Source organism: Mesocricetus auratus, unplaced genomic scaffold (assembly GCF_017639785.1).
Source record: "Mesocricetus auratus isolate SY011 unplaced genomic scaffold, BCM_Maur_2.0 Super-Scaffold_100011, whole genome shotgun sequence".
Lineage (NCBI taxonomy): Eukaryota > Metazoa > Chordata > Mammalia > Rodentia > Cricetidae > Mesocricetus > Mesocricetus auratus.
The window spans coordinates 79,237,966-79,353,919 of record NW_024429195.1 but is presented as its reverse complement, the minus strand read 5'-3'; the positions used below and the strand labels follow the sequence as shown (position 1 = coordinate 79,353,919).

At 43.8% G+C, this 115,954-nt stretch overlaps 1 protein-coding gene across 3 annotated transcripts; it reads right to left on the bottom strand.

Annotated features, from left to right (window-relative positions):
* Positions 1 to 40,076: 40,076 nt before the first annotated feature.
* On the bottom strand, positions 40,077 to 103,763 carry Dram1 (DNA damage regulated autophagy modulator 1). Of its 3 annotated transcripts, none has more exons than XR_005880542.1 (8): positions 103,453 to 103,763; positions 92,218 to 92,285; positions 89,194 to 89,336; positions 84,068 to 84,245; positions 71,046 to 71,104; positions 66,772 to 66,864; positions 66,011 to 66,217; positions 40,077 to 40,540 (listed from the first exon to the last, which is right to left on the bottom strand). XR_005880542.1 is itself a non-coding variant. In XM_005067975.4 (7 exons), the coding sequence occupies exons 1-7, from the start codon at positions 103,581 to 103,583 to the stop codon at positions 66,173 to 66,175; spliced, it is 717 nt and encodes a 238-aa protein (XP_005068032.1). In that variant the 5' UTR covers positions 103,584 to 103,763; the 3' UTR covers positions 64,322 to 66,172. The 3 variants fall into 3 exon arrangements, 1 of the variants encoding a protein (XP_005068032.1); XR_005880543.1 differs by lacking the exon at positions 40,077 to 40,540 and adding an exon at positions 50,384 to 51,122; XM_005067975.4 differs by lacking the exon at positions 40,077 to 40,540 and having other exon boundaries at positions 64,322 to 66,217.
* Between the last annotated feature and the right edge of the window lie 12,191 nt (positions 103,764 to 115,954).

Genomic DNA, 115,954 nt, shown 5'->3' with positions numbered 1-115,954 from the left:
TCTCTGTCAGAGGGCTTTCCTAGCATCCTAGTACTATGCATAAAAGAGCCAAACAATAAAATGCAAGTCTCAGTAGGCCCAGCAATATTTTCATTCGGCTTTGTGTTGAAGATTCTGGCTGCCACAGTCTGGCTAAAAAAGAAATGAAAGATGTGTAGACTGAAGAGGTAAGATTGCCTTTCCTTATAGATGACATTACTATTCATTTGGGAAGTCCATTGAAACAAACAAACAAAAAACCCTACCGAAACCCACAGACAAGTGTAGCAGGATTGTAGAACACAAACATCAATACAGTGAAGTGAAGTCAACTGGGAGCACCTCTCCTGAACCTTGGGAAAGCATGGATAATTTAAGTGCTGTGTGTGTGTGTGTGTGTGTGTGTGTGTGTGTGTGTGTGTGTGTGTGTGTGTGTGTGTGGAGACAGAGAACATAATATTTGAGAAATTTGAGAAGCTATTAATATTAGACACAGCCAGGTGGGGGTCCAAAAGGCAACCAACTTGAATAGGCTTCCAAGGAAAATTGGAAGATCAATAAAAATAAATTGAAATGATATAAATACATGTCCTTGATTATCTCATCCAGGTCCATGGTTTAACCTGCTCTGAGCTGATTCTTCCAAATCTCTGTCTCAAGTCTAGACCTCTCCCCCAAGCTGCATCTCAAGGTCAGACCCCTCTCCCAAGTTCATCTTTGATCCTAAGTAACTTCACCTAGGTGTCCAAAGTACTCCAAAGTAAAGTTCTCAGTTGCAATTATTATTTCTCCTAAACCTGCTCTCCTTTGCTTTATTGAATTCAGTAATTTGTGCCTAATTAGCATAGTCTTAAATTCTTTTTCCTTCCATATCACAGCCCATCAAACACACACACACACACACACACACACACACACACACGAGAAACCCTGTTAGCAAGTATATCAGTTAATTTTTCTGTTGTTGTGGTAAAATACCATAACCAAAGTAACTTATAAGTGAAAGCATTTATTTCGGTTTAGAGTTCCTCACAAGAGGCAGGCACAGAAGCAGGAGCAGGAAACAGATCTCAACTGCAAACAAGTACAGACAGAGGAAACAAACTAGAAGTGGCGCAAAACTAAAACATGAGCTACCTACCAATGATGCGCTTCCTCCAGCATAACCTCCCCAAGCAGTGCTGCCAACCAGGGATCAAGTGTTCAAACACAGGAGCCGCTAGAGGACAGCTTTTACTGAACCACACAGTAAAGACATGGCAGAGGATGAATCCAACTCTGTGATAGGGGTAAAACTGCTGTAGCCACTATGGAAATTATTATGGAGGTTCCACAAAAAAGCTAACAACAGAAGACTAATACGATTCATCGGTACCGCTCATGAGTGTATGCCTGGACTCCTTAGTTCACATCTCTGTTGCTGTGATAAAACACTGACCAAACCAATTTGAGGAGGAAGAGGTTTAATTTAGCTTACACTTTGAAGTACCAGTCCATCGATGAGGGAAGTCAGGACAAGAACTGAAGCAAACCACAGAAGTCAGCTTTCTGGCTTCCTTTTCCTTGCTTGCTCAGCTACCTTTCTCACAGCCCAGACCAGCGTCCCCCACAGGAGACTGGGACCTCTCACATCAATTAGAAAATTCCCCACAGACATAGCATCAGTTTTGGGGATTTTTCATATGTTCGTATGATTTTAATTTGCTTAGTCTTTGTACTTGAATGATTGTTGAGTTTCTTGGACCTAATTATTTGGTTTGTGAAACTTCCTCACCAGTTTTGTGGTTGAAACCATCTTTTAGGTTAACGATTATTTGACATGACTGGTTCCTTCTCTTGAGGGCTCTGCTCATGTGTGAGGAAGGCTTTCTTCTCTGGACCACGGGAACATGCAGTTCCTGTATACCTGGGAGGCTCCAATGGCTCCTTTCATGGTTTCATTTCTAGCCTTAATATTCTGCGCACAACCACATGCTAACTACAATTTAGCTAAAGACCCAAAGACACTCTTGACTGGTCTCTTGTTCCAGTTTGTCTCTCTGGTATTCTGTGCCCTGACTTCTACCACTTTGTTATCTTTATACTCTGAACTCTGCTCAATTCAGGGAGGTTGCCAAGCTTTCCTGACTTCCTCTTTCCTGTGCTGTGTGGTGGAAACCTCACCATTCCTCTGTGTTTTTGTGGGGGAATCTGTCTTGTGCTTCCTGCTTTGCAATGTCCAAAACCCACTGTGAGATATTTTTTAGCTTTTAAAGAAAAGATGAACTTTTGTTCCGGTTGTTCCATTGCGGTGGTAAGCATTGATCCCGTGGAACTGGAGTTGCAGACGGTTAAGAGTTGCCACTTTGTTGCTAGGGATGGAAACCCTGTCCTTTGGAAGAGTAGCAAGTACACTTGACCACTGAGCAACCCTCCAACTCTCAATGCTTCAACATGAATTCAACTTTCAATTCAATTGCAACCTTGCCCTTTTCAATGAAGCCAACACTTAGCATAGAGCTTTGTACGTTGTAGATATTCAACAGTGAATTGATGAAGCTCCAGCTTGTATCTGAGGCTCTTAACTGAAATGGCAAGGGAGGTTTGAGAGAAAAGTTTCCTGATGAGACTTTGTCTTCTTAACTGGAAATAATTTCAGCTGTGCAGGAGAGATGTAGAAATAATTCAGTACACTAAAATACCTTTCATCTAGAGTCACCAGTTGTAGTTATTTTACTGTATTTGGTGCCCTCTCTGGAAAAAAAAAAGATTTTTTTCCTCATATAATATATCCTGATTATGGTTTTGCTTCCCACTGCCCTCCCAGACCCTCCCTACTTCCCCTCTTATTCAGACAGACCGCCTTTCTGTCACTTATTAGAAAACAAGCAGGCTTCTAAGGGATAATAAAACTAGATAATGTAAAAGAAAAACTAACAACTTATCAGAAGGAAAAGAGCCCCCCCCCCGAAAAAAGATACAGAAAACAGATATACATGCAGAGAACCACTTGTTCACAAACTCAGAAAATTTATAGAAACACAAAACTGGAAGACATACACAAAGAGTAAAAAAATATATATTCTCTTTTTATATTTGTATTTTATTTACATTGATGTTTGGCCTTCATGTATATTTGTGTGAGGGTGTCAAATCCCCAGGAAGAGGAGTTACAGACAGCTGTGAGCTGCCATGTGGATGCTGGGAATTTAACCTGGGTCCTCTGGAAGAACAGCCAATGATCTTAACCACTGAGCCATTTCATCAGCCCCTATTCTCTCATTATAATATACATATATGTTATACATATTATATATTTTATAATATATAAATACATATTAAAATTAAAAATGAAAAAGACTTGTCACAATGTTATGACAAAAGAAACCCCAAAGATGCCATCGAGTTAGTTTCTGGTTGCTGGGCATGCAGCTAACCCTTAAGAGTAGAGTAGTTTTTTTTTTTCCCCAATGAGACTCGTTTGGAGAAAACTAATCTTTCATTTGCAAGTGGTTATTGATTGGAGATTGTTCCTGGGTTGGGGGTGGGGACATGTCTCCTTTCAGCTCTGGGACCCCATCTGGCACATGCTGCCTAAGCCCCTGTGAGTTCCTATGAGAATCATTTCTGTTTCTGTGGATTTCAAGGGCCTTGTTTCCCTTGGTTCCTCCACCCCACCCCACCCCACCCCACCCCCACTCTCACACTCCTCCTCCTCCTCCTCCTCCTCTTCCATGGGTTCTGTCCCATTTAGGACTGTGTGTGCTCCAAGGTCTCTGACTGCATAATGTCTGGCTGGGGGTCTCTGTATTGTTTCCACCTGCAGCAGGAGGAAGCGTCTCTGATGATGGCTGAACTAAACACTGATCTATAAGTATAGACAGCAGAATGTCGTTAGGAGTCCTTTTATTGCTAGGTTCCTTTAGTAGAGTAGTAGTAGTTGGTTTCCTCCCTAGGTCCCTGGCCTCCCTAATCTCAGGTTCCTGGTCACCAAGTGGTATTGGGTATGAGTTCCACCTCACGGAGTGGCCTTAAGTCACATCAGAAATAGGCTGCTTTCTCCCACAAGTTTTGTGCCTCTGCAGTACCAGCTTATCATCCAGCCAGGACGACATTGTAGATAACCCTTAATAGCTTTGTTGGTGTTCATGTTTCTTGTCTGGTAGCATACAGAGTACCTTCCTGTACTAGATGCTAGGATGTAGGGACCGAGGCCATTTGTGGGGACCAGCTTCATTTCACCATGTTCGATGTGGTGTGTACTTCAGCAATAGGGCCTTCCCATCAGGCCTTGAAATTGTGATGAGCAAGATAGTCTTGGCAACACCCTGGGTTGTTTAGGGGCTCCCATAGGACCCCTCTGGCCAACAACTTAATTAGATATAAACCATTCCTAATTCTGGAAACTCATTTGGTGACAAGAGATGTCCAGTTTGGATTCTGTCTCCCCCATTATTTGGTGATTTTATTTAGATCACATTCATATAAATGTATGCATGTATGTGTGTATGTATGTATGTATATATGTATGTATGTGTGTATATATGGACACTTCTGCATTAGGTTTCAATACTGTCCCTCAAACGGCCCCTTATTTTAGCTGTCTCTCCCTGTATTTCATGTCATCCCCCTCTTCCTTCAGCTTAATCCTCACTTCCAGTTCCTCCACATATTCATCCATCCATACTATGGATTCTATTTCCCTTTCCTAGAGAAATCTGTCTCCCCTAGTCTCTTAATCTATTCCTAACCTCTGTAGTTCTATAAATTGTAGCTTGGTTCTCACTGACTTCACATCAAATATCCTCACATAAGCAAATACATACCATATTTGTTATCTGGGCCTGGGGTACCTCACTCAGGGTAATTTCTTTCTAGTTCTGGCCATTTACCTATGAATTTCATGATTTCATTTTTAAATGGTGGATAATATTCCGTTGTATAAAGGTGCCACATTTTGTTTATCCATTCTACTGTTGAGGGACATCTAGGTTGTTTCCATTTCCTGGCTATTATTAGTAGAGCAGAATAAACAATTCAGCAGGCGTCCTTATGATAGGATGAAGCACCCTGTGGGTACGTGCCCAAGAGTGGTATAACTAGGTCTTGATTCATTCCCATCTTCCTGAGGAACAGCCACACTGATGTCCATAGAAACTATACAAGTTTGCACTCCTACAAGCAGTGGAGGAGGATTCCCCATGTTCCACATCTTCACCAGCACGAGCTGTCACTGGTTTTATTGATTTAGCTATTCTGACAGGTGAAAGATGAAATCTCAAAGTAGTTTTGACTTGCATTTCCCTGATGGCTAAGGATGAACATTTAAGTATTTCTCAGAATTTTGAGATTACTCTTTTGAGAATTCTGTTTAGATCTCTATCCCATTTTTAATTGGATTATTTGTTCTCTCAATATCTAGTTTTTTGAGTTCTTTACATATTTTGGATATTAACCCTCTATCAGATGTGTAGTTGGTAAAAATCCTTTCCAATTATGTAGGCTGCCACTTTGTCCAAATAATGGTGCCTTTTACATTGAGTATAGCAGTATAGTTTTTCAGTTTCCTGTGGTTACATTCATTAATTGTTGATCTTAATGCCTGTATTAACAGTGTTCTCTTCAGAAAGTTGTCTCCTGGGTCATTGCATTCAGAGATACTCTACATTTTCTCTTCTATCAGGTTCAATGTATCTGGTTTTATGTTGAGGTCCTTGATCCACTTGGACTTGAGTTTTGTGCAGGGCGATAGATATGGATTTATTTGCATTCTTCTACATGCCAACATTCAGTTAGACCAGTACCATTTGTTGAAGATGCTGTCTTTTTTTCCAAGGTGTATTGTGGGTTCTTTCTCAAAAATCATGTGTCCATAAGTGGTGGATTTACATCTAGGTCATTATTTAGATTCCATAGATCAACATGTCTGCTGTTATGCCATGCTGTTTTTAGTACTATAACTTTGAAGTACAATTTGAGATAAGGTATGATGATACCTCCAGCAGTTCTTTTATTGTTCAGGATTATTTTAGATATTCTGGTGTGTGTGTGTGTGTGTGCGTGTGTATGTTTCCATATGAAGCTGAAAATTGACCTTGCAAGATATGTAAAGAATTGTGTTGGAATTTTCATGGGGATTGAATTGAATCTGGAGATTGCTTTTGGTAGGAAAGCCATTTTACTATATCCATTTTATCAATCCATAAGCATGGGAGGTCTTTCCATCTTCTGATATCTTTTATCTTAAAGTTTTTTCATGCCAGTTTTTCATTTGCTTGGTTAGAGTTATTCCAAGATATTTAATATTATTTAAGGCTATTGTGAAAAGTGTTATTTCCCAGTCCACTTGTCATTTGTATATTGGAAGGCTATTGTTTTTTTGTGTGTTAATTTTGTACCCAGATACTTTGCTGAAGGTGTATATCAGCTGTATGAGTTTCCCAGTGGAAATTTTGGGTCACTTATATATCATATCATCTGCAAATAAAAATACTTCAATATCTTCACTTCCAGTTTCCATCCCCTTAATGTCCTTCAGTTGTGTGATTAGCACTAGTCAATAATTCCAATACTGTATTTAACTTGGTATGGAGAAAGTGGACAGCCTTGTCTTGTTTCTGATCTTAGGGAAATTACTTTGAGTTTCTCTTCATTTAAGCAGATGTTGGTTATGAGCTTACTGTAAACTGCATTAATTATGTCAGCTCCATCCTTAATCTCTCCAGAAAATTTTAAATAATTATTTATGTATTTTATGAATATGAATGTTTTATCTTCATGAATATCTGCACACCAGAAGTGGGCTTCAGATTCTATAGTACTACAGTTATAGATGGTTGTGAACAGTCATGTGGGTGCTGAGAATTAAACTCAAGACCTCTGGAAGAACAGCCAGGGCTCTTAACTGCTAAGTCACCACTCCAGCCCCTGCTCCAGAACTTTTATCATTAAGGGGTGTTGGATTTTGTCTCAAGGCTTTTTCTTCATATAATGAGGTAATCATGATGCTTTTATCTTTCTGTTTATGTGGTGGATTACATTTTTTGATTAACATATGTTTAACCATCCTTGCATCTTTGGATTGAAGCCTACTTGATCATGGTGGATAATCTTTTTGATGTGTTCTTGGAATCACTTTGCAAGTATTTTATTAACAATTTTTTGGCTCTTATGTTTATAAGGGAAACTGGTCTGTAATTCTCTTTCTTTGTTGAGTCTTTATGTGGCTTGGGTATCAGAGTAACTGTGGCCTCATAAAACAAATTGGGTAATGTTTCTTCTGTTTCTATTTTGTGGAATAATTTGAGGAGAATTGGCATTAACTACTCTTTGAAGGTCTGGTAGAACTCTGTGTTAAAACCATTTGGCCCTGGGCTTTTTTCAGTTAGAAGACTTATAATGGCTGCTTCTATTTCACTAGGGGTTACAGGTCTGTTTATATTATTTATCTGATCTTGATTTAACTTGGTAAGTGGTATTTCTAAAAAAAAATTAAATATGTTCTGTAAATCTCTGGATTTTCTTGTTTTCTATTGTTATATCCCCCTTTCATCTCTAATTTTATATTCTTTCTCTTCCTTTTAGTTAATTTGGATGTTTTTCAATCTTTCTGATTTTTCCCAAGAACCAGCTCTTTTTTTCATTGATTCTTCGTATTGTTTTTGTGTCTGCTTGTTTCTATTTTATTGACTTCACCCTGACTTTGATTATTTCTTGCTGTCTACTCCTTTGGGGTGTAATTTATCCTTTTTGTTCTAGAGTTTTCCACTGTGCTGTTAAGTTACTAGTATGAGATCGCTCCAGATAGATAGATAGATAGATAGATAGATAGATAGATAGATAGATAGATAGATAGATAGATAGGCATGTAGAGCTATGAACTTGCCTCTTGGAACTGCCTTCATTGTGTCACATAAGTTTGGGTTTGTTGTGTATTCATTTTCATTGAATTCTAGAAAGTCTTTTCTTTCTTTCTTGGTCCATTTTTCATTCAGTAGAGTTGTTCAGTTTCCATGAGTTTGTAGGCTTTCTGTTGTTGATGATATCCAGCTTTAATTTGTGGTGCTCATATAGTATGCAAGATGCTATTTCAATTTTCTTGTATCTATTGACACTTGCTTTGTGTCCAAGTATGTGGCCAGTTTTGGAGAAAGTTTCATAAGGTTCTGAGAAGGCATATTCTATTGTGTTTGGGTGAAATGCTATGTAAACATGTTAGATTCATTTAGTTTATGATATTAGTTAACTCCAGCATTTCTCTGTTTAGTTTTTGTTTGGATGACCTGTTGATTGGCAAGAGTTGGGTATTAAGTCTCCCATTATCAGTGTGTAGGGGTCGATATAAGATTTTAGTCATAGTAGTGTTTCTTTTATGAACTTGAATGTCCTTGTGTTTGATACATAGATGTTAAGAATTGCAATATCCTTTTGATCTATTATTTTCTTTTAGTGAGTATATAGTGTTCTTTCCTATCTCTTCTGATTAGTTTTGGTTTGAAGTCTTTTTGTCAGATATTAAAATGGCTATACCAACTTGTTTCTTAGCTACATTTACTTGAAATATTGTTTTCCATCCTTTTGCCTAGCGAAGATGTCTATACTTGATGTTAAAGTGTGTTTCCTGAATGTAGTAGAAGGATGGATCCTATTTCTACACCCATTCGGTTTGTTTGCATCTTTTTATTGGAGAATTGAGACCACTGGTGTTGAAAGTTATCAGTGATCAGTGTTTGCTGATTCCTGTTATTTGGGGGGTGGTGGTGGTGGTGGTGGTGGTGTGTGTGTGAGTGTGTGTGTGTGTGTGTGTTTCTTCACTTGATTTTCTTGTCTTGAATTCTTTGTGTTTCTTGGGTGTGATTAACCTCTTTAGGTTAAGGTTTTCCTTCTAGTGACTTCTGTAGGCTAGATTTGTAGATATTGCTTAAAATTGGTTTTATTATGGGCTATCTTATTTTCTCCATCTATTATGATTGAAAGTTTTTGTGGGTACAGTAATCTGGGCTGGCATCTGTATTATCTTAGAGTGTGTAAAACATCTGTCCAGGACCTTCTGGCTTTTAGAGTCTCCAATGAGAAGTCGGGTATTATTCAAATAAGTCTGATTTCATGTATTATTTATCTTTTCCCTTATGCCTTTTAATATTATTTCTCTGTTCTGTACATTTAGTGTTTTGATTATTATGTGACAGGGGACTTTCTCATCTGGTCTAGTCTATTTGGAGTTCTATATGTTTCTTGTACCTTTATAGGCATCCTTCTTTAAGTTAGAGATATTTTCTTTATGATTTTGTTGAAACATTTTCTGTGGCTTTGACCTGGCATTCTTCTCCTTCTTTGATTCCTAGTTTCTTGCATGGTTTGTGTGAAGAGTTTGTTTTTGATTGTTTGTTTTTGTTTTGTTTTGTTTTGTTTTGGTAGATTTAGCATTTTCTTTGGCCGAGGTTTCCATTTCTTCTATTGGGTCTTCAATGCCTGAGATTCTCTCTTTAGGTCTTGTAGTCATGTAGGTAGGGCTTGCCTCTGTTCAAATTCCTAAATTTTTTCATTTCCAGATTTTCCTCGGTTTGGGTTTTCTTTATTGGCTATTCTCCCACTTTCAGGTCTTGAACACTTTATTCATCTCCTTCCACTGTTTGTATTTTCATAGGTTCCTTTAAGGAGTTTATTCATTTCCTCTATAAGGACTCCTATTACATTCCTAAAGGCTGTTTTAAGGTCCTTGCCTTGCGCTTCATCTATGTTCCAGCCCTTGGCGTGTACTGGGCTAGGATGCTGTGCTCTAGCGGAGGCATGTTGCCCTGACTGTTAGTGTGTTTTCACTCTGGTGTCTAAGCATCTGGGTTTGGAGTGGTTATAGGTCTAAGTGCCGATTTGTGGATTTGTCTTTGTCGAGTGGTGATTTGTTCCTTGGTTTCAGTTGCCCCTCTGGTTCATAGGAGGGTGGGGTGACTGTAGTACCTGGGAGGGAATGCTTCTGGGACCCTGTCAAAGGATTTCTGGGCAAAACATGTTTCTGTGTACTGGGAGCTGACACAGAAATGGTCATGGTATGGGGGTGGTGGTGACAGAGAAAACAGGGTGTCCCCCAGGTTCTGCTTAGTTCCCTGAGAATGGGGACAGAGAGAGGGAAGGCCACATAGGTCATCTGCTGCAGATCTGGGGATGAGACTGGGGGTTAGAGTTAAGAGGACAGGAGGGAGCATGAAGATCTAATGTCCTCCTACTTGCTTATCTGGCAGACTCCGTTAATGGGTTCCCAAAGAATGCCTGGTGGGTTGGGGGCTGGGATAAAGGGATGAGTGTGGGAAGGAAGGATAGAGGGCAAGATCTGTGTGATCTACTGGAGATGGGGGCAGAAAGGAAGGGGAGGCCACAGCAGGTGTTCTTCTGCAGAGCTGAGGGTGAGACTGGGGGATTGAATTTAGAGGCGAGAAAGGAGGGGAGGTGAAGATCTACATTTATTCTATCTGCTTCCCTGGCCAGAGTGTTATTTGTCTTCATACACGGTCTCACTATGTACCTCTGACTGGCTTGGTACTACACAGCCAAGTTGGCCATGAACTCATAGCAGACCTCTTATCTCAGCTTTCTAAGTGCTGGGATTACAAGTATATAGCAGCAGATGAGGGTTTGCTTGGACATTTAAAATGGGGCAGTCCCTAAAGTACTTCCTCTGCTCTACACTGACTTTTAATCTTTGGAGTAGTGGCTCTTGATCCTTTAGACCTACAGCATGTTGGCATCATTTAAGCAGCTTCGTTGTTCATCCCTAGACTCCTGGAGTTTATCATTAGCAAGATGGAGTAAGCCTGAAAACTTGGGGATACTTCTTTTTGGTTTTGGTTCCCCATCAATGCAAAGTTAAAATGCATGGTCTGTTTTCTCCTTCTTCTGAGACATTTGTTAATATGTAAACATATTCTTCTAGAAAGCTATTCAAGTTCTATATAGAAGTCATATATTTCTATAAGTGCTTGCCTCCCTTCGGTTTTTCCTTAGATGGTTGAAACTTAAAAGAAAGTAAATAGATTCCATAAGATTTCTTTTCTTTATATAAAAGAATAATTATTCTTAATATTCATAACTATATTTCAACTTGTTGGAATACACAGCCCAGTTGAATCGGTAAAACAACAAGACCAATGCAATACCAAATTCTGTAGAATTAATTTAGTAAAGGGAAATTCAGTTTGAGGGCTGGAAAATGATTCAGTTAGAGAATGGTTTTCTGTGTAAGTAGAAGGCTCTACATTTAATCTCTAGAACTCATCAGAGCCCAGCATGGTAATGCAGGCTTGCAGTCCCAGTACTGAGAAGGTAATACAGGGGCTCCTGAGGCTCCATGACCGGCTAGCCTAGGCTCCTTAACCATTCCCAGGCCAGTAAAAGACTGAGAAAGCTTATCACAAAAAAGTAAAAAACAAACTACAACAAATAATGTAGACAGCACTGAAGGTTACCTCTGGCCTCTGCACAGTCACACACATACACTTATATCCACACAAGCATGCACATACATGCATACACATATACACAGACACATATACATACACACACACACACACACACACACACAAAAAACCAGAAATGTTCAGAAGAAAACGTACAGAAGCATCTTAAGCAGGGAACTTCCAGAGCACATGTGGATGTCATCTGTAACATTGGCCTGGGAAGTATTTCTCTTTCCCTTTATTTGTACTAATAATTATAATTGGAGAGCAGAGCTTTTCACTGTTGACTAATTATCAGGCCAAAGACAGTGCAGTTGACAGGGTTACAAAATTCAGTGTGGAAGAAGAGAGAGGAGAGAAGGAGACAGAGAGAGACAGAGAGAGAGAGAGAGAGAGAGAGACAGAGACAGAGACAGAGACAGAGACAGAGACAGAGAGAGACAGAGAGAGACAGAGAGAGAGACAGAGAGAGAGACAGAGAGAGACAGAGAGAGAGATTCTCCTGAAGGGCCAGCATGAGATAGAACAGCTTGTTAGCTAATTGCACAATGATGTCATCGCTGCTGTACCAAGTATGAAATGCTTACCATGAGAATCCATGGTTTCATCTTGCTCTGCAATACAACGCTGGTGACAGGTATTTAAGAACTGTGTGTTCTTCCAGAAGGTTCACTGTCTGCTAGTACTCTCAGATCATCCACATGCATAAACTGCTCACAACTGTTTGAAGCACAGCAGACCCTCTGTGTGGCAGGTCCACCTCAGGCTGGAACTCTCCCTTTTGGATTTCGTAGTCATAATTTAACTTCTGGATCTTTTTTTTTCTAGCTTACTAACCCTTCAAAGACAGTGAATCAGGTTTTGCTTCTTTAAACAAAACCCATTTGTACTTAAAAAACGAACTCACTTCCTAAATGCAAGGAGTCTTGTAGAACATAGTAAAATATTTAACATGGTATCTCAGAGTCTCACTAAGTTTGTTTTCAATTGTAATGAGTTCCATTTGGTGGCAAATCATTGAGGCAGTTTCACATTCCGTTAAATGCTGGCATACACCAGATTCATGGAATCATGGGAGTTGGTTGGTGGGAAGCAGCGAAGCTCATAAAATTAGGACAAATTGGGCTAAAAGTCAATGTGATGATCAAACAGGGCATTTCCTTTAGTCCATAAGCTAAAATCTTGGGTGCCCTGCAGTTGAATTCAGGAATCCCTTTCTGACTATTCCTTGCTCTTCACCAACATAAAGCCAAAATGATCCTTCAAGTGCTGACTCTTGGGAATTTGTCATTGTTCTTGCTGTTCTAACAGATGCAGGCTCCAAGCTCTTTGCAGGAGAGCAGTATTTAGCAATAACTTCCTTAGAAAGGGCGAGTCCTTCTGAGTATGTCAGACAGCAACTTGCCTGATGTGAAAGTTATTAATTTGAGAACTCCCCCTCTTTGTCTTTCTGCTTTTTAATGACCAAAAGTAATGAGCCCTTTCAAGGGTTTTGTTTCACTAATTTTTATAATATGCAAACCGTACAGAACATTGTGACCATTAAAGCAAGCTTGTGATTGCACTAGTCTCTATGGAAACATTGAAATGCTGATAAACAATCCTTGATAATAGATAAGAATGCATTAACCTGTTTTTTAGGCTTTGAATGTCTTCCTAGTATTCGTGTTAGCAAGTTCTCTACAAGGGAAAACAAAGTGAGAAGAATCAGGGAGGTGGTACTGTCTTATTATTGCAACAGAAAATAACATGGCCTTTCTGCAGTTCTGCCCAATAAAATGGAATATAAGCCACATATTATATTTGAAATTTAGTAGCATCCAAATACCAAAATAAAAAGAAATATTTAAAATTTATTTAACATTTTATTTAACCCAATATGGCTAACCTAGAATTTCAGCTTACAACCGATAACAATGTATTAATGAGTATCTGACATTATTTTTCTCATACTGTCTTTGAAATTGACTGTTCTCCTGTATCCCAGGCTGATCTGCAACTTCTTGTACAGCTGGGGATGCCCTTGGACTTTCTCCAGCCTCCACTTCCCCAGTCCTGGAATTCTATGTGTCTGCCATTATTTCTAATTTCATAAGGTAGTAGGGTGACAACCTAGGGCTCCATGAATGTTAAGCAAGCATTCTACCAACAGAGCCACACTGGAGTCCCTAGAGCACCACATTCCAAATGTACAATGACCACAGGCAACCATTGTGTTGATAGAGAAATACTGTATTTTTAAAAATAGTAGAGTCTCTTCCACGGAGAACCCTTGCAATTTGTCTTTGGTCTAGTTAAGAAGTTATATACTTATACACACCGTGCCCTGGCCCCTGAGGTCTGATGTTCCTGCCCTGAGTGATCGTGCCTTAGGTACTTTTCATGTTGCCAGGAGCAGGCTACCAGAACATGCTGGTATTTTACCCCCAAAGCCAAAGGTGCATCTTGGTTGCAGACTACAATATTAGTCTTCTAGAGTCTTTCTCAGTTGAATGCCAGTGCTCTCGGCAACCTACCACTGAAGCTGATTTGAATCCAAAAAGAAACCCTTGAGATTCTGATGGACTCAAAGATACTGTAATCCATACAATTTATCAGCCACACAGGACTAAGTACCAATTATAGGTTGAGCACTGGCTTTAGTTCATAAGTTTATTGCCCCAACACCATTGACTTCCAACAGCATTCATTATTGCCCCACCACCATTGGCTTCCAACGGCATTCATTATTGCCCCCATCACCATTGACTTCCAACAGCATTCATTGTTGCCTCACCACCATCGACTTCAAACAGCATTCAATATTGCCCCCACCACCATTGGCTTCCAACAGCATTCATTGTTGCCCCACCACCATTGGCTTCCAACAGCATTCACTATTGCCCCCACCACCATTGGCTTCCAACAGCATTCATTATTGCCCCCACCACCATTGGCTTCCAACAGCATTCATTGTTGCCCCACCACCATTGGCTTCCAACAGCATTCATTATTGCCCCACCACCATTGGCTTCCAACAGCATTCATTATTGCCCCACCATTATTGGCTTCCAACAGCATTCATTGTTGCCCCACCACCATTGGCTTCCAACAGCATTCACTATTGCCCCCACCACCATTGGCTTCCAACAGCATTCATTATTGCCCCCACCACCATTGGCTTCCAACAGCATTCATTGTTGCCCCACCACCATTGGCTTCCAACAGCATTCATTATTGCCCCACCACCATTGGCTTCCAACAGCATTCATTATTGCCCCCACCATTATTGGCTTCCAACAGCATTCATTATTGCCCCCACCACCATTGGCTTCCAACAGCATTCATTATTGCCCCCACCACCATTGACTTCCAACAGCATTCATTATTGCCCCACCACCATTGACTTCCAACAGCATTCATTATTGCCCAACCATTATTGGTTTCCAACAGCATTCATTGTTGCCGCACCACCATTGGCTTCCAACAGCATTCATTATTGCCCCACCATTATTGGCTTCCAACAGCATTCATTATTGCCCCCACCACCATTGGCTTCCAACAGCATTCATTATTGCCCCACTACCATTGACTTCCAACAGCATTCATTATTGCCCAACCATTATTGGCTTCCAACAGCATTCATTGTTGCCTCACCACCATTGGCTTCCAACAGCATTCATTGTTGCCGCACCACCATTGGCTTCCAACAGCATTCATTATTGCCCCACCATTATTGGCTTCCAACAGCATTCATTATTGCCCCACCACCATTGACTTCCAACAGCATCATTATTGCCCAACCATTATTGGCTTCCAACAGCATTCATTGTTGCCTCACCACCATTGACTTCCAACAGCATTCATTATTGCCCAACCATTATTGGCTTCCAACAGCATTCATTGTTGCCTCACCACCATTGACTTCCAACAGCATTCATTATTGCCCAACCATTATTGGCTTCCAACAGCATTCATTGTTGCCTCACCACCATTGGCTTCCAACAGCATTCATTATTGCCCCACCACCATTGGCTTCCAACAGCATTCATTGTTGCCGCACCACCATTGGCTTCCAACAGCATTCACTACTAGCTATCCAGTTGTCTAATCACATGACATCTCTCCAGCACTCTTTCTATATGCTCTTGTCATGTGGGGGTTACTTCTTGTGACCATGTATATAACTGTTTATCATGCCAGGTTTATATACATTTTCTTTTGCACATGACTTTTACACTGCCAGGCATACTTTCTTCCTGTTTCATCTTGGATCGTGTCAAAATCCTACTCATCCATTCTGTGGAATCAGGTATATATCCCAGCCCCAATCCTTATTCTACAGGGAGTTTCCTGGTAATCTGAAAACAACTTTGTTTCTAATCAAGGAATAAATGCTCAGACTTCAGGAATAATATTGTGGTCATACAAAGGTCAACCTCACAGGAAAAGCCAAGTATGATCTTTCCTTTAAAGATTCACTTAAAAGCTATTTGAAAAATTAGATTTAATAATTTTTAAATATTGCTGTGTCAAAAAGGGGCCAAAACTAAGATACGAACCTTTGAGCCTCTTTTTGAGAGTCACGTCAAGGACACTCATCTTGTGAGGACCAGTACCCTCTTACTTCAGTGCACTCTCCCGATGATGTTTTTAACCATCAGTGCATTCTCACCCATCAGGGTGCCCTACCTCAAACCACCTTCATCGCCCTAAAGCTTGTTCTTTCAAACTCTGTAAGCTCTGGAGTGGACAAAACTTCAACTCATAGCGTGTTCTTCTACACAGTTCTAGTATCAACCAAGTAATCCTATGCTCAGCTCTCAGCATGTCATCTCCAACTAACACAGCTGCTCAGCTTTTCCCCATCACCTAATAATAGAGCCTAATAACAAATTCTTCTACCTGATGTCCAAGGCCCACCCAGCTGTGACCCTAATGACATCATAACGTGGCCTCCCACTACTCCCTACATGAACTCCAGCCAAAAAGAACTAGTCAACTCCCAATTACATCCCATCCATTCCAGCTTCTGGGCCTTGTATCTGTAGCATTTGAATTTTTCTTAGTTCCATAAATTCTTGCTGATTGAAAAGTGACTCCAATCCATCAAGTCCCAATTACCTCTTTTGTGAAGTCTTCCTGGATTTCCCAGCAGGAAATAATCTTTTGGTCCTTGAATCTACTTTATTAGTATGGTCGATGTGGACCCTTTTTGCCAGTTACATTGTAAGCTTATTTGTGTGTCTTGTGTATAATCTTTTAAATGATGAGAATATAAAGTTACCCATTCAGTAAATATTTACCTATGGTGAACAATACAGGAAGACCAATAGAATATTTATGTTATGTGTCCCTTCTGCTGTATGTAGCATGTGTGTCTTGCTCTGCAAGTACTCGGTGAATATCTGTGGAATACATGACTAAGTTCCTTGTTTGTTGAAAACTGTACATCTAGCTGGCTTTATTTTCAGAGCAGAATAGCAGGAAAACTCTGAGAGCAGTCTAAGCAGGAGCTCAAACATAGATGCACTTGACTCTGACCCTACATACCACAGAGACCTTGGCAAGCTGTCACATACACAGAGCCCTTTGCTCTCAGTTTATATGCATTTCTAACAATAATAATTATGACAATAACCGCAGTGGACTTGGGCATCTAATGCCAAACTTATTTCAGCTGAGAAACAGCCAATTTGGAGCAAGGAATAGAAGTGGCTGATCATTTACATAGGCATCAGTAAGACCAACAGCAGCGGCAAGGAAAGGTCTAGTGTGCATGCACACGCGCACACACACACACACACACACACACACACACAGAGAGAGTAAATAACAACAAAAACAGCAACCTGTGGCCATTTAGAATAGGGACAAGCAGCTCAATATCTCAGAAGGGTCAAGGACCTTCTCGGGATTATAGCCCACTACTACTTCTAATGACTACAAGTGTTGTAGCTGGATTGTGTTTACAATGCATTATTTCAGAAGAACATCTTGGAAATGTTTCCCTCCAGGACAATTAAAAATAAAACTTTTGGTGTTTAAAAGGATAAACCCTCAGCCATCTATTAAACTATTTATGCAGAACATGTCTCCTCCCACCCCACCCACAGCCTCCAAAGCCAGAATTTTATTGTACGTCCTTGTACTGCTGGATTCATTTGCCTCAGAAAATTTGTTGGCCTCAAGCATTTAGTTCAATTTTCATTCAGTGAATTTTATTCCAATGTTATTTGCAAAACACTCCAAGTGGGCCAATAGAGGACACAGAAGATGTAGACCTTAGGCTTGTCCTAGAGGTGCTCAAGGAAAGTCCACTCTATCCCTGAGTGATGCTAATGGGTGAGAAGCAAGTGAGTAGGTGGCCAGATACTTAGTAACACACCATGTGGGGAAAGGACCATGGGTAATTAAAAAGGGTTCTTAGAGCTCTGCCTCCCAACTAGAAGTGGGAGATTTGAGGAGGTCATCTGGGGTAAAGAGAACAGCACAGGGGGAGGAAGCTGGAGGCAAGAAAGAACAAATGCTGTTCAAAAGATGGTAGCGAGCCAGGCTGGCAGAGCCGCGGGCCTTGCTTGGAAATAATAAGAGATAACTTTGGAGCACTCTCATAGTTTTGTACAGACCTCTGTGACTATCTAAGGTCACGTCTCAGTCTACTTAGACTGCCATTAAAAAATGCCATACACTGAGGGGCTTGAACACCAGATGTTTATTCTCTCCATTTTGGGGTTGACAAGTTCAAAGTCAAAGTACCAACTTACTTGCTTCTAGTAAGTTCTGTCTTCTTGGTTTTCAGATAACAGACTTCTCTCTGTGTCTCCAATTGCTAGGGGGACAGTAAGGTATCTGGTGGCTAACCTATCATGATGGCATCACTCTGATGCCCTCATCTAAATCTTACTCCCCAAAAGCCCCATCTTCAAATATCACTAGACTAGGGTAAAGCTACAACCCATAGATTTGGAGGGAGCCAATATTTTCTCTATAACATAATATGAATATAAATTATACTTTAAAAACAAATCCCAAAGCCAACTTTCAGATGGTTTCTGTCTTCAGGCAGTTATTTTGCTGGAAGGTTAACAAGACAGCCAGTTGCAAGCTGTAAGTCTGAAAGTTCTGGAAAATCCTACTTCCAGGAGTCACCAGCTAGTGTTGTGAATACACATTGGACAATGATTAACATATTCACTGATAATTGAGCATGAATGAAAATTCATCCTAAACTACAAGGATTGGGGACTTACTGTCTGTTACGAGAAGCCTTTTCTTTGCTAGCCGCTTTGGTTTATCCCCTGCCAGCCGCCTGGGCTCTGCTGTGATGTAGTCCCCAAATAACACACAAGACGCTGTATTAATTATGAAGCTGTTGGCCTTGCTTGTCTCTTACTAGCTAGCTCTGCTTTAGTAATTACCCCATAATTATTAATCTAAGTATGTCTCTTACCGGAGAGGTTTCCGGGCTTCCTACCCCAATGGCGTTACATCTCGAAGTCTCTTGTGTTTCTCCTACCCAGAGTCCTCCTGGACTCCTAGTCCCTCCTATCTAGATTCCCTATTGGCCAGACAGTACTTTATTGACAAATGCACAGGCAAATAATAGGACTTCCCCAACATCTCCTCTTTTCTGTTTAAACAAAAAGAAAGGTCTTAACTTTAACACAGTCAAATTGTATATAACAGAACAGTTATCAAATAAGAACATAGTTACAATATTTTAGCAAGATTTAAAGAAAATATCATCCATCCCATCCTTGTGAGTCCCAAGTTCTATGTAGCTTATCTTTTATCATAACTAAGGAAAACTGTAATTATAACTATCTGTCTTCAACTCCATCAAAGACCACAGAAGGATAATGTATAAACACTAGGATTGACAGAGGTATCTTACTGCCTGGACAGTCACCCAAAGTTCCTCTGTAACGTTGGGGCATCCATCTTCAGCCCATAGGCCACAATGTGTCTGGAACACTTCTCAGCAAAGCAGGAAATTTCAAACTGTCCATCTGCATTGGCAGTCTATCATTCATTTTTCTTTGTCCTGCAGAAAGTCTCGAGGACTCTTCCATGAAGCAGGAACCCTGTAAGACTGAGTTCAGCATTCACTTTCCTGTGGGTCCTGCATGCCCAGTTTATACAGCAACAGTCAGTCTAGGCAAGAGCAGTTTCTTGCCCAAATGGCTAATCTTGTCATGTTGAAAGCAAACTCCATAATGAGTTTCTTCGATGCCCATTTTCCTCTCATAATTGGTGCTGTGGTGAGTATCCCAGCCTGTCACGCGGGAGACCGGGGTTCGATTCCCCGACGGGGAGCCAAGCAGTTTTCAGCTGCCGGACTGGAAGCCGAGCTCCAGGAAAAGAGACTGAGACTTCCTGTGTGCTGTCTTTTATGCCTTCCCCCGTAACGCCCCCTAGCCAAGTGGGCATGGCTAGTGACGTAGTTCCGCCTACGTACGTATACGTCTTTACGTCCAGCCGTATATGTCTTTAGTCCTGCCTAAAGTGGATGTGGTTAGCGGTGTGGTAAACCGCCCTTTTATTACCTCATCTGTATGCGCCTCTAATAAGTCACATGTTTAATGGCGGCATCAGACTTCCTCCTACAACTGTCTTGTTAAAAAGAGTTTCTAATAGCTGTTCTGTTACCTTGCTCACTAGACTATAAGAATGGAGAAGTGTTGTCCCTAGTAGGTAGCCCTACCAGCAAGATGGAATTTAGTGAACAACTTAATAAATGTTTGACTACAAAATGGATTCATATTTTAGTAGTAGACTAAAGGAAAATTATATGTTTCTCAAAGTAAGCTTGTTCTGAATTGGCAAGGATCTTTGTAACTGTTAGATCATGCTTGTTTAACAAATTAAAAGCAAATCATGAAATAGGGGATTTTAAAGTCATTAGTTCATGGACACGTTCATTGTAAACCTAATACGCATATCCTGTTGAATTGGCTGCTTTGTGTAATTGGGAGCCAATTTGAATGTTCACATGACAAGGAAAATTGCAAGCTTAAATTTATTAATATGTTACCTTGGCAGAACACCAGACCTCTTAGTAGCAAAATATGGAGAGAAAAGATATTAGTCTCCAAAGACTTGAGTTTGATTTTGAAAATAAAATGTTCTTTTAAAACATCATTCATAAGAAGCCATAGATGTGGGGCTATAAAGCCATCTAAGTGAAAAATTTTTAAGGGACATAATCAAACAAAATCTTAATGTGCTGTTTATTTGGAATTCCTGTCGAATATTCAAGTATGTTAGTGTGTTAGTGTTTACCTAAACAATTTGAATTCTGAACTCACTCACTGCCCCAAAACTCTTAGGCTAACCTCATAAGTAACAGATATAGTTGTCAGCTATACGGTGATGTGGGGCACAGCTGGGTCATAACTGTCCTGCCAGCTGTTTGTCCAAGACTGTCCTTACAAAACCCATTTAAGCAGATTAAGTGAAGCTTGGACGTGGTTAAGGAAGACTACCCCACATCAACAGTCCTGTGATTGACAAGGCAAGATTTTGAGCCCAAGACAGTTACTCCCAAGCCTTTTCATTTGGCTGCTTTCTTTCCCACTGGCATTCAAAGGGTGGCTCTAAAACAGGCAATATCAGCATCATCTGGGAACTTGTTGGAATTCAGTCTCAAATCCTACCCAGACCTGCTTGCTTATGAATCTCTGGGTGTAGCTGTGGTGGCACACGCCTTTAATGACAGAGGGATCTCTGTGAGTTCAGGGCCAGTCTGGTCTACATACTGAGTTCCAGAACAGTCAGAGCTACATACTGAGACCTTGTCTCAAGAGACAGACAGACAGACAGACAGATAGACAGACAGACAGAGAGAGACAGAGAAGAATATCTGGTTTGTGGGGGTTCAGCAATTTGTGGGGTGCCTCACAACTGCCTGCCCATGGCCAGAAGACCTGATAACTTCTGACCAGGCAGGCGACTGCACTAGCTTGTATGTACCCCACCCCAACGTACACGTATACACTTCACTGAAAATAAAATGAGTCTTTGAAAAGGATCTCTGGTTGTGGACCTAGGACTCAACTTTCAAGTAGATTCTAATATGCACAAAAGTTGGGAAAGGACCATCTGTTTCTATATAATTTAGAAAATGTGTATGTTTCTTACAGGTTATTCCATGGTCCAGAATATTAATATATTATCTCCATTTCTTTATCTGGACCATGTGCATAAGTAATAGTCTTTACACAAGTGGCAACGATTCTTTAGAATTTAGAATATGTAAAATAAGTGCCAATAAAAATGAACGAGTGTTCTTTTCTATCAAGTATATGAATAAAGGCTAGAGAGAGATGGAGTCCTGCCAAGACCTGACTGCACATATTGATTTGGGATTAAAATGGTAATCACTTCGTTCATTCTAAACCTTAATAGATAATACAGTTTTTTAATATAAGCTTAGAAATAAGTACCCTAACAAGAGGGCAAGAAAAGGCAAGGGCAAGCATCCAGGATGCGGTGACAAATGTGTAATATAATACACAAAGATGGCAATCAGACTATATTGCTATCAAGGGTTGCTTTGCCAAATAATGAAAAGCATTGACATTAATCCTGAGCTGTCATTGGAATGTCACAGAGACACTGAATTTTTTTAAGCAAAGTTCCTGGAAGTCATTCAAGACATTTATTCATGCTGTTATAACAGATCAACTAGAGATAGTTTTATTCCAAACTCCTTGATGAGAAAATATTTGGGATGAAGGTCAGTGCACTTATATTCAGTCTTATTATATGGATGAAAATTGATTTTTATTTCCCTGGGAATTTAGCAGTCAGTTTTAATAGTTGAAAGCTGGTGTACAGGGCGAGAGGTTGACTTGCTGTGAAGCCAATACTTTTGCTTTCTTGACAGAATAGAGAATTCTTCCTCTTTCTGTCTTACACTGAGAGCCTGACAACCCTGGGGCATGGTGTTCTCCTCTTCAAAATGTTTCCTAATTGTTGCTCAGTGTTTCTTATTTAATCTCAAAGCTGCATTCTTTATAATTAGACCTCAGAGAGGCTCATATGGAAGAAGATAATGGAGACATTTGACCGTTTCATTCTTTTCTTAATAGAGAATTCACTTGAAAATGGCAATCATCATAGTCTGTTTTTTACTCTCAAAGTGTATGCCGCTGTTTTGCAATAGGCTGGTTGAAACAGATGGGTAGATTCAATCTTACAACTACAGAAAGTGTCCTCTTCTGAATAAGTACGTAAAAGTTTGTGTAGATTCTTACTAGTTATGTATTTAAATAAATAAAAGTCATCCTTTCTTTTTATCTAAACAAAATTTTGGCACTATCATTTTATTTTGTTTTGGTTTTTAGAGATAAGGTTTCTCTGTGGCTTTGGAGGCTGTCCTGGAGACCAGGCTGGTTTGGAACTCATAGAGATTTGCCTGCCTCTGCCTCCCAAGTGCTGGGACTAAAGACGTGCTCCACCACCACCTGGCTTGACACTATCATTTCGAGTTCAGTCTCAACTCCTTAATGCTCTGGGTCCTCTCTAGTCAGGTTTTATTATTTCTCTATGCTCTAGGTCCTATCCAGCCATACGTATTTATCGCTCTGTGTTCTAGGTCTTCTCTAGCCATATTTATTTATTCCTCTCTGCTCTAGGTCCTCTCTAGCCATATTTATTTATTCCTCTATGCTCTAGGTCTTCTCTAGCCATACATATTTATCCCTCTGTGCTCTAGGTCTTCTCTAGCCATACATATTTATCCCTCTGTGCTCTAGGTCTTCTCTAGCCATACATATTTATCCCTCTTGCTCACTGTTTTCCTATTGTATTGGGATCTACTAAGGGTGAGCATGTGTTACCTAGAGGAAAACTTAATAAGTTCTCACTATAAGAATCTACATGGTAATCATCTTTTAGTGAAAAGAATAAGACTAGGACTCTGCTGCTCTGCCATGTAGTGTTGCAAGTCATGGAGAGCCTTAGTTCCCATCCCTGTTCTCCTGATTACCTCTGTGATCTGGAACTTAAGTAATACTGAAAAGTATTTAATAACATATGGCCAGGTATGATGGCGCACACCTTTAATCCCAGTACTGGGAGGCAGAGGCAGGCAGATCTCTGTGAGTTCAAGGCCATCCTGATCTACAGAGAAAGTTCCAGGACAGCAGGACTGTTACACAGAGAGACCGTGTCTTAGAAGAAAATGGCTTCATGTTAATACTGGGTAAATCTAGTTGATGGATATGAAGAGTATAAGTGCTTCTTTACATCTGAAATTTCTGCCTCTTCACCTACTAAATGCTTTTTAGTTCCTTGGCTCCTAGGTCACTTGCTCTTCTTTTGTGGTCATCATGTTTTTTATTCTCTATCCTTGCTTGACTGGCTTTGCTTTTGATCTTTGTCTATAGAGTCTAGCCTTGGGCTTCAACCACTCCATTAGGAGAGGGGACTTTTCTGTCCCTGCCATCCATGTATACAACTGGACAGGACATTTGTTGTAGAAATAATTGATGACTTCCTGAAACACAAAGCAGTTATCAATCTAAGTTTAAAAACAAGAGTGCATATATATTTTCTTAAAACAAATAATTTCAGATTTTCATAAACTCATCCATACAGAATTATGGACCAGATGCCATTCCAATCAAGCCCCAAGTTTCTGTTGGAATAGTTCCATGATCTAAGTATCAGACCATGAGAGCCTAAAAAGACATTCTCACCAACTCAAAGCAGATAACTAATTAAGGGATTGGTGTAAGTGTTTTATTTTCCCTTCCTCTTTCTTTTACTGGAATTACATGACAACTTTTTTGTTAAATGGGTTTTTTTTTCTTGTGTAAAAAGTGCTGAAACGTTGATGTGGCTTTATGTAGGTAAAAGTTCATGTTGCCTTGTCCAATAAAATTCTGCAACTGTCAAGCAAAACAAAACAACTTTAAGCTTCCCATGCCTTCTTTTCCAGGAATGTAGGACTGTTGTGAGTGCTTACAACACTATTGGCATGTGCAGATGGGTAACAACGTGAGGTCGGCATCATTTTCACTCTCTGGACCTTGTTTTCATCATCTGTGAAATTAATGCAATAAACAGTTTGGCTGCAAGCTCCATAAAGTGAAGAAGCTGATGTCTTTTCACTAACTGATTGCTAGTCCATAGGTGTCTGGCAGATAGTAGATACCAATAAGATTTAAATGAATGGACAGATGAATTCTATGTGTAAAGCCTTTAGCGTGGGTCCCAGAACATAGCAAATGTTTTTAAAAAATGAATTCTAATGTATTTTTTAACTTTTTGTGGAATTTCTTAACATAGCATTTGTTCAAACCTGATCCATGTCCATAGCATTGTTTGGTTGGGAAGTCTTCACATTCCAAAACTAAACCTCAAAGAGGCCCCTTCCAGTGGCATCCTGAAATAGCAACAAGAGTTAGTGGGGAAATCATTGCACCAGAAACCCAGGAGATCAAGATTAAGTCTGAGTTCAACCATTCCCTTAAGAAGGGTGATTCTCAACCATAAAACAAGTTGTTTCACAGTTTTGGGTTTGGTGCCTTCATTGTAACAAAAATAATTTGGATTGCAAGATACCCTCTGGATCCTCTGCCATTTAGAAAGTATAACAAGTCTGTCCCTGAGCATTTAACAGCTTTTAGGATTTATCCTCCATGTATGTTAGCATGCTTGTTTTATACACATACACCCTCCAATGTGTGTGTGAGTCAATGCCTGCTCCAGTTTTTACCAAATATAGCAGTATTTCTTCTGGAATGATGAAGTCCCCTCTCCTTTTACCCTTTTTTGGTGAAGATTACATGTTTGTTGAACATCTGGATCTGTAAACCTTTTTAGGTTGAAAATGAGAAATGTTTTTAAAAGTAAGGCATGCTTAAGAAAAATTAACGACCTATCTTTTCCATTCCAGCCCACTGTGACTTCTCACTTTCTTATTTACCAATTTTTCTTTTTATACTAATTATTTGCCATTTTTAATGTAGCCAACTGGTCGGATATGTATACATGTGTGTACCCTGCCTCTTTATATTAGAGGAGTGATCACTAACTGCATGCCATTTTTGGACACCATGCTAGAGAATCTCTTCTGTACAATTTTGAAAACGTAGAGGATTTAAGGCACCAGGATGCCAAGGCTTACTGCTCTTCTGCCTTTCCCAACACTCAACCGACCTAAACAGTAGCCTCTATAGACAGTGCCCTCTATAGACAGGAGCCACTGACAGACCTCCAAGTCTCTATTATACACTAAAGGAAAGTATTTTCTCTAGGTTTATTAAAGTATATTTTAGGAGAAATTGATCTTTTTGGTATTACTAACTTTAATGCTAATAGTTTCTTGAAAACTGCAATATTAAGAGAGACCAAATAAGACTTTTCTTCTTCCATTCTTTCTTACTGTGTGTGTATGTTATGTGCATATGTGTATGTGTGTATATGCGGTGTGTATTGTGTGTATTCACACGTGAGAGAGAGAGAGAGAGGGGGGAGAGAGGGAGAGAGAGAGAGAGAGAGGGGAGAGAGGGAGGGAGAGAGAGAGAGGGGGGAGAGAGGGAGAGAGAGAGAGAGAGAGGAGAGAGGGAGAGAGAGAGGAGAGAGGGAGAGAGAGAGAGAGGGGAGAGAGGGAGGGAGAGAGAGAGGGGGAGAGAGGGAGGGAGGGAGAGAGAGAGAGAGAGAGAGAGAGAGGGGAGAGAGGGAGGGAGGGAGAGAGAGAGAGAGTGCATGTTTTAATGGAGACTGAAACTAGTGCCTGAGCATGTTAGACAAGTGCTCTGCTACTGAACTGCAACCCCAGACGAGTCTGACATTCCTAATCATAAGAATGAAAGAACAAATGCTCAAAAAAGCAACCAACAGTTTTGAAATGGTTTCTTACTGGGAAGTCTTTGAACAAGTAGAATATTAACATGATTGTACAGAGGTACTGTTCAGCATTTGGATTCAAGCTAAGCTAACAGCCATTAATAAGCAGTTGCAAGCTTTCAGAGTTTTTATACAACTGAAGTTTATTTCTGATTCATAGTGTTGTGCAATGCAGGCATTCTTGGTCAGCCATTGATTCCCTTGTTTGCAGCTCAGGCATATAGGTTATCTCCATCTTGTTCCACTCCTTTGACCTCCAGGGTCCTCTTTATTAAGCCTGACAAATGACAACCGAGATTGTGGACTGTTAAATAGTAGGTTCTTGTTGACCAGGGTTAGCCAGCTGTCACGTTCTGCCAACTTGCTATTGACAAGAACTTAGATGCATGGCCATAATGTAACTGCAGTGTAGTCCAGCTAGCCGCCAAGTAAAAAGAAAACGTAGTGTCAGGTGTGCTGGTATGCATCTGTAATGCCAGCACTGGGGAAACTGAGGCTGAAGCATCATGAGTTTGAGGCAAATCTGGGCTATCCAGAAATACCCTGACTCACAAAACAAAACACAAATAAACATGAAGAAATGGAGTGGGTGAATACATAAAAGCCACTGTCATGGCCGAAATGTAAATTTCAATTCAACATTATGTGTTCTCGAGATCCAGGCAAATAGTCCAGAGATGACTCAGCAGGGATGGCTCTGCTCTTCTGGGAGACCAGAGCTTGGTTCCCAAGCACTCAGGTTGGGGATGTAAGGATCAGGCATTATGCTGGTCTGCCCCTATCACCTGGCAGGATGCACTCAGGAAGTACCCTGGTCAGCCCCGTGTTCCATGACTACATAGTCAGCTCATAGGTGCAAAGGACCCCTTTAAGAGACAGACCCTCCGGCCACATACACTCTTTCCCTCTCTCTTTCCTGCTGTTCCCCTGGGGCAGACAGAGCTTTTCCTGTCTCCCTCTTCTTTTCTGTCCTCTATCTCTGTCTCTTTTCTCTTTCCTCCCCCTCCCCCTTTTCTAGTAAAACTTCTCACTTAAGCTATGTCTGCCTGGTGTGTTTGTCCCAGGCTTGGGTCACCCACACACTTTATCACAACAGGGAAGCTCACAACCATTTGTAACTACAGCTGTGTACTATCTGATGCCCTCTTCTGACTTCCTCAGGTACCAGCACACACATGACACCACACATACAGACACACGAAAAAAGGGCAAACCTTAAAAAGTAATAAGTGGTTACCCTTGTTACCTAGCTACATCATCAGAGCCTATCTAACAACCACTAAGACCATAGCTGGTACAAGGCCTAGTGTTAATTGTGGTCCATGATGAGTAAGACTTGACCTCCATCGTTAAGAATATGAGCTAGGGCTGGGCACGGTGGCTCGAGCCCTTTATCCTAGCACTTGGGAGGCAGAAGCAAAAGGATCTTTGTGAGTTTGAGGCCAGCTTGGTCTACATGGTGAGCTCCAGGATAGCCAAAACTACATAGAAAGACCCTGCCTCAGAATGTACTAAAATAAAGTGCTAAACCAACTCTAACACAAAGAGTAATATGGACAAAATAGAGAATTTTCCATGTTATGTTTGATTATATGTCTATGTGCTCCAACTTTGCGCTTTTCAAGGTCAGAACCTGATACAACTCTCATCTTCGAATCTATGGTCATTAGTCAGGGCCTGGCGTGTAGTGGGAGTTAGAGAAGCATTCACTTTAGGGGACAAAATAAACAATTGCATTGGAGTTATGTGTGACTGTGATTTAGGTTGTGTTCTGTACAAGCCTGGAAGGAGCAGCTGTGTTCTGGTTAGCACAGCTCATATTGGAGGTAGGCATTTGCTCAAATTATGACTGTTTTGATTCTGACTTGTGAATAAGTTTGGTGGGCAACTTACAATCTACTTCACTAAGACTTCACTGCTGTAGAGCATGACGATAACGGGACCAGGACCGAATGAAATATGTCACAAAAGAGCAGCTCTGTATGGGGAGCTTCTGCTGTTGATGCAGATGAAAGAATGGACTAGAAGCAATAGCAGAGTGGAAGAAGGTGTGGTCCTGAAACAGTGAGAATGAGAAGTCAGCACAGGCTGCTGAACTTGGCTTTAAAACCTCCAAGAATCCCCGAAATACCTCTCAGTGGGGTAGAAACCTGAATTCAGAACTTTGTGAATGAAATCCACACCTACAATAAGTTTCATACTTCTTCCCCTACTCCTTTGGCTATTGTCCCACTCTTCTACTTGAAAGGATTGAAACAGTGTGGTGCTGTAGCAAGATAACCCAACAGTAAATATGTAACACCAGCGTTCCTGGTCTGTGACAGCAAGAGTAAATATGTAACATCAGAGTCCCTGAAGTATAACAGCAACAGTAAATATGTAACACCAGCGTTCCTGACCCGTGACAGCAAGAGTAAATGCTGAGACACACTTGGAACAGGGAATAGTCAAGCCTTAGCATTTTGTATTTTCTGTGACATTTTATTTGGGATGTTGATTCAGCATCATATTATCACCTAGCTCTTTTTTAATAACCATGTGTTAACTGGACAAAGTATTGGATTTCACTGTGACCTTTCCATCCTTGCACATCAGTTAGTTCTTCTGTAAGAAATCTTCCCAAACTCAATGGCTTTAAAATCATGAATCAAAAGGCTGGTGGGCCAGGTGCCTATTTGATAGATATAAATTTATTTGGACACACTTCTGTCTGTCCCTTACATGTTATCTATGACTATTTTGGGAACCATGGAGCAGAGAAGAATCACAATGGTTTCATGAGCTGTCTATAATATTTACTCTCGAGCCCTTTAGAAAGAAAAGGGGCCGGGCATTGGTGGTACACACCTTTAATCCCAGCAATCAGGAGGCAGAGGCAGGTGGATCTCTGTGAGTTTGAGGCCAGCCTGGTCTACAGAGTGAGTGTCAGGACAGGCTCCAAAGCTACACAGGGAAACTATGTCTCGATAAACAAAAAGGAAAAAAAAGAAGAGAAAAGGGAATCATGGGGCTGGAGAGATGACTCGGGGTAAATTATTTATGATTGGAGCACCTACATAAAGGCTGGGCGTTGTAAGCATGAGTTTTCTGGCCCATCAGGTCTCACCACCCTTGAGCCCCAAATAAACACACAGATGCTATATTAATTATGAAACTTTGGGACAATGACTAGGGCTTATTATTGACTAGCTCTGTCTTAATTATTCACCCATTTCTATAAATCTAAGTATTTCCATGTGATCTTATCTTACTGGAGAAGGGTCCGGCGTGACGTACCTTCCAGGTCTCACATGACGTCTGCTGTCTGCCTATATTTCCCAGAATTCTCCTCATCTCCCAGTCCCACCTACCTCCCTGCCTCTATTGGCCACAATGTTTTCTTCATCAACCAATAAGAGAAACGTATACACAGAAGAACACCCCCCCTGTTAAGAGAAGCTTTTTCTTTGCTAGCCGCTTTGGTTTATCCCCCGCCAGTAGCCTGGGCTCTGCCGCTTTGTAGTCCCCAAATAAACACACAGGAGGCTATATTAATTATGAAGCTGTTGGCCTTGCTTGTTTCTTACTGGCTACCTCTGACTTAAGTAATTACCCCATAATTGTTAATCTAAGTATGTTTCTTACCGGAGAATGGTTCCCGGCGTCCTACCCCCATGGCGTCACATGTTGACTCTCTTGTATTTCCCCTTCCCAGAATCCTCCTCGACTCCTAGTCCCTCCTATCTAGGTTTTCTATTGGCCAGACAGTACTTTATTGACAAATGCACAGGCAAATAACAGGACTTCCCCAACACCCCCCCAATCAGGGCATGAGTGTGTGCAGCACAATCCCAGAGCAGGGCAGGGGAGCAGAGAAGGTGGACAGGCAGATTCTGGCAGCTCACTGACTAGTCAGTCTAGCTGAACCAGTGAATTCCAGTTCAGTCAGTGAAAGATTCTGTCTCAAAACTAAAGTGGAGAACAGTACAGAATGATTTCTTTTCATGAGCTTTATTTATGTTTATTTTATTTTTTAAGACAAATTCTCACTGTGTAGCCTTTGCTGGCCTGGAACTCACTACGTAGAACATGCTGGCTACAGATTCTCAAATCTGCCTGCCTCTACCTCCTGAGTGCTGGGATTAATGGAGGAGTCCTACTTAAAACCACATTGTGTGTTATTACCCATGAGCCAGCTGGGCAGCCTTTATGTTCTCACCCTTGCTTCATGACCAGCTGACCATCAGTGTGATAGTGTTAAGAGGTGTCACATTTAAGACATGATGAAGTCATAAGTGATGCTTCATGAGACGTTTGCCCTTCAGAGACTACTCTGACCCTTCTACCACGAGAGGACACACCATCCATTTCTTGTAGAGGAAGTAGCTAATTCAAAGTATCACATCAGAAAGAAAGAGATGAGTCTCAGAATGTCTCAGCATCTAGAACTTTGAGATGTAACTTTCTAATATTTAAAAATTACTCAGTCACAGTAGGAGTAGACTCAGATGCCCAGTCTACATGTAGTCCTAGCAGAAACAGTGTCCCTAGGATTCCACCATTATGATGGTGATGGAGTGTGTGTGAGAGAGAGAAAGAGAGAGAGAGAGAGAGAAAGAGAGAGAGAGAGAAAGAGAGAGTGAGAGAAAGAGAGAGAGTGAGAGAAAGAGAAAGAGAGAGAGAGAAAGAAAGAGAGAGAAAGAGAAAGAAAGAGAGAGAGAGGAAGAGAGAGAGAAAGAGAGAGAGAGAAAGAGAGAGTGAGAGAAAGAGAGAGAGTGAGAGAGAGAAAGAGAAAGAGAGAGAAAGAAAGAGAGAGAAAGAGAAAGAGAGAGAGAAAGAGTGAGAGAGAGAGAAAGAGAGAGAGAGTGAGAGAGAGAGAGAGTGAGAGAGAGTGAGAGAAAGAAAGAGAGAGAGAGAGAGTAAGCAAGCACATAAGGAAGTTAGAAGACAATGTGCAAGAGTTGGTTCTCTCCCTTTGGGTTCCAGGGATTAAAGTCATGTCTTCAGACTTGCACACCAAGTACTTCCACACAGTGAACCATCTCACTGACTCCATATCCATCACTAAAGGCCAAGTAGATCATAAGACTCATAAGATTTAAGAGGTAGACAACAGGTTAGCCTGGGATGAGAATTCATACAAAGCCAATTTGCAAAGGAGGTGGATATAGAGAGGCAAGAAAGTATGTCTGTCATCCCAGTTAATCAGAATAGAGAGAATATGGCAGCTGGGACTTGAGAGGACCAAGGATAGATTTTAATTTTGGTTTTGGTTTTGTTGTTTTTCAAGAAAGGGTTTCTCTGTGTAGCTTTAGAGCCTGTCCTGAAACTCACTCTGTAGATCAGGCTGGCCTTGAACTCCCAGAAATCTGACTACCTCTGCCTCCCAAGTGCTAGGATTAAAGATGTGTGGCACCACCACCAGCCAAGGACAGATTTTATTTGGCTTTAAACTCACTGTGTGACCTTTGACTTCTGGGCCAATCTCCTTAGCACTAAATCCTGAGTTTTTTTAATTAAAAAAAAAAGCCACCCTTTATTTTTGTTTGCATTCCACAAATGTTAATTTTCTTGAAATGCTTTTAGTGAGACTTGAAAATATTCTGTTTTCTAACGTGAATTGCTGGGGGCCAGCCTAACAGGAACCATCTGCTTTTGTTTCATCCCTTGACAGGGACTCTAAATATTTGTAAGTTACATGAAAAAATTACAATAGTCACACATTTTTTTACTGCGAAGAGAAAAGATTTTCAAATTAGAACAATAGAAGCCTCCTTTGTAAGAAAAGAGGCTGGTGTTTTCTTACTGACTTAAAAAACAAAAATGTCCCTGAGTCGTTCACCAGAAGCACAGGTGAAGAGTGACAAGAAGAAACTTGGGTTAACAACCCCTAGAGGGCACTATGAAGGGGGTTATGGGGAGCGGACTCCCTGTGTTCTGCCAGCCTCTCCAGGTGAAACTAGGAAGATGTGCCCGGCAGAGAGCCTCAGCAAGCATCCTCCCTGCCCAGCATCTAAGCGGGCTCTCTCGGCAACTACTGTCAGCAAGGCTGGTATTGGATCAGAGTCTGCAAGGCTGGGGCTAGGTTTTGTGAACACTTTCATTCTTTATTACTATAGTTCTCAGCGGTACTTCAGAGCACACATCAGGACCCAGTGTTGCCCCAGTCATTAAATAAATTATTGGTTAGCTCTCTCATTACCAAACACCGAGGCATGGCCAGTCCCTTCCTCCTTCCCCAGCTATAGTCTATTGCTTGTATTTTTGCTTCCTCTTCTTTTTCCTTCCTGTTCTCTTACTAAAATTCTTACCAAACCAGAGCAGGATAAATTCTATGCACCGCCAATACCATGTCTCTCTGACCTCTTTAGTACAGACATAATTCACTTACTTGGCAGATAGCATATGTGATTACTGTAGTCCTGGCTAACCTGGAACTCTGTAGACCAGGCTGGCCTCAAACTCTCAGAGATCCACCTGTCTCTGCCTCCTGAGTGCTGAGACTAAAGGTGAATGCCACTACGCCCGCCCAAATGAACTTTAAAACTGCTATATGGTTAGTGCTTAGGTCTGACCTGTCATTTATTTACACCACACTATGCAAATTATCATTATCATTACTATTAATCATGTAAAGAAGTACTCTTCCACTGACTTCAGGTTTTTGTCAGGTAATGTATATGAGTACAGGTGTGGATCACTAACAGTTACTGGACATTTACCACACGCCTGCCTCCTTTTCATGTGTATTCTCTCATTTGTCTCTCCCAGAAACCTTGTACACATTTTTTAAACTGAGTTAAGATTCAGAAGGACTACTTGGTTTACCAAAGTCTTCCAGCCGGAGGCACTGCAAAGAGGCTTTGAACCCTGACTATCTAAATGCAAACCCTTCCCCTTCCCTTTATTTCTTTCTCCTTGTTCCTCCCAACGCCTTGTGGACAGACAGCCTCCTAAACGTTTGCAGTATATAACCATTATTTTCCATAGTCAATCAGAGTCAGCTCCATTCAACCAAGATTCTGCCTTTGACAGAAGCACAAAGGAAACGCAAAGGACATTACCCACAGTGCTTCACTTCCACCGAGAACATCTTTGCAAGAGCAGCACGAAATATTTGAGATAAATCTTTCATAGAACTAGTTATTTTTACCCTGCGTCAAACAATTTCCAGGCATGTGAAGTTGTATTTATTTCCTTGAACTTCCTCTAAAATCGCATTTTTAACTCTCTGGGATAGACTGCCCCTCATGTCCCAAATACATACATAAATGCAGAGTTAACTCAGCTTTTCTCAAAGAGCCAGCATGCTGGGGAAGGTCAGTACAACTCTGATAAGAAAAACCTAAATGGGGCCCCTCAAACTTGGCCTCTGAGAGCCGGGCTGAAAACGCACCACAGATCTGTGTCCAATAATAAAATCCTCCTCAAATCTGGGAGCACTCAGCCCGTTCCTGCCATCTCAATCTTTTAAGTGCCTCCTCCCCATGCTCTTTATTCCTTTCCCTAGTCTCTTGCAAAATCTTGTTCCAAAATGTCAGTCAACCATCAGCTAATGGGATGAGAAGTTGCCTCACAATCACAAAAACCTCCTGGTCCTGGCCCAGGGCCCCCCATTATTCTCGTGTCCCAAGATGACCTCCCAGCCTCCATGACATAAGAAGACATCTCAGAGCAGCTTTGTAAATGGAGACATTCATTCGTTATTCATGCAAAAGACTCAGAAAAAGAAAATGAACCAGAAAATTTTTGGTTGGTCGCCGACCAGGGCACTGAAATTTGCAAACTGAACAATTGATTTGAGGCTAATATAAACAGGTTTCATTATATAAATTTTAGGAATGTGATATGAAGAGTCTTGTTTTAAATTTGAGAGTGTTCTTCCCCAAAACACGTTCTGTAGCCTTCCGCCGGCCCCTCTTACCGTGCCTGAGCTGGCATCCCTGCTCCTAGCCTGTCTTTCTGCTCTTGTCTTACGTCTACCTGTGCTGGCTAATGAACTCCCTCTCTGATTGGCTTCTTGTGGCTGCCTAGGCTATGTTCATTTTAGTTTCCTGTTGTACTGCTGACTTCCGTTATGTCAGTGTTCCGTTCCCTCTTATAAAGTTTGACTTTTCAAAGTAGAGTCTTTTAAAATTCATTTTGTTTATATAAGTAAAATTCTTTCGTGTTCTTTGTCTTACTTTACAGCTGCAAACATGTAATCCATAAGGAATTCATTAATGTGTAAGACTTTGAAGCTGCTAGGTGAGTGGGGGAGGGACATGTATACACACACACACACACATACACACACACACACACATACACACACACTTATTTTCTCTTTCTCTCAGAATCTTGTCACTTCCAACCACTGACTTAGGAATGTTTAAGGGTATATGCCAACTCAATAATCAAAATCATTTTGGTACTGGAAACCCAACTTCAGTCTCTGTAGACCCATGGAATTTATTGCTTTCTCCACTCTATTCAGTAATATCACCACGGCATTTCAAATAAAGGCGATTTTGATAAGATGTGGTACATGCCGTCATAACTAATTTTGATCCTAAAACAAGGCTTGCTTTGAATGTGGACTACTAAAAGCACAGCTACCCCAATGGTCACGGTCTCCTTGCCTTGACCTGGTAAGGAGATTATGATTCATGCTCCCTTCAGAAAAGAGACTTGGTTTTCTGCTATGTACACATTCCTGTTTCCATTCCACAAAAATGTAACTAAGACCCGCTGTGGAGCCAAGTGCAATGCTAGGCTTTAGGACCACAGCGGTGAAGAAGATAAACACAGTTCCTGCCACATGGCACACACTGAAGGAAGATAAGTTGGCTGCATAAATGTCTTGTTGAGACATTGGAGGCACACGCAAACATAGTGACGGTGAAGTTTTGGGACTCTGCAATCTGACTTAACCCTGCTCTGTTCCAGGCTTAGCCGCTCCAACTTATTTTGCCTTGTAAAATTTACACAGCCTTGCTCAGCTGCAGATCCCTAGATGACAGCAGTACTCACGTCACAGGTTATGCGGAAGGCTAATGAAAAATAAAAACCCTTGTACAGTTCTTAGCCAAGTGCTTGATTGATGCCCATTAGTAGTAACACTAGGAAATGGGCCACCCTGACCTTCACCAGGAAAGACTGTCTGTGGCCTCGTCCTTTGTTTGGTAAACTCCTGGGTCCAGATGTCGCTCGGAGACTCCAAATTCTCCATGCCCTAACAACCTCTTCAGCCCAAAGTGCAGGTTGTCCACTGCTCAGAAACAAGTGCTGTCTCCAGAACCATGTCTGCCAAGCCCTAGCAGCCCACCACCACTCACGCTAAATCCTGACCCTGTAACCCAAGAGGTGGAGTTGCCCCCTCCCCCCTGAGCCTTGGCACCAGCCACCATGTGTGCAGACACTTGCCATCCCACCCCTTCTGCATAGGACCAGAAGGTGCTTCATTCTGCTCCACGTGGGTGTCAGGAGCAGGAGTCTTCATAGTTCACAAGGAACCTACCTGTTTCCATTAACCCTGGATCATTTCTCCCTTGATACAGTCCTGCCTTCAAAACTTGTCTCCCAAAAAAGCACTCCACAGTTGCCATATACCTATCATAACTCTGATGATGGATGTGAGACAGCATGCCATAACTAGCTGGACCTTCCCATAGATGGTTCTTGGGTTCTTCTTGGCACACGGAGTAACTGTTCAAACCCTGAGGAGGAGGAGGAGAAAGCAATGCCAAGGAAGTTGTTGTAGATCTCTCCAGAACTACCTGCTCTACCCCACAGGAGAAATATGTGACTCCATTCAAACTTTTTAAATTATGGTTTTAACAGGTTTATAAAATAATAGGTATCCATATGCCTTGTTCATGCGCCCTTAGTTTTGCTGTAATGACATCTGGCTATTACACATGAGTAAAGGGGAATGCAAGAAAGTACAGGCTCCTGAAACTCTTGCCCACAAGCACCCACACTTACCGTCTAAAGCAATCCATGTGTGCTGTGTGACACTTGGGGTGCAGAGCTTGGTCACACAGGTTACAGACATTATACAAGAGGCTGGATCTATTTCTCCATCCCTCGACTCCACGCTTGGCCAGGTGTCTTACTTTGGCTGATGGAAACCGGGAATTTAATGTAAGCAGAGACCTGACATACGCTGTGCATGGACACTTTTCTCTCTTCATCCTTTGTGAAAGGTCCTTAGTAGTAGCTTTTGCTAAAAAGCATCAAGTCCCCTCTTGGATCCACACAGTAATTGCATCACGGTGAAAGGCTAGCATCTCTGCCTTCATTTTGCATCTGTCTCCTTTGCTTTGCCTCTGTACAGCCACAGTCATCGCAATGGAGTGTCTGTCCTCACAGCCTGACTTAATCCCTCTAAAAAGACTGAAGGCACAGAGAAAGTCCATGCCTTAAGCCCGCAGCCAACTTGGATTTCAGAAACGACAAGGCCTCTTAGGGACCCAGCCTAGTTCCTTGGTGATGACTGGCTAATAGGTTAATAAGCTGAGACAGTGGTGGGAAGGACCACATCTTGGTCAGGACTGCCTAATTATTCAAACTTCTTGCCCCCTGCCTTTGTTTTTCCCCTCTACCTAAACCCAAATAAAGGAGCAACTGGACCCCTCTGTTTGTTCTTTTACCCGGTCATGGATGGAACCTCTTCTGCCTTTCACCATCGCTCATCTCTTTAGTCAACCCTATCAGAAGTGGGGCTGAGCAGGGCTTGTTGGTGCTTCAGAACTGAATCTTCTACCCTAAAATTCCAGGTGTACTTTTAGAACAACCTAAGATTGACGTAGCAGTCAGAAGATGCCATGGACTGAGAGTAAGCAAGGCCATTCTCACTACTACTTCAGCCCAGACACGTGTGTATGTGTGTGTGTGTGTGTACATATATATACATGTATGTATTTATTTATGTCGGTAGGTATGTCTGTGCCTTATGTCAAAAGTCAGAAGAGGGCATCAGATTACCTGTAACTAGAGTTACAGATGGCTGGAAACCACCATGTGCAAGCTGGGAGTTGAACCTGGATCCTCTGGAAGAGCAGCCAGTGCTCTTAAGTGCTGAGCCATCTCTCCAGCCCTTGAAAGTGTCTTAAGTCACTAAATTTGGGGGTTTTCATGCAGTAAGAGCTGGCTTGCAAACACTTTATTCTCTAATAGAAGAAGGAGCCCTGACATTTTTGCAGAGCTTCAGTTTTAAATGTCATAAGTGCCCTGTAATTTGCTAAACTATTTTCTTATTGCTAGAATCACATTTGCTACCAAATGTGTGTGACATCACATGTATTACAATTATAAATAACACTCTCATAAATATCTGTGTGTATATATTGCTAGCCAGGTTTCTAGTGTTTCATAATAGACACTTCCCCTGTGATAGGAGACTTACGAAATAAGAATTGGCTAGATCAAAATGTAAGCCTGTTTATATGTACTAAATTATGGGCGAAAAGGTTGTGTCAATTCAAAAATGTGTATGCATTTGACCATGCTTCCATGCATTCATTAGATACATTTAGTGAAAAATAGATATGCAATAAAACCTATAAGCATGATCATGACACTGTAACCAACCCTTATTTCTACTTATTAGTCACTATCAAGTACAACCCTTTAATAGTGTCTTTGTTAATCCACTGGGATTGTTTTTCATCAAATTTTAATTTCTTTACAAATCCATGTTGAATTTCTCATACATTATTAATAATTTTTATACAATAGAGCATACATGATGATTTTTTCCCTTGGCATTAAGTTAAACCCAACTTGAGTGCCGCATGGGACATAATTGACAGGAAGTTCAATACTCCTTTCTGTTCCCTGCTTTACATGGTGGGAAAGTATCTGGGGGACATTGGGAAGTGGGAGTTCGGTACTGGTATTTCCCTCCATGCTGAGTCAGGAAAAACGGGACCTGTTTCCCATGGCCTTGAAATCCTGCTGGGTTTCCACAATTCCACACATCTTATTGCAGATGCTATGCCTTGGAGACCTTGGGGTTCCCGTGTAAATCTTTAACTACCTGTTCTTTAACCAATACCTCCTTCTGTTACCACTATGGAAACATGAGACATACCTCTCTGGTTCTTTGCGTTTGGCAAAGACATAATTTGGGAAACTTCAAGTGTGTCACCTGTGGTGTGAGGTGATTTGGAGAATGAGGAGGAGAGATTGTGTGTGTCCCGCAAGTTTTTCTCAGATGAATGAACAGCTATTTCAAAAGATGTTTCAAAAGATACATTTTTAACTACTAGGCATGAAACATAAGCCAGATATGGAGGTGTGTACCTATCATCCTAGGAATCAGGGAACTGAGGCAGGAGAATTGTCATAAATCCAAGGCTAGCCTGGGTTACATGCTGTGACTTTATTTCAGAAAGCAAAAGGAAAAACAAAGGTTGTCTGAGAGCCAAAGGTCCAAGAAATCTGGTCCACATGTGTTTAACTGTGACTCTGCATGTTACTTTTATAATCAAGAAAAAAGGAAGTCAGAGATCTATCTCCATAGTGTACCACTTGCCTTGGCAGGTACACAATTACATACTCAACACTGGGGGAGGGGGGTCACAATTCTGATTAAGATAAAATATGACATAAAGTCAAACTCGGAAGACATTTCATGGCACATTTCAGTACACTACCTGGGTCCTCTGTTTTCATTCCCACACTCAATACTCTCTCAGACACCCATCTTTGAGAAAATTCTACTTCCATCAACTTTCAGAGGGTCCAGTTTCATCAGTCTTCAAGACAGTAGGCAGATGTTAAAAACCCAGTCACAGTTACTTGTTCCCAAAGAGAAGAGTCCTGTCCTCAACTTGGGTCAGGGAGCAGAGTAAAATAACAAAGTCATTATGAAACCCACTGACTGGCCATCTGTTGTCCCACCTGTCCAGAGTCGCATTGGTCAGATGAGGCGGGGGCTGTGCCGCCTGCATCAAAATCAAATGAAGAGTTGGTGGGACGAGGAATGAAGATTGCTGACATCAATTTCCCGAAGAGCCCCGAGCATCCTTGCTCAAAGAGTGAGATGTCTTCTCTAAGAATCCCCAACAGAGAAGAAAATGGAAACTATTCCAAATCCAGCATGCCCCACCAGTGCTGACGCTAAGTTATAGATATGAAAGTGGGCAGAGGTGAGAGGGCGGGGCCACTCACAGGATAAAGGCACTTCCTGGCGAGTCTGATGACCTGTTTGGTCCCTGCAACCTACTTGCTGGATGAAGAGAATTGGCTTCTCAAAGTTGTCCTCTCTCTCTCTCTCTCTCTCTCTCTCTCTCTCTCTCTCTCTCTCTCTCTCTCTCTCTCTCACTCACACACACACACACACACACACACACACACACCAATAAAGTAACAGCAGGAAGGGGTCCTCAGGGGAAGCAGACTTGGGTTGTCTCAGAATCAGACAAGCATGCCTAGAGGTCTTTTACTTTTCCAGGCCTTCTCATCCCTCTTTATGATTTATTAAAGCTTGCCTGAGGATTCAAAAAGCGAAGCCAGCCACAAGCCAAAGAAGCCAGGAACACACCTTTAACCCCAGCAGCCAGAAGCTGGGAGATGGTGATACACACCTTTAATAATAGGACTCGGGATTAAGAGGTAGATGGATCTCTCTGAGTTCAAGGCCATCCAGGGATACACAGATCAAATCGGTCTAAAAGAATAACAGAGCTGATGTTTTTAATCCTAGCAGCCAGAAGCTAGGAGGTGGTGGTGCACACCTTTAATAATAGGACTTGGGATTAAGAGGTAGACAGATCTCTGTGAGTCCAAGGCCACCCAGATTGACACAAGATTGATCCAATCCTAAAGAGAAACAGCTCATACAAAGATGATCTCAGCACCTGGGATTACACGTCTTTATTCCCAGCACTAGGGAGGTATATAAGACAGGAGCAAGGTCTCAGTATCAGCATTCATTCTCCAGTCACGTTGAGAATAGGAACGCCCCAGCCCCGATAGATGAGACTAGGAACGCCCCAGCCCCGATAGAGGTGAGAGCTCTCTGGTAGCTTGGCTGCTTTGCTTCACTAATCTTCATTCAGGTTGAACCTCAATATCTGTCTCTGGGTCTTTTATTTTTTGTGCAACATGCCTCCACTTCAGCCATGAAAAACCAGGCCCCTCTTCAGAAGGAACAGAAGAGCTCAGAAGCCTCTGAACTCCAAGAGGGAGGCTGTCAACAACGGGCTCGGCAGCCTGCAGGGTGATGAAACCTCCCAGACTGAGGGAGAAGTCCACGGCCAGGAATGCCTGCTCCGAGAGCTCGCTAATTGCCATCCTTGCTGTTAGCAAAACCAGATGTGTGCCTGCAAAGAAAGTAAACATCTGAGGTCAGCATATGTCCCTCTCTGCAGATCTAGTTTGGCGCTTCAATGGGAGCAGATCATCTCTGAGGCAGAGTGGAACTTTTCTATGTTGGTGTCAAATGACAGACTCACGTCTGTAGATTAGGTTGACTGCTTTATCAGACATCTACATGATAGATCCTTTTCTGACATGGGATAAGCACGAGAGTGTAAGATCGAAGACCCCGTGTGTGGACCGTAGCTTTAACATGCTCTTCTCTATGGCCCGGGGCACGCCACTTAAGTTCAGTGCCTACATCTGTAAAACGGAGTTTTGGTTTTAAAAAGAGTTTCAAATGGAAACATACATGGGCTTAAATTTACACGCTGGTGAAACAGGACCTCGGGAGAGAACGGAGCCTGGGATGGACTCTCTGGTGAGCCGCTGTTACTGTGTACTCATGCCAATGACTTTAACGTGATGCTGCGCCCCTGTGTGCCACCCTTCCCCCTCCCCCCCCCCCGTGCTTCTTCACCCACTCATCTGTCACAGAACTCACAAAGGGATCCAGACCCGTCATGTCAGCCTCCATCCAGTGGAGAGCCTATCGTATTTACCTCCACCATGGGCTTGTTTAGATTGTTCCATGGTGCCTGAGGGAGTAGTCTCCAAAGAATTTAGCTACCTAAGTTGGCTTCTATTCTTCCTTAATAGTCATTGAATACCTACAGTGTGCCATGTATGGAGCTACAGAAGTGACAAGGACATGATAATGATAGCCATAATTCAGTCATTATTTAGTATATAGTCTCATGATTCATCTGCTCTCACACACCTCTCATCACCCTAATCACCCTAATCTTGTGTTTTTAAGGTTTACTTATTGAGTGTGTGTGTGTGTGTGTGTACCCAAGTGCACATATGTGTATCATGTGCAGAGAGGAGTGTGTGGGTGCTGGAAACCAAACCCAAGTCTCCTGCAAGAGCAGTAAGTGCTCTTAACCTAGAAGCCAGATCCCAGCTCCAGGTTAGTCTTTAAACCTAAGAACTACTAGTACCCTTAGAAAAGGCAGCCCCTAACCCATCATCTCACCTTACTCAGTGACTTCCTGTTTCCTCTTTGGCAAAATCATGGCAGAGCAACCGGTACCAGAATCATATGTGTTTTCATGGAAGTTGCCTTGGAAACCATGATGCTAACCTGTAGTGATTGATAGCCAAACCACCTCTGGAGGTTCTGAGAATCCAGTCAAAAGTCACTCAGGGCCTATGATCTGTCATGGGACGCTGGCATCACCTCCTCTGTCTGGGGTTTCTGAAGACATGAATCAAAGTCTACCTGTTGGCACCTGAGTGAAGTCTTGTCACCAAGCTGGACATGTAAATTGCACTGCAGATTTCCTCTGACCAGGGTGCAAAGGGCTTGCCAAGGTTACAACAGATGTATTTCAAGGCATGCCCCCACCTTCCTTGGCTGGCAGATGAGCTACAAGTTCGATGCAATGTATGAGCTTGGTAAATTGTCATGCAGGGGAGGTTTCGTTACTCTCCACATGCCCACCTGTCCTCTTGTTACCCTCCCCTTTCTTTCAGCAATAAAAATCCTCCAACTTCTAGCTGGTCACAAAACCATGCAGAATAATTTTGCACTGACCTTTGCTACTGTGATCAATGGATAGGATCAATGGGTGTCATAGGGCTTATCTAGGAGTAGTCCAAAGTAACTAACTAGCATGTATCTGCCCCTGTCTCTCCTGTCCCTTTTGCCTCCCTATAGCTTGGAGCATAAGGGTGGTGACTGAAGCTCTTTCATGTGCTTTTAATGTTGGAGTGACCATGTATTACAGGTGCCTAAAGTGGAACAGAGCTCCTAGTCTGGAGCTGTCTAGCTCTGAACTTTGTGCAAAGAAGAAATGATCTTACAGAGTTTAAGCCTTGCTACTTTGGGCCCTGTCACAGAGGAATAAGTCCTCACTGGGTGTGTGCATTCTAGAGTTGTCTAGACTCAGCCACCTAGAAGCCCATCTGTCCCTTCTTTAAAGTGGGGACGCAAAAGCCAGCAGGACTACCTTCCATGATTGTATAAATGAACTGAAAACAAACAGTGCTTAACCTGTGTAAAGCCCAAAATGGACTGGGCCTATAAGGACTATCTTAACAACAGCTATTTAATATATAAATGAAGAGATTCCCCAAAGGCACAAGATTGGACTTTATTCTCCAAAGCTCCATATAGTTCTTTTTAACTGCTCCAGTAACAGCAACGGTTATAATAGTAATGTCCTTTTAAAACTGGGGTGGAGATCTGTCTTAGTGGCAGGGTGCATGCTTAGCATGCACACGGTCTGTACTACCCCATTTTATTGTCCGTTTGACACAGGCTAGAATCATCTGGGAAGGAGGGATCTCAGTTGGGAAGATGCCTCCATCAGACTGGCCTGCAGGCAAGCCTTTTGGGGCATTTTCTTGGTTGATGACTGATGTGGGAAGGCGCAGGCCACTGTGGAAGGTGCCACTTCTGGGCAGATGAGTCTTGGGTTGTGTAAGAATTCAGGCTAAACAAGCCATGAGGAGTAAGGCATGGCCTCTGCTTCAGTTCCAGCTGCCAGGCTCCTCCCTTGAGTTTCTGCACTTACTTCCCTTAGGTCAGGACATGCCAGCGGAAACCCAGCGTCTCCTACCCAAGTTGGTTTGGGTCAGGGCTTTGTCACAGCCACAGAAAGCAAACCAAAACATGGGCATATGTTTGCTCCCTTGCACCTGCAAATAAATAGGATTTTTATGTAGCACTTGGTAACTTAACCTGGTGGGCTAGGTGTTATTATCATTGTTGTTTTGAGGCAGAGTTCTACTATAGTGCCCAGGCTGGCCTGGAACTTGCTATGTAGCCCAGAACGTGGACTCATAATCGTCCTGCCTCCCACCTCTCAAGGGTTAGATTTAAAGGTTCATACCACTGTGCCCAGAGAGTTAGGTATTATTACTTTTATTCAAGGAGAAGAAAATTGACACTCAGAAGAGTCAAGCCAAGGATTACACAGTTGCTAAGAGACAGTGGTGATATTTAAACACAGATCTTTCCCTTCCAAATCCCCTCCATTTTCCACACACTTTCGTTTGCTCTTCAATGCAAACGGAGGCACCATTGTGCACTATACTTCCTTACATGCCATCCAGGTACTTTTTTTCTCAAGGGCTAGATTTTTCTGTTAGTAAAGAGACAAAAAATGTGCACATCTCTACATAAGAGATGCTGTTTTCTTGTTCCTGGCAGAGCCCCAATTCGACTAGGCCCCTCATGTGTTTATACGAAATGTTAGTCCTAGAACTTGCTTTAGAGAAACTGATGCAATTGAGCCTTGGCCAGGGTCAAAGAGGAAGGCGAGCCTCCAGCCATGTTGATTGCAGAGCCCAGTCATAATTCTGATATTCAGGCTCACACTGAAAGGGGCTCTTGTTGGACGGGGCCAGGCTGGAAGACAGCGCATGTGTTTTGAATTGGCAATTCTTTTAACAGAAGCAATTTGGAACCCAGACAGGGAAGCAGCCACTGCTGGGACCGTTACAGCCATTTTCCATGTCCCTTGAGGGCAGGGCCCGAAGTGCCTTTCTGAAGGGATAGATGCAAAGAAGAACTTTTCACTCTGGTAGCTGTGAAAGACATACACAAGTAGTTTGCAGAACTTTGTTATTAGTGGGGCTTTCTGTCAGGCACAGGTGGAAAGTGTGCTGTGTTCCCACCAGTAGGAAATAGGAAGTGAAAACAGGAAGTCTTGATATAGTGGCTTCCAGCAACAACTTCATGTGACAACCCTGAGTTCAAATCCTAGCTTACTGGTTCAGTAACTCAGGCCAAGTTTCTTCACCATTCTGAGTCTTAGTTTGCTCACCCAGAACAGAGTAACTGAGGTTGAAGTAAAATATATCCAATTTTATGGAAGGTGTTCAACAGATATTCATTTCGTCTTTTGCGTATAAAGCTTTCCCTAGTCTGTGACTCTATGATTCATCACTTCCTGGAATTCTAAGATACCCGTAACTTTCCAAGAGTGGAAACAGCCTGAGCCCTGGCTTCCAAGCCTTTCCCAGCATCTGTGAGAGGTGAGTGGTAGTGACTGATGAGAAACCAACAACAGGGCCTGATTAGTAGACCCCCCCCACACACACACACTGGGACAAAGACAAACTTGTTGAAAACAAGTGCTTCACAAGGTACTAGAATCCTGGTGGAATGTGATTCGATGGCTCATACCCCAGCTGCCTGTGGAGATCAGCACCTAGAAGCTCTTAGACACCCAGGACTAAGTCGGTCCTAGTACTTTGGGTACAGGGTTCCGAACCTCAAGCACTGATAGGACTCGTCACCATCTGCCTCACCTGAGGACCTGATGACCATATATATATATATATTCTTTTCTGGGAAAAAGCTTTTCAAAGCCTATATGAAGTATTCTCAAGTGAGGCCTTTATAGAGAGGACATACACAGAAAGAAAATAATTCCCTGCAGCTGACAATATTGCTTTAGAACAAATCACTGCAAAGGTCTTGGGCTCAGTGGTAGGGTGTTTGCCTTGTATACACAGGGCCCTGGGTTCCATCCCCAGCATCAAAAAGGGGGAAAGTCACCCAATAAGTTGATTGTGTTCAACTTGGGCTTCCTTCCTTGGCATGTATCACACAACAAAGACGATGAAAAGATGTACATGCCATTTGCCTCCAAGCCTCTTACAGCCCACCACATCATTACAAGAAGCCAAGGTATAGAAGAGTAAGATTCTTTTGTTTTGCTTTGTGTTTTTGAGAGAGAGTTTCTTTGTGTAACAGCTCTGACTGTCCTGGAACTAGCTCTGTAGACCAGGCTGGCTTTGAACTCACCTGCCTCTACCTCCCAAGTGCTGGGATTAAAGGTATGAACCACTGCTGCCTGAAAAGAAACAAATTTCTTTAGGATATACATTCTTTCTAAAAACAAACAAAAACCTTAGCAGAGTGATGGTGGTTCACGCCTTCAATCCCAGCACTTGGAAGTCAGAAGTAGAGGGATCTCAGTAAATTCAAGGCCAGCCTGGTCTACAAAGTGAGTTCCAGGACATCCAGGACTATTACATACACAGAGAAACCCTGCCTTGAAAAACCATAGAAAGAAAGAAAGAAAGAAAGAAAGAAAGAAAGAGAGAGAGAGAGAGAGAGAGAGAGAGAGGGAGGGAGGGAGGGAGGGAGGGAGGGAGGGAGGGAGGGAGGGAGGGAGGGAGGGAGGGAGGGAGGGAGGAAGGAAGGAAGGAAGGAAGGAAGAGAGAACTGTTTCTCACCTTTATGTATATCAATATGTAGCCCAGGTTGACCTTGAATTCCCCATCCTGACTGCCAAGTTTAGAGACATGCATACCACACCTGGCTCCCTCCTTTTTAATTTATAATAAATTAAAGTAAGGTTTTCCATAGTCAGCTGCAGCTGGTCCAAAGTGAGCACAAACCATTGATAAATGGATTTAAAAAATGTACTTTATGGAACAGTTCTCTGGGGATAAAGGGTAGAAGATGTTTCTTTACTCGGTTCTCTGCCCCCTCCGCCCCCCAGGAAATAGAAACCTAAAAGAAAGGGCTCTAGTTCTCTGTAGCTTTCCATTCTCGGTAGCTGGGAAAGGCTGCTGCCTTGCCAAGTCTGGCATGGGGTGGCCATTATGACAGTCCACTAGCGCCTCCTATGGTCCATTTCCGGAAGTTAGCCATGACCTATAAACTGCAGAACCTTTTAAACCTTTCTAACTAACCAATCTCAGAGCTTCAAAATCATCACTGCACCTCTGATTCTGAGAGGAGCAGCTGGAAGTCACGTCCCGGGATTATCCTAGACTTCTGGGATACTAGAAGTCCTTAGAGCACATAGCCAAGTTAAAAAGAAAAGGTGTGGAATTAATTATGAGCCTTATTATTTAAGGTAGAGGGTTGGGAAATGCGGGGTTAAATAGAATCAATAAACATTAAATATGGAGGTTACTTTCTGCTGTTCCTCAGAGCATTTGTTTTATATTTATATCTCCCAAGGGGAAGTGGTATTTCCCATCACCTGACAACAGATCAGCAGCCCCAGAACGTGTAAAGAAACGAGTTAACTAGCACATGCCTTTGATTCCAGCACTTGGGAGGCAGAGGCCAGCCTGATCTACAGAGCGAGTTCCAGGACAGCCAGGGCTACACAGAGAGATCTTGTCTCAAAAAACAAATAAGCCCAAAACAATACAGAGAAACCCTGTCACCCTGTCTCAAAAAAACAAAACAAAACAACCCAAATAAACAAATAAATAATAATTAGTAAGCTGAGTCCTAGGAAGGTCACACACACACACACACACACAGAGAGAGAGAGAGAGAGAGAGAGAGAGAGAGAGAGAGAGAGAGAGAGAGAGAGAGTTCACCTCTAGTGTCTGTAAAGCACAGTTATTTGTATGTATGGCATTACCTGCGACCAACAGTACCAGGAAGACAAGTAGACCCCTTTCATGTTTGGTCCCTTCTTCAGGGATGATTTGTTTCCAGTACATTCACTCTGACTTCTCTGTTCTTGGAACACCATGAAATTTTCTGTTGAACAAGCACCTATTAAGCAACTACTGCCTACACATACAAATGAGAGCAAAAGAATGCACAATCCAAGAAGAGCCGAGATTTGGTGGCTCGGGGTCTGTTTCGGCCACTTGCTAGCTGTGCTTCTGGATGAACTGTTTATGAACCTTAAAAGGCAGACTCCCCATGTACAAATCAAGGCTGATAACATGTTCTTTTCTAGAGTGTGTTGAGGCTGTCATCAGATACTATCGACAAAATAGTTAGCACAAGGCTAGCTTATAGAGAAAACTTGGTAAATGTTTACCATTTCCATTGTTGTTGTTGCTGAGATAATTCAGGCGTGGGGCCTGCCCTCAAGGACTTGATAGTTCCACTAGAGGCAGGTGACAAGAACACTTACAGAATTAAATAGCAGTATGAAGAAATGGACCAGAGAGGCAATCAAATTTCATGTCATTTGCACACTCCAGTCTGCTTTTAGTGACTGCCTAAAAGGCCACTTAAATTTAGTTCTTTTGTAGGTGTTTTATTCGCACATATTAAAGTACATAGCAAAGGGTTTTATCATGACATTTTGTACATGTACATGATGTAACTGAGTCATATGCCTCCCCCATTACCTTCCTTCATCCCACTTCTAGTCCACTTATCTTTTCATTTTCTCAGTCCTCTTTCATTTCCTTTCCCTTCTTCCCTGGATGGTTTTATGTCAAGTTGACACAAGCTTGAGTCTTCAGAGAGGAGGGAACCTCAACCAAGAAATTGCCTCCATGATATCGAACATTTTCTTGGTAAGTGATTAATGTAGGAGGGCCCAGCCCATTGTGGGTGGTGTCGTCGTTGGGCTGGTAGTACTTGGTTCTACAAGAAAGCAGGCTAAGCAGGCTATGAGAAGTCAGGAAGCAGCATCCTCCATGGCCTCTGCATCAGCTCCTGCCTCTTCCGGTTCCTGCCCTGTGTGAGTCCCTGCCTTAACTGCTTTGGACAATGAACTGTTACATGGAAGTGTGAGAGAAATAAACCACTTTCTCCCCAGGTTGCTTTTGGCCACAGTGTTTCATCAAAGGAATAGACACCTTCCTTCCTCCCCTCCCTCCCTCCCTCCCTCCCTCCTTTTTTTTTGTTTTGTTTTGTTTTTCGAGACAGGGTTTCTCTGTGTAGCCCTAGCTGTCCTGGAACTAACTCTTGTAGCTTTCCCTCTTTTTTTTTTCTTTTCTTTTATTTCAAGATCTCCTGTGTAACCCAAGCTGACCTTGAGCTCTGGAGCTTCATGTCTCAGCCTCGCAGAGTGCCTACACGCCACCCTGCTTCGTTCATTCAGATTCTTATACTAAGGCTGCCAAACCAAGCATAGAGATCAGTGTCTATAATCACAACACTTGTGGGGCTAAAACTGAAAGATTGCCAGTTCAAGGCCAGCCTAAATTGCAAATCAAAACCTTGTTTAAAAACAAACAAAAAGCAAAACAAAAAACACTCAGTGACACATGTCTTTAATCCCTGCATTCCAGAGACAGCAGCCAGCAGATCTTTGTGAGTTCCAGACCAGCTAGTCAGGGCTACACACAGAGACTCTGTCTCAAAAACAAAGCAAAAAGCACCAACCCCACAGATGTGACTCAGTGGTAGAGATTCATCTGTAAATCATAAGACCCTAGGTTCGATCCCCAACGAAACAGAGACAGAAGCAGAGAGAGAACAAGGCTTTGACAGCTATAAAGAGAAAGAACAGCAAATATATAAGTAAGTAAAAGTCAGTGACATTTATCACGGGAAAGTGGAGTGGAGATACGTGGTTAGAAGGCTGGGATTTGCTGTTCCTACAACACGTGGTTAAAAGATTAGACAGATCAGTAAATTCTGAAGGAGGGCAAATAGATCTCCCTGGGGGGTACGTTGGCTATAACAAGGAAGTAAGATGGGAAACAATGTAGCAAAAGGAGAAAAATTTGTGAGTAAAAGACTAAAACCCAACACAGCCTTTTTGGGGTAGCCGATCTGGAAAAGGATTTGATGCTAAAGGTTCACTTTGTAACTACGGTAACCAGAGATACTGTTCTGGTCACCCACAATCAAAGAGGCTGCCCATGATTCTAATAGGCTCCCTCATACACCTCACCATAGGCCTACATCTGAAGGAAACTGATTTGGGTGCCGTTCAGTTCCTGCCATGAAGCTGGAAAAGGCTCTTACTCAGCTTGTGTTCACAAAGAAAATCCTCCCTGCCAGGTCCACGGTACTGCCTATCACTCTGTGTCTTTTGAAAACTACTTCCGAATGTTCCTGTCATTCATTACAGCGCCAGGCATCTAAGCTTCTCAATAAATGTATATGGGGGGGGGGGGACATTGAAAATGAAGACTCAACCCACCAGAAGCTGTAGTATCCCACACACAGAAAACTGACGTTAGGAGGGCTATCAAAAAGGTAACTTAGGCCAGTCACAAAGAAGCATGGGAAGTTTTGAAAACATCCTCTTGCAAAACTCCCTAACCTGACATAATGAGACCTTATCCGTCCATTCGTTTTCGTCAGAGTCTCCCACACGCAGCAGACATCTCTGTGTTTGCTTAGAAGTGTCAGGGATCCAAATCAAATTCCTCTAAGTAGGGGAGAGGGGATGTTAAAAGGATAATTTGATGACCATGAAATTTCATGGACAGGGATAAGCCCAGCGCTTGAAAACTGGGGGTCTGAGCACCATCAGAGTTCTCCTTCCTTCGCTTGTTTCTTGGGCTCCCTCACTCTTCATTCGCTTCGCTCCTGCTGAAGACCCACGTTTCCCATGTGGTAAAAGACATAGGGGCCAACGGCTCCTAAATTTACTAGTACCCTACAAAGAGACTGAACATTTTCTCTGGTTCCAAGACAAAAAGTCTCAGGAAAGACCTCTTTGAAGTAGGAGGAGTCAGTCCAACCTGGAGAGTCTCAGGACAATTCAGCAGTTCATGTGGGGGACACAGAGGTGGGGGGCGGAGAGGAAGCAGCTCTGGGAGAAGGGAGAATGAAATGCTGGGCAAATGAGGTAATGCAAGCACTTCCATGGTGGTGGTACTGTTCTGGCAAGTGCTGGAACCTACCAAGAGAAATGAGTTGCTCAGATGACCTTTGAAAGTGACATCCACGGCTGGCTCCAGCCTGAGCTCTCTACTTCCAGACCCAGCAAAATATATGCAGACAGAGGCAAAAGGCTCGCACCATGCTGGAACCAGGACCCAAAACAAATCCTTTCTCCCAGAAGTTGTTTCTGTTCGTTATTCTCTCCCAACAGTGAGAAAAGTGATACACATGGCAGTGGAACTTAGCTGTCAACCGACAGTTCTACTAATTTAATAAACATCTAATCTCTGGCCCAATGTGAGCTATAGGCAAGGGACTGCAGTAGATTTAAGGAATGTATAACAGAACTTTCCATCCTTTTCTGTAAATAATTGTTTCTCAGGGGAGTAGGCATTCAGAGATACAAAGAAACATAAAGCATACTTGGCTTGGGACCTTTAGCAAATTCATGATAATAGCCCAAGAAAGAAAACTCTACCCAGAGAACAGTCATGCAGCAAGCTGTGTGTCATCCATGATGGGGCAGGAGACTCCAGGTGAGACAGGTCAGTGCAGGCTCTTGGGAGGGGCATCTCAGAAGCATCAATGGTTTTGCAGGAGACATCAACGGTTTTGCAGGGCCTTCCGAGGGTGTGGAAGCTTTGTTTACACGTACATGTGTTTTAGCGTGCAGTATTTTCACAGCATCACACCCCATGAGCCATCTGCATCTGGAGGCTCTCTGGAAACAGCCTGCAGTCAGACTGTCCTTGTTCACAGGCAGGACTGCTGCCCACAGCTCTTCTGATAGTCTTGTTTTCAGTTGTTATGGCCTGTTGGATCAAAGCCCCTGAGTTTGATGCAAGTTCAAAATAATTTCCTTCAAGATTAACTCATCTCTCTGGGCTTGGGGAGCCGCATAGCAGCATCTGGTGTGGCCTTCAGAGGCCTTTTTCACCCAAGGAGTTTCAGATTTCGATATGCGAGCCATCATGCTGGAAAACACGGACGGGAAGTGGGTCTGGGTGACTTTATCTTGTAATGAGAGCCCCACAGAACACCCCACAGTCATGTTTTGCACATGACTATAATAAATGCCACAAACTATAACAGGTTCCTTATCAGTCTGTTCCTTGCCAGAGTGACTGAACTCCAGCTGTGGGGTTGAAACCCCTTGTGAACTTTCTCTGGGGCCATTCCATAGCCTGTCCTAGGCCTGTGAGTAACACCCTCCCTGTGCACTCAACAGCCCTTTGCTCACATTTTAATGTAGCCTCGGGGAATCTGTTGGATGGCTCCTATCCTCAGACTCCATCTACAACCTCCCTGTCTGCCTAGGCCTGCTGGCAGGACCTCAGGACCATCTCCCTGCCTTTTGGTAATCCTTGGCTAGTTTTCTCCATGCAATGCATTTGGTATTCCCAGCTCTTTCCTCTGCATCTCATGGTCTAGCCTAGGCATCCCTGGAGTTCTCTTCCAGGGTGAGATATTGCATGCTCTTAAAAGGGAGACACTGCAAAGCTAAGAGTTGGGCGTTGTGGCGGGGATGAAGGACTTTCAGTGTCGTGATTCTCATGACCCAAGGCTTACCCAAGATGCTTGGTATGAACATAAAGATATGAAGCTAATCCTGGGCAGGAGAGACAGTTCAATGGTTAATAGCATGTATTGCTCTTTCAGAGGACCCAAGTTCAGTTCCCAACACCCATATCAAGCTCACAACCATCTGCAACCCCATCTCCAGAGCAATGCAATGCCTCCCACCTCCCAGGCATTATATATACAGAGACACTGCACATAAATTACAAATAAAATAAATATTTTTTAAACATCATGTCTGGGTCTGGGGAAATGGCTCAGTCAGTAAAGTTCTTGTCCCACAGAATGAAGGTCTGGGTTCATCCAAAATGTCTAGTTGTGGCAGCATGCCTATAATCCCAGCACTGGGGACAAAGAGACAGAGAGATCCCTGGGACTTAATGGCCAGTCCAGTCCAACTGGTTCAATGAGATACCTTGTCTCAAAAAAAAAAAGCACCCAATGTAAGCATCTACCTTCACACATGTACACATACACATCCATGAACACACATGGGCACACATGAGAACATGCACACATATGAACACAAAAAAATCACATCTGGGACTGCTCTTTTTAAAGAACAAATACAAAGATCCAAGGACATGGTCACGGAGTAAAAAGGAAAGAAAGATACACAGAAGTAAGAAAGGTAGAAACCCAGAGGGAAAAGGTAAGCTAGTTTAACTTAAGCAAGGCTGGCTAGAAACAAGCCAAGCTGGGCATTCATAAGTAATCATAAGATTCCTTGTGATTTATTTGGGAGTTGGATGGTGGGCCCCTCAAAAAAGCCAAAAGAGCAAAAATGACATACAACAGAAGTCTCTGCTTCCAAGTGAAGGAGCAACAAAGAAAGGGAAATAAAAACCTAAGAGCAGTGGCCTGTATTTAAAAGAGAAATGTATTTAAATGGTCAACTGTGTCTGAAACAGCAATATTGGAGAATACAGAAGCCACTGGCATCAAGAAGGTTCTTGGCAAGTGTTTTCCAAAACAAATATTTCAGTAGTAGGTCTGGAAGAGGCCGTTAGAAAGGGGCAGGAAGTGCAGACCACAAACATAGGAAGAGCAGTTAGATCATGGTGGAGGAAACAGGGAACTGTTTTCTGTCTCTTCAACTGCAGATTCTGGGCCTGGGGCCCAGGACTCTAGTGCTGCTGGGCCCTCCAGGTGAGGCTGGCCTGCTGAACCAGAACTGTGGGGCTCGGCTGTCATGGTGCCCGTGGCCCAGGCCCTGAAGTTCCACTGTAATTGCTCCGTGTCCTGGGGTTTCTCAAGCTCTCCTGGTGACTCTAATGTGCAGCCGGGGTTGAACACCACTGCTGAGTCTGGCGGTGTCGCATGCCTTTAATTCCAGCACTTGGGAGGCAGAGGCAGGTTGATCTCTGTGAGTTCAAGGCCAGCCTGGTCTACAGAGTGAGTTCCAGGACAGTCAGGGCTGTTACACAGGGAAACCCTGTCTGGGGGGTGGGGAAACCATACTGCTGTAGAGAGAGAATAGTTGAGGGGGTGGAGTCAAGGAGGAGGGAAGGGTTGGTTTGTCACACAAGCTCCAGCTGGACCGGGCTCCATGATCGTATGGGTCACTCAACAAGCTCCTAGATCCCTGAGTTCGGGGAATGACTGTCTCAGTGGGTTGTAAGGACAGGGCTAGGATGCAAATGGCACCATTAGTGCTCCTTGACAGATGGCTCCAAGAAGAACCTGAATTCCTGGGCATCAAGGCAGGCAAGTGGGTAGTGTTGGAGCTTGAACAAGTGGGTCTCTTTAGACAGCAAAGTACTCAAATTTTAAGGAAAATATAACACAATGCAGTACTCTAACCTTTTTATTTTCTCACTTTTTTTCTTAAAGATAGGTTCTCATGCTTCCCAGACTGACCTTGAAGTCACCAGGCAGTGAGGATGACCTTGAACTTCTGGCCGACAGTCTCCACCTTCCAATTACAGGCAGGTACCACCACTCCCAGATTTATGTGGTACTTGGAATGGAACTCATAGCATCATGCATGCTAAGCAAACATTCTACCATCTAAGCCCCACCCCCAGTTCTGTAACTATTTTTAGAGTGACTCAATAGTATTTCGAACACTCTCTAGCCATCATTACTGACCATTTCCAGAAATGCTTCATTGTACCATACAGAAGTTCTCATTCATTAATAATAATATCCATCTCCCTTTCCAGGGCCTGGCCAGGCATGGTGACACACACTTGAATCCCAGCACCTGGCCAGGCATGGTGACACACACCTGAATCCCAGCACCTGGCCAGGCATGGTGGCACACACCTGAATCCCAGCACCTGGCCAGGCATGGTGGCACACACCTGAATCCCAGCACCTGGGTGACAGAGGCAAGAGGATTTCAAGTTTGAGGTTAGCCTAAGCCACACAGAAAGAACTGTTCTCAAAACAAAAACAAAAGACCAGACATGTGAGTTGATTGTGCATCTCCATTGGCTTCAGACCCTTTATTCTGAGTATAATTATTAGTAGGATTGTCTCTTTTGTGCCCCAAAGTGCCTGCTTGGGATGGTACTTACCTATTCTTTCTGCATGTGAAAGACAATGCTAACAGACCCTGAGGATACAGAGAGCAGTAGAAGAGTCCACGATGATTCTCAAATATCTGTCCTAAGTAACCTGCAGGGTGGCAATACCTTTGACCAGACTACACTGTCCAGGAAATGAGACAGAATCTTTTTTTCTTTTTCCTTCCTTCTTTCTTTCTCTTTCTTTCTTCCTTTCTTTTCTTTTTTTTTTTTTTTCTTTTTTTTTTTTTTTTTTTTGAGACAGGGTTTCTCTGTGTAGCCCTGACTGTCCTGGAACTCATTCTACAGATCAGGCTGGCCTCAAACTCACAAAGATCCGCCTGCCTCTGCCTGTGCCTCCTGAGTGCTGGGATTAAAGGCAGACGCCATCACCAGCACTGTCTAGGAAATGAAGTAGTAGCTTCTCTTTGAAAGTCTTGAAGTTGGACAGTTTTTGCAGTGCAAGGGCCTGAGCAGCAATTGTGTAGCAGACACAGTGGATGATGTTTGGATGCAGGTGGGCAGCGTTACCAAGCAAGAACATGTCCCCAGAAGAAGCTCAGGATTGAATTAGTCCCAGAGATTTTATTACAGAGGAAAGCTGCTTTTGATGGCTGTTGAGACTAAATAAAGGTGGGTTATCAAATACTAATCCATTCTGGTTTCAATTTTTCCCTCCTCATTCTCTTCCCTCCAGATCACTGACATGACTGCCTCGGTTGGTGTTTCATGACTTTTGAGTGTCTGCCGAATGAACTGGACCAGTTAACCATAGTCATTTACACAGTCAGTGTTAACTATACCACATCAGGTTGGTTGAGCTGGAAGAATGAACACCCTGGCTTGACAGTCCCAAGCCAAAACTCAGGGACACAAAAATGTCCTATCTCCTTTATAAACCTCATGACCCAAGATCATTACTAATCCCAATTCATCCTTGCCAGCACACCAGCTTGTACCACCCCTGCAGTACGTCAACAACTGGGTAATTATTTAATTATAATGGAGACAGGCTTGTGCTTCCTTCCCTTGCAAGTGATAAGGGATTTTTCTGGTTTCAATTTCAAGGTGGCTCTGTCTTAAAGACTCTGAATGCAGCCAAATAGAGGAATAAATCCACCTGCTGCAGCCTCTGAGGGAGCTTGGGAGCACTACGTGGCTCTTCAAGTATTAAAAAGAAATGAAAGACTGGCTGGGTTCACTGACCTTCTAGATGCATGCATTAAAGACCCTCAGCAGCTGTCTATGTGCTGGCCAGCTCTCCACGTGTATCACTTTGCCTTGAGTCAGATGACCGGGTTGGTACCTGGGACTAGCTTCCCGAGGATAACTCTGAAGCATTGTGAAGAAAGGTAAAATCTAGGCTTTCCCGTCATTGGTTTTAATATTATCCTGCTTTTATAACCAGAGTGAGCGAGCTGGAGCCCAGGACTCCAAGTCCTACAGCTCTCCAGGCTCAGAGAACACTATAGCATGCTCTGGAAGTCAGATGTCAAGCCTGTATATTCACCCAAAAGTAAATGCTGAGACACCTTCTCACACTCATTATGACAGCTACTATCAAAAACCCCAGAAAAAAAAGCAACAAATGAGATCAAGAATAATGAGAAATTGCAAACTTATGCACTGCTGGTCAAAATGTAAAACAGTGCAGCCGTGATAGGGAAACTGTATGGAGCCTCCTCCAAAAGTATTGTCTGGGGTGTAGCTCAGTAACAGAGAGAGGGGGAAAGGAGAGAGACAGAGAGGAGGGGGTGTAAAACCAGGCAGGGTGGCTCATACTTGGAGCCTTGGTCCTTGGAGGCAGGAGGATGACAGTGAGACCGATTTGTAGCCAGTTTAGGCTGCAAACTGAGACCCTATTTTAAAAAGCCAAGGGAAAAACAAGAGTTACCAGATTACATGACAATTTCACTTGTGAGTGTATACCCAAAAGGATCGAAAGCAGGGACTCCAAAGGTTGTATGTTCACCTGTGTCACACACAGTAGCTGAAATATGGAAGCAGCCAGTGCCCTTTGGCTAGTGGCTACATAAGTGTGGGATATTGTGCAGTGAGATATTATCTAGCTTTATAAGGGAAGGTGACCCTGTCACACACTACAAGGCAGAGAAGCCTGAAGGACAGTGCACTAAGTAAAACAAGCCAGCCACAGGTGATGAGGACCACCTGATGCCAAGGCCTAGAAGCAGCAAGTAAAACAGTTTTTTCTAGGGACTAAGGAGACTGAAGAATGGAAAATTCTTGTTTAATGGCTACACACTTTCTCCCTTTTAATGAAGAGAATTATAGCAGAATAAACCCACTTAATGCCATGAGTGTATGCTTTACAGGGCCTGAAATGATGAATGTAATTTCATGTGGGCTTTTGTTGTAGCTGCGTTTGTTTTGTTATTGTCTCCACCCACAAGTTCTTGAGACAAGATCTCACTATGCATCACACACACATGCACAACCTACATGTCACACACACCACACACACCTCACACATACATACACACACACATCACACAAACATGCCAACACACACATACACCTTACATATCACACAGATACACCATACATATCACACACGTACAACAGATACATACTACACACATACCACACATACATACACACACATCACACACACATACACCACTCACATCACACAAACACATCATACACATCATACGCATGCACAACACACACACCAGACACAACCACACATACCACACACATACACACCACATATACACGAACACCACACACACCAACACACACATACATAACACACACCCCACACACACATCACACACAACATACATGTGCACACATCACACACAACATACATGTGCGCACGTACACACGCGTGTGCTCACGCGCGTGCACACACACACACGATAGATAAACAAAGTGGTGCACACATATAATGCCAGCACTTTGGAGGAAGAGGGTCAGGAATTCATGGCCAGCCTTAGCTACATAGTGAGTTTGAAACCAGCTTGGTCTACATGAGACCCATTTGAGAATTTCTTGGGGCTGCTGCCCTGGGAATGGAATAAATGATCTTCCCTTCTGGGCCACCATGACTTTTCCCATAGGAATTGAAGAACACACACCTCTTTCCAAACAAAGGCAGCTCCCAATCCATCCTGCTGTGCCACCCAGAAGCCAAGATGTGGGAAGGGGAAAGTCCTATGGAGCCTCCAGGGCCTGAAAAACAGTGAAAGCCCCAGCTCCAGGTCCAGCGAGTCTTGATCAGCTCAGTGCTCGTCTCCAAGTCCAAGGGTGCTAAAGAACTGACCTTAGCCCACCAAGCATCAGGCCTGTCCTTGACATTTCTACTGAAGCCCTAACCTTAGATGGCTAGAGTCCCACCAGGATATCTACCCTGGTAAAACAGCAAGTAGATGAGACATTTCCCCACATCTGTGTCTTACAGAGCTGGAGCAATGGCTTGGGGGTTAAGAACATTGGCTGACCTCAAAGAGGACCTGGGTTTGGTTCCCAACACCCACATGGTAGCTCACAGCCATCTTTAATTCCAGTTACAGGGGATCTGACACCCTCCTCTGAACTCTGTGGGCAGCAGGTATGCAAACACACACACACACACACACAGAGAGAGAGAGAGAGAGAGAGAGAGAGAGAGAGAGAGAGAGAGAGAGAGAGAGAGAGAGAGAGAGAGAGAGAGAGAGAAGAGAGAGAGAGAGGCAAAACACTCATAAAATGACATTGTTAAAAGATTTATTATATGATGCAGGAAAACTAACAAATTGATCCCTCCCCGCAGTCAGTTTTAAGGCTCTCAATAGGTTTTGCTCCCTCTTTCCCCATGCCTCCCGAATGCCCTATCCTTGGGTCTTTCTGCACCAGGTCCAGGAGGCTCACCAGTCCATTGACTCCTCTGGGGTGCTGTTGTGGATCACTTGTCCAGGTGGGAGAAAGAGAAGATTGTAACTGATTGTTGAGATCTGCCAAGCACAATTCTCAACAAGAGTGATGATGTGTGTGTCCTTGACCCCAGTGCTGGAGGACATGCACAAGGCCAGCCTGGGAGATTATGATGGTCTGTGTCCATTGTCACTAACGATTAAGAAATGTCTAGGGGGATGGAGAGATGGCTCAGAGGTTAAGATCACGGACTGCTCTTCCAGGGGTCCTGAGTTAGATTCCCAGCAATCACATGGTGGCTCACAACCATCTACAATTCAGTTTGGTGCCCTTTTCTGGCATGTAGGCAGAACAGTGTACATGTAATAAATAAATAAATCTTAAAAATAAGTAAATATATTTTATTTTTAAAAATAATCAAACCTAGATCTTTAAAAAAAAAAGAAAAGAAATGTCTAGGGGATTAGTGAAGACGCTTTGGTGTTTGTCCGAGATGATCCCCGGGGACTGTGACACCCTTGATGGGTTCACAGCACAGTGACATCACCAAAAGGTGATGGAAGAAAGTGGGCCACTGGGAGAATGGCTCCCGGGCTACAGCCCTCTCCGGGCCCTTTCTGTCTGCCTACCCATACCTGATAGAGGAGGAAGGTCCACCTCTCTCCTGCCATCAGGATGCGATGACTCTTCTGAAACAGGAAGCAGAGTAGCCCCTTCCTTAAGCCGCTGTGTCAGGCTTTGGGTCATCATGATGAAACAAGACTAACACCATTGTGTGATGTGATCTTGCTTTTCAAAAGAGCACAGTTCTCTCAAAAAATATAAGTGACCTCCAAAAACGCCAAAGAAGGAAATAGGAATTCACATCTGCCAGTCAGTTTGGTCACTCTGATCAGTCATCTGTCCTTTCTCTCTTTACCCTGTGTCCTTTTGTGTATCATTTGAGAGGATTATACAAGTAAATCTACAAAGACAGGAATAGGGCTGTGTACACATGTGTCTCTAACATCACACTACAATTTTCGATTTAAAACCTTGTACATACTAAGCAAGTGGTCTGCACTGAGCTATGAACCCAATGCTTCATTTCTCCAGTCAGGGTCTCTGTAGTTCAGGCTGGTTTGAATTTGCTAGATAGATCAGGCTGACCTCAAACTGTAGTTCCTCCTGCCTCATCCTACCTAGTGCTAGGATGACAGGCAGATGCCACCATGCCCTGCTACTGCTGTATAATGTTGTCCCAGTCAGTTTCGTCATACCAACATCAACTATTCCAAAGGAATTACTGAATTTTGTTTTTATGCTTGTGATAGCTGCTACAGTTTCTATTGCTTACTAGTGTGACAGGTTTTTAGAATCACTGTGGAAACAAACTTGTCACGCTAAGGGGGAAGAACATCCTAACTGGATGACAGCCTTCTGTGTGTTTGGATCTTACTCCTCATCAAAAGGAGAAGGCTAGCTGTGCACGAGTTTCATCACTCTCTGCTCCCTGACTACAGAAGCCGTGTGACCAGCTGCCTCTGGCTCCAACCACCATAAACTCACTGCCCCAACTTCTGCTCAAACTGTGACCCAAATAACCCTTTCCTTTTAGAAGTTGCTTTTGTCAATATTTTGTCCCAGCTATGTGTAAAATAACTAATGCTGAAAGCAAAACTTTAACCACAAGATTTTCTGTTTGGAGAATTCAATCTCCCAAGCTATTTGCTCACATTGACCAACTGAAGTACCTAAGGCATAATTACTACTTATCTGATGTCAAAAATACCGCCAGTCTGATTTTCTTTAATAAGATCTCATTACACATCCAGCCTAGAACTCATTATGAAGAGCAGGCTGGCCACAAACTCATGGCCCCCCTAACTCAGCCTCTCAAGTACTGGGGTTATTGTAACCGTCGTCCCTGGCTTGATTGTTTTAATAGGTTCCACTCCCTTCCCCTCCTCCTCTCTTCTCTTTTCCTCCCCTTCCTCAATGCGATGTAAACATATATACATATGTAGATGTAAATATATTATATACATATTTTACATGTGATGCTGTTGGAAGAGGTATAGAAGGAAAGGATGATACAGCAGCAGATTGCAAGGCCCCATGGAAACCCTGGGTGGGCTAGAGAGTGTGAGAGTCAAAGGGAGGCTGCAGGTGACAGGAGCATTCTGTTGACTGACAGGCGAGCCCAAAGCCTTGCCCTTCCTGTAGTGGCTATTTAAATAAAGAGAAAGTCGGTACAGGGTCGATGACATGTCAGCAGGCCTCTGTCCCACAGCGTCCCCTGCAGAAATCCACGTAGGTGCCCAGCCCACAGTCGTCACATTTGTTTTGGGTGATGACTTTGTCCCTGTGAAAGGGGGACTCATACTTGGCAGTCTCCATGGAGAAGGAAGCAGTTGTGCTTGTTAGAAACAACACAAAATGTCCTAGCAGAAAGGTTTGGGCAGCTAAATCAGTACTTATTGTGAAGTTCCCATTTGTTCCAGAGCTCATGATGGAAATTTCGCACACCGATTTTCTTGCACATGTAAAACAAGTTCATTTGCTCTAACTGCAAAGGTTAGGAAACCACACACCTACTCATTCCATAGGAAATTTGCAAAAGAAATGGTAGCTGAGTTCTCCAAGTGACAGCTATTCAGACATAGATCAGTGTTTCCACAGCCAGTAGAATAGGAAGAAAAGAACTGGAGGCCCAGGGCTGATGAGACGGCTCAGCAGTTAAGAGCACACTCTGCTTTTCAAAGGTCCCAAGTTTGGTTCCCAGAATCCATTGCCAATGGCTCACACCACCTGTAACTCCAACTCCAGGGACTCTGACCTCTGCCACACCAAAACAGGGAATCTGACCTCTATGGCACCGGCACTCACAGATGCACTCATAGGCACAAACCTTAAATCTTTTAAAAAATAAAAAATAAGAGTCTGAGGCCCGCTGTGCCACACAGCTATCTGCTGCAAACGGCCCCCAAGAAGACCTGTCTGTATTAGCAAATGTATCTCCAAGGCACATTGCTAAATCAAGGGGAAAAAAGAAGGCTCAAAGCACTGTTTAGTAGCATAGCTTTAAGTTTTGTACTTGATATAAACATTTAGAGGAGAAAACTGAGAACTGTGGTTTTGCTTATGGAAAAAAAAAACTAATGAAAGTAGCTATCTATAGGTCAGTGGGTAAAAGCACTTCCTGTGCAAATCTGATGGCCTGAGGGTTTGATCCCCAGATCCCATGGTGTAAGGAGAGAATCAATTCCCAAAGTTGCCCCTTGACTTCAACATGCGCTGCAGTTACCTGTACCCCGCCCAATCCCACATACACACTAGCAAATTATAGTTTATTTTTAAGGTTTTTGCTGTTATTTATTTTCATTGCAAAGCAGCCACAGTTACTTTTATTAGTTCTTGATCATAGTCGCCCTTTCCCCACCCCTCCCTATGCAGCCAACTTTCTTTCCTTTTCACCCATCAACTCCAATTTGCCTGTCCATGTTCGTCTGGTTGCATGAGTCGCTGGGGGCCACACTCTGAGAAAATTGGCTCTTAACCTCGCAACAGCTATCACCTGCCAATAATTCCCCAGCTACGGTGGGAGCCCATGTCCATTTCCCCTCCCTGCACAAGACTTAACTTTTAGGTCGTGTGTTAAATTAGGTTACATTTATTCGTAAACTGAATAAATGTAGATACCGCAAAGAAAAAGGACTTCTCAGAGTATACATCATTCGGTGTTATTGTAAGGCTTCAAATCGGCAATATATTGTTTATTCAAAATGTTTACAAGTGCCACGTGGTGGTAGCACATGCCTTTTATCCCAGCACTCAGGAGGCAGAGGAGGCAAATCTCTGTGAGTTCGAGGCCCGTCTGGTCTACAAAGTGAGTTCCAGGACAGCCAGGGCTGTTATGCAGAGAAACCCTGTCTCGGGGGAAGAAAAAAAAAAAGATGTTTAATAGCGAGTGGTTCAAAAGACTTGAGTGCACTGACCAAACCCCACTTGCCTTGGAATCTCTTTTCTACCCGTGCAGTGGCACAGCAGCATCGCAGCATTGCCATTGGTATGACCCCTGGTTAGCTGTGTCAGTTAGGAATCTGACAGGTCAAATGTCCAATGTGTCCTGAGCTGGCTCTGGTGCCTCACACGTGTGATTTCCGAATTTGGGAAGCTGAAAGTTAGGTTCAGGCCAGCCTGGACTACGGGACCAGATCTCGTCTGAAATCTTTAAATGAATCTAAAGTTTATTCCTATCAGAGAGCAACAATCCAGATCTAAACCGGCTTGGGGCTGTGGAGCACACAGAATTGCTTCCTGGGGGTCGGGGGTGTGCTACACCACACGCTTCCCAGCATCTCTGGGCACCCTGGCTTCAACCTCACACATGGCTGGTGTCTCCTCCAGCCGTTTCCAAGCATCAACTTTGGAGGTCGCTGCCATCTCCAATATGAGCCTGGGGTTCTGCTGCCCTTCACTTTAGAACACGAATCTGCTGGGGGTGACCCGGGAGCCAGGGCCTCCCCCAGGGCCTCAGTGCGGTTGTTCTCTTGTGCAACCACCATGATGCGGATGCACGGCATTCTGGGCTTGAGAATGTGGGGTATTCAGAGCCAGACCAAGAGTATGTGTGTGGGGAGACAGCTGGGCTTACGGGCCTGCCAGAATCAGGGAGAGGGAGAGAGTGGGAGACCACTCATCTCCCCCACCACTCCCCTTTCCTCATTCTGGGCCCCAACTCCAGGCCAGCGTGTCTCCAAGTGAGGGGGAAAAATGGGAACATGGGACAAAGCCACATGTAAGGGATGTTAGGAAACCCAAACACAGTTCGGCACTGATGTACTTAATTTGGTTTATAAAATGCAATTTGCAATTTCTGTGGAATCCTCTGTTAGTGTTAAAAGGGAAAACAAAAGGGCTCAGTTGAACAGACGTCAGGAAGAGAGTCCGGGGTGGAGTCTATCGCCATGGGGCTGGAGACTGCTTGCAGGTCGCTGGACCACTCTCCTTTAGTTTCCCCATTTGAAAAAACGTGATAATAGCCTAGTCAGCTTCACAGAGGCTGCATAGAAACATAGGAGCCATGACTCAAACGTTAGGCATGTGTCACTGAAACGGCTTACTTTTAGCTTTTTAATCTAAAAAGATTATTAGTGAGTACAGTTTGATTTGCTCTCAAACAAGCTGGGCTTTTTCTTCTTCTTCTTCTTCTTCTTCTTCTTCTTCTTCTTCTTCTTCTTCTTCTTCTTCTTCTTCTTCTTCTTCTTCTTCTTCTTCTTCTTCTTCTTCTTCTTCTTCTTCTTTTTTTCTTAACCTGTTCAAGGCCTGTTTCCTACAACTTTCTGAGGAGAGCTGTACCCAGCATCAGCCCAGAGGTTTTGGGTGATGCCCGTTGCTCCTTCGCCCAGCAGTAGGCACGTGACCAATCAGAGCAAACCTGTCCCCAGCCACATGACCCGTGCTGCCCAATCAGTTTCAAATCTGAGCTTTCGGTGCAACTATTAAAGAAGCCCCCACTCCTTGGCAGAGCAGGTGGCACGCCTGAGGGTTCTAGAATTCTCCTCACTCCTCTAGAGGAGAGGCTGCCGGAAAGCACCCACCGAGAGGAAAGCAGGTCTCAGCGACGCCTTCGGTTGCTGCAGTCCCTAATGCGGGTTCCGCTCTGTGACCCGAGGCAATAGATGTTCTTGTCATGGAACAGAAGTGGATTTCTGAAGCCTGTAGCTCTGAGCGTCTTGGCTGATGCAATTCCCGAGACAGTCTGAGACTCTGCAAAGATGAACCAATCACGCCCACATACAACACTGCGGGAACTAAGACAACAGAAGGCTTAAGCCACGTCTCCGTTTTAAGTACTTTTTTCTGAGATGCACACTCGCGTGTGTACATGCAAAGGCCAGAGGGTACCAGGTGCGGTTCCCTATCACTCTGTCTTATTCCCTAGCGACAGGACCTCTCATGAACTCAAAAGGCTCCAGTTTTTCAACTTCACCCTCTGCCCAGCCAGCCACGGCCTCCTGACACGGGGTATGGAACCATGGTCAGCTCTTAGGTGGATGTTAGGGAGCCAAACTCAGGTCTGCACACAGGAGCAGTTCTTACCCGTAGAGTCCTGTCCCCAGGCCAAGCCATGCCTTTATGACAAACATCCAACTTTCTGGAACCAGCCCAGATAACTACACTTCATAAGCGCACCCTGGTGACATTTTATAACAAAGACAAATTACTAAAATAAAGTCATATTTTATTTTACCTTCTCAGGCATGCAGTCCAAGGAAATACACATTTGTAGAAATTAAAAATAATACCAAAATGGGGATAACGTTAGAAGTTTCATGGAATCTGCAGAATGGGGTGATTTGGGGCCTTCTCGGCTTGCCAAGACAGGTCTAGCCCATGTAACAATTTCTGTGGTATCTGTCCAGAAGAGAGTTGTCACACAATCATGAAGCCCAAACAACTGAAACATGTATGGTACACAAAGCAAAATGGACGACATTACTAGGTAGCACAGACTAGTTGTTGACATCAAAATAACCAGTGAACTAGAGTAAATAAACCAACTAGGCAGCACCTCAGATGTTACTGGATTTGTTCGTTCATTTATATACGCACACATTCAGTGTGTATTTATTAAGCACCTAATGTGTGCCAGAAGGCACGGTGTTCAACTCTAGGTAAAGGCTCCTGTTCTGCCCTAAAGGAGTGAGCGCCTAGTCTCTGGTGGAAGTGCAGAAGGCCACTTGCATTCTGGGAAGTTCCAACAACATTCCTGACCAAAGCAAAGAGCAGCACGGATTCAGTTGGCCACAGTTTCCACAGGGAAGGTGCCTGCTCCCCTTTCTCTTCAGAATGACAAAAGGTCACTGTCCTTTTGTTCCAGGATTAACACGGCATTGTATTACAATGGACTCAGAAATGGCTGCCAGTCTCCACCACTCCACACTTAAGGAGACCCAGGATGTCACAGCAGAAGTGGCTGCTAACCCTCACCCACCCAGGAGTCACCACCGCACGCCCCTCGGTCCCCAGGTGTCCCCGCACCCAGGCTGTCCAAATGGCCCGCTCTGCTCTTGGCATGTGCCTCAAGGCAGCCCCACCTCAGACTTAGATATGGAACTCAGGGTTTCATCAGCTCCTCCAAGTGCTTCTTCCTCTACAACAATTCTGAACTGGAGGCGGAGTCTGCCTTCCAGACTGACACCTTCCCTGTGATGTCACTAACAGTGGCCACAGGCTTTGAAAGGAGCAAACAGCAGCCTGCACCCAGGCTCCTACACCCATCTCCTGTGAGGGAAACTAAGAAGTCTCACTTCCAATGCCCCTTGGGAAGGGTAGTTTATCATTTCTATGCTGCATTGCGGAGCCCACCCTTCCAGGAATTAGTTCCTAGGGTCACCAGTTAATAGCAGCCTCTGTGGGAGAAGTCAATCAAATAAGGAGACTGAATTTTCCAACTGAGGGTCTTCTACATCTGCTGGTTAATGTGCACAGTAAATGGTTTTTGAAGCCTTAACTATAAAAACATTTTTGCTTCATGCGCTAAAAATCAAAGTGCTTTAGTATTAATTTATTAACTGAATCTTTACCATTAGGGTACATAATCACTATGAATTAGATTATATAAATGCTTGTGATGAAAAATGTATGCAGGTCACTCTTTTTTAAAATGAAATTTTAAAGTGAATATTCCCTGATTAGGATTTTTTTAATATAACAAACATTTTTTTCACTTAGTGTATTTTCATAAGTCATTCATACATAAAAGTCTAAATAATCTATACAAAAATATCCCCATTTTCTGCAATGCTTCACCTTTTCTGCATATGAATTTGTTCATATAAAGAGTGTCTTAGAAAAATATAAAAATATTGCTAAAGTGTCATCGATGCTAAACATTTTCTAGAAAAACATACCTTTGTAAAAAGAACTACTACTAGAAATTCTTAATGAAATTCAAGTCCCGGATGTGCCACAGATGCTTCCTGACCGGGGTGACATCCAAGTCCATCCGTCCTCTGTGCCACTTCCAGAAACTGTCTGTGACATTCACTGAGTGAGACAGGATTCTCGCTTTTTCAAAAGTCATCATTGATTTCTGTGGATATCCTTAGGGTGACGCTCTACAGAGACAGATGGGAAGAATGTCAACGAGTAAGACGGTTCCAGTATTAGCGATGGCATTCTCAGACGTGCCCTAAGAGGCGACCCCACTATTGTGCCATGCTTGGAAGGGGACCTAGAGAAGTCGCTTGGCTTTGTACATCGTTTTAGCCAATGACTCGCTTGTTCTAAAAGGTGAGAGTCTCCCTGGGGTCAAATATGCTAAGATCTTCTTCTCTTCTCTTGGTCTTGGGAATATTTTCAACAACAAAGTTTTTAGACAGTCATATTTTCAGGGCTTTGGGACTAGTGAGATCTGCCTGAACACAGCCAGGACTTTGAGCATCAAATAGCACATAACGAAGTTCCACTGGTTAAGTGACCAGTTAGGACGTGTCTAATGTGTCCTCCTTTGGGAAAAAGCTAATAAGGTTGTGTGGAACACAGCCCCCCCCCCACACACACATTGTAAGAGTAAAAGAGAATGTTTCTCAAAAATACAAGAACTTTTCTAAATTTTTGCTAATCCCGATCATCACAGATTCATATAAAATTTGAACTGATGGATCCTTACCTGGAAATCTTGGATGAATGTTAGGAAATAGAAAATAAAACCAAAGGCCACAGTCCATTCACAGATAGCGCTCACAACATGATACACATAATCCTAGCAGCAACAACAAAGAAACGGAGTTTAGCCTAAAAGGGCTCATCCAAAGGTAATCGCCTGAAATACAAGGAAATCAACACCAGAGAAAAAAGCTGCCCAATGAACACTTGCTGTCACCTCGAGGGAAGGCCGGATGCAGTCTTGCAGAGAGAGATCAGGGACGAGCCCAGGGCTGGAGGGAATGAAAACAGCTCCCACTTGTCTGAAGACCTGATGTACGTAACCTCAAGATAAGGCTGATCAAGGACCACAGACTAGCGGGGACCGCCCAAGAATAAGTGTGTGCAAGCAGGCCAGACAACCCAGCCCAGCCTCCCTCTAGGTGTGTCTCTCTGTTCCCGTCCGTGTCAGTTCTGCTCAACACAATCAGGCAAATCCAGCTGCAGGGCAAATGCCAGAGAAACACACCCAGCCCATGGCACTCCCTTTGGAGGAAATGGATGCCCAAATCAGGGCCTCTGAACTCAGCTGCGTCTGGAGGTGAGGAATCACTTAGCAGATGGTTGAGATACTGAAGATCAACTCATCCCATTTCTTTGGATTCTATTCATTTTTACTTTATTTTTCAGTGATGGGGATTGAACCCAGGGCCCTGCACAAGCCAAAAGAAGTGTTCTGCCACTGAGCTACACTGCCAGTCCACTCACTCCATTTGGGAAAACATGCCAGTGCTGTTTCTGAAGTAAAAAGCTCTTCACACATGCATGCATGGGCATGTCTCTCTCCCTCCCTCCACCCCACTGTGAACTCCACCATTTCTGGGTCTGTGTGTCTCCCGCCACGTCTGTTTGTCTGTGTGTATGCATTTTTCCCTTCCCATGTCTCTCCCTGTGTGCGTGTGTGTACGTGTGAGTGTGTGTGTGTGTGTCTCCTCTCCCATGTCTCTCCCTGTGTGTGTGAGTGTGTGTGTATGTGTGTCTCCTCTTCCATGTGTCTCTCTATGTGTGCGTGTGTGTGTGTGTGAGTGTGTATGTGTATGCGTGTGTCTCCTCTCCCATGTCTCTCCCTGTGTGTGTGAGTGTGTGTGTGTGTATGTGTGTCTCCTCTTCCATGTGTCTCTCTATGTGTGTGTGTGTGTGAGTGTGTATGTGTATGTGTGTCTCCTCTTCCATGTCTCTCCCTGTGTGTGTGCATGTGTGTCTCCTCTTCCATGTGTCTCCCTGTGTGCGTGTGTGTCATTCCTCTCTGTGTATGTGTGTGTGTTATCATCTGTGCTTTTTTTTTCTGCTGTAAATTCACTTGAAAGCACTCTTAAATTCTACATTTTTTTTTTACCCTAATCTGCACTCTGCTCAACTCACATGCCAACTCTGAAGACACTGAGTTTGAGGCCTGTGGTTTCAGGTAAACATGTCAGTTCTGGGGTAACAGCTCTTTTCTTTGACCTTCTTTGCATTCAGAGAGATTTAAGGGATGTGTATCAAACTGTGGTAGACATCTCTACAGATGTTCACATCTGTGCATGGATCTCACCCGAGGTCATGACTGAGGAGATGCTGGCCAGTCTGATTAGGGACAAAGAAGAGTGGTCACTGATGTTGGGGGCCAGCAACAGGAGCCATAGCCTACCCCACATCAGCCCTGCACGAGGAAGATGGTTTACAAAAGCAGAGGGCAAGGGGTCAGAGACGGCTCAGCAATTAAGAGCACTGACTGCTCATGCGGATGACTGGGTTTGTTCCCAGCACCCACACGGTCTAACTCCAGCTGCAGGGGGGACCCCAAGCCGCTTTTGCCTCCGAGGAGGAGCACCAGGCAGGTGCATATGCATACGCGAAGGCAAAACACACACACATAAATATTTACTTAAAAAATGTTAGTAGTCAGGAAGACTGGCAGACTGGGTGAAAGGCACTGTGGCCAAGCCTAATGACCTGAGTTCAGTTAGAGAGTTGTTCTCTGACCTCTGTCTCCTCTCTGTCTCTGTGTGTGTGTGTGTGTGTGTGTGTGTGTGTGTTAAACAAAACTGTAATGGTGAGCAGTATGACCCTGAGAGGGTAGGAACCTGAGTTCCATTTTTCCACTTTACATGTAAATGCAGGCTAAGCTACATGAAGGACAATGGTTATAATTCTCACCCTCCTCACCAGGTAAGCCACACTAGAGAGCTCTAACATACTACATGGAAGCTCAGGGCAGGGCCTAACTCTTACTCTAGTCAGACACTGGCTTAAAGATTCTCACTGCAGCCATTGATACTGGAAGCAGAAGGCAGCATCTGGGTGGCAAAGGAAAGAGAAAACCAGCACCATTTTTATGCTCTACAAGGACTCCCTTTGTAGCCCAGGCTGGCGCTAAAGTCATGCTCCTTCTTGCCTCAGTCTTCAGAGCCCTGGAATCGCAAGCAAGAGCCACCCACCCTTCTTTCCTCCTTTTCGCACTTTCAGACAGGAAGTGGAAGAAGCTAACAGCTTTTCCAGGGTTTAAGGGCATGCTTTGTTGAGCCTAGCTGAGGACGCGGTTGCATTTCATTTGTGATGGATCACTGCCACCTAGTGTCTAAAGATTAAAATACATCTGGAGTCGCTCTACTGACTTTTCAGTTTCCTCGACAAGAGGAAAGGAACACCAGACTACCCTCCCCACCACTCAGACCTTATGACCAGCTATTCAAAGGCAGCACTTTTGAAACCCTAGCTGGGTCAATCTCTTCTCCAGCAGCGTCCCTGTAGCTTCCGCTGCATGCCCGAATCTTCTGATCTTGTGGAAAACTCTTGCTCTGATCATGCTATCCCCTCTCCCACCGTTGCCTCGACGCCCTTCCTCTCACCTCTTATCTGTAGCTTCTAACCCAACTGCTCTCTGAAAAGCATCAAATTCGGGACCCTCACTATTGCTTCTGTGGTCTGCAATTCTACAACACACTGCTGGACTTGAATTCAGAATCGTGCTCACTTTCAGAGCACTATGTGTGGCAGAAGACAGCACTGTCTGCCCCACTGGTCTCAGGCCCCTTTGGGGACTTGCTTTCCCACAGCCGCCCTTCCTCCTAGCCTTCCCCCACAGAGCCCGGCCCATGGCAGGGACTAGCTCATGAGAACGGTCTGGGGGTGGCCCTGCAGAGTCCGGTCCTTAGATGGGCTTGTGCATCTTCCTGTCTGTTTCTGACTGAAAGCATTCCTCTGTTTGCCCCCTAAGTCCCCGGTACTTCCTATCATCCTCCTGTCCCCCAAGCATTGTTCATTCTGGGCAAACTGACACATACTAAGGAGCAGTTGGAGCCCCAAACTGACGAGTTTCCTTGGAAACAAGAGATTCCAATGTACTGGAGTCAAGGTAATTAAGAAGACTCTCTGCTTTTTAAGAAAACCTGAAATGCCAGGGCTCTACAGGGAAACCCTGTCTCAGAAAAAAAAGAAAACGAAAACAAGAAATAAAACAACCACAAACCCCACTTTCCTGCCATTGCCCAATTGCATGATGTCTGTGTGTGCGCACGCACATGAGAGTGTATATGTGTGTGTGCACTTGTATATGTGTATGTGTGTGTGACCTGTGTGTGTGCCCACGCGCACAAGAGTGTATGTGTGCGTGTGTGTATGTGTACATGTGTGTGCATGTGTGCATATGTGTGCACCTGTGTGTACATGTGCGCATATGTGTGCACCTGTGTGCTCGTGTGTATGCATGTGTGTGCATGTGTGTGTACATGTGTGTGTGCATGTGTGTGCACTTGTATGTGTGCACGCACAAGGGTGCACACTGGTCTCTGCCAGTAGAGTTTCCCAGCGCAGCTCTGCGGTGCTTACTCCAGTCTGTAGACCAGCAGCTCCCTTGGATTCATGAACTGCAAATAATGGCCAATTGCCTCTGTGAGTGAATTTGCCCCCATGCTGTCTTTTGGAGCTAATGATCACACACACAGTAAGCTGGTTTCATGTCACGCTGACCCCACACTTCCTGACCCATTCTTTTTTTTTTTTTTTTTTTTGGTTTTTCGAGACAGGGTTCTCTGTGGCTTTGGAGGCTGTCCTGGAACTCGCTTGGTAGTCCAGGCTGGTCTCGAACTTACAGAGATCCACCTGCCTCTGCCTCCCGAGTGCTGGGATTAAAGGCGTGCGCCACCTATGCCCGGCTTCCTGACCCATTCTAAGGAAGGTCAGTGACCCTCCCTAGGATTCACCAGCCACGGTCTCACAGATCCAGGATCAGCAAGTATTCCAAGGGTAAGTGCTTACCTTTTCTTTTGGATTCCACTCCAACTTGGTTATGGAAATTAGCGAAGCACAGGCAATCACTTATGAAAGAGGAGAAGGTTAAGGAACCAGCAGGAGAAGACAGGTCCTTCACTATTCAGACAATTCTATTCACAGTAGCGACTCAGGCTTAGATACAGTGTTTCTAAAATCAGACCACCTTCATGTGGTAACCTCAGACCCTCAGTCACCACAGTAGCTATCCAACAGGGCTGCAGAACACTTGCTTGGCATGCCTAGGGCCTCAAGTTCAGTCCCCAGTACCACAAAATAAATACATAAATCGATAAATTACAACATGGAAATGCAGTTATTCCTTAGCAAGACTTTGGGTGCTGGAGTGGTTTGAATAAAAATGGCCCCCATAGGATTAACATATTTGAATGCTTCGTCACCAGGGAGTAAAACTCGATAGTTTAACGAGTGTGGCCTTGTTGGAGGAAGTGTGTCCTTTTTTGAACTCCTGCTACTGAATAAAAATATATTTTCTCTGAATTGTCATTCCCAAGGAGACAGCTTCTGTAAAAAGGAACACTCCATATACGTAAACAAACTACCACGAGGCTTGGAAAGATGGCTCAGAGGTTAAGAGCACTGGCAATTCTTCCAGGTTCCAATTTCCAGAACGCATATGCATAAGCAATCCAGGGGCTCTGGTGCCCTCTTCTGGCTTCTGGGGGCACCACATAAACTTGGTACAAAGACATACATGCATGCACGCAAAACACCCATACACATAAAATACTAATAATAAAAAAGCTAATTTTCAGCCGGGCGTTGGTGGCACACACCTTTAATCCCAGCACTCAGGAGGCAGAGGCAGGCGGATCTCTGTGAGTTCAAGGCCAGCATAGTCTACAGAGCAAGTTCCAGGACAGCCTCCAAAACAGTACAGAGAAACTCTGTCTCGAAAAACCATAAATAAAGAAAATCCAAAAAAGAAAAAAGCTAATTTTCAAATTCAAACTGCTGACTTCTAGAAACAGACTTTTGATGGGCAGTTAGATAGAAGCAGAGGCCCTTCCTCTGACCCCGAATTATAGAGCCGAACAAGTCTTGCTTTAAGTCAGGCTTGGGGGTAAAGGGCAAGCCCCCTACAGGCCAAACTAAGGATGTAGCCACAGAGGTCCCCACCTTCCCTGGGCACTAGCGCCTCACAAAAGCCGGGGTTGAACTTTGAAGGTAAAGGGGAAAACATGCTGTGGGGAAATAGAAAGCTCTAGAAAGGTTTTTTTTTTTTTTTTTAAACTACGGGGACCCAACCCAAAATACCAAGCCAAAGTCACAGTTTGTGCTGCCTCTACAGTTCAGAGTCACGTGTCCTTTCCTGGCCCCTCCCTTCATGTTCTGCAAAGCTTAGCAGTTCCTTACTTCTCAGAAGAAAAGCAGCGAGAGCATAGATGTTCCTTGATCATCTAATGACCATACTTCTGCTTCCACTAGACTCAGAGCCCGTTAGTTCTCCCGTCCGTTTACTCTTCCTACCCTCTGCAGTGCGCTAGGGACCATGCTGTCTGGGGGACATGAGGAGTTCAGTTAAGCAGACTTAGCCTCGGCACATAGACATGTTAAAGCGCCATGAGACAAAGCCTGGAGAGCATGGTATGCCAGCCTGGTCTACAGAGCAAGTTCCAGAACAGTCAGAACAGTTATAGAGAGAAACCCTGTCTTGAGAAACCAAATAATAGTAATAAATAATGATGATGGTGATAATAAAAGAATAAGTGCAATTAATTTTAACAGCGTATCTCATTTAGCCCAACTTACTAAAATACCATCACTACAGTAATACTGCTGCTGTATGTACTGCCGTATAAGTACCGCGTGACATATAACTTAATGTTAGCATATATTCTCTGCTACCTATGGTGAGGGAAGAGAATGGACGGCTCACTGTTAAGGGTGAACGCTGTTCCTCCAGAGGACATGCGATAGGTGCCTAGCACACACATTGAGCAGCTAACAACTACCTATAAATCACAACTCCAGGACACTATGCCTCTTCTGACCTCTGAGGGGGCACCCTGTACACACACACACACACACACACACACACACACACACATTTAAAAAATAATAATAATAATATTGGTGATGATGTCATTTTAATGTGTAATAATATAGTTATTAGTGTAAGCTGGCATAGGATCTCATATCAGTAGTCCCAATACTTGGGAGGCTAGGATAAGAGAAATCAAAAGTTTGAAGTGAGTGTTAAGTCCACTCACCCCCCGCCCCCCAACCAAAACAGAACAAAACAAAAAGACAAACAACCACCATAAAAATCAAAAGGAAGGCCGGGCGTTGGTGGCGCACGCCTTTAATCCCAGCACTCGGGAGGCAGAGGCAGGCATATCTCTGTGAGTTCGAGGCCAGCCTGGTCTACAGAGCGAGTTCCAGGACAGCCTCCAAAGCCACAGAGAAACCCTGTCTCGAAAAACCAAAAAAAAAAAAAAAAAATCAAAAGGAGGCCAGGGAACTAATGATGTCATTCAAACTCCATTCCTTTTTTTCTCATGAGTGTGCATTTTACATCTGTGAAAGATCTAGCCATGAGTAACACCGGAGACCTGAGGACTGCACACAGTGGATCCGGATCACAGCCTGACGGGATTCAGCCCACCCAGAGACTTCCAGCTTCCAAGTCCCATTCTCCACCCACGGGACAGGCAAGGCGAGGGTCCAGCATATCCAGAGTTTGCTAAGGTCCCAATACTAAGACGGCTTCCATCTACACAAGGGGGAAAGACACCAGGGTATTGGACCTGCTCCCACCCACTGGAAAGGAACCGTGGTCACATACCCATCAGGGGAGGAAGAGACTCCTTCTGCACCCACAGGAAGAAATGATGGGAAGGAAACAATACAAAAACACACCCACCAACAGAAAAACCAATATGACACCGGCAGAAACTAGAGAATATACACCCGCAAGACCTGAACAGTCCATTGCGGAGGAAGCAGATGGGAAAGACCTTGAAAACAACTTCATAGAGGCCCTCAAAGAAGACATGAGAAAATCCTTTAAAGACATGGAAAAAAACAAAAAATACAAGAAATGGAGGAAAAAACAATCCAAAAATGCAAGAATTGCAAGAAATAGAGAAAAAATCCAAAAAGTGCAAAAAAATGCAAGAAATGGAAGAAAAGACAAACCAAAAACTTCAACAAATGTAAGAAAGAGAGGAAAAGACAAAAGAAAAATTACAAGAAACAATTCAAACAGTACAAAGGCTGAAAGCTGAAATAGAGACAATTTAAAAAAACAAAGTCTGAAGGAATGCTGGAAATAGAAAAGCTGGGCAAATGGTCAGGTACTACAGATACAATCATAACCAACAGAATACAAGAGATGGAAGACAGAATCTCAAGTGTTGAAGATACATTAGGGGAAATAGATACATCAACAAAAGAAAATCTTAAGTTCAACAAATCCCTAACACAAAATATCCAGGAAATATGGGACACTGTGAAAAGACCAAACCTAAAAATAATAGGTATAGAAGAAGGTGAAGAAATCCACCTCAAAGGGGTAGAAAACATATTCAACAAAATCATAGAAGAAAACTTTCCCAACTTAAAGAAAGACACGCCAATGAAGGTAAAAGAAGCTTACAGAACACCAAATAGAGTGGACCTCAATAGGAAATCCCCTGGCCACATAATAGTAAAAACCCCCAACATACAGAATAAAGAAAGAATATTAAGAGCAGCAAAGGAAAAAGGCCAGGTAACATACAAAGGCAAACCTATCAGAATCACACCTGACTTCTCCATGGAAATTCTGAAAGCCAGAAGGTCCTGGATAGATATTCTAACAACACTAAGAGACCATAGATGCCAACCCGGACTGCTATACCCAGCAAAGCTTTCAATCACTATAGATTGAAAAACAAGATATTCCATGACAAAACCAGATTTAAATAATACGTATCCACTAACCCAGCCTTACAGAAAGTTCTGGAAGGAAAACCCCAAACCAAGGCAGTTAACACAACCAGCAAAACATAGGCAACAGATAATCCCACCTTACCAACAGCCAAAAGAAAAGATGTGGAAATCCACATAAAATTCCACCACCATCAACTATTCCAAAACAAACAAGAATGAGCAATCAATGGTCATTAATATTCCTCAATATTAATGGTCTTAACTCACCCAGGCAAACAGAGCAGATTCCAAGACAGAACCCATCCTTCTGCTGCATACAAGAAACACACCTTAGCCTCAAAGACAGACATTACCTCAGAGTTAAGGGTTGGGAAAAGATTTTCCAATCAAATGGATCCAAGAAACAAGTGGGGGTAGCAATCCTAATATCTAACAAAGTAGATATTACTAATAAAGTCAATCAAAAGAAATGAAGGAGGGCACTTCATACTCATCACAGGAGAAATCCACCAAGATGAAGTTTCAATTGTCAACATCTATGCCCCAAATACAAAGGCACCCACGTTTATAAAAGAAACATTACTAAAACTCAAATCACATATAAAGCCCCACACACTTATAGCGGGAGACTTCAACACCCCATTCTCACCTCTAGACAGGACTACCAGACAGAAACTTAACAAAGAAGCAAAGGAACTAACAGAAGTTATGACCCAATTGGGGTTAAGAGACATCTATAGAACATTCCACCCAAATAAAAAAGAATATACCTTCTTTTCAGCACCACATGGAACCTTCTCAGAAATCAACCACATACTTGGCAACACATCAAACCTCAACAGGTACAAAAAAATTGGAATAACTCCATGCACCTTATCAGACCAACATGCGTTAAAATTAGAATTCAACAACAACACAAATTGCAGAAACCCTACAAACTCATGGAAGTTGAATAATGCACAGTTGCACCATTCCTTGGTCAAAGAAGAAATAAAAAAAAGAAATTAAAGACTTCCTAGAATTCAATGAGAATGAAGACACAACATACCCAAACCTATGGGACACTTTGAAAGCAGTGCTACGGGGGAAATTCATGCCTCTAAGTGCCCTCATGAAGAAACTGGAGAATAGTTACACTAGAGCATTAACAGCACAGCTGAAAGCTCTAGAGCACAAGGAAGCAAAATCACCCAGGAGGAGCAGATGCCAGGAAATAATCAAACTGAGGTCTGAAATCAATAAAGTTGAAACTAAGAAAAATGATACAAAGAATCAATGCAACAAAGAGTTGGTTCTTTGAGAAAATCAAGATAGACAAACCTTTGTCCAAACTTACCAAATGGCAGAGGTGAACATGCAAATTAACAAAATCAGAAACAAAAAGGGGGACATAACAACATACTCTGAGGAAATTCAGAGAATCATCAGGTCATACTTTGAAAACCTGTACTCCACAAAATTTGAAAATTCAAAGGAAATGGACAATATTCTGGATAGATATCATTGTCAAAATTAAATCAAGAACAGATAAGCAATTTAAATAGACCTATAACCACTAGGGAAATAGAAACAGTCATCAAAAGTCTCCCAACCAAAAAAAGCCCAGGTCCAGATGGCCTCAGTGCAGAATTCTACCACAAATTCAAAGAACAGCTTATACCAATTCTTCTCAAAGTATTCCATGCAATAGAAGCAGAAGGGTCTTTGCCAAACTCTTTCTATGAGGCTTTGATAAACTTGATAACCAATCAACACAAAGACACAAATAGAAAGAGAACTTCAGACCAATATCCTTCATGTACATTGATGCAAAAATACTCAATAAAACACTGGCAAATCAGATCCAAGAACACATCAAAACAATCATTCACCATGACCAAGTAGGTTTCATCCCAGGGATGCAGGGATGGTTCAACATACGAAAATCCATCAATGTAATCCACCATATAAACAAGCTGAGAAACAAAAATCACATGATCATCTCACTAGATGCAGAAAAAGCCTTTGACAAAATCCAACACCCCTTCATGATAAAGGTCTTGGAGAGATCTGGGATAACAGGAACTTACCTCAACATAATAAAAGCTATCTACAGCAAACCAACAGCCAACATCAAACTAAATGGGCAGAAACTCAACATGATTCTGCTAAAATCAGGAACAAGACAAGGATGTCCACCCTCTCCATACCTCTTCAATATTGTTCTTGCTAGAGCAACAAGACAACAAAAGGATATCAAGGCATACAAATTGGAAAGGAAGAGGTCAAACTTTCTCTATTTGTAGATGATATGATAGTTTACATAAGTGACCCAAAAAACTCTACCAGGGAACTCCTGCAGCTGATAAATACTTTCAGCAAAGTGGCAGGATACAAGATAAACTCAAGTAAATCAGTAGCCTTACTATATACAGACAATAAAAGGGCTGAGAGACAAATCAGAGAAATATCACCCTTTACAATAGCCACAGACAACATAAAATACCTTAGGGTAACACTAACTAAATAGGTGAAAGACCTGTATAGCAAGAACTTTGAGTCTTTAAAGAAAGAAATTAAAGAAGACACCAGAAAATGGAAAGATCTCCCATGCTCTTGGATAAGTAGGATAAATGTAGTAAAAATGGCATCCTGCCAAAAGCAATATACAGATTTAATGCAATCCTCATTAAAATCCCAGCACAAATTCTTCACAGACCTTGAAAGAACAATAATCAACTTTGTATGGAAAAACATAAGATCCTTATTCAACAAAGCAACATCTAGAGGCATCACTATCCCTGACTTCAAGCTCTATTATAGAGCTGTAGTCTTGAAAACAGCTTGGTATTGGCACAAAAATAGACAGGTAGACCAATGGAATGGAATTGAACACCCTGATATTAACCCACATGTGTATGAACATCTGATTTTCGACAAAGAAGCTAAATTTATACAATGGGGAAAAAAAGCATCCTCAACAAATGGTGCTGGCATAACTGGAGACTGGCATGTAGAAGAATGCGGATAGATACATGTCTATCACCATGCATAAAACTTAAGTCCAAATGGATCAAAGACCTCAACATAAATCCAGCCACACTGAAACACTTAGAAGAGAAAGTGGGAGGCACCTTTGAACTAATTGGTACAGGAGACTGCTTCCTAAACATAACTCCAGTAGCACAGACACTAAGATCGACAATTAATAAATGGGACCTCCTGAAACTGAGACACATCTGTAAGGGAAAGGACATAGTCAGCAAGACAAAAAGGCAACCCACAGAATGGAAAAAGATATTCACTAACCCCACATCAGACAGAGGGCTGATCTCCAAAATTTACAAAGAACTCAAGAAGCAAGTCTCCAAAACACCAAAGGACCCTATTAAAAAGTGGGGTACAGAACTAAATAGAGAATTCTAAGTAGAGGAGTCTAAAATGTCTGAGAGACACTTGAGAAGTGCTCAATATCCCTAGCCATCCTGGAAAAGCAAATCAAAACAACTCTGAGATAACATCTTAGTCCTCTCTGAATGGCTAAAATCAAAAACTCCCAACAACAGTTTATGCTGGAGAGGATGTGGAGAAAGGGGAATACTCGTTCCATGCTGGTGGGAGTGCCAACTTATACAGCCACTATGGAAATCAGTATGGAGATTCCTCAGAAAAACGGCAATCGGTCTACCACAAGACCCAACAATTCCACTCTTAGGCATATACCCAAAAGACGCACATTCATACAAGGACATCTGTTCCATAGCAGCATAATTTGTAATAGCCAGAACCTGGAAGCAACCTAGATGTCCCTCAACTGAAAAGTGGATAGAGAAAATGTGGTCCATTTACACAATGGAGTACTATTCTGCGGAAAAAAACAATGGAATCTTGAAATTTGTAGGCAAATGAATGGCACTAGAAGAAACCATCCTGAGTAAGGTAACCCAGTCACAAAATGACAAACATGGTATGTACTCTCTCATATATGGATTTGAATTAGGGGAGTGCCAGCATACAATCCCACTGCCAGAGAGTCTAGGAAACAGAACCTTCATCCAGCAACTGATGAAAGCAGAGGCAGATACCCACAGACAAACACTGAACTGAACTCCTGGAATCCAGTGTCAGAAGGAGAGAACTGATGGGCAAAGGAGTTAAGACTGGGCTGGTTTAACCCACAGAAACAGTTGACCTGAACAAGGGGGAGCTCAGATTGATGGCTGTGTGGAAAGCATGGGACTGACCCAGACCCCCTGAATGTGGGTGTCAGTGATGAGGCTTGGGTAATCTATGGGGACGGAACTCTTGGGGGAGCGCCTAGGTCCTGCCCTGGATGAAATGACAGACTCTGGAGATCCACCATGGAGAGCCTCATCCTCCCTGGGGATTGGAGTGGAGATTGGGGGGGTGTGGGGGACCTGGTGGGAGGGCGGGGGAGGAGGGGAGGGAGAGGGAGCTAGGATTGACATGTGAAACAAGATTGTTTCTAACCTAAATAAAAAAACATTAAAAAAAAAAAAGATCTAGCCACATGTCAAGCATGCAGAAAGTCAGTTACGTGATGGACCAGTAAGTAGCCCAGCTCTAAAACAGCCCCAGGAAATGAACACAGGAGAAGCAGAGAACAGGAAACCACCATGCCTGGAGGGCAAAGTGTCACTAACAGGCTGAAGAGACCAGATGTCTCAGAGGTCACACGTCTCAAAAGCCTCTTGACGTTTCCTTCTCTCTTCTTTCTTCTCTCTTCCTTTCTCTCCCTTTCTTATTGTTTGTTTGTTTGTTTGTTTGTTTGTTTGTGAGACAGTCTCACTATGTAGCTCTAGCTGACCTGGAACTCACTCCTTAGACCAGGCTGGCCTTGAACTGTCTCTGCCTCCTGAGTTCTGGAAATACAGGCATGTGCTACCACGGCCCTTGTTTCCTCCTTTCCCTCCCTTACCCCCTCTCTTCTTTCTCTTTCTTCCTTCCTCTCTCCTCTCCTCTCCTCTCTCTCTCTCTCTCTCTCTCTCTCTCTCTCTCTCTCTCTCTCTCTCTCTCTCTCTCTCTCTCTCTCTCTCTCTCTCTCTCTCTCTCTCTCTCTCTCTCTCTCTCTCTCTCTCTCTCTCTCTCTCTCTCTCTCTCTCTCTCTCTCTCTCTCTCTCTCTCTCTCTCTCTCTCTCTCTCTGTCTGTCTCTGTCTCTCTCTGAGTCAGGTTTGAAATATTACCACCACGCCTGGCTTCTGTGAAGTGTTTGGACGTTTTAGAAGCTGAGGCAAGATGAGCCAATAAACAGGAGAAATTAAGAAACCTGATATGAAATGACAGGCCTCACGGCCCGGCATGGTGGCACAGGATTTTAGTTCCAGCACTGGGGAGGCAGAGGCGGGGGTAGGGATGGGGGTGTGGAGTGGATCTCTGAGTTGCAGGCCAGCCTGGTCTACAGAGTTAGTTCCCAGACAGCCAGGGCTAGAAAGAAAAGAAAAACTAAAGTAGCCACTGAGTGCAGGCCTCACTCAGTGGCTCAGTTTCTTCAGGAGTTAATGGAGCTGGGGTTTTTGTTTTGTTTTGTTTGTTGTTGTTGTTTGAGACAATGTTTCTCTCCTTAGCTTTGGAGCCGGTCCTGGAACTCACTTTGTAGGCCAAACTGGCTTCGAACTCAGAGATCCGACTGCATCTGCGTCCCAGTTCTGGAATTGAAGGCGTGTGCCACCACCACAACAGTCTCTGTGAGGCTGCTTTGTGCGAAAGAAATGCTATGGAGAAACGCCGACAGACATTCTAAGGAGCCTTTACCATCTTCCCGAGAAGCATGGCCAACAACGAAAAGCTGGAGGCCACAGACTTTTTCAGGAGGAAGTTTGTTGAAATCCACTCAGAGAAGTTTGTTGCAGGGACTTAGCCTGCTTCTGTGTGGGTCTCTGACCTTTGGCTTGGCTGGGAATTTGAACCTCCTGGATGTGAGAACAGGAAATGGAAATGATGGGAAATGGAGGCCGAAATGTCTGTTGTGCTGGGATTCACTGGTTTGAGTATTGTAAGATTAGCCTTTAGGAGTTGGAAGCAAAGAAGGGTTTCCTGCACACGAAACTGTTTATGGCAGTTCTTATTTCTCAGCGTTGGGGCTCAGTTCCTCCTTGATTGAAAATTCTGTAATTAAAATTTTCTCCCAGTGTAATCTCCACACTCAGGAGGCTGAGATACAAAGGGGGGTGGGGATTCAAGGCCAGTCTGGGCTACAGAATAAGACTGTATCTCAAGCCATAATAAATAAAAACAGAAGCAATTGGGTAGGTGGTGGTGCACACCTTTAATCCCAGCACTCAGGAGGCAGAGGCGGGTAGATCTCTGTGAGTTCGAGAACAGCCTGGTCTACAAGAGCGAGTTTCAGGACAGCCTCCAAAGCCACAGAGAAACCCTGTCTCAGAGAAAACAAAACAAAACAAAACAAAAAAAACCCCGCAAAATTGCATATTTAGGTTATCTGATGTAATCTCTATTTTAGGAGAGAAACACAGAGCTCAGAGTTTAAAGGACATGATGTGTCATGAAGCTTGACCACTATAGACCATGAACTGGCCTGTATTGTCTACAAAACGGCATCTTTTGTTTTTCTACAATCTGACACAAGACCAAATGGTGGAGAAGTTTCCAACCTTGAAATAACATATCACTTTATTTTCTTGGTTTAAATGCTTCATGAAAGAAAGAAAGAGGGAGAGAGGGAGAGAGGAAGGAAGGAAGAAAGGAAAGAAGGAAGGAAGGAAGGGGGCTGAGTGTGATCACAGACACCTGTAATCCCAGCCTTCTCTCTCTCCCCCAGATCCACTCCACTCCCCTTCAGAAAAGAGCAGGCCTCCAGGAGACAACAACCAAACCGGACAAAACAGGAGACAGTAAGACAATGTCAAAGCCGTCACATCGAGGCTGGCCAAGGAGGAAACGAATCTTTCTTAGGACGCCAGCCAGTCCCATAGCCCAGGCCCATCCTCAAGCCTTTGCCTGCCTACCCAGTGCGCTAGACTTAAAGGCATGTGCCACCATGCCCAGTTCTCATTTCCTTTAGATCGGAATAGATAAGCATGACTCATTTCCTTTATTTCATGGCTACATTAGAAAACGGAGTGAACTCCATATTGAAAACAAGATCCAAACATAAAAAAAGACTCGGTGTGTTTGGTTGACTTAGTCGTGAGTGACAGGAGTTTAAAAGGAAATCCCAAGTCCAGTTGAGTTAGTCAAACCGTCATGCCTCCAGCAGGCACGGAGTCCAGACTCTTGGGATGTTGCAAAAGCCATTTCTATAAATACAATGCCAATATTTGATGTCTTTAAACAAGCACTTCAAAAAATTAAATATTTTCATACGGCTTGTGTAAATGACCGGTGGGAAGGAACGGTCAACAGGCTGGAGTGTCCTTGCTTTTTTCTGTTCACATTCACTCCTTCCCCCAAAGTCTGTTTGATCCGATACTTCTGTAGTGTGTACACTGTTCTCCTATTTGGTCCTCTGAAGAGTACGGACACTTGGCAATTTTTCCTTGCCTTTTTAGTGCTTTAGGCATGGGTGTAGGGGGAACATCAGACTTGCTGGAATAAAGATTCTTTGCTTAGCTGAACTGTAGTCTGGATCCTAACAACCCTTTCTCCTGTGCACTTCAGTATAAAGAACAATCTAACTGGAATATAAATTTAGAATCTAAAACCAGTTTAACGAGGTCCTGGTTGAAGTTAGTGTGGTGGTTTAAATAAGGATGGCCTCCACAGGCTCACATATTTTAATGTTTGACTCTCAGTTGGTGGAACTGTCTGGGAAGAATTCAGTGATGTGGTCTTGGAGGTGAGTCACCAAAAGCCCTTGCCAATTCCCAGTTACCTTCTTCTGCCTTGTGACTGTGGACCAAAATGTAAGTTCTTAACTACTGCTCCAGTGCCAAGTATGTCTGTCTGCCCCCATGGTTCCCCACACCATGATAGTCACGGACTCTAACCCTCTGAAACCATAAGCCCCAAATAAACTCTCCCCCCTATAAGCTGCCTTGGTCAAGGTGTCTTTACACAGCAAAAAGTAACTAAGACAGTTAGATATAAAGTGTCTCCATTCCCACCCCAAAAGGTTCTTGTGTCTGCTGGGGACTGGGTCCCAGATGGTGGCACTATTGGGGATGACTATGGAAAGTTTAAGAGGTAGGACCTATCTGAAGCAGATCACTGGAGTTGGTCCTTGGCCAGGGCTGAGGGAGTCATGTCCCTGACCCCTTCCCCCACCCCCTCCTCCTGTTCCTGCCTCTCTTCCTCCCTCCATCCCTTGCTTTCTCTTTCCTGTTCATAAAGAAGAAATCTGCCCGCACATGCTCCAATTGCCATAATGCTCTGCCTGAGCACACCAGTCCAAGAAACCATGGACTGAAGTCTCAAAAACAGTGAACCCAAAGTAAGCCCTCCCCCGTAAGTTGTTTACATCAGGTACTGCAGCGACACTGAGTCTAATAACCCATCTCCTCATAGTTGGTGTGATCCCTCTGGTGAACAGCCGTCCTCTATCCCGCAGCTGTCTGTTTGCCCTGAAGTGTCACGTACAAGAATCCTGGCAGAGAAGTTTAGCACATTTCCTTAGTCCTCTTATAATGGGGAAGTCCTGTGTATATGTCAATAAAGCACTGTTGGCCAATAGGGAAGCAAGATAGGTGGGACTAGGAATTGAGGAGGACTCTGGGTAGGAGAAACACAGGGAGTCACCATGTAGCCGCATAGGGGTAAGAAGTCCAGACCTTTTCTCTGGTAAGAGAAATACTTACATTAATAATTATGGGTTAATACTTAAGTCAGAGATAGCCAGTAAGAAATCAAGCAAACGGCCAACAGCTTCATAATTAATACAGCACCTTGTGTGTTATTTGGGTACTACAACGTGGCAGAGCCCAGACGACTGGTGGGGAAAACCCAAAGCAGCAGACAAGAAAAAGGCTTCTCTCTACACTCTTCTACCCAGCGACCCCAGGCTGCTCCCTGCTATAGACTTCCACTACCCCACAAGTGAGTCTCTCGCTACCGCAAGACCTCACCTTCGGCAGTCCCTCTGGCTACTGCTATGGCCTGAGGTAGGACAGTCTTCTTCCCCCGCCATATTTTTCCAACTGACATGTGGAAAGGATACTGGGGACCACGGCTGCGCAGGAAACAGCGGAGATGGCCATCCGGACATGGCATGTGGTGAGACTGTTCCACTGGGGACAGGATTTGTAGGAGATGATGGATTGCAGGAGCGTGTAAACCACACCACAGACGAAAGCCAGAAGAGCCCCTCCATCATGGACGACAGGCACGGCTAACTCCTGTGGAGATCACAGATGCATCTTACCCCGTGGGAAAGCGTCGGCCTCAAGTCACTGGCGCTCACTCACTCACCCTGAGTCGCCCAGCCAGCAGCCCTCAACCTCCCTAGTGCTGCGTCCCACATATGGTGGTAACCTTAATCAGAAAATTATCTTCATTGCTGCAGTGGCGGTGCACACCTTTAATCCCGGCACTCAGGAGGCAGAGGCAGGTGGATCTCTGTGAGTTCAAGGACAGCCTGGTTGTCTACAGAGCAAGTTCTAGGACAGCCTCCAAAGCCATACAGAGGAACCCTATCTCAAAAAAATGAAAATATTTTTGTTGCTACTTCATAACTGTAGTTTTGCTGCTGCTATGAATTGTAATGTAAATGTCTGACATGTAAGATATCTGATATGTGACCCCTGTGAATGGGTCATTTGACCCCCACAATGGGGTTGTGGCCCACAGGTTGAGAACCATTGCAAGCATCAGCAATCAGGGAGGGAGGTGTTTATCTGAGTATCAGTATGGAGCAAAGCTCCGTTGAAGCTGCCTGGTCCACAATCATTTCATACTTGAGACAGGAAAAGGACATCATCACCCTGGAGGAGCTCTGTGGGGATGAGCTTCAGAGCCTGGATCCTCTAAATCGAAAGTTCTAACTCCACCATGAGACTGTGACTTTAAGGAAATTAGAGTCTCCCTCTTCGTCTGCCATCAGTTCTACCATATATGCTCTCAGTGAGGACTACAGGATAGCATCTCCTACAAAAAGTACACTTGCAGCAGGGCATGGTGGGGCACCCTTTAATCCCAGCACTCAGGAAACAGGCAGATCTCTGAGTTCACGGCCAGCTTGGTTTACAGAGTGAGTTCCAGGACAGCCATGGCTATAGAGAGAAACCTTGTCTAGAAAAAAAAAATGCAATGCATTTAGAAACCAGGTGAGGCAGCAAAAGCCTGTAATCACTGAGGCAGGTGAGTCACTGTGAGTACCTGAAGAACAATTGCACCCACATTCTATAACTAGGTTATCTAACATGGGCACAGAGACAGTTACATGTGGAAATTAAAGGACATCCTGTGTTTTAAAATATGTGTGCGCCTTTAAAGGCATGGGTGTGCAGAATTTAGGAAAATAGTCACTGAATGACTGAACGATATTGAGAAAAGTGTTTAAGGTGAAAATTCCATATTATGTATATCTTACCATAGTTCTAAACATATCTTAAAAGAACTAAGAGAAGCAAATTCCTTTTATTGTTTGAATACGAGGCCTATCTGGGTGAGGGCAAAATAGAAAGCAAAGCATCGTCTGCTAACGAGTCACTTTCAGGAATAATCAGAATTCTGGTGCTTTCCACACTAATGCACATCCTCAATTTGAATACCTCTTCTCCTCCCACTATGAGGACATTTCCTTCCTCTGTCCTGGCCATGTGACACATCCTTTGGAGCAAGCTTCGTGGGCTTGCTGGGAACATCTACCCTGCCATGGTCAGATTTTGTGTCTTCGTCACAATGGAATATGTACTCTGTCACTAAAGAGGTCTTGAAACTAGGTGTGGTGGTACACACCCATGACCACTGCATTCAGGAAGCCAAGGACGGAGGGCCAAGTGTCCATGGCCAGTCTGAGCTACATAGTGAGATCTCGTCTCAAAAATCAGTCTCTCTCTCCTCTCCTCTCTCTCCTCCCCCCCTCCTTTCTCTCTTTCTCTCTAACAGAGTCATGTAGCCCAGGCTGGCCTCTAACTCCCTCTGTGTGCCCCTGCCTCCACTCACTAAATGCAATAGGTAGACTTGCACCATACCCAGAATTATAAGGTGGTAGGGATTAAACCCAGGCCCCAGCCCCCTGTCTTTTAGGAGGGGGAGTGGTTCTTAGACCATAATGAACATCTCAGTTTTAAAAAAAATTAGTTTTCACTTATAATAATTATACATATCCATGATATTTATGGAAGTTTTTGTATATGTTTATAATGTGAAATGATTAAGTCAAGACAATTTCTGTCTCTGTGGTGAAAGTGAACTATTGTGCCTGGATTATTTTATTTGTTTGTTTATTGAGTCAGGCTCTTGCTATGTAGCAAGGCTGGCTCCCAACTCATAATCCTCTTCCCTCAGCCTCAAGAGTGCTAGAGTTAACAAGTATGTGTGCTGCCACACTAGGCTTATGGTTCTTTTTGTAAGAGAGAGAGTGTGTACGTGCAAGCTGTACATGATCAGAGGACTTTGGAAGTCCATCTTCTCCTCTGTGGTGGATTTGGGGAGCGTTCAGGCCTCAGGCCTCACAGCAAGGGCTGCCGTCTATCTGATGAACCATCTCAATGCCCCAATTTACAGCTCTCAGTTGGCTTTTTCCCCCCGCTCGTCACCTCAATCACTTGGTTGTGATTACACAAGCATGGCTTTTTTCTTTTTCCTGTTCTAGAAACAGCCACCTTTTGTTTTATTTCAATTTTTTATTTTCTGAGACAGGGTTTCTCTGTGGTAGCCCTAGCTGTCCTGGAACTCACTCTGTAGACTACACTGGTCTTGAACTCACTGAGATCTGCCTGCCTCTCTGCCTCCTAAGTGCTGGGATTATAGGTGTGCGCCACCACTGCCCAGACTTCAGTCACCTTTTCATTCCATAAAATAAACACTGAAATAAAGTGTATTTATAAAAATAAAAGGTTAGTGTTCTCTTGCTTCAGGTTTTAGGTTCTACCTAAAACATCTGTTTGCATCTGTTCATATGGGTGCAAATATGTGTATGTTCATGTGTCTACACGGAAAGCAGAGGTCATTCCCCAAGAGCCATCTCCTTGTTTGGACAGGGTCTCTCACTGACCTGTATCTCAGTTAAGCTGACTGGGGGCCAGGGAGCCCAAGGGATCTGCAGGTCTCTGGTGCCAGTGCTGGTGCAAGCAGACCTGAGTTACAAGCACTCTAGGGATTAACTCAGGTTCTCCAGCTTACACAGAAGGCACTTGATCAGTAGACAGAGCAATCTCCGCTGCCCCTGGCTCATTTTACTTAACGTGATGTCTCAGGTTATCCTCTCAAAGGAGAGAATTCCAAAAGAAAATGAAACACTGGCAGAAATAAATGAATCCAACACAAGGCAGGCAGCCTGCCCACCCAGTTGGGGAAGCCAGCTGCTAACACCTCGTCAGATGATTTAAACGATCAAACTAGCAGGGTCTCCCTGTCTCCTGGCCTCAGACCTCAGATTCTTCTCCCGGTCCATGACTTACTGCACGCTAAAAATGAGCCACGGGACCTCACACAAGGAAGCTGGGTGGAAACTTCGTGAGAGCACCGGCAAGGCAAACAGTCGACTCCCACAGTCCTAAAGATCCTGTGTCTGGAGTATCATAAAGGCTTAGTTCAAGGAAGCCTTAAGGGAGAGCTTTATGTTTTTGAAGACTGCGTTTCTCTGTGGCTCTGGAGGCTGTCCTGGGACTAGCTCTTGTAGCCCAGGCTGGTCTGGAACTCAGAGATCCACCTGCCTCTGCCTCCCTAGTGCTGGGATTAAAGGTGTGCACCACCACCACCCAGAAAAGGAGTTTTTTAAAAATCCATTTTCTAAACACCTACATTTTCCTCGTAAAGCCTGTCCTTTATGACTTTAAAAGAGGCACTTATGACTTATGGTGTTATTCAGAGGAGAAAGTGATATGATAAAATTATTACCACCCCCCTCATAGTCACACACTGATAATGGTTATCACTCTAAGATCCTCCCTCCACCCCTACCCCCATTCCCACCAGTGCTAACAGAGGGCATCTCTCTTGGTGAGTGTGGAGTCAGTGAGCCTGTGGAGCTCAGGTCAGGCTGAGGCCACTCTGACCATGGTCCCGTCCCATACAGACATAGACATTGGAGAGTGGGTGGATAGCAGGTGACTTAGGAGGTATGTGCTGATTCCTGCGTATGGCATGAGCTCACTAGAGCGAAGCCTGCCATCTTTTCGTAAAAACAAGCATCATACAAGGACATTGCTGAGGGGAGAAGGTTAGAGATTCCCCTGGGCAGAACCCGAGGCCTCCCCCATCCTGTAGTAACCCATCCTGCTCTCACAAGGAGACGACAGTGAGTGCAGCCACAAAATGCAAACCGTTGGCTACTGTACACTGATTCTCTGATCCAGTCCCTGCAACAGTCTCAAGAGGTGGGTACTGTCAACTGTGCGAACATGAAGTTCACAGATTTCTCTAGGATATTAAATAGCTTCTCCATAGACAAGCCAAATGTTTCCTTGGAAAAGACTGTGGGATGAGCCGGAATCTTCAAATTAGAGGAAAGTATGGCTCCTGGAACAGGGCCATATTTTGATTCTGCAAACTAATCCACTGAATAAATCTGAGTAAGTGATTTCACCTTCACAAACCAAATCTTCATCTACAAAAGGGAGAGGTCAGGTGATTGTCTTTGAATACCAGATGGATCGTATCCAAGGACAGAATCAAACACTCTGAGGAAAATCGCTTACAGCGCTAAGTAGCTCTTGCTTCAGACTACATCGAGATGAACTGGGAAGCCAGGCGTGGTACTCCATGTTTGCAATCCCTGCGCTCAGAAGGCCGGGGCAGCATTAACAGTTTCAAGGGTGTGTGTGTGTGTGTGTGTGTGTGTGTGTGTGATTAAAAGAAATGCCTCAAGTTCCAGACCAAGCTAAGTCATATAAATGGTAAAGAATTGTCTTCAAAACAAACAAACCATGAGCAAACAGGGAGCAGTGCTGAGCCTGCAGAGCCGTCTGAGGTATCCACTCTCAGTATCTTCCACATAGAAACCCTTAGCACCCAATACCCAGGCAAGACTGACGAGCATGCTAGAACTCAATCAACCCAATCCTAGGTCATTAACCATCTCATAGCTCTCCCAACGCAAGCTGGTTTCTTGAATTCCTGCTTCTCTACTCACACCTGGACTCTTTCATTGTCAACCACCCCAAAACGCTCAAGCCATACCTGAAAATTGGCTACAATGCCCATTCCAATACATCCCACCAATCCAAGAACTAATGACACCAAGTTAAAGACAGGAGTGCCGAAATAGCAGGTCTCATTTTGCTTCTCCACTATCTTATATCTCGTGTACATTGTAGCTGCACCTGAAAAAAAAAGTATAGTCTGGTGAATGTTAATCCTGATTCTTTTAATGAAAAACAAGAGTACATGTGAGTCTTTGTTTTTCTTATATATATATATATATATATATATATATATATATATATATATAGTCTTAATTATGGCTGGGAGTGTAGCAGGAGGCCTCGGGTTTGATTCCCAGCACAGAAAAGGAAGGAAAAAGTCCTGACATTTTGCTGTTCCCATTCTTAGCCCATGCAGTACATACACACACATACACACACACACACACACACACACACACACACACACACACACACACACACACCTTGGCTATTTTCATGTAAAGGGCATTGTGCTCCACACATTATTCTACAACATGTTTTTCTGGCTTGATAATGTACCATGAAGTCTTCCAAGTCACTGTAAAATAAATCTACACTGTCCTTTTCCGTGTGTGAGAGCCTGTCTTTATATCGCCCTTCTCTTATAGATGGATTTCTACTTTGCCCCTTGGGGTTTCCAATTACAAGCAATAGTCCATTAACATTTCTGACTTGCAAGTTTGGGGCACATTTTCAGAGCAGTGTTCTACATACATGCATATATGCATATATATATATACATATGTATATGCACACATACATATGTGCGTGATTAGAATGCTGAGAAGTAGGTCTCCTTTGCTCCCAGTCCGCTGAGGGAGAGCAACTGTATGCATCACCTTTTACAATAAGCAGCTAAATAAGGAATGAAAAATGGGAAACTTTAATTGGTGAGTGGTAACAGTTTCCGCCTTCTGAAAATTCTTTTGGCTTTTGTATGCCTTCTGAGAATTGCGTGACCAAGTGTCGTTCATATTTTCCCCTTGGGTTCAAGTTGTAGGGGCTTGGACACATTTTGCACACCAGTCTTCTGTCGACTGCTAATATTAAATTTTTTCTTCTGGTCCATTTTTAAAGTGTGTAAAACGTGTGGCCCTCATTATGATAAGGTGGACTTTGTGTGTATTGACACAGTTAAGGCCACACTGGGCAACCTAGAAGAGACCTTATCTGAAGAATTTTAAAAGTAAAACCTAAGTAAATAAAAAGCAGGCTAGCAAGGGGCGATGGCACATGGCTATACTCCCAGCCTTCAGACAGCTGCTGTAGAACTGCAGGCTCTGTGCAACATCTGGTCTACACAAGTGTAAGTGGGCCAGGCTACACAGCAAGACTTCATCTGGAAGGGAACAGCTAAAACTGAACACTTATCCCAATTTCAAAATTTGGATATATTCATGCCATGCACTGTGTCTAAAGCCTGAACCTATCACTGATTGTGGTCAAATAATTACTCATTCTAAGTTGGGCGAGGCAAAGATGCAGAAAAAGGCTCTGGAACGGACTGGCCCTTTCTCCTTCCCCGTTCTCACCTCCAAACCCAGCTAGAAAAGCCTACAAACGGGTGAACAAGTGAGGCTTTCTACCAAGTTGCACAAATTCTAAAGCTGCCCACTCCCTCAGTAGGGTTCCGGGAAGTCCTGGTCTACTCTACTGAGGAGAAAAGGAAGGAGTGTTGGTTACACAACGGCCCTGGTGGTTCCACGGGGCAGAGGATAAAAGGAGGGTTGAGAACCCTGTATCTGACACCTATATCCTCCAGCCCTCTGGCGGTAGACTTATATCAACGGCGAAGCAATTGGAATCAGTGTACATGACATTAATTGGCTCATGACAAGATTGCATGCTGTCATTTATTCCTGCCTGGCTTCTGAGGAATGGAAACAGAAAACAAAGTCATACCTGATACAAACTACTCTGGTTTTATCTTTTTCTGTTTCTCCTCAGAGGTCAGCAGTTCCCATCTGGAAAAAGCATCCAAGTCCCCTAAACTGTTCAGTTTTGGATTTGTGGAACAAGCCCACTGCTGACCACATACATGCCAAGCAAGTGTTCTGTCACAGATCTACACCCTGGCTCCAAGTAGTCCCTGAGCCCCGTTTACAGTTCTTGACTGAGTAGATCTGTAGGTAGCTCCAGAACATGCTTCTAACCCCTGATGGTTCTGGGTGAGCTGCGCTCAGAACACATTTAAGGCATCTTCTTCCGTAATGCACTACCCAAGAGCCTTGGCTACAAATAAAGGGTTTTTTTTTTGTTGGTGGTGGTGGTTTTTTGTTGTTGGTTGGTTTTGGGGGGTGATGGGGTGGAGACAGGGTTTCTCTGTGTAGCCCTGGCTGTCCTGGAACTCACTCTGTAGACCAGGCTGGCCTCGAACATAGAAATCTTCCTGCCTCTGCCTCCCAACTATTGTGATACAAATAAGTTGTTTGTTTTTTAACTAAATTACATGAAAATCCATTTCAAAGCTAGAGATGTCTCACCGGTTAAGAAATCTTATTGTTCTGTCATGAGGACTGGAGTTCAGATCAGCACCTACACTGAGTAGCTCACTAATGCTTGTAACTTACCATAGAAGGTCTTGTCAAAAAAAAAAAACATGCTTTTAACTCTAAGGGATCTGACTTCCTCTTTCTAGCCTCCAAGGGCACTGACACATGCATGTACACACACAAATAGTTACAATGAATCACCAACATGTGCATGTTTGTGCATGCACACGCACGCACACACACAAATAATAAAAATAAATCTTAAATAAAATAAAAATCTTAACTCCATGTCAGAAGTTTGGGATTTAAAACCACCTCCTGCAAACCCAGTATCAGATTACCAGATAAAGTATAGTTCTATAATGAGGCTATACATAATTTTGAATTTTTTAACGTACCTTTAGTCTCTCAAAGTAGTGCAAAATGCTAGTTACAAAAGTTGTGCTTTTTTCAAAAAGTACGCAAACTATAACATTTTATTTCACATAAGACTGTAAATTTCCCATCTATAATAATTGTGTACTTACCAAGAAATGCAGAGAAGTTTATCATGAATCCAAAAATACCACTCTCTGGAGGTGTGGTTCCTGTGTCACTAAGGAACAAAATAAAATTTCTGAATTATTTCAAAAGGAATTTCTATTCCAACCCCTAGACAGATAACTGGTCCATTTCATATTGCTCTTCCTAGGTATTCATACACTGAATTTCAACAGTATCACCTGAAGTTGTTCTAAAGTATTTTTGCTTGGGCTCTAAAGAAACCTAAAATTTGTTTTACAACCAAAAAAAGATGACATTTAGGACTAGGGAGATATATCTATCAGTAAAGTGCTTGTTGCACATTTGTGAGGACTTGAGCTCAACTCCCAGCACCCACGGGGAAAATCTAGGTGTGGTATCACACACGTGTAATCCCGAGGGACTCACTGACTAGCCAGCCAGCTTAGATGAATCAGTGAGAGATCTTGTGTTGAGAAACAGATGGAAAGTAATTGAGTTTGTCCTCCTCCACAAGCATGCACACACACACACACACACACACACACACACACACCCATACCTGCCCACACACATGTACTCACACATACATAAAGATACTACACACACTGTGGAAGTTTATTGGCAGGTGTGACTTCTTGGAGTGGCTGTGGTCTTGTTGGAGGAAGTGTGTCACTGTGGAGATGGGCATTGAGGTGTCATATTCTCAGGTCATACCCATTGAGATGACCACTTCCTGCTGACTAGAAGCCAAGATGAAGGACACTCAGCTACCTCTCCAGCACCATGATGAACTAAACCTCTGATCTGTAAGCAAGCCACTACAATGAAATGTTTTCTTTTAGAAAAGTTGTCATGGCATCTCTTCACAGCAACAGAAACCCTAACTGAGACACACATGGACAAAAGCTAGAAGTAGTTTAAAATAAATAGCATGACTGTTTCTCAGACAACCCCACCTGATAAGCTCAATATGAAGAATTGAGCAGGACTATTTTGAAATTAAAGTAGCTGAAAAATATGCTTGAAAATTCCATAGTTGGGATATTAAGTACGCGCACCACTCTATAGGGACTGGATTTATGTAGAAGAACAAAAAGCTGAGCAACATTTTTGATCACTAATGAGTCCTATATGGAAGTCACCCAGGAGGGACCTCATTCATAGCTGTCTCCAGCTAGTAGCATCCCTAAGGCCACGGTTTGAGCATGCCTGCTAGAATATTGAAGGTACATTCATTGTGCCAATTATCTTAGCAAAAAGAGGTTCCAGTTAAAAAAAGGAAAGTCTTAGCTGGGCGGTGGTGGCACAAGCCTTTAATGCCAGTACTTGGGAGGCAGAGGCAGGCAGTTTTTTTTTTTTTTTTTTTTTTTGGGTTTTTCGAGACAGGGTTTCTCTGTAGCTTTGGAGGCTGTCCTGGAACTCAGTTTGTAGACCAGGCTGGCCTCGAACTCACAGAGATCCGCCTGCCTCTGCCTCCCGAGTGCTAGGATTAAAGGCGTGCCCCACCAACGCCCGGCTCAGGCGGATCTTTGTAAGTTCAAGGCCAGCCTTATCTACAAGACCTAGTTCCAGGACAGGCTCCCAAAGCTACACAGTGAAACCCTGTCTCAAAAAAAAAAAAAAAAAAAAAGTCTTAGGTGCAATTTGTTAGTTAGGTGACTCAAAGCCGTGTTGAAAAGTGTGATCTGAAAGGTCAGAAGTTCATAATGGTACTTTATTCTTCTTTATCTATTTCAAACCACACAGGTATGAGGTGGCTCATTGGCGGAGTGGGATTAGTGTGAATTGAAAATAGGACAATAAATAAATAGACGAACAAGCAAATGCCTACAGGCAGGACATAAAGCGCACACACAGGCACCCAGTTCCATTCGGAGGAAGTTTGGCATGTTCTATTTTCTTTTCATTGGTGCCAGGTTGAAAAATGTCAGGCGGCTCAGAGCACCCTTTCCAGCTTAAAGATGATGTCAAAGGTGCTCCCAACATGTAACGACCTGCAGGGGTTCAGGGCGCTTCCACTTCTAAAAACAGCTCCGAAATGTCTCTGTTGAAAACTGATCGCCTTGAAAACGCACAAACCAAGCGTGCGAGGAAACTACCTGTGTGTGCCCAGAGAGCAGGAGCCTCTGATGTGTAAAGGGATGGGAAGAGGTTGAGAGACGCTGGTAAGGAACACCTTGACCCCTGCTGTTTCCGTCTTGGAGGCGGAGCCTGATTAGGACAGAGAATCCCACTGCCCCCACCTCCTACAGCTGCAGAAGGCTGTCCACCTGCAGGGTGCCCTCTTGAGCCCAGGGCTGACCGGACCAGGGGGAAGGGATCATAATGGCAGAGAGGGTCTGAGCCCTTAGGCAGCACATTTGCCAGGTGATTAAGTCTGATGAGAACATCAGGCTTTCCTGTCTCCACCTTAGGGTGTAAAAAATCAATCCCCAGTAAGGCGCTTCACAGTGCTTGTCACTCACGACCATCTTAGGCATGCTAGGGACAGGAGCTAGAGTAGATGTCCCTGTGTTTGGAAAGTGAAGGGAATAACCTAATGGGATTAAATTCAAGAAAGTATGAGGCTAGGGGATAAAAACATTCTGAAAGGTCATGAGAAAACTAGACTTGGGTCCTCCTCTATTGATGGCAGACCAAGACGCACATCAAAAGTACGGATGAATGGTCCGTATGGCGTCAAGCATGTGATCTGAAAGGTCAGAAGTTCATTATGGTACTGTATTCTTCTTTATCTATTTCAAACCACACAGGTATGAGGTAGCTCATTGGTGGAGTGGGATTAGTGTGAATTGAAATTAGGACAATAAATAAATAGATGAACAAGCAAACAAATGCCTACAGGCAGGACATAAAGCACTCTGTAAATAACATTTATTGAATGAATGGCTCTCACTCCCCACCCCCATTCCCACCCCCAAAAAGACTAGCCAAGACTTGGTGGACACACACCTGTTATCCTAGCACTTGGGAAGTTCAGGCAAGCTATGAGTCAAGGACAGCTTGGGCTACATAACAAACCCTGAAAAAAAGACCCAATATATATTACTTATTGAATATTCATTATGTCCCAGACATGGATTTATGTATACTATACTGTTTGTAATTTCACCTTTAGGAGCCTAGTTAAATGTGTATGGGGGTGTCTTCTATACATTCCATTTTATTCAGGAAGAAATTGGGTATTTGAGAGGTTTCACAACTTGTTCAAGCTACAGAGGCAACTATACCTAGTGTCCAGTTCCTTGATTCCCTGGCTGCCAAAGGCCGTCAAACAAAGGTATCAGAATGACGGAGGGAGGGGGAAGGGACCACTGATGTGCCAACAGTTAGTGTGTTTAACAGCCAGCTCTGGAACATGCTTGGTTTGCTAGCATTTGCCAAGTCCTTGGGGGAAAAATATCTCCAACATGGGAAACAGGCTACCAAAATTCGAGACCCTGAGCATGGAGTTGGAAAGAGTACACAGATGGCTTTCAGAAGTCCTGCTTGCTCGCCCCAGCAGGCCATGGGAAAGATCCTCCATGGAAACGAGAAGGGACCAGTATGCCTCTGCTGTATAACAGGAAAAGGGATTAAGGAGGTGAGAACTCTATGTTCCTCAATAACAGAATTTAATTGTAAAGTCTCTTTGACAAGCAATGCCATGCTCTAATTTTCCTCCAGGATTCTGAATGCACAATACCTATCATCAATGTGCTAGTTTACGCCCAGTAGGCTCATTTTTGGCTGTTTTTTCACCACCATAGGAAGCTGTCAACACTACAATTACCTAAAAAAACAAACAAACAAACAAACAAAAAAACTTTGCTATGAGTTTACAAATAATGTTATATTCACTTATTAATAAGACAAATTAGAAACAATCAGAATTCATCAACAGGAAGTGAGTGTGGGTGCTCACTCTGCATTCCCAGCATGAGGTTGAGGCAAGAGGACTGCCTCAAGTTCAAGGCCAGCCTAGGCTAATGGTGTGAAACTGTCTCAAAAAAAAAAAAAGATCGGCAAACGATTTGAGATATAATTTGAGTCACAATTTCCTAAATTGGTCATATCCACAGGTAAAATAGTACCTAATTACATGAGCCAATTTTCTCTCAAGAATACTTCATGAAGTTTTTCTAAGCAGCAAATAAAATCTGGCCACATACACAGTCTCTAGAACGGTATTCCTGGGAAGGGTGGGGAGAGCAGACAGCGGAAGGTGAGTCTGGTATGCGGGGCGGGGGGGGGGAGTGAGGGTATGAAAGACAAGGCCAGAAAGAACAGGGCCCTAGTAGGAAAGAGATAAACAAAAGCAGGGCATAGTGGCGTACGTGGTCCATAACTGAACTTATCGCTCTGTATGCTAACTTAAATTGATTGTAATAAGCAATAAGTAATTGTATTGTTTGCTCATTACCATTAGTAAAAGAGTTCTTACATCAACGAAAAATATCTTCATGCTGGGTATGGTGGTGTAAATTTTTAATCCCAGCACTCGGGAGGCAGAGGTAAGCAAAGGGCTGTGAGTTCAAGGCCAGCCTAAGTCACATATTGAGTACCAGGCTAGCCAGGCCTGCATAGCAATACCCTATCAAAAAAAAAAAAAAAACCCACTCCATAAAGCTGTCAAGCCTCTGATATTACACATTACACGATAAGTACATGTTCCTGCCACCAGATGTAGAAATGCAATGAATGTAGTAACAACAAGGACAGCCAAGAGACTTACTTTGTGGGTTCACCTACAGAGTGCGTGAATTCAACCACTCAAGAATCCAAAACACATTTCAGATGCAGTGCACTGAACACAAGCCATTATCCCCTAAGCAATGCTTTCATATATTTGCTTTCTTTAGACATCCCGAGTAATGCAGAGCCGACAAAGCGTGCAGGAAGATGTGCTGCGTTATACGCAACCCTATGCTATCTTATGTGATACATCTGAGCAGCCGGGGACTTCAGTGTCCTCCGAACCTGGTATCCCCAGTGTGCCCAGCCCTTCACAGACTCCAGAGAATGAATTGGGTTGATATAAGTGTGTCTAGGTGCCTGGGTCCAGGACCTGGAGAAGGTGAGAGGGTGAACCAGTCGCTTCCCAGTCTAGCTGAAATAATTCCATCCTGCTCCCAGCACTTCATTCTACATCACATGGCTTCCCGGCATGCTTGGCCCGGCCCCAGTCCCACCCCCCACTCACTGGCCTTCTTGTCCGGGAGGAATTTATGGCAGCAATGTCTCTTTTGCTCGTGGTCTAGAAGTTGTTGCAGCCATTGAATACACAGTAATTTCAAAATAAGTTGTACCTGGGACATCAATTGTGACCACATTTCCTGTGTTTACATTTATATAAATTAAGCCAGCTTTGGAAAATTCCAAGCAATTTGAGGAACAGACTCCAAACTAAATGTACGAGAAGGCAATGACTAATCACTGAAAGCTCAAACAATACAAAGAGCACGTGTCTGAGGGTGCACGGCCGGCTGGCCTCAGAATCACAGAGATCACCTACCCCTACCTCCCTGAGCTGTGACTAAAGGAGTGTGCCACCACATCCAGCTGTAATTTTGATTTCGAAATTGAAGTCCTGACCAAACTTTTTATGTCATTTACTATGTGACTCTGGTGTCTTAATTCTATAGGTAACCAGGTTTTCTGCCATTGTTTACTGAGCAGAAATTATGGTCCTGAGGAACAGCACAGGTGCTCAAAACCCCATAGGCCCTGAGGAACAGCACAGGTGCTCAAAACCCCATAGGCCGTCTAACAAGACCACACACCCCACAAAAACTAAGGTGGGTGCCCTTCAAGAGGCTGGTCCAGGGCCCAGAACTGACAAAACTGTAGGAGTGTAGGATCACATGGTAGACATAGCACACTTCCTAGGAAGGTTTAAGAGGCAGCCTGGATGGACAAGGAAAGAGAGTTAGGCATGGTTAGATGTGGGTGTGGCCTAATCTTATGAGGTAGGCTTTTGTTTGGTTTTGGTTTGATACCCTTGCATTAGCTGGTTCATAATGCACACAAAAATACCATTTCGTTGCCGGGCAGTGGTGGCGCATGCCTTTAATACCAGCACTGGGCAGGCAGATCAGCCTGGTCTACAAGAGCTAGTTCCAGGACAGCCTCCAAAGCCACAGAGAAACCCTGCCTCGAACCCCCCCAAAACAAACAAACAAACAAAACACTTCATACTACTCCAACTTATGTAGCCGATCTGGTTCTAACTATTTGTTTAAAATATTGAAAACATACAAAAATATGCCACGAAAACTGTTATAATGTTTTACTGACCTCGGCTGCCCTCTGCCACAAACATTTTGATTAGTCTCTTTATTTGAGAAGCTGGTAATGATTCAGGGCCAGGTGCATGTCAAACTCGTGTTTTGTTTTGTTGTTTGTTTGTTTGTTCTTGTTGTTTTGGTCTTTTTGCTGTTGTTTTCTTGAGACAGGGTTTTAGTATGTTGTTCTGTCAGTCCTGCAGCTTGCTATGTAGACCAGGCTGGTCTTGAACTCACAGAGATCTGGCTGCTTCTGCCTCCTGAGTGCTGGGATTAAAGGCGTGCACCACCACACCAGTCTAAGCATGTGTTCCTACCTCTGAGCTTAGTTCCTAGTTCTCTTATAGTCGCTGAAGTCTTCTTTGTCTCAGGCTGTCATCCCACCTGCAGCAATTCTCCTGACCCTGCCTCTAGAGTGCTGAGATTAAACTGTTGGATAACATACCAGTGTCCTATTAATCTTCATGCAAGCTGATACAAGTGTATTTGCCTTTCTCCTCTTTTGTTTCTAACTGAAAATGGCAAGCTTTGTTCTGCATCTTGCTTTTTTACCCATGCAATAATGGATCTTGGGGGCTGGAGAGAAAGCTCAGCGGTTAACACTGGCTGCTCTTCCAGAGGTCATGAGTTCAATTCCCAGCAACCACATGATAGTTCACAACCATCTGTAATGAGATCTGGTGCCCTCTTCTGGCCTGCAGGCATACATGCAGACAGACACTGTACACATAAATAAATATTTTAAAAAATAATAAATAAAAGCCGGGCGTTGGTGGCGCACGCCTTTAATCCCAGCACTCGGGAGGCAGAGGCAGGCGGATCTCTGTGAGTTCGAGGCCAGCCTGGTCTACAAGAGCTAGTTCCAGGACAGCCTCCAAAGCCACAGAGAAACCCTGTCTCGAAAAACCCAAAAAAATAAAAATAAAAATAAAAAATAATGTATCTTGGACATCTATCCTTAGGGACACGGTGCTCCACAGGTAAGAAACCATACTGACAGCTCTGGCTTGAAGCACTGCACTCTGGCTATTTATTTATCAAGTTCTTTGTTATGACTATTTAAATGTTTCCAAGTTTACCGAAAACAATGTTGTAGCTCAGTGGGAGAGACCTTGTCACACCTGAGTTTGAGTTTGCTCCCTACCACCCACAGAAAATAACTAAATGAGTAAGTAACTAGAAAAGAATAATCCTTACAGATGTGCATTTCTTTCACACAGACCGGCAAACCTACAGGATACTTTCCCCCCAAGAAGGGCAGCTGTTATATCACACCTGTATTTATCCTTTTCATAGAGTTTTCACTAAAGTTGCTAAAATTTAAAGTCAAGGGCTGGAGAGAAGGTCCAATGGTTAAGAACACTGTCTGCTCTTCCAAAAGACCCAGATTTGTTTCTCAGCAACCACAGGGAGACTGACAACCATCTGTTACTCCAATCCCAGGGGACCCAACACTTTCTCTAGCTTCCTGGGCACCAGGTATGCATATGGTACACAGACACACATAAGACAAAGCACCCATTAATAATAATAATAATAATAATTTAAAATCAATTTACAATTCCAGGAGTAATGGAATTCTCCCCAAACCTCACCAACAGTGTTATCAAATGGAAAACAGCATCAGTGAATTCCAACTGGGATTATCTCCCTATTTTTTATTATTATTTATTTTATTTATGTATGGATTTCAGTATCCTTCCACGTCTCAGAATCTTCTGAACATTTATGAAATATATTAAAGAATACTGGTGTTACTCACTGGACTTGCTGGTCCACGCCTAGTATCCAAGCACTTGAGAGGTGGGGGCAGGAAGATTAATAAATAGTTCAAGGTAATCCTTGGCTTCATATCAAGTTTGAGGCCAGCCTGGACTACTTGAGACTTTTCAAAAGACAAACAAACCCCCAAAAAGATCAACAGTGTCACAAAGAGAAGTTATCTGATAAGAAGGAAGCTGACTTTAAGGTCATCCTGGGAAGTAGTTTCCCTTCTTATTTCATAAATGCGCTAAAAATACCAGACCACCACAATGGCCAAACAGCAAAGGGAACTCATCCTGAGAAACTGCACATTACTAACCAAACACCCAGTTGTCTGGTCTTATCTAATAGGGGTCCACCATGACCTGGAGCAAACAGATTGGGGAGAGGGACATTTTCTATACATGCATGTGTTTATGTGGAGCTGGGAATCAAGCCCAAAGCTTTGAAGACACAAGGCAAACACCCCATCATTGAGTAACCTCCACTTTCAGAGCTCTCGTGGCTCTTGTGGTCCTGACTGGTTGGAAATAGCACACGTGGTTGTCCTCTGATGCCTCAAGCAGTTGGACTATAGTTGTGGTTGTCCTTGGAGACCCATAGGCCATCGATGGCAAGTGACATGGGTGGATTGAAATTGCAAACACATGGCCTCCAAGATGGTTCAGTGGGTGAAAGCCCTTGCTACCAAGCCTAGTAACTGAAGTTTGATCCCTGGAAACCACATAAGTAGAGACTCCAAATTGTCCTCTGACTGCCACTTGTGTGTCACGGAACTCCTGTGTGCGCACACATACTCGTGCGTGTGTAGACTGGTTATAGGAGTTCAAGAGAAGTAGGGAGCAATTTAAAGTCTGAGCTACCCTTCCAGGTATTATTAGGACAGGCTGTGCTAAGATGGTGTTTGAAGAAAGAGCTGAGAAAATCTGCAGATCTCCAGATAGCCGTCGCTGAACATAGAGGTGTGCATGTGTCTACAGCACGGGACGAAGGACTACAGATGTTGCCGTGTGTCACAAGCAATGAGAAAACTGAAGAGAGCCAGGCTCAGGAGCAGTTTTACCCCGCTATTTGGGTGGCTGAGTCTGGAGAGTAGAGACACCAGTTGGGCTACAGAGGGATGCCCAGTTTCAAGAAGGAGAGGAGGAGGAGGGGGAGGGGGAGGAGGAGGAGGAGGGGGAGACCCGGTTAGATGTGGTTACTCAGACCTATAATCCCAGCACTCAGGAAGCAAAGACAGGAGGATTGCCACAATTACGAAGCTAGTCTGGGCTACATAAAACCCTGCCTCACATAAAACCAAACCAAACCAGAAAGCAGAAATCAAGACAACGGGGAAAGTCAGTGTGATTAGAGGAAGCACAGAAGAAGTATGCAGAGGAGAGAAGAGAGGGGTGGGGGAGGGGAGGACGATCCACTGAGATAAGTGGTTTGCTTTGTTTTGTTTTGTTTTGTTTTAACGAGGTCTCTCTTTGTAGCCCTGGCTGTCCTGGAACTCACTATGTACATACCAGGCTGGGCTCAGAGGTCTGTCGGCAGAGGGCTTTTAAAACAGTCTCTTTTCTTCATCTTGTTCTGCAGTGCTGGGGACTAAGGCCAGGGTTTTGTGCATGCTAGGCAAACAGTCTAAACTCTGACATATTTCTAGTCCCCACACGCCTTTCGATGTCTAGCTATTACCTGCATCTGGCCCTATGTCAAGGGCTCAGAAACAGTCTAGTGTCCCCACTGCTATAAAGGTAGAAGACAATTGCCCAAATTCCCAGGCACACTTGGGCAACCTTTTGTTTGCTTTGGCTTGTAGTTCCTAGCAATAAGGGGTCCGTCCATCTTGTGACCTTGTGTCCCATAATTCAGCCCTCCTTAAGGTTTTCCTTGTTAGTTTGTAAGCCCCTTCCTTGGAGTGTCTGTGATTCCAGCATGACTTTATTCAACTGATTGACCCACTCTGATCTCCCGTTTGAGGGTCACGTCAATCATAACCACATAGATTCCAGCCTGGCTAATCCCTATCATATATTATCTAGGAATGAACTACAGATCTAGGAAAATCATAGCTGTTATTCTTCTCAGAAGGGATAACAGCTCATTTTTACACACATCAAACGGCGAGTATCTTGATTCAGAAAAGACAGAAGGGAGACAGGTGCTGGTACCTGGGACTAACATATGCCATGAGTACCATGCCAAGGTTTTTCAGGGACCCAGGACCAGCTACTAAAGTTCCTCCAAGGACAAAGCTCCTCCTGTCGCTAAATACATAGAGCCATTAATTAAAGAGGACCAAGTTGTTGTCCTTGCCATGGATACAGTGACCCTTAGGAAAGATGGAAACTAAATAGGAAACATTAAGTAGTAACACAAGAAGTGCCACAGTTGTAACACTTGAGGGTTCTGATTTTTGGAGGCACCAGTTCCAGTGGAGTCTGAGGCTGACCCATCCTAAATGTGTGACTCCTAAGGCTCTGGCAGTAGCTTTGTGTTGCTGTTGACACAGGGCGAGCAGGGCAGGGATTCTGTTTCTGACCAGCGTGTGAATTCTACTTCTGTGGTTTGGTACTTTCACACCAGTGTCCCATGGCTGTGTCTTAGTCCGTTTAAACCTCCATTTTCTTTCGTGGAAAATAAACTTAGACATTCACTTCAAGAACTGTTGAAAAGTGCTAGGAAGAGGTGGGGGGGTGGAGAGTGGTGAAAGCCTTTAATCCCAGCTCTAGGGAAGCAGAAGAAGGAGGCTCTCTGTGGGTTCAAAGCCAGCCAGGAGTTCAAGCCAGCCAGAGCTACATAGTGAGATCCAGGGTCAGAGGGAGAAGGGAGGGGAGGGACCAGGAGTTTTTGGAAAGTGGATGCTAAGTAGGTGAGCAGCTTGGCACGTGCCTAGATCTACTTATAATAAATGGTATCCATTCGGAACTGTCCTTGTCTCAATGCCACCAGTGAAGGCTCTTCCCACTTCCCAAGATCTTATCACCTACCCCAGTACCCTCTGACGGGCCCTCCAGATGCTACTCTGTGCACTGTTTCTCACAAAGGCAGAGCCCGACACGCGCTCCCTGACCGTCTACACAGGCCTGGGGGAGGGGGCGTCAGAGATCATCTGTCATTGTCACACCTTGTCCCTACCTCAAGACTACGCCCCTGCGCCTGGCCTGGACGCCTTCCCTCCCTCTCAGCAGCGCTGTCCGGTGGACTTCGGTCCCCCTGGTCCCTGACGCCCCTCTTGTCCCTCACCTGATGTAGGGAAGAAAGGGGTTGACGTGCCCCGAGAGCACCGCGACCACGTAGGAGATGATGAAGGCTGCGGACGACCATGTCACCAGGAGAAAGGGGACGAAGGCCATTCCCCGGAGGAAGCACAGCATCGCGGTGAGAGGGCGCTGCGCTCGTCCGGGCCACAAGCAGGCTTGCTGCGGGCTGCCTGGAGGCGGTGGCCACGACACAGACAGCTAACGTACGGCGGGACGGAGGCTCCGCGACAGCCGGGGCAGGCCCAGCCCCGGAGGGAGGGAAGCGCTCAGAGGCGAGAGGGCGGAGGGCGGACGGGCAGCCGGGTGGGTGGGGCGCGGGAGGTCCAGGCTTGTTGCGAAACCGGTGAAGTCACAAAGCGGCAGCCTGGTCCCGCGGAGCCAGAGCGCGCGGCCACCTCCCCGCCCACGCCGGGCCACGCCGGACCGCTCGGCTTCCTTTCGCTTTTGCTTGGGACGGTGTCGGGTGGGTGCCCCGGGAGACGCGGGACCCCGCGGGGCTGGCCAGCTCTTGCTCAAGTCCGCCGGGCTGGCTGGATTCCCAGCTCCTCCTCCCCTCGGGGGTTCCCGTCTGAGCCTCTCTCCAGCACCCACGGGACTTCCTTCCAGTGTCTGGTCGCGGATGCCCACCCCATCAGGTTGAGCTGTGCCTGCAGGGGTCCAGGCAGGGGCGTTCAGTGACGTTTGCCGGGTCACTGGGCACGGGTGTGACTCATGCCTAGGTGATAGGTACCTGGAAACCCAAATCGCATAGTAGCCTGGCTTGGTAATGGGGGTCTGTCATCCCTGGTGCTTGACTACTGCTGAAGCTGAGGCAGAAGGGTCACGAGTGGGAAGCCTGACTGGGCAGCTTCCTGAGATGACCTCTAAAAGGCGGGGATGTAGCTCGGTGGTAGAACACGTGCCTACCGTAGCTGAGGAACCTCGTTCAATCCAGTGCCAGGGAGGATTGGATCCAGCCCTGGTCCAGCCTAGGTTGTCCAGGTTGCTACCCATGGTTCTGTTCCCGCCAAAACTACTTGGTGTACTTATTTCCTAGCAATGAGACAAGATGACTCGACCGACTACAGACTCAACTCAAACTCCACCAAAACCAAACCGATGGGTGTTCCTGAAGCACAGGCCTGCTCTGTGCAGCTGAGTTATAGTTTGGGGATTCCAAGTCCCACTTCTGATCATAGATGACCTAATGTGGGTTCATCTTGGCCACATAAACGTGTCTTGGGTGCCACACTGTGCTAACAAATAGCCTATGGGATTTAAATAACACCATCAGAACTAGAAGACTGATTCGACTGGCTGGCAAAGCTTTGCAGAACAGGATTTAAAACATGACATAGACAAGATCGGAGCTGGGGACCCAGCACCGGACTCAGAAAAGGACCAGAGGTCTTGAGAGGATAACAATTTTCAAGAGGAGATCTGGGGATGAACACATGACCTCCGGCTAGCACTGTGCCACGCCTTCAACTCCAAAAGGAACTAACAGGACAAAATCGAGACTGTCTTGCCAGACCAAGGAAATGGAGAAAAATGCACAGACGGAAAATGCTTGCTTCTTCAAGACTAAGACATTTAAATACCTGTGAGGCAAGGTATGGCTTGGTTTTAGGCAGATGTGGAGCTCACATCTGTAATCCCAACACTTAGAAGGGTAAGGCAGGACAGCCAAGAGTTCAAAGCCAGTCTGGACTACACAGTGAGCTCCAGGCACACCTGGGCTACCGAGACCCTGCCTCGAGTAAACTGTCCTTCAATTGTGACTTCTGGAAGGCTCTTCCTATGCCTTCTGGAGCAGCAACCCCTCAGTCACTCCATGCTCACAGAAACCTGGGTCTGAGAGATGGCTCAGAGGATACAGATGCTTGCCACTGTGACCCAAGCTTGGTGACCCGAGTTCCATCCCATGGACCCACATAATTGAAGGAGAGAACCCACTGCCTCAGGCTCCCTCATGTCCACACATGCTGTGCCTCCCCCCAACCCCCTGCCATCGTCATTCATGGTATTCATTGTACATTCTTTTTTTTTTTTTTGAGACAGGGTTTCTCTGTGACTTTGGAGCCTGTGTCCTGGAACTCACTCTGTAGACCAGGCTGACAAGATCCGCCTGCCTCTGCCAGGATTAAAGGCATGCACCACCACCGCCCAGCTCATTGTACACCTTGCAACTCTCATTCAGTCTTCTCCACCTCTCAGCTTCCTGTTTTACTTTAGTAAGAGTTAGATCAAAACAAAATTTTCTTTTGCAGAGGACTAGTGACCCCAAAGGAATTTCACTTGATCACCTTATGTTTTTGTTGATTGTATGATTCCTTACAAAATCCAATTTGACAGTTACTGTTTTTGTCAGTTAGGGGTTTTTCTCTTATTTTTTGCTTGTTTTTGAGTCAGGATGTAACAGAGGCTAGCCTCAAACTCATTTTGAAATCCTCCAGCTTTGGCCTCATATATGCTGAAATTATAGGTATGCACCACCAAAACTGGTTTAAAATATTGAATATGATAAGTTGTCTGGACATAGTAGCAACAGTATGTTTGCGGGTACTGTTTTAAGGGATTCAGATGAAGTTTACTACAAAGTAGAGGTGTGCACTCAAGGAAAATGCAGACTAAAAGGCCACCCACTTTGTAAGTTATAATGAATACGGTTGCATATATATTTCTTTTTGGGGGGGGTTGGTTTTTACGAGACAGGATTTCTCTATTGTTTTGGAGGCTATCAGTCCAGCCCGGCCTCGAACTCACAGAGATCCGCCTGCCTCTGCCTCCCGAGTGCTGGGATTAAAGGCGTGCGCCACTACCTCCTGGCTGCATATATATTTCTTAAAGAAGATTGTTTTGAAGAAAGCCAGCATAATGATTCGTTTTTATTGCAACTTAATACTATTGTGAAATACCTAGGGCACTAATGTAAGACATCATGGACATGTCTATGAAGGTATTTCCAAAATGGCTTAAGTGAGAAGGGAAAACTGACCACATATATAAGTGGCACCGTCCCAGGGGCCCAGAGTGGCTAAAAAGGAAAAGAGGAAAAGACTATCAGAATACATTCTCCCTTCGCCAGGGCTACAGATCAAGGGGGTCTGCTTGCCCACTGTGGCGGACTGAGATCCTCTCAACTGTGAGCCCGTATAAGGCCTACACTATCTCCTCTAAGTAGCCTTTTCTTAGTTAATAGTCACAGCATCAAGAAAAGCAACGAATGCAACTGACATGAGAAGTAGTTGCCAAGAGACAGGAGAAAGAGGCAAGCAAGTCCAACCTGACACCAAAAAAATCATCTATCTATCTATCTATCTATCTATCTATCTATCTATCTATCTATCTGACTTATCAAGACAGGGTTTCTCCTATAGCTTTGGAGCCTGTACTGGAAATCACCCTGCGAACCAGGCTGGTCTCAAACTCATAGAAATCCACCTGCCTCTGCCTCCCAAGTGCTGGGATTTATTAAAATCCCTCCCAAGTGTTTATGATTTATTAAAATTATGTATGATTTATTAAAAGCTTGCCTGAGGATTCAGAAAGTAAAGTCAGCCATAAGCCATAGAAACCAGGCACACACCTTTAGTCCCAGAAGCCAGAAGGTGGTGGTACATAACCTTTAAACCTAGGACTCAGGATTAAGAGGTAGACAATTATCTGTGACTCCAAGGTCACCCAGGAATTAATTCACATTAGAGTGAATCATTCTAAAATAGAATTAGAGCCCACATATTTAATCCCAGGACTCATGAGAGGTATTTAAGACAGGAGCAGGGTTCGTATCACACATTCATTCTTCGGCAACACTGAAAATAGGAGGCATTGATTCTCCAGCCATGCTGAGGAGAGGCGGCAGGATCAGCCCATTCGGCCTGAGGTAGTGGTAAGAGCTAGTGGCCCGCTACTTTGCCTTTCTGTTCTTCAGCTTGAAGTTTGAACCCCATATCAGTCTCTGAGTCATTTTTCATGTTACACCACTGCCTGGCTCAAATGCAGTTTAGTAAGACTTGCCAACAAAAGCATGTCTTACATTGCAGAGAGAGAGAAGGACCAACCATCATGATGTAAGAGGAAAGGGATGATTTGCTATGTTACACGAAGACCCACCACCAGTAGCAAGGTAACTGGGCTTTTTCTTTCTTGCTCCTCTCTTTACATTCGCTTATTTATATCGTGTGTGGGCATGTGCTTGAAAGCATGTGTGTGTGAAGGTCACAGAACAGTTTATAAGAGTTGGGTCTCTCCTACCGTGTGGGTATGTGGGTTCTGGGGAATCATACTTAGGTCATCAGGCTTGGCAGTGAGCTATATCACTATCCCCCAACCTGGGCCTTCTCAAAATCTATCCACATGTCAAACACTAGCTAAGAGACACATGTCTGCCTCAAAAGGCTTAATTGGCTTCTGTAAAGACTTTGTTCATCTTGTAGAATTTGGAATATGCTGGTTAGTCATGTGTCATATTGACGCAAGCTAGGGTCACCTGGGAAGAGAGAATGTCAGTTAAGAAAATGTCTCCCCGGGCGTTGGTGGTGCACGCCTTTAATCCCAGCAGAGGCAGGCAGATCTCTGTGAGTTCAAGGCCAGCCTGGTCTACAGAGAGAGTTCCAGGACAGCCTCCAAAGCAACACAAAGAAACCCTGTCTAGAAAAAGCAAAAAAAAAAAAAAAAAAAAAAAAGAGAAAGAAAGAAAGTAAGAAAGAAAATGCCTCCTTCAGGCTTGTGGACTAGTCTATGGGGCATTTTCTTGATGAATGGTTGACACAGGCGGGTCCCAGCCCACAGTGGATCATACCACTCCTGCACAGGTGGTCCTGGGTCGTATAAAAAGACGTTTGAACAAGCTATGGGGAGAGTGTTCTTTCAAGGGCTCTGTCTCAGGTCCTGCCTTGAGTTTCTCTCATGGCTTCCCTCCATGACTAAGCCTTCTCGCAAGTTGGCTTTGATCAGAATTTATCACAAGAGAACCCAAACTAAACAGAATACATGCCAGGGCCACCTGGCAGGCAAGATAGCACTTTCGCCCCACGTGGCAAGCTGGATCCCTACACAGGTGTATAAACGTAACTCTCTCTCCTCTCTCTCTCTCTCTCTCTCTCTCTCTCTCTCTCTCTCTCTCTCTCTCTCTCTCTCTCTCTCTCTCTCTCTCTGTGTGTGTGTGTGTGTGTGTGTGTGTGTGTGTGTGTGTGTAGCATATGGTGTCAAACAGTCCTGAGAACACAGCTGCTGCTTTCCCTTTCTGAAGTTTGCCATACCATAGATCTCTGTAGTTCTAGCTTTACAGACATGTGACACCACACCCAACTCTTACTTCTGTATTTAAAATAAAACATTTTGACTTTTTGTATTTCAGTTATTTTTCCACAAGAGACATTGTCCTGCCAAAAGGGCAAATAAAATCTTAAGCTCTCTGTAAACATCCTAAGTCACTTACAGTATGGCATTGTTTTCTTTGCTCCATTAACATGGGTGTGTCAGTCAAATGTTGGCTCTGTTTCTCTTAGCACTGTAAATTTTGATTTTAGGTTTTGACCTATACTCCCTTTGAAAGTGAGTGATTGCTTATTTTGCTGTTGTACTAATTACTAGTTACCCACTCCAGTTTCTAAGTCCCCTTCCCAATAACAGAATCCCTATTTATTCTGCCCATCCCCAAAGGCTAGATCTTAGCCTCCCTTGCAGTTATGGGGGCTTTTTTTTTTTACTTGATTTTGACTAGTGCACAAATAAGATATATTTCATGATGTCTATAAAAATGCTATTTTGGGAATGCTGTCTTGGTATTTATTAGATGAGATGACTGAACTCTAGCAGCTATGTTGGAATATAAAGTCACTGATTTTAGGGAAAAAAACTTTCACTGGTGGTTGGCTGGGTATTTCCAGGTTCTTGGTGTCAGTAAAAAAAAAAAAAAAGTCTCCCACAGATTTGAAAAAAAAACAATATAACTGTATTTGGAACCAAAAAAAAAAAAAAAACCAAACAACCAAACAAAAAACCAAATGCACTGGGCATGGTGGCACACGCCTTTAATCTAATACTCTGCACACGCAGAGGCAGGTGGATCTCTGGAGTTCGAGGCCAGTCTGGGCTACAGAGTGAGTTCCAGGCCAGCCAGGGCTACACAGAGAAACACAGTCTAAAAAAACAAACAAAGCAACAGCAAAAAGCCACGATACAAACAAACAAACAAACAAAAAAGGGGTACACTCTCAGTGGGCCGCATGAGTGAAGGTACCCAAGGCCCCATGACATTTGGAGGGATGTCTTATGGGATCCAAACAGAGGAGCTGATTCTAGAGAGCATAGATTTGGTGGTTTTCTATAGTACCATCGTTTATATGGTGTATTCTCACTGTGTATGTACTTTCCCATCTGATTTAAACCAAATGTATGGCTGACTGTGTGTAAGTACAAGACGGTAAGTGGGAGACTCTCCCTAAAAGTTTACTGGAGGACACAGCTTTTCCTCATTTCTATGCACCTGAAATCAGTTCAGGCTAGATCAGTCCCTCTGTCCTTCATATCTGCACACACTGGGGACACACCAAACAGAAACTGTCTGTCACTAGGGGTAAGGAAAGCTACTGTCTGGGACAGGGACTACAGTACAGTGGTCCGATGAAAAAGGAATTAGGATTACAGATGCATTGTTTTCCTTTGTTTTGTTTTTTCTTTTTTCGAGGCAGGGTTTCTCTGTGGCTTTGGAGGCTGTCCTGGAACTAGCTCTTGTAGACCAGGCTGGTCTCGAACTCACAGAGATCCACCTGCCTCTGCCTCCCGAGTACCGGGCCACCACTGCCTGGCCTTACAAGTGCATTGTTACAATAAAGGGGGCACTAAGCAAGACCAAATAGGGGCCCAGGCTAAACTCCCTTCTATGTATGCCTGCCTCAAAGCCACCAGTCACATCAGAGGAGGAAAAGGTGTCCCTTTCTGACACCGGGAGCTACTAGGCAGCCTGAATTGTCTTGTTCTAGGTTTCTAATGAAAAACAGAAACTTCTGTCTTGCCCTATCACTTGGGGATTTTTTTTTCTTTTACATGTAATCTCAATGCTTTTTTCAATTATTAATTATTCTCTTTCTTGTATCAGAATCTTCATTTATTTAACTAATCTCTTTTCAATGCACAAAACTCAAAGTATTTAATTCAGCAGCTGGCCACACTCCTAAAGAACTGAGAATAAATTTGCTTTTCTAGATATCTTTGAAATACTATAGTAAGTCCACTTGTTAATTATCCTGAATTTTTTTTTGAAAATCTGGATTTTATGTGTTAAACTTTCTCTTACAAGCCTCATATGTTTCTTCTACCATATCATTACATTTTTCAAATTCAAACTCCAGTGCCTTTGTTTCTCCCTTATACATTTCTGATTGATGCCTTCAAGAGATTGTACTGGGCTTATAGGCAGGCCAGTAATTCCAGCACTCAGGAGGCTGAGGCAGGAGGATCATTGTTCAAGACCTGCCTGGGCCACATAATAATAATAACAATAATAACAGCAATAATAATAATAATAACAACAACAACAATAATAAATAAAGTGTCAAGGCCATGAAAATTGAGAAGAGACTTGAGGAACTGACACAGGCTAAAGAGTAAGGTAACAATGACATAAGACAGCCTGGATCCTGGACACACAGATGGGACATTAGAGAAAAAGAAAATCCTAAGACTTGAATAAAGTCTGTCCTTAATGAGTGCCAATGCACAGGTGTTGATTTCTTGTCTTTATGAATGTGCACTGATCATCAACATTAGGGGAGAAATAGGAAAAGGTATGTATAACTATCTTCTATTGTCAAAATTTTTTCTATAAATTTAAAATCATCCCCAAGAAAATGTTTCTTCTAAAAGTAGCTATAGCAGTTTATTTACCATGAACTCAATGTAAAGTTCTTCCTCTAAATATAACACACACAATTGGTCTGGAGATTGAACCTAGAGCTCTGGATATGCCAGCCATATGCTCTACTATCAAATCATCATCACTGTGGTAAATTTCTCATATTTCAAATTTCACACTGCAATCCAGGAGTGATGTTGCTTATCTGTGATGCCTGCACTTGGAATGTGGAGGCAGGGGACCAGGAATTCAGGGTTATCCTCTGATACATAGGGAGGCTGAGGACAGCTGGCCACATGAGCCCTTATCTCAAAACAAACAAAAATTTCCATAGTTTTTATTTCTCTTAGTTTAAATTGGGAGAGCTGTCATACATCAGCAGACCCAGGGTCTGGTAAACATCTAATTCCTAATGTTCACCCTCCTTTTTTCCCCTTCTGTTTTGGTGGTGGTGGTATTGTTTTTCAAGACAGGGTTTTCTATATAGCTTTTGGAGCCTGTACTGGAACGCTCTCTGTAGACCAGGCTGGCCTTGAACTCCCAGAGATCCACCTGCCTCTGCTTCCTGAGTGTTGGGATTAAAGGCATGCGCCACCCCTATCTGGCATGTTCACCCTCTTGTGTCTTTACCTATCAGAGAACACAGAGAGGAAGCAAGTTCATTTGGTTCTCTAAAGAACATGTGATGGGTACTCTTAAAAGACAAGACTCCAGGCAGGTGTGTAAATACATTTCCAAACGGGATTAACTAAAGTGAGAAGACCATCCCTGAGAGTGGCCTGCCCCTTTGGGGGATAGGAGGGAGATCTCTTGCTTACCTGCCTGCCTCTCTTCTTGCTGGTGACCACATTTATTTGGATTCCCGCTGCTCCCTTCTGCAACCCTCTGCTGACATCTGGCGATCTTTAAGGTCTTTAGTCCCAAATGGGGGCTGCTGACACCCCCCCCATGGACTAAGCAGCCATTTCACTACACAAACAGCCAGTGTTGGACCACTCATTTACACCCCCTTTTATAATACACATGCATTTTATTGCTTCTTGTAGTAATATGATATTAACGATTTATTAAACCTTGCCTGAGGATTCAGAAAAGTCAAGTCAGCCACAAGCCTTAGAAGCCAGGCACAGACCTTTAATCCCAGCAGCCAGAAACTAGGAGGCAGTGGCACACACCTATAATCCTAGGACTCAGGATTAAGAGATAGATGGATCTCTGTGAATCCAAGGCCACCCAGGGATACCTTAGAGTGAATCAGTCTAAAAGAGAATCACAGCTTCACACCTTTAACCCCCGATATTAGGGAAGCATTTAAGACAGAAACATGGTCTCAGTAGAGGCATTTGTTCTCCAGCCACCCTGAGGAGAGGCAGCAGTTTGAGACTTGTGAAGAGCTTGTGTGTGGATCAGCCCTCGGTTTGAGCTAGATGTAAGAACTAGTGGCAGTGCTTTGCTTTTCTGATCCTCAGCTTGAAGTTTGAATGCAAATATCAGTCTCTGGGTCTTTTATTATTTTGGGTTACAGGTTCTGTTCCTTTTCCAAATCCTGCATGATACAGGACACTGATTCCACCATGAGTACTCCATCCCATGACCAAACTAGGTCCAAAAAGCTTTTCCTTCTAATATTATCCCACTGAAGATAGGGAAGAGGGCACAAACACAGAGTACATAAAAACCACTTTATGACAGCCACAGGATGGAGGCAGAAAACACACCATATTAGTCACTCTTCGACAAAACGCCTACAGATGCAAGCTAAGGGAGGAAGGGTTTATCTCAGCTCACGGTTTCGGGGAAAGGCATTGCGGCAGGGAAGGCATGCCACGGGGCTCCATCAGTACCTGCAGGAGGGTGGAGGGGACTGCTCCCCATGGTAGCTGACCAGGAAACAGAGTAAGCATGTGAAACCATGGGCCCGTGAGGGTTTCACACATATTGTGGCACAGATGAGGAGGTTCTCACCTAGAATAGCATGAATCCCACTTTTCCCATGAGAACTTGCTGGGAAGGAACTTCTCAGGCCAGGACTTCATTTCCCAGGGTTCCTTGAGACACAGTGGTTCAGAACTACTTGCTTTCCCATAAGACCTGAGGCATGGAAAAAAAGTGAATGTGCCTTTCTCGCTTGCCTTCCTTCATCTGCTGGCTGGATGCCAATGCCTGGGTGCCTCGGAAGTCGCATGGTCCCTGAAAGACTCGTGAGGTCAAGCAGCCCACCCAGCTGCCACCTTAAGCCACAAACGGAAAACAAAACGCTCATTTGGGTACACTGACTCTGATCATGTCTAACTAATAGGGACAGGGTTAGTATCATGTGACCCTTCTAGACTCACAGCGTTAATAAGCAGATGTTGACAATTACTGTGAACAATGGACTATGATGTATTAATCCCAGTGATCAAAAATAAGACCACTACCACAGCTTAAAGCCAAATTTGAAGCAAACTTTAACTAAATACTGGCTGGTGGATAGGCTCTGGCCAGGTTCACTTCTGGTTCCCCAGAAAAATGGCCCGGTATCAAGTTTTGTAGAGTCTTAAGTATTTTCCATCAGGTCCAATCAGGGACAAGCGTACATCCTGACGTATTTCCGGCCCGTGAACCTCCTGCCCGTGTGTGATGTGCAGAAGGGCCGAACAAACTTGTTTAGGGAGTGAAAACACATTGTATCTCCCATAAACAACAGCCTCCAGCATTTCAGGAACTGTCTATCCTTGGGCAAGGGGCTTATAGAACATTGTCATTTTTGTTTCATGGATCTCTAAGGCATAGTAATTAAAACTTAAAATGTAGCTTGGGCTCTCACAGATGTAGCTCGGTTACAAAGTACTTGCTGAGCATGCTCCAGGTCCTAGGTTTGATCTCTTACCTTGAGAACGGGGATTGCAACGAACAGCAGATGCAGGAGAGTTAGAGGAGGGCATGAAATAATTGTGTGAGTCACGGTGGTTAAAACTAAATGGTACCATGATACGATGCTTTGTGTTTTTTGGTTCATGACCACAATTCCTGGCTATAAATTCCTCCTGAGTTGGGACACTGAAATTCTTATCATTTCTGGCTGCAGAATAATTATCTGATCTACCTTATCTGATATTAGGTCATAAGACCCTTTTCATTCCAGAAGGACCTTGCCCCTCCCCTGGAGGAATGAACGCTGCAGGGAATTCAAGAAGAGCACTGAATTACCTGAACCTCCTTGGGTCCCCTGCTTGCTCAGTCAGTTACCACAGGGTCACCCCCTTTAGTCTAGTCTGATTTCAACATGATTGTCCATGTTTCAATCATGTCTATGTGCTGAATTCCTCCACAGAAGCCAAAGGATACAGGTGTGATGTACTGTCCAGCCAGCCAGCATCCAGGAGGCTGAGGCAGGAAGAGAGAGTTTGTTTGTTTGTTTTTGTTTTTGTTTTTTTATGAGACAGGGTTTCTCTGTATTGTTTTGGAGGCTATCGGTCCAGCCCGGCCTCGAACTCACAGAGATCCGCCTGCCTCTGCCTCCCGAGTGCTGGGATTAAAGGCGTGCGCCACCACCGCCCGGCAGCAAGAGAGAGTTTGAAGCCAACCTAAAATAGATTATATTACTATATCTCAAAAAGAAAAGAAAATGAAGAGGAGGAGGGTAGGGGGCGGAGAAGAGGAGGAAGGGAAGAAGGAAGTGAGTAAGTAAGTGAGGGGAAAGAAATCAATCTCAGAAGGAAAGGAGGGAGGAAGAAAACGTCTACATCTACACCTTTATATATTTAAGAAAATCCAATTTTCAAGTAGTGTCGCTGTCTTTGGAGAGTCCTCAGAGAGATGCTTATGTGGGTGAAAGCATCCATCGCTACTCTGAAGTGAAGAGCTTCATGGTAGCATACACCACCTCTTTAGAAATCACCACAGTAGTGGCTTCTTTTCTTGTCTCTTCGATACAATACAAAAGCAACTTAAGGGGGAGTTATTTTGACTCTCAGTCCATCGCAGCTGGGAACCATGGCAGGAGGAGCTTCAGGCAACTGGCCACATTGCTTCCAGAGATGGAGCAGGTAGCTTTCTCCTTTGTATGCAGTCTAGGACTCGAGCCCGTAGGAGGGTGTTCCCCACATCCAGGGCAGGTTCTCCCATCTCAGTTAGCCTGATCTAGGCAATCCTTCACAGGTCTGTCCAGAGGCTTGGCTCCAGGAGACTCTAGATCTTGTCTAGTTGACAATACTGCCCATGGCAACCATTTATGTTGGCTCTGGTCTCCTTTTTCATATGTGGTGCTGGGGCTCCAACCTGGGGCCTTGGTCATGCTTTCTTTATGTGATCAGATGAAATTTAAAAGTGCTCTTGAAGACAGGATTGGACTGAATCTTCTCCATGTATTGTGAATCCTGGGCATGGAGTCTTTCAAAACGGAACCAAGGCCGGGACCAGGAAAGACAGTCAAAATCACTATGTCAGCAACTGATGCTTTCTCTCTCTGTCTGTCTCTCTCACTCTCTCCCTCTCTCCCTCTCCCTCTTCCCCTCTCTCCCTCTCTCCGTCTCCCTCTTTCCCTATCTCCCTCTCTCGCTCTCCTCTCTCTGTTACATGCATGCATGTTCCTGCATGAATACACTTGTATATATTTTCCATAATGAGGTCCCTGTGCTGTGAATGAATTCTGGGCTCTGTT

Bases quoted from the DNA above. Each gene is read 5' to 3' on its own strand.
- Dram1 (XM_005067975.4), bottom strand. From the start codon at position 103,583: ATGCTGTGCTTCCTCCGGGGAATGGCCTTCGTCCCCTTTCTCCTGGTG. The intron at 71,105-84,067 runs GTATCCTTTCCA...CTCTTTCATAAG, and splicing joins CTGCGCAGCCGTGGTCCCCA to TGATTGCCTGTGCTTCGCTA. The intron at 66,218-66,771 runs GTAAGGATCCAT...CTGTCTCTGTAG, and splicing joins CATTCATCCAAGATTTCCAG to AGCGTCACCCTAAGGATATC.